The sequence below is a fragment of the Molossus molossus genome, unplaced genomic scaffold (genome assembly GCF_014108415.1).
Source record: "Molossus molossus isolate mMolMol1 unplaced genomic scaffold, mMolMol1.p scaffold_m16_p_8, whole genome shotgun sequence".
Lineage (NCBI taxonomy): Eukaryota > Metazoa > Chordata > Mammalia > Chiroptera > Molossidae > Molossus > Molossus molossus.
Window position 1 is genome coordinate 2,559,659 of NW_023425402.1, and position 109,213 is coordinate 2,668,871.

Sequence of the window (109,213 nt, forward strand, 5' to 3'; positions counted from 1 at the left end):
GAGGTCTGGGTGGAGGAAATCAACACACACGTGACTAGGCCTTTGGTCACCAGATGGGGGTGGGGAGCTTTCTATGACACACAGGAGTCACACATCTCTTGCCAAGGACCTCAGCCTTCTGGGACCTTGGGCATGAAATGTATGACTCTCTGAGGACAGAGGTTCTGCTGATGGTGCTATCTGGGTCACTAGTAGGTGGGGACAGCATGTGGGCAGGTTGCCTAAGTGTCTGAGAGGCTTAGATGAGCGGAGACTTAGATGTCTGGTAGAGCCAGGGTGGGTGGGTGGGTGGCTGAGACCAGGATGTGGTTCCCCCAACTTCCGATGTTCAAGAACACCAACCCCTTTAACCCAGAAGCACCTCTAGGAGCCCTCCTGGGCCCAGAGCTAACCTATTTCCTCACCCATTGGCTCACCAGTGCCCAGGCCACCCCATCCAATCTGCCCCCCCCACACACACACCAGGGCAGCTCTAGAAAGTCTATCATTTCAGGGCTTAGAAGAAGCAAGCTGATTGGTGGTGGTGATAGTTCCTGTTTAACTTAGACTGTTGACTTGCAGGGTTTGGCAGAGTGAGTTCAGCTGATGGAGTGTGGACTCATTCACATCCAAATCTCCATTGACGAAGTTCAGTTCTCACAGAGGTCTGTTTACCCACAACATTCTGTGTGAATCCACTCATTTACTATTTTATTCACTGTTTAACATTCATTGAGAACGTACAGTATCCCATACATGAAATGTGTTTGTACAGACACGTTGCAGAACCCGTAACTCCAGAGCTGTGCAGGGATAGATACAAGCGAATCCATACACATTGGTTACAGATGTGTGTGAGGGCACAGCACAGAGAAAAGAGGTGATCCTGCAACATGCCTGCTGAGACATGGGCCCAGCCCTCACCACACACTTCTCTGGCTCCTTTTATTTTTTTTAATTTGTAATTTTTATTATTATATATTTAAAATTTTTTTCTTTATTGATTTTAGAGAGAGACGGGAGAGGGAGAGAGAGATGGAAACATCAATGAGAGAACATCCACTGGCTGCCTCCTGCACGCCCCCCACTGGGGATCGGGCCCACAACCTGGGCATGTGCCCTGACCGGGAATCAAACCGGCGACTTCTTGGTTCTTGGGTTGACGCTCAGCCACTGAGCCACACAGGCCGGACAAATTTTTATTATTATTTTAATCCTCACCCAAGGATAAATTTGTTGATTTTAGAAAGAGAGGAAGGGAGGGAAGGAAGGAGGTGGGGAGAGAGAGATCAATGTTCTGAGAAACACATCGTCTCCCACAAGGTGCTCCAGCCAAGGACTGAACCTGAAACCCTCAGTACACCGGACGACGCTTGAACTAACTGAGCCACACAGCAGGGCTCTGGCTCTGTCTAGATTAATACATTATTCCTGTGTCTTTGTTTCCACCTTATTTGCAGTGCGTTTATAGATGGCATAGCCCCCCTCACCAAGGTGATCTGGAGTTGTTGTTTTTTTGGAGAAGCAGTAATCTTCTGGTTACTAATGATGGCTTGGAGTCAGACTGGGTGCAAATGCCCACTCCCCCACAAGCTAGTTACATAAGCTTGAACAAATTTAAGTTCTCTGAACCACCTAGACAAGCATACAGTGTCACAGATCTGGGAAGAATTGATTTAGCCATTCTCCATCCCTGGGGGCTGCCTCCTCGGGGCACTCTAACCAGAGGGTGTGGACCCAGTGGCCATGGCAAAGCAAGGACTGCCCCCTGGTGGTCACAGAGCATGAGGAAGCCTTCAGCACCAATAGGTGGCTTTTCCCACCTGGCCTTAATTCCAGCTTCTTGACCTGTCTCTGCCCTTGCCATGTGCTATCAACACCCAAAGAGTCAATGTAGAGGAAAACGTGTCTTCTACTCTACTGCGAGAAGCCCACGGTTTGGACAGGGAGGGGAGGTCTCCATTTGAGTGGAGTGGGGTGGGGGCTGGAATGGGCTACTGGCTAAAGATAAAAGTATACTGTCACAGTGTACACTCACTCACAGAGAACTATCCCACCGCCTAGGCTAATGTGGCTTAGAAGTCAAGTCAGCCTACCTGGAGCCCTAGTTCCACTACTTACACATCAGTAAAATGGGAGGAGCACCTGTCACTTCCAGACCCTGATGTGCAGGCACTCAGTGTTGGGTAGCCCCAGGTCCTGCCCAGTCCTAGGCTAGAAAGACCAATGTTACAGCAGGACCTGAACTCAATATATCTTGCTCTCCCTTCCTCTTTTTTCTGCCTACAATGTTCAATATCCAAAAATGTTGTGGAATCCAAAGACAACACTTAGATTTAAGTCCGTCTAGAATAAATCCCGGTACGTGTGGACCCTTTTCGACAACTCTGACACGCTCTGTGGAACTTTAACCTGTGGGATGGGAACTGCCTCCCAAATCAGCTCAGCAGACACAAGGATGGAATTTTTCAAAAGAAAGTTTTACCAGGGAGTCAGGAGGAAAGGCAGTGAACCGACAGCTGTGAAGTGGAAATACACACACCTCTGCCTAACTCTAGCATCCAGTTGTGGGCTGACCAGAGTTCACTGATCAGGACCAATGAACTCCCAATGCAGAGTTCAGAGCTAGTGAAGAAATGACTGCCGGCGGGAACTCGGCGATCCCTGCACAGATGATACCACCTCACCTGAGGCTTCCTTCTCTGGTGTTGGCAGGGTTGACATGTGGGAAAGGTCTCTAGCCAAAGCCTTATCAGTGTTTTCAAACTAATTAATGGCTCAGTTTACACTTTCAACCTCTGACGACAACTTCTCCTTTGAGGCTCATAGCACTGGACCCCATCACCTTCGCTCTTTCCTTGTTGCTGTCCAACTTCCTTCACAGTCATCAAGAGTTGACATCTGAGCCCTGGCCGGTTTGGCTCAGCGGTTAGAGCGTCAGCCTGTGGTCCAGAGAGACCCGGGTTCAGTTCCCACTAAGGGCATGTACCTCCGTTGCAGTTTGTCCCCGGCCCTGGTTGGGTCGTGCAGGTGGCAGCCGCTCGATGTGTCCCTTTCACGTCGATGTTTTTCTCTCTCTCCCCCTCCCACTCTATCGGAACAAAAATATGAAAAAATGTCCTCGGGTGAGGATAAAAAAATAAAAAATAAGAGTTGGCATCTGACTCTCTAGGTTCCTTTCTACCACAACCTCTGTCGTCTCTCTGGAAGAATTAACATCCACGTACATGACATTTTAAACACTGAGATATAGTATGTACAGTAAAATGCACAGATGTTAAGCGTACAGTTTGATGATCTCTGGCAAATATATGTCAACAATGCTGCAGCTGAGCTATAGATCATTCCTGTCACCCCAGAATTTCCCATTTTTGGTCAATCCCTCTCCCCTCCCAGAAGTAACCACTGATTTATACCCCAAAGGTAACTTCATGTCAGTGGAGCCCTGCGGTGTGCACTCCTGGATCTGCAGCGTCTGTGACGACATTTACCTGTGTTGTTTCACATGTCAGCAGCTTGTTCCTTTATTGCTGAGTAGTATTTTATTATACTACTTTGTTTATTTTATTATGTATTATTGGGTTGTTTTTTATTTTTTGCTATTATGAATATATTTCCTATGCACAGTCTTGTACACACTTCACAAATGATTTTTCAATACTCTATTTCACAGTGGCTTCACGTCGTCCACTCCAACCGTCACCTTGACTCTACGTGACCTACATCTTGATCTCCACACTGTGGAAGCTATTTCACTTTGAAATCTTACCTCCTGCCTGGCTGGTGTGGCTCAGTGGTTGAGCGTCGACCCCTGCACCAAGAGGTCACCAGTTCAATTCCCAGTCAGGGCACATGCCCAGGTTGTGGGCCAAATCCCCAGTGGGGGGCGTGCAGGAGGCAGCCAATCAATGTTCTCTCTCATGGATGTTTCTATCTCTCTTTCCCTCTCCCTTCCTTTCTCTAAAAAAAAAAAAAATCAATTAAAAATATTACGAAAGAAAGAAATCTCACCTCTTCTTTCACAGGAATGTAAAAGCAGATGGGCCTGAGTCCCTCTGGACTCCTGTGCTCCACTCACGACGTTCAAGCCATTCTTCTGTTGGAGGACTTTTGAGTTGTTTTTTTAATTTTCAATCAATAAATTTTGAGCATCTACCATAGGCTTACCTAGGCAATCCTGTCACAGTCACAACTTTAATTACTGCTTCCCCATCTCAGCCTACACCTTCACCTCGGGCCTTTCTTGAGGTCTGAGTACAGAATATCGAACTGCCCTCTCTAGATAACTGTTTGAGAAGGTCACGCAGGCATTCCAGAATCATCAGCGTCCACCACCCGGGTCAGCCTCCTGTATGCTCTCTGTCAGTGAATGGAAACACAATTTGTCCAGTCACTAAGGCAAGACTCTGAGAGTTGTCCTTTCTGCCTTCTCCCTTAATTCCCCATCCAGACAATCCCCCAGTCTGGTCCATTCTGCCTGGGAAATATCTTGACTGTATGTCCCTGCCTCTTCATTCTCACTGCTGGTTAAGGCCTTCGTCACTGCAGGTGAGACCAGTACAGCCGCCTCTCTGGCGGGGTGTTTTCTTCTCACGGTCATTCCGCACCTCCTGTGTGACGTCAGGCTCCTGTCCCTTCCAGCACTTTCCCTGAGGCCTTCCACCTGCCACACACCCCAGCTTCACCGTCCCTGTGGCTCCTCCGCTCACTTCTCTTCTTAGCTCTCCGACCGACCGCCGATCTCCGTCCGCCACTCTTTGTCTCATCATCTTTGTTCACATCACTTGTTTCTTCTCCTTCTCTGTGCCCATATCACACATCTCTCCACCTCCACACACACGTGCATCACACACGTCTGCTTCTTCACTCATTCATTTATTCATTCATTCAACAGCTGCTTAGTGCGCACCTTCCAGGTGACAGACGCCTTTCTCTCCAGGCTCCTCTCTTCCCGGATCTCTCTCCACTTCTCTTTCTGCCTCCCCGCCTTTCTCCAGCGCCCTCCCCGCCTCGTCCACCAGCACCCCGCCCCGCACCGAGAAGCCTTCCTGGCGCTGCCAGGCCCACTCCACAGTCCTCGGACTCCCTGGGCAAGGGTGCTTTAAAAAACTTAATTTATAATTTTAGAAGAAGATTTTTAACCAACATATTTCAGAAACTGATAAATCAAACAGGTAAATAATTACTAAGGACCAAAGCCTAAAACCAGACAATCAACAAGCTTGCTCTAATGGAAATATGTAGAATCCTAGAAAAAATAGAAAATACACATTTTTTTCAGGTACACATAGATAGACATTTGGAGAAAGAATCAAAATTATACAGAACACAGTTGCTGACCAAAATCTATGACAATTTAAGAGGAATAAGAATATTTAGTATATTTGGAAATTTTAAAAATACATCTCATGTATTTTTAAACTTTGAAAACCTACTTCTATCCCTGGTCGGTGTAGTTGGTTGAGTGGCATCCCTTACATCCAAAAGTGGCGGGTTTCATTCCCAATCAGGGCACATACCTGGGTTGCAGACTGGACCCCCAGGGCAGGCGGGAAGCAGTGGATTGATGTCTCACTCACATGTCAATGTTTCTCTGTTTCTCTCTTCCTCGCTCTCTAAAAGTTAATAAATACATATTTTTAAAACCTACTTCCAAAAAAATTCAAATGTTAAAAGAAAATATTATAATAGAATTTAAAATATTTTTATTTGAATGACAGGTGAAAACACTGCCTATCTAAACTATGGGAGTAGTCAAAATAACTCACAGAAGAATGTGAATGTGCATATTAGAAAAGTTTAAAAATTAATGCGTCAAATAGAAACTCCAGTGTCGTGGCGGGAGGAGGAGGGTCTGGGGGTCAATGATGCTGGAAGGAGATGCTAGGGTGGCGAACACACAATACAGTGTACAGGTTATGTGTGTGGAATTGTGCACCTGAAACCTGTATAATTTTGTTAACTAGTGTCACCCCAATAAATTCAATAAAAAAGAAAAAAACATATATTTTAAGAAATTAGAAAAAGATCACAAAGTAACCCCCCAAAAATAAGGAAGGAGCCCTGGCCGGTTTGGCTCAGCGGTTAGAGCGTCGGCCTGCAGTCCAGAGAGACCCGGGTTCGGTTCCCGCAAAGGGCACGTACCTCGGTTGCAGTTTGTCCCCGGCCCTGGTCGGTCGTGCGGGTGGCAGCCACTCGATGTGTCCCTTTCACATCGATGTTTCTCTCTCTCTCTCTCTCTGTTCCTCTCTCTCCCTCCCACTCTACCTGAACAAAAAGTGGAAAAATGTCCTCGGGTGAGGATAAAAAAAATAAATAAATAAAAGACCTCATCTATGGGTGGGTTTAAAAAAAAAAAAAAAAAAGGAAGGAAATAATGGAGATACTTTTAGAAATTAACAAAATAGAAAACAATGAAGCAGAATACAAGTATTTATTTACAGAGACTACTAATACTAAAAATCTCTAACCAAATTGATTAAGCAGAAGAAAACATGCACAGACCAAAAATAAGTAAATTAAAGGGAATATAATGTCAGATACGGTAAATATTTAGATTGCAAATTTTTGTTTTGTTTAAATTATATCTTTATTGTTGAATGTATTACAGATGTTCTCATTTTTCCCCCATTGACCTCCTCCTCCCCACTCCCGCCCTCCTCCTGCCTTTTCCCACACTGTTGTCTGTGTCCATTGGTTATGCATATATGCATATAAGTTCTTTGGTTTATTTCTTCCCATCCCCCAAACCCCCTTCCCTTTGAGGTTTGTCAGTCTAGCAACCAATTTGTACTTCTTAATCCCTTCACCTTTTTCACGCATTCCCCCAAACCCCCTCCCATCCGGCAACCAACATAATGTTCTCTGTATCTATGAGAATGTTTCTGTTCTGCTTGTTCATTTTGTTTGTATATTCAGCTGTTGATAGCTATGTATTCATTGCCATTTTGTCTGTTCATATATTTCATCTTTTTTTTCAAAAAGACCCTTTAACATTTTATATAATAATGGTTTGGTGGTGATGAACTCCTTTAGCTTTTCCTTGTCTGGGAAACTCTTTATATGGCCATCAATTCTAAATGACAGCTTTGCAGGAATAGAGTAATCTTGGTTGTAGGTCCTTGCTTTTCATCACTCTGAATATTTCTTGCCACTCCCTTCTGGCCTGCAAAGTTTCTTTTGAGAAATCAGCTGACAGTCTTATGGGAACTCCCTTGTAGGTAACTAACTGCTTTTCTCTTGCTGCTTTTAAGATTCTCTCTTTGTCTTGAACCTTTTGCATTTTGATGATGATGTGTCTTGGTGTGGGCCCCTTGGGGTTCATCTTGTTTGGGACTCTCTGTGCTTCCTGGACTTGTATGTCTGTTTCCTTCACCAAATTAGGGAAGTTGTCTGCCATTTTTGTTTCAAATAGGTTTTTGATTTCTTGTTCTCTCTCTTCTCCTTCTGGCACCCCCAAGATGTGAATGTTGGCACGCTTGAAGTTGTCCCAGAGGTTCCTTCACTATCCTCATTTTTTTGAATTCTTTTTTCTTTTTTGCTGTTCTGATTGGGTGTTTTTTTGCTTCCTTATATTCCAAATTGATGGTTTGCTTCTTGACTTTACCTACTCTACTGTTGAATGTATGTAAATTATTCTTTATTTCAGTTAGTGCCTCCTTCATTTCTGACTGGTCCTTTTTTATGCTCTTGAGGCCCTCACTAAGTTCACTGATGTTCTCACTAAATTCATTGATCATCCTTATAAGCAGTATTTTGAACTCAGCATTTGTTAGGTAGCTTATCTCCATTTTGCTTAGTTCTTTTCCTGGGGTTTTGTTCTGTTCTTTCATTTGGGACCTGTTTCTTTGTCTCCTCATTTTGGCTGCCTCCCTGTGTTTGTTTCAACTATGTATTACTTAACAAGAGGTATGGGGTTAGCTGAAACTAAATGCTGCTTGTTTGAAAGAATTTAGGAAAACCTTAAGCAGGGTCCAAGACAGGCCAATCCTATGGTAACCAACTGGCAACAGCTTGGGTGGGCCTGAAAGTTGGGTGGGGCGGGGCCTCAGGGAATCACCAGGGCGGGGCTACCAGTGTGAGCCAGGTTGCTGGAGGCCCAGATATGGGGGCTGTCTGCCGCCCCAGGGCAGGGCTCACCAAAGGAACAAAGGCCTCTGACAGCACGTTTGTCCTGGAGAAAGCCCCCTCTCCAGCTCTCGCTCCAATGCCAAACAGCTCAGTTCTTCCCTGTATGTCTCTGGCCCTCAAGCTGCCTCCCCTCCAAGCTTAGAGGGAGAGAGTCCAATAAGTCTGTGCGCAGGCCCTTTAAGAGGAGCTGCCTGGGGCTCCAGCCACCTCAGCCTCCCTGAGCCTCAGTTCCCGCTGGTTTTCCAACCAGAAGTGATGGGGACTCTCTTCCTGGCACTGGAACCCTGAGCAAGGCATCTGGTGTGGGACGGGGACCCCTCAGTCCTCAGGGAGGACCTTCCCAGCAAAGTTGTCCTCCTGATTTTTATCCGCCACACATGGGTGTGGGAGCAGCCCGTCCCCTCCGCCTTCCTACCAGTCTCGATGCAGCTGCTGTTTTAATTCCGTAGTTGTAGGACTGCCATTCAGTTCGGTTTCAGGCGGTTTTGAATGATGGTTGTTCTGTAGTTTAGTTGTAATTTTGATGTGGTTGTGGGAGGACGGATACCTATGCACCATCTTGACCAGAAGTCCTAAATTGCAAATTTTGATAAGATGAATAATGTTCTAAAGAATATATGACAAAAACTGACTCAAGAAAAAAATTAAAAACCTGATATATATATAACCATTAAAGAAATGAATCAGTTGTTAAAATCACCAAGCCCAGACTATTATGAAATCTTCAAAACAGAGATCACTCCACTCATATAAAAATTATTCTAGCAACCAGAAAACAGGAAAAGTTTCTCAACTTGTTTAATAAGATTAATGTAACCTTGATACAAAATCCAGGTAAGGACAATTTGATTTTTTTTAAGAGATGCCTTTTTTTTTTTTGTATCTTTTTCTTCTTTATTGGTTTTAAAGAGAGAGAGGAAAGGAGAAGGAGAGAGAGAAACATCAATGAGAGAAGACATTGATTGGCCGCCTCCTGCATGCCCCCACTGGGGATCAGGCCCACAACCTGGGCATGTGCCCTGACCAGGAATCGAACCAGTGACCTCTTGGTGCATGGGTCGACACTCAACCACTGAGCCACACTGGCCAGGCCATCTTTTTTTAATTTTTCTTTTACTGATTTTTAGAAAGAAGGAAGAAGAAAAAACATTAATTTGTTGTTCCACTTATTTATGTATTCATTGGTTGATTTTTTTTGTGGGAGGGGGGAGAGAAAGAAACATCATGGTGAGACACATTGGTTGCCTTCCTCACACACCCTGACTGGGTTCAAGAATCAAACCTGCAACCCAGGTACGTGCCTTTAACCAGGAACTAAACCTGTGACCTTTTGGTGTAGGGGTTGGGGGAGGAGGACGATGCTCTCACCACTTTGCAACACTGGCCATGGCCATTGGCAGATTCTTGTATGTGCCCTGACTGGGGATCGAACCCCCAACCTTGGTGTATCAGGATGACATTCTAACCAACTGAGCTACTCAGCCAGGACAGGAATTTGAGAAAGAAAAGTTATCAAACAATTTTACTCATGAACCTAGATACAAGAAAAAAAGAACTTAATAAAAATATTAGCTGGGAATGCAGACCGGTCCAGCCACTGTGGGAAACAGTATGGAGTTTCCTCAAAAAATTAAAAATTGATCTGCCATTTCACCCAGTGATCCCACTTCTGGGAATATACCCTAAGAATCTCAAAACACCAATCAGACAGAATACATGCACCCCTATGTTCAGAGCAATGATTTACAATCGCCAAGATCTGGAAACTGCCCAACTGCCCATCAGTAGATGAGTAGATAAAAAAGTTGTGGTACATATGCACAATGGAGTACTACAGGGCTGTAAAAAAGAAGGAAATCTTACCTTTTGCCACAGCATGGAGGGACCTGGAGATTATTATGCTAAATGATATAAGCCAATCAGAGAAAGACAAGCACCATATGATTTCACTCATATGTGGAATCTAATGAACAAAATAAAGTGACAAACAAAATAGGACCAGAGGCACGGATGCATGGAGCAGACTGACAGAGCTCAGAGGGAAGGGGGGAGACAGAAAGAGATCAACCGAAGAATATATATGCAGCCTTGGCTGATGTGGCTCAGTGAATAGAGTGTTGTCAGCCTGTGGACTGAACGATTGTGGGTGCAATTCCCAGTCAAGGGCACATACCTGGGTTGTAGGTTTGATCCCTGGCCCTGGTCGGGGTCATGCAGGAGGCAACCAATCAATGTGTCTCTCTTACATCAATACTGATTTCTCTCCCCCTCTTTCCCTTCCCTTCTATCTAAAAATCAATGGGAAAATATCCTCAGGTAAAAATTAATAGCAACAAAAAAGAATGTATATGCATTCTGTCCATATGCATATGGACACATACAATAAGGTGGTGAAGGCCTAAGGAGGCAGGGGCAGGGTGGAGGGGGACAAAGGGAGGGAATGGGGACAGAAAGAGACTTTGCTCGGGGTGATGAGCACACGATGCAGTGTGCAGATGATGCCTTATTGAATTGTACACTTGAAACCTGTATAGTTTTGCGAACCAATGTCACCTCAATAAATTCTTTAAATTTTTTAAAATTAGCAATCTTAAACCAGAATTGACTCGGCAATCTCAAACACCTCAGTCAAGCAGTCTTTATCCTAAGAAAACAGCTCACTATTCATTAACTTATAGTTCTTATCCATACACTGCGTTACGACCATCTCAGTCAGCACAACGAAAAGTATTCACAAAAGCCATTCATGATAGCAACTACCCTGATTTTAAAATAGCCCTGGCCGGTTTGGCTCAGCGGTTAGAGCGCCCGCCTGCGGTCCGGAGAGACCCGGGTTCGGTTCCGCTAAGGGCATGTACCTTGGTTGCAGTTTGTCCCCGGCCCTGGTTGGTCGTGCGGGTGGCAGCCACTCGATGTGTCCCTTTCACATCGATGTTTCTCACTCTCTCTCTTCCTCTCTCCCTCCCACTCTGTCTGTACAAAAAATGGAAAAATATCCTCGGGTGAGGATAAAAAAAATAAAATAGAAGAAAAAAACTTTACAATAGCCATTTCTTAGTTCTAAAATTAGGAATGTGTTTTTCATGTCTCTATTCTCCCATGAAATTTAGTGTTCCTTTTTGAAATGGCTTTGTATTTTCCTTCTACCTCTTCCCTCCCGTTCCCACTCATGCCTTCCTGTTGCCTCTTCTCTGAGTACTTTCCTTTCTGAACGTGGCCTTCCTTCCCTACTGCTCAAAGGCTACACAAAGTTTTGTTTTCCAATTCATGATGGGATTTTGACTACGATTTCCATCTGCTTTTGGCAATATATTCCTAGTGTGTTGTCATCTGTCTATAAATTGTGTCGCTCTTTTTTCACCTTTTTTCTCATAGAACAGAAGCTTTGGTCATTTCTTTTTGTTGCTCATACTGAACTGAACTAGATTTTTCTGAACTTTTAGCAGAAGGACCTTGTGGTGGTAGGGAGAAGGCCCAGAATAGCTTTCCAGACTTACAAATTCAAGGGTTCCTCCTCTTTTGCCATAACAATGGATTATTTCCTTTAGATTTGGCACCTCTGTGTAGCCACTGCCTCCTTTCCTCTGAGAACCTCTCCCAGGTAAGCAAATGTCCAGCACCACCCTTAGGCAGTCTTATTCCACAGGAGGCCCCACAGACAGCCATCTCCCCAGTGCACCTGACTGATGTACTTCACACTAGGAGAATTTTCCTGGCACCTTCTGAGACACCTGTTCCTTTGGGCGCTTTACAACATTATCACTTCACTTTTACCAGCAGTCTGCAGTCAGCCTGCCTTCCTTTCCCACTTGGTGTGAGGCCTTCCCTCCCAGGAAGGCATGTCTGCTCCTTGCACACTGTCCCGGGTCCTCCCTGAGGCACAGGACTGCCTGCTGAGCCTGGGATTTGCTCCCACAAACACAGAAGTTGGAATGTGTAGGTATTCTGTGTCTCCTAGCTTCACTGAAAATGTAATATGTGCATTTCCAATCTCTTCATTGCTCTACAATGTTTCCAGAAGAAAAGGGGAACTTTAGAAATAAACTGCTGCCATGTTCCCCTCAAAGCCCTACAAGGAGGCTTTTTAGAAAGAAAAGGCTTTTGCCCACCCACCCAGTGTGGCTGAGTGGATTAAGCATCGTCCCATGGACTGAGAAGTTCCGGTTCGATTTCCAGCCAAGGGTCAGGGCACATGCCTGGGTTTCGGGCTCAATCCCCAGTGGGGGGTGTGCAGGAAGCAGCCAATTGATGTTTCTCTCCCTAAAAATTCAATAAAATCATATTTAAAAAGAAAGAAAAAAGGCTTTTGGCCAAGGCAACATAAGTGACTAGATTAGGGCTCTACAGAGCTGTACGTTGTTGGTGGGAATCCCGGCTTGTTCACCCACCTGCCTCAGGGACAGCCTCTGGTTTACCAGGTGCACGGTCCAACTCAGACACCTGGATGCTCTTTCACTCATTTCCAGTGGGAAACAGAGCTGCAGAGGTCCATGTCTTCCCAGCCCCACACTCCATACAAACACGTGCACTGAACACATGCACACACATGTGTACGCACATGCACACTCACACACTGTACCAGTCAGAGTCCCAACGGGACGCAGCCCTCCAGTCAGGCTACTTAGCTAAAATGGTTTCTTTACAAAGGTGGGAGTGGGGTGCACAGGACCCACAGGGATGTCGCCAGCCCTGGCCCTGGGGATGAGGGGTGACAGGCTCCAGCAGGGATTCTTTTTTGTTGTTGTTCTTATTATTTTTCTTTTTTTAATTTTATTTTTCAAATACAGTTGACATTCAATATTATATTAGTTTCAGGTATGCAGCATAGTGGTTAGACATTTATATTATTTACAAAGTGATTGTCAACGTAAGAAACATTCAAATCTGTGAAGAATTGTTGTGAGTTTATTTGAGCCAAGACTGTTGACAATTTCCGGGAAGCAAAATCTCAGCTGATTGAGATAATGCTCTGGAGAATGGCAGTTTTGCTCCTTACTTTATCTTTTTTTTTTTTTTTTATCCTCACCCGAGGACATTTTTCCATTTTTTGTACAGATAGAGTGGGAAGGAGAGAGAGGAAGAGAGAGAGAGAGAAACATCGACGTGAAAGGGACACATCGAGTGGCTGCCTCCCGCAGGGCCCAACCAGGGCCGGGGACCAACTGCAACCGAGGTACGTGCCCTTAGTGGGAACCGAACCCGGGTCTCTCTGGACCGCAGGCCGACACTCTAACCGCTGAACCAAACCGGCCAGGGCTTGCTCCTTACTTTATACATTACATCGAAAGGGAAACTGTTAAATGTGTTACATGAAATCCACTGGTGACGGATCAGGGAGGTGGGAAAAAGCAAAGCGGGGAACCCTCTGGAGTTGGATGAAAAGTACGATAGACACACACATCTTTTACGTAGGTGGGTACAGGATGGTTAACAGTCAACAATTAACTGAGTATCAATGAGGAGATTTGTGATCTCCACAGACTGGTGCCTGTGCTCTGAGGGGCCAGAAAAAGGAAAATTACTTTGACATTCCAAAGATACGTTATCGTAGAGGCAAATAGACAATAGACAGGCTCAGTTAATGGAAATGTTGACCTTTGTCAGGGAAGATGCCAGCCTAGGACAGACTGCCTCCCACACTGCTTTTAGTTAAAAGGTTTTCATTCCAGACCACCTTTGTGGTGACGTTAGGTCTCTGAGTTTGCAAGGCCACCATGCAGGCCTCCCCTGAGCCTGTCAGGTTCATGTGGCCCCTTTCTTTTTTCTTTTTTTATCCTCACCCAAGGACATTTTTCCATATTTTGTTCAAATAGAGTGAGAGAGAGAGAGAGAGAGAGAGAGAGAAACATCAACATGAAAGGGACACATCGAGTGGCTGCTACCTGCACAACCAACCAGGGCTGGGAACAAACTGCAACCAAGGTACACGCCCTTAGCGGGAACCGAACCCGGGTCTCTCTGGACCACAGGCTGACGCTCTAACCACTGAGCCAAACCAACCAGGGCTCATGTGGCCCCTCTCACCCACACGTCCCCCTTTCGGTCATAAGTCACTCCAGAGGATGCGCTGATGACCACCCTTTTGGTTGGATGCCGAGGCCCCACTGCGCTGGGAAGGCTCACTCCTGGGAAGTCTCGGTGCCAGTGTTTGTCTTGCTGGACAGGGTGCACCACTGGGTACTGGGCAAAACCACAACCTTGGATGGCATTCAAAGTCAAATTATTATTATTATTCAAAAGACAAAGGCAGGTGAATGGGAGGCAGTCAGATCCTACATGTCCTTGTTAAAAGAATCCTGGATAATTTCTAATTTTTGTTTTTTGATCCTCACCTGAGGATCAAATATATATACATAGTTGCATTTATCTTCAGATAGAGCAGGAGGGAGAGAGGGAGGAAGAGAGAGAAACATCGAAGTGAGAGAGACACATCAAATGGTTGCCACCCGCACAACCCCAACCGGGGCCGGGGACAAACTGCAACCGAGGTACGTGCCCTGAGAGAGAATCACACCCAGAACTCCCAGGTCTGTGGGCCAACGCTCTAACTGCTGAGCCAAACCAGCCTGGGGCGATAATTTTTAAATTTTTTTTTTTTTTTTCCTCACCCGAGGACATTTTTCCATTTTTTGTACAGATAGAGTGGGAGGGAGAGAGAGGAAGAGAGAGAGAGGGAAACATCGATGTGGAAGGGACACATCGAGTGGCTGCCACCCGCACGACCAACCAGGGCCAGGGACAAACCGCAACCGAGGCACATGCCCCCAGCGGGAACCGAACCCGGGTCTCTCCGGACCGCAGGCAGACGCTCCAACCGCTGAGCCAAACCGGCCAGGGCGATAATTTTTAATTTTTAAGCTACCATGATCCAAGTCTTTTTGCTGCTTGTCTTAAGTTTTGTTTTCCTGCATCTAGTGTAACATTTACATACCAGGAACAAAAGCAACGGTATTAAACCAGTAACGCCGATTAGGATCTAATAAGGGAGGGGGCCTTGGGAGACAGATATTGTTTCTGCTAGGAAGCCATAAGGAGGATAATAACAATATAAAAATCATGTATGTACATTCAATCAATAACAATTAGGTGATACAAGGACAGGTTTGAGCAACACTATTAGTGAGCACATGGGCCTTGTTGACGTGTTGGGATCGCTGTCTGCCTCTCTGGTCCGCGGCTCCTTCATCCTTGAAGTCTTTGCTGTCCACTGCAGGGGAGGCGAGTGTCAGGGACGGGGCAGGTGTCCATTTGAGTTGGCAGGTGTCCATTTGAGTTAGGCACCTGCTCAGGTAAGGTCCCTTCCAATATTGTGGGAGAGACTTTTTAATCAATGCCTTTCCCAGTGGACAAAATCTAATCTAATCTAGACCCAGTGGTCTTTGAAGTCTTCGTCTCCTGGGAGCACTCTGTGAGTGAATGTCACTGATTTTCAGTCCCTGTAACCTGATTAATGAGCCACTAATGGTAGTGCAGAATGTCTCCTTTTAGTTTTTCTTATATTTCGAGAACAAAAAAATTAAAAATCAACAATATTTAAAACAGAGTCAGCCCTGGCCAGTTTGGCTCAGTGGTTGAGCGTCGGCCTGCGGACCAGAGAGTCCTGGGTTCGGTTCCCGCTAGGGGCACGTACCACAAAAAAAAAAAGTCATCAAAACAGAGTCATAAGAATAATCATTATTCTTATTTTAGTTAGTCCCATAACCATTTTTTGTTTATCCTGATTATTTGCTAGTGTTTTCATGAATTTAGTTATTCCTTAGAGTTCTATAAATTTTCATCCAGTTCAAAGACATGACCTGCTTAAATCTGTACTTTAGAGCAAGTCAGAGTCCTTTTCGTGGATTTTTCTAAAGATGTAATATATCTGTAAATGCATCCGAGTAAAACAACGTCTATAAATGACAGAACTTAAAGTGGCATGGTTATAGATTTTATTATAATATAATTTTTTAAACTTTGCTTTTCTATAAGATATAACATTCCAAGACAACAATTTCTTGGTAAATAATAATTACTGTGACATAGAGAATAATATGAAGTCCATATACATGCATATTTTTAGATTCAATACATAATTTCAATATATAAAGAACAAATAATATGCAAGATTTTAAAACATTGCACATGGCTTATCAGAAGTGTGCACTAAGCACTAGAAACAATCCATAAATGTCCGATGTGTGCACCACAGACATCGGAGTCCCACTGCCGGACGCTCCTCAGGAAACCAGCACTCTTGGCTTGTCCAGTGTCCCTGACAGGACACCTGCTGCCCCTGGGAGCCCCTGTTTAAATTTGACATTAAATCTTTGGCCCTGGCTGATTTTGCTCAGTGGTTAGAGTGTTGACCTGTGGACCAATGAGTCGCAGGTTCAAGTCCAGCCAAGGGCACGTACCTCGGTTGTGGTTTGTCCCCGGTCAGGGTCATGTGGGAGGCTGCCGGTAAAGTGTCTCTTTCATATCTATGTTTCTCTCTCTCTCTCTCTCTCTCTCTCTCTCTCTCTCTCTCTCTCCCCCCCCCCCCCCATTCTATCTGAAGATAAATGGAAAAATATCCTCGGGTGACGATTGGGAAAAAAAATCTTTGCAAGTTCCTCCCTAAGGCAGACTGAAATCTTTAGAATAGCCATTTTAATAAAAATATATGTATACAAATAGAACAGTTATTATTATTATTTTATGTGGCAAAACATTGCATGTAATTTCAAGCATATTAAATAGGTCTAATAGCTTGAAAACATTTTTTTATGAGGAGAGAGAATAAATCCTTCTAGGACCCATTGCAATAACTCAAAACCATCTCTCGGTTAAAAAGTCTCTCAAAATTTAAACTTTGGAAAAGTTGTCAAATATATTTAACCAAAATATTATATCATAAACTCTTTGTAAATCTAGGTAAAGCTAACACATATTTTATGGTAATAACTCTAAAAGACATAATCAGTCAGGCCGGTGTGGCTCAGTGGTTGAGTGTAGACTCGGGCACCAAGAGGTCACCAGTTTGATTGATGCCTGGTCAGGGCACATGCCCAGGTTGTAGGCCAAATCCTCAGTGGGGGGCATGCAGTGGCCAATCGATGTTCTATCTCTCTCTCCTTCTCCAGTCCTCTATTTCTAAAATCAATAAAGAAAAAAATTAAAAAGACATAATCAAACTTAAACCAGTTTTAATATTGAATATTTTGTTCAAACCACAGGATCCTGCTTAACCTATGTAAGTATTTAATTTCTTTAGGCCAATAAAATATCACCCCTTAGTAATGCCATCCAGAGACAGAGAACACACCACATATAATACACAGAGAAACACATAAAGACCATACACATAGTCTGAATTATTACTTTTTGTAGAGAAGATGCAAGATTTTTATCATTTGTTTTTGATGATGTTTTAGGAAGGGGGGTGGAGTTCCTAAATACCAAGCAGAAAGATCTGTTAATACTCTCCATAAAACTTCAAGGGCTGTGAGTGAGTAGTGGAAATGAAACCGGACACAATGGGTCTGAGGCCACCTGTCACTATTTGAGCCAAATTAAGCAGAGACAGGGTTGAATCATATATGAGCATTTATTCCAATAATGCCAGCAGTATGGAGAGAGCAGCAATTTATCCTATAAATTCTGCTCTAAGTAAGAAAGGGACTTCGTGCAAGGGGGGAAGGTGGGCAGGGGAAGGGCTGCAAGGTCTGTGGTCCGTGTGTCTTCTTCCAGGATCCTGAAGACCAATAACAAGGTCGTTAATTTTCTATAATGTTAAAACATTCTCCTGGGACTTGAGAATGGTCAGCATTCCTGAAGCAACCCCTGGGGTGGAGTGGGGGGAGGGGGGCGGGGTCAGGGTCCAGACATAGTAACCAAGTCAAAGTGTGTCCTGTCCTTTGTTTATTCTCAAAATGTATTTTCTTTTGAGTAATGGACCATCGGGCTCTGAGGCATCTCATCTTCTTTACAGGCTTGTTTGCCTTCTTGCAGCAATCCTCCGATTCCCAGGGTCTGTCAGAAACCTCTTATCTGCAGTCAGTAAGGGGATAATTATTAACAACTGTGGTCCTATTATTATTATTACGTGCCCTTCCCCCTGTCAGAAACAAAGAAAGTCTTGGCTCCAATCTAAGGAATTAAGGAACAGGAGAGAGCCAGCCTAGTTTTTTATTTATAAACATAAACCTTTCACAAACTTTTACAGCCTTCGCAACATTTTATAAACCTTTCTACAACTCTCACAACCTTCTTATCCATTCAGAAATAACTATCCTTAGAACAACTCACTTTCTTCCTTTCCCTCGAAAATGAATCTCCATACCTCATGCCTTCTATTACCAAAACCGTATAATTTCTTTCCAACTTAATTAGAATTTCTAATTTTTAGAAACCTCAATTTTCAGTGATAACCAAAAAAAAGTAAGCAACCAGTGTTAACATTTTGTTTGGGCCGCTGACATGAGCTTGTGAAAGAATTCACCACAAAGAGAGAAAGAAAGGGATTTTATTTTCTTTCCCCATAGCCAGGGAAGGACCCACGCACTGACTGGCAATACAAAGGCAGGAAGAAAAGGAGTGAGTTGCTCTTCTATTGGGGACTTTAGGGAGAGGGTCATATTGAAGTTGCACAAATGCTGGGGGTTGGGGCGGGGCTTGAGGAGTTGTAGTTTGTTCTTCAGGAGAAAGACCACTGATGTGCCAGGGGTGTTCTTATCATATCTTCTTTAGCTTGTAAAATATGCTTTGGAATAAAGAGAATTACCTAGAGTGTAAAAAGGGCTACAAAGAATTTGGGGTTTGCTTGAAGGGAGAAGGGAAGTTTCTATTCATTAGAGGCTCTTTGGTGTGAATTACTTTTGAGATGCTAAAAACAGCTGGAGAGAGCCCTGCCCTTATCTATTTTACTGTTTGGGTAGAAAGGCATTTGCGATCTCTGCATTTATTTATTTATTTATTTATTTATTTATTTATTTATTTATTCCTTCATTCATTTATTCATTTATTTTGGTACGTGCCCCTAGCGGGAACCGAACCTGGGACTCTCCGGTCCACAGGCCGACGCTCCAGCCGCTGAGCCAAACCAGCCAGGGCCGATCTCTGCATTTAATTACTAGGTGCTTCTCATAAATCGTGGGAAAATCATAACAAAAAGAAAGGCCGCCCTGGCCGGTTTGGCTCAGCGGTCAGAGCATCGGCCCACAGACCAGAGAGTTCAGGGTTCGGTTCCCGCTAAGGGCACGTACCTCGGTTGCTGTTTGTCCCCCACCCTGGTTGGGGTCGTGTGGGTGGCAACCACCCGATGTGTCTCTCTCACATTGATGTTTCTCTCTCTCTCTTCCTTCCTCTCTCTCTCCTGCTCTATCTAAAGATAAATGCAAGAATAAATAAAAAATAAAAATAAATAAAATTCCTTTACCTTTCTAAAAAAAAGAAAGAAAGAAAGGCCTGTTTTCTTGCAACCAGTATTCCCTAGATTGACTTCTATGAACACATCTCATAACCTTGGGAACAGTTTCCTCTTGGCAAACACACCTTTAAAAAACACACCTCGAACAAAGCTCTAGACATTCACTCACAGCCCCACAGGAACTCCACAGCCTCTGCAACAGAAGCCAAAAGCAGGGGAACCCAAGACCGGTCTAGCAATCAGTGTTTCCGTATTTCATGTTATTTCAAGATATATAGACATTTAATAACTTTTATTAAATTTACTAACTTAGAAAGAAATAGCTGAAATAAGTTAAATTGATTTGCTTAGAAAGCTAAGGTTTTTTCCTTTCAATAAGGATTACCTCCCAGAAACTTGCATTTTAAAAGATAAGATTTGGTGGCTTTGAATTGTAAAGACTGCATTGTAAAAGGAGGACAGTACTTTATTGTTTGTTTGTATACCTCAACAAAGACCTGACAGATCCATGCACCCATTTTTGGACTGTTTCTCCCCATTTGGGCAGTTTCCCAGTGTGCAGACAGCACACAGCTCAGGGTCGCCTCTGAGAGCACAAAGGCTTGGGTCCGGGGAAGCTCTGCCCATTTCCCTGGGGAATGGTAAACCAGGTCTAGCTGTAGCATTAGCTGAATAATTTCCTTTTGCTTCCATGGTGGCAGCTGTAGAATGTCCTGGAATTTTGATAATTGCCAATTATTTACATTTTGTGTGTGACATCTAATAATTCTGCAACTTATGTTCCATTATTTATGGGTTGCCTTAGAAAACTACTGCCTTCGAAAATTAAGAAGACTTGCTGCTTCTACAACATTCTAAAGCTGTGAGCTGCACCAAGGCACAGCTCCTGTCAGTGTAAACACTGGCTAGTTGATCTTTGGCCAACTGACAAGCCCAAATTAGAATAATTAGGATTGTTGGGCAGAATTTTTTTTTTATCCTCACCTGAGAACATTTTTTCGTTTTTTGTTCAGATAGAGTGGGAGGGAGAGAGAGAGAGAGGAGAGAGAGAAAGAAAGAGAAAAAGAGAGAAACATCGACCTGAAAGGGACACATCGAGTGGCTGCCACCCGCACGACCCAACCAGGGCCAGGGACATGCCCCTAGCGGGAACCGAACCCGGGTCTCTCTGGACCACAGGTCGACGTTCTAACCGCTGAGCCAAACCAGCCAGAGCTTGTTGGGCAGATTTTAATCAGGTAAATAAGAACCTTGAATTATGTCTCTTTGTAATAGGTATGTTGTGTCCTTTTGGTATTTTTCTAGAGCATAAAACTAAATCACCTACATGTACGATTAGAATGGAATATCTAAAAAGTTAACATTATTTAAATTAGCTTTTAGTATCTAATAGGTGGGACTCCTCCTATATCCCTGGAGCATTACTGTCCAAGTAAACTTGTAGTCTTCCCAGGTGAAGCGAAGAGGTATAGACTGTCTTTTTCTACTGGAATGCTGAAAAAGACACTACATAGCTGTTACTGAGAAATCCTGGCGGTCACAGGGTTTGGAGGTGTGAGGGTTCTGAGCCACAGGCTGTCTGGGAATAACTAGCTTATTTATAACTTCAATATTTTGTACAAATCTTCATCCCCCCCCCCCCCATTTGGCTTCTTTACTGGAAGGATAGAATTACAGGGGCTTGTATATGGAATTATAATTTATGGTAATTTTAACTCCTCCTAAACTACTACTAAGGAGAAGGGGAAACATCTCATCGTCCTTGGAGCAGCCCTGTGCTTATTTCTGTTTTGTTTGTTTTCTAAATCCCGTTTCAGTTTCCTATAGTCCTTAACGTGGACAGACTTCTCTGCAGGAGTTTTCTTGAGAACCTTATTTAGTAATCCTGTTGCTTTTGCTCCCAGAAACCAGTAGGTCCATTGATTGGAATAGGTTAGAGGAGCCAGGGCTACATGTTCTAACAGTTAAATTTCTTGGTGAACCATCAGGGTCCCGGATAAAATCGGGAGGATTGCTGGTTCCTCTCTGGCTGAGCCGAGCTTTTCTCCAAAGGGAGCTGTCAGATTCCCAGTCTCCTCCCCCAGGTCAGCAGGAGTGGTCGTGGAGGAGACAGCAGGGGAAGGAAGGAGGGAGGGGCCGGCCGGCTGGGCAAGGAGGCTCAGAGACAAAGGATGTGGTGGAGGAGGGACTGAAGGGGAGGAATGGGGTGTGGGCGCTTATTAGCTTCAGAATGGTTCAGAGACAGTCTCTAAACTTTCTTATTAATTTCTTTAAAAATTTATCTGTGCTTCTCCTTAGAAGCTTCTAATTTCCAAATCAAGATACTCTTCCTGCCCTGGCCGGTTTGGCTCAGCGGTTAGAGCGTCGGTCTGCGGTCCAGAGAGACCTGGGTTCGGTTCGCGCTAAGGGCATGTACCTCGGTTGCAGTTTGTCCCCGGCCCTGGTTGGTCGTGCGGGTGGCAGCCAATCGATGTGTCCCTTCACATCGATGTTTCTCTCTCTCCCTTCCTCTCTCTCCCTCCACTCTATCTGTACAAAAAATGGAAAAATATCCTCGGGTGAGGATAAAAAAAAATAAAAATAAAACAATTGGAAGGGCTCGGGGTGCTGGTTGACCAAACCTTGCATGCATTCCCCTGGACAAGCCAGTCAGTTACAGTTCAGTTGGAATTCCCTGTGGTGCTCCTTGAGGAACTGTTGTAAGGTGTCAGTGAAATAACCAGAGACACACAGTCAAATTGTAAAGGAGCACTTCATTACACCTGCGGGCTGAAGGGGTACAGCTTCCCCAGATCCTCAGCCCTGATTGTTCTTACTCTTCCGGTTTTAAAGACAGAAGCCCCATCCCCCCTTTTGCCCGCCCCCTCAGGGGACCGGTACAATAGTGGGCGTGACAGCGATTACAGAAATCAGAATTAGCATTATTCACCGGGCTCAGGAGTACCTGCAAATGCCTGCAAATACTGTAAATGCCTCCCAACACGGGGGGGGGGGGGGGGGGGGGGGGGGGGGGGGGGGCAACTATAATCTTAGGCAAAATTCCTTTACTACTAGGGGTAATTAACCTACTATTGGAAAAATATCGAGGAAGGTCCACTGATGATAAAAATGGAGTCATTTAGTCGCCTCAGCCAGGAGGCCGACATAAGAATGGAATCCAGTCGCCTCAGCCTCGGGCCCAGGTCAGAATGACCTCAGACACCTCCACAAAGATTCTTAGTCACCCAAGCAAATCTAAGATTGGGACTAGAGGGAGGGCTTGCCCCTTTACCTGCAGAATTGAAAGAGTTCAGCTCTCATTTATCCAGCGAAGGTTTTGCTCAGACTCCCAGAAAGCAGTTCCAGTCGAAAAGCCAAAGTTAAAAACCAGCCACCCATTTGTCCTATCTCGCCCCAGCCTGGGTTCTGTCAACCCTTAACCTTGAGGGTTTAAAATACAGTTCAAATAAAGTCAGACCTTCTACCACAAGGAAGGGGAGGTCCTGGATCCAAGAGACAACTCCCCCAAGCCACCCGATGGGTGGGGAGCAGGTGGGCTCAATAGGCCCTTTGCTGGATCCCAGCACCAGGCTGGGTGCACAGGGTGGTCCTGGGTGAGCTCTTTGGAATCCTGCTGACTACACCTAGGAAATGTCAACGTAAGAAACATTCAAACCTGCGAAGAATTTCTGTGAGCTTATTTGAGCCAAAACTGACAACTGCCAGGAAGCAAAATCAACAGATGGAGATAATGCTCTGGAGAATAGCAGTTTTTACCATTTTTATACATTATATCGAAAGAGAAGATACAAGTAAGTTACATGAAATCCACCGGTGATAGATCAGGGAGGTGGGAGAAAGCAAAGCAGGGAAACGCCTGGGATTGGATGGAAAGTACAATGATAGATGTACATCTTTTACGTGGGTGGGTACAGATAGTTAACAATTAACTCAATAACAATGCGGGGATCTGTGGTCTCTGCAGAGTGGTGCCTCTGCTCTGAGGGTCTGGGAAAGGAAAATTACCCTGACCTTCCAGATATGTTATCGTAGATGCAAAAAGACAATAGACAGGCTCAGTTAAGGTAAAGATTGACCTTCGTCAGGGAAAATGCCAGCCTAGGACATGACTAGCTGCCATAAACTGCTTCTAGTTTAAAAGTTTTAATTCCAGACCACCCTTTGTGGTGACTTTAGGTCTTTGACTTTTCTTTTTTTTTTTATCCTCACCTGAGGACATTTTTCTATTTTTTGTTCAGGTAGAGTAGGAGGGGGAGAGAGGAAGAGAGAGAGAAACATCGATGTGAAAGGGACACATCGAGTGGCTGCCACCCGCACGACCAACCAGGGCCGGGGACAAACTGCAACCGAGGTACGTGCCCTTAGCGGGAACCGAACCCGGGTCTCTCCGGACCGCAGGCCGACGCTCTAACCGCTGAGCCAAACCGGCCAGGGCAGGTCTTTGACTTTTCAAAGCCACCATGCAGGCCTCCCCTGAGCTTGTCAGATTAGCATGTGGCCCCTTTCATCCACATGATCCCCCAACTAATTCTAGTACCCACCTGGCACCATACGTATTATTACATTATTGACTATGTTCCCTGTGCTGTACTTTATATCCCATGACTATTGGTTCCAGTAGGGATTCTTACTCATTTGTGCCATAGATCTCTTAGACATTCTAGAAAAGCATAAAATAAAAACATAATAACAAAGTAAACCAATTATATTGAATTCTAGTTATCAAAATATTAATAAAAAGCTGAGATAGCATGGCCCTGGTCAGTTTGGCACAGCAGTTAGAGTGTTGGCCTGGAGACTGAAGGGTCTCAGGTTCAATTCCCGGTCAAGGGCATGTGCCTGGGTTGTAGGTTTGATCCCTGGCCCTGGTAGGGGTCCTGTAGGAGGCAACTAATCGATTTGTCTCTCTCACATCGATGTTGATCTCTCTCTCCCCCTTTCTTCCTTCTACTCTATCTAAAAACCAATGGAAAATAATCCTCAGGTGAGGATTCATTTAAAAAAAAGTTGAGATAGCATAAACCACGTACTTCTTTATTACCACATTAAATAACAGGCAAGACATTTGAAATACAGGACAGTTGCCTTGGTCAATGTTGCTCAGTGGTTAGAGCATTGGCCCTAACACCAAAGGGTCTTGGGTTCGATTCCCAATGAAGACCACATACCTGGGTTGCAGGTTCAATCCCCAGCGCTTGTCGGGGCATGTGCAGGAGGCAACCAATCAATGTGTCTCTCTCACATTAATGTTTCTTTCTCTTCCTCTCTCTCCCTCTCCCGCTCTCTCTTAAACGTTCTAAAATCAATGGAAAAAATATCCTTGGGTGAGGATTTTTTTTTTAAGTTTTTTTTTTTTTTTTAATCCTCACCCGAGGACATTTTTGCATTTATCTTCATATAGAGCAGGAGGAAGAGAGGAAAGAAGAGAGAGAGAGAATATCGATGTGAGAGAGACACGTCGAGTGGCTGCCACCCACACAACCCCAACCAGGGCTGGAGACAAACCGCAACCAAAGTACGTGCCCTTAGTGGGAACCGAACCCGGGACTCTCGGGTCCGTGGGCCGATGCTCTAACCGCTGAGCCAAACCATCCAGGGCAGGATTTTTTTTTTAATTACTATACTAAAATACAGGAGAATTGAAGTTAGATTTTAATAAATAAAGACATCAATGCAAACAATGTTATTGCTTGGCTTAAATAAAAACTTTAAACTGGCCCTGGCCAGTTTGGCTCAGCGGTTAGAGCATTGGCCTGCGGTCCGGAGACCCTGGTTCGGTTCCCGCTAAGGGCACGTACCTCGGTTGCAGTTTGTCCCCGGCCCTGGTTGGTCGTGCGGGTGGCAGCCACTCGATGTGTCCCTTTCACATCGATGTTTCTCTCTCTCTCTCTCTTCCTCTCTCTCCCTCCCACTCTATCTGTACAAAAAATAGAAAAATGTCCTCAGGTGAGGATTAAAAAAAAACAAACTTTAAACTGTGAAGTGGTCTTTGACAAGGTAAGATATGTAATGTTAGATGTGAGAGAAGGAGGTATATTTTTCCTTTCCAACTTCACAGATCACCTGAAATCTTTTCCCTGGGATACTGACACCTGGAAGAGGATAGTCCTGGAGAGGAGCATTGCCCAGAGGTGGAGGTTTGGCCAGCTTGACGTGACCTTGTGGGCAGGTAGCCAGAGGAATGAATACCCTCAACCTAATGTCCTTCCTCCTGCTGTTTTCCTGCCAGGCTCTCCATCAGCGAAAACTATCTAGAAGCCAGTGATGCCCCTGATGTGGTCTGCACAGGTTAGTCTCCTGGGCAGAGTGGAGAGGGAGGGGGCAAATGGAGGGGCAAACAGAAGACATTCAGGGCGCACACAGGGACATGATATCTGGCCAGTGTACTCTCTTCCTGTAGGCACACTCTAAGGCAGCGGTTCTCAACCTGTGGATCACGACCCCTTTGGGGGTCAAACCCTTTCACAGAGGTTGCCTAAGACCATCGGAAAACACATATTTCCGATGGTCTTAGGAACCGAGACACCGCTCCTCTGTCCGTCTCCAAGCGGGCCCGCCCACATGCGGATATGCCCATATACAGATACACCCACATACAAGTACCCAGTGTGATGACATCATCGTGTCAACCCCATCACATAAACCTCAAACAAATACAGGCATATGTGACAGGGTTGGCACCATAATGTACTTATGTGGACCAGTCACACATGTGTAGAGAGCAGCTGCTGTGTAGAAAGCAGCAGTATTGGAGATAAAATGACACTTCATGAATTATAATTACTGAGTAAATGTAAAATCATGTACTGTAAAATCATCAACTACTGCAAAAAATATATATGTCTGTACCATGGGAACTTAAACTGGATGCTGATTGGTCTTTTTATATTCAGTTATGGTTGATATGAATATTGGCCCCTTGTGATAGTAACAGGTATGTAAAAAACAACAACACAGAATGGTAAATCATAGGAAACTTTAATGAACTGTATTGACTAAACTATGCCATGTATCATGTTTTGTATTATTAAAGCTATTGTTATATATTATTTTCATTAGCAAACCATCCCATGACAATGGATCATGTAGAGAAGAACATTAAGAAAATGTAGTGAGGATTTTTTCCAGTATGGTTTTTACCTCAATAATTACAGCAGGAATTGAGAAACTGCAATGTGTTATTTGTTATGAAGTTCTATCAGCCAAATCTATGAAGCTGAACAAACTAAAATGCCATTTTGACAGCAAGTATCTGAGCTTTGCTGGCAAGTATACCAACTATTTTAGAAGCAAAGCTGATAGACTCAAGAAAGCCAGACTTGACACTGGTGGCAAGTACCACAAACAAAACACAGCAGCTGTTGAAGCTTCATATGTGGTGGCACTCAGAATCACCAGAGCTATGAAACCTCACACCATTGCTGAGGATTTACTGTTGCCAGCGGCCAAAGACACTGTTCCAGTTATGATCAGAGACAAATTTGTTACAAAATTGAGTGCAATTTCCTTATCTAACGACACTGTCCACAGAAGAATAGATGATGTGTCTGCTGATATTCTTTTAGTTGTTGTTGGTATGTGCCCCTAACGGGAACTGAACTCAGGACTCTCTGGTCCGCAGGCCAACGCTCCAACTGCTGAGCCAAACCAGCCAGTGCTCTGCTGATATTCTTGATCAGGTAATCCAGGAAATTAAATCTGCTCCACTTTCTTTTTTTTTCAGATCTTTATTGTTGGATGTAAAATGTATTACAGATGTTCCACATTTTTCCCCCATTGACCCCCTCCTCCCCACTCCCGCCCCCCTCCCACCTTTTCCCACACTATTGTCTGTGTCCATTGGTTATGCAGATAAGTTCTTTGGTTTATTTCTTCCCACCCCCCCAACCCCTTTCCCTTTGAGGTTTGTCAGTCTAGCAATGAATTTGTGTTTCTTAATCCCTTCACCTTTTTCACCCATTCCCCCAACCCCCTTCCCAACTGGCAACCAACAAAATGTTCTCTGTATCTATGAGAATGTTTCTGTTCTTCCTGTTCATTTTGTTTGTAGATTCCATTGTTGATAGATATGTATTCATTGCCATTTTGTTTGTTCATACATTTTACCTTTTTCTTCAAAAAGACCCTTCATCATTTCATATAATAACGGTTTGGTAGTGATGAACTCCTTTAACTTTTTCTTGTCTGGGAAAGGTTTTATATGTCCATCAATTCTAAATGACAGCTTTGCAGGATAGAGTAATTTTGGTTGTAGGTTCTTGGTTTTCATCACTCTGAATATTTCTTGCCATTCCGTTCTGGCCTGCAAAGTTTCTTTTGAGAAATCAGCTGACAGCCTAATGGGTACTCCCTTGTAGGTAACTAGCTGCCTTTCTCTTGCTGCTTTTAAGATTCTCTCTTTGTCTTGAACCTTTTGCATTTTTATGATGATGTGTCTTGGTGTGGGCCTCTTGGGGTTCATCTTGTTTGGGACTCTCTGTGCTTCCTGGACTTGTATGTCTGTTTCCTTCACCAAGTTAGGAAAGTTTTCTGCCATTATTGTTTCAAACAGGTTTTCGATTTCTTGTTCTCTCTCTTCTCCTTTGGGCACCCCCAAGATGCGAATGTTGGCACGCTTGAAGCTGTCCCAGAGGCTCCTTACACTATCCTCATTTTTTTGGATTCTTTTTTCTTTTTGCTGTTCTGATTGGGCATTTTTTGCTCCCTTATATTCCAAATCGATGGTTTGCTCCTTGGATTTACATACTCTATTATTGAATCTGTGTAAATTATTCTTTATTTCAGTTAATGCCTCCTTTAATTCTAACTGTGTATCCATGATTTCCAACTGGTCCTTTTTTATGCTCTTGAGGCCCTCCCTAAGTTCACTGAGGTTCTCACTAAGTTCATTGAGCATCCTTATAAGCAGTATTTTGAACTCAGTATCTGTTAGGTTGCTTATCTCCCTTTCGCTTAGTTCTTTTATTGGGGTTTTGTTCTGTTCTTTCATTTGGGACCTGTTTCTTTGTATCCTCATTTTGGCTGCCTCCCTGTGTTTGTTTCAGTGTATTACTTAATGAGAGGTATGGGGCTCACTGAGACCCGATGCTGCTCGTTTGAAAGAATTTAGGAAAAACCTGAAGCAGGATCCAAGACCGGCCAATCCTATGGTTAAGCAAGTGGCAACAGCTTGGGTGGGCTTGAAAGTTGTGTGGGGCGGGGCGGGGCCTCAGGGAGTCACCAGGGCGGGGCTACCAGTGTGAGCCAGGTTGCTGGAGTCCCAGGTATGGCTTCTGTCTGCCGCCCCCGGGAAGGGCTCACCAAAGGAACAAAGACCTCTGACAGCACGTTTGTCCCCAAGGAAGCCCCCTCTCCAGCCCTCGCTCCAGTGCCAAACAGCTCAGTTCTTCCCTGTGTGTCTCTGGCGCCCCTCGAGCTGCCTCCCCTCCGAGCTTAGAGGGAGAGAGTCCGATAAGTCTGTGCGCGGGCCCTTTAAGAGGAGCTGCCTGGGGCTCCAGCCGCCTCAGCCTCCCTGAGCCTCAGTTCCCGCTGGTTTTTCCAGCCAGAAGTTATGGGGACTTCTCTTCCTGGCAATGGAACCCTGAACGGGGCACCTGGTGTGGGACGAGGACCCCTCAGTCCTCAGGAAGGACCTTCCCAGCCGCGGGAGCCTCCTGATTTTTATCCGCCACGCTTGGGTGTGGGACCAGCCTGTCTCACCGCCGCGCGCCGCCGCCACCACTCGCGCCGCCGCTTCTCCTACCAGTCTGGATGTAGCTGCTTTTTTTTTTTTTAATTCCGTTGTTGTACGACTTCCATTCAGCTTGATTTCAGGCGGTTTTGAATGATGGTTGTTCTGTAGTTTAGTTGTAACTTTGATGTGGTTGTGGGAGGACGCGACACCGCGTTTACCTACGCCGCCATCTTGACCGGAAGTCTCCACTTTCAATATTTAGCATCCAGCTTGATGAATCTACAGACGTTGCAAACTGTTCACAGTTACTGGTTTACGTGAGGTATATTAATGATGGCGACTTTAAAGATGAGTTTCTTTTTTGCAAACCTCTTGAAACGACAACTACTGCATGTGATGTATTTGACACAGTTGGTTCATTTCTGAAAGAGCATAAGATCTCTTGGGAAAAGGTTTGTGATGTTTGCACAGATGGTGCTCCAGCTATGCTAGGATGTCGATCTGGATTTCAACGTTTGGTACTGAATGAGTCACCAAAAGTCGTCAGAACTCACTGTATGATTCAGCAGCAAATATTAGCAGCAAAACTGCTGCCACAAGAGTTACAAGATGTAGCCCTGGCCGGTTTGGCTCAGCGGTTAGAGCGTCGGCCTGCGGTCCTGAGAGACCCGGGTTCGGTTCCCGCTAAGGGCGCGTACTTCGGTTGCAGTTTGTCCCCGGCCCTGGTCGGTTGTGCGGGTGGCAGCCACTCGATGTGTTCCTTTCACATCGATGTTTCCCTCTCTCTCTCTCTGTTCCTCTCTCTCCCTCCCACTCTGTCTGTATAAAAAATGGAAAAATGTCCTCGGGTGAGGATTAAAAATAATAATAATAAGAGTTACAAGATGTAATGAAAAGCGTGGTAAGTTCTGTCAATTTTTTTTTTTTTTTGGTACGTGCCCCTAGCGGAAACTGAACCCAGAACTCTCTGGTCCACAGGCTGATGTGCCAACCACTGAGCCAAATCAGCCAGGCTTTGTTTTTTCAGTTCTGTCAATTTTGTAAAAGCAAGCACTTTAAACAATCAACTATTTTCACAACTGTGCAATGAGTTGGATGTGCCAAACAATGCTCTGCTATTTCACAGTGAAGTGAGATGGTTGTTGACAGGAAAAGTTTTAAAATGTGTTTATGATCTTTGTGATGAACTCAAAACATTTTTAAATCAGAAAGCAAGACTGCAGTTCAAAGCACTTTTCAGCGATAAAAGTGAACTGCAGAAAATAGCTTACTTGGTTGACATCTTTGCCATCTTGAATGAGTTAAATTTATCACTGCAAGGACCAAATGCAACATGCTTCTATTTGTCTGAAAAGGTCCAATAACTATAAATAATACTTCAGCTTTGGCAAAAAAAAATTGGAGGAAAATAAAATTTACATGTTACCTACCTTATCTGCTTTCTTTGAGAAACATGACATTGAACCAGACAAAAGGGTTATGATGATAATGTCTGTGAAAGAACACTTGCACATGCTTGCAGACGAAATTTCATCGTACTTTCCAAATTTACCTGACACCCCATTTGCACTTGCCAGAAGCCCATTCACAGTCAAAGTTGAAGATGTTCCTGAGACAGCACAAGAGGAGTTCATCGAACTTATTAACAGTGATGCAGCGAGGACTGATTTTTCTACAATGCCAGTTACAAAATTCTGGATCAAGTGTTTGCAGTCATATCCTGTTCTGTCTGAGACTGTGTTGCATCTTCTTCTTCCATTTCCAGCAACATATCTTTGTGAAATAGGGTTTTCCAGCTGGTTGGTTATCAAGTCTAAAAACAGAAGTAGACTTGTTGTGGAAGATGGTCTTCACTGTGCTCTTGCAAAGACTGCCCTGAGAATTTCTGATCAGGTGAGAAAGAAGCAATCTCAACTTTCGCACTGATGTTGGCTTTTTACGCATACTGTCGCAAAATGCAGCAATGTAATTTACTGTTGTTACAGTAAGACTGTTACCCATGCTACACCATGCTTCAAAACAAAATTTCATTTATTTGTAATTAGAAATAAATATTTCACAATATATAATTACATATTGTTTTTGTGATTAATTACTATGCTTTAATTCTGTTCAATTTGTAACAATAAAAATACCTCCTGCATATCAAATATTTACATTATGATTCATAACAGTAGCAAAATTACAGTAATGAAATAACAACAAAAATAATTTTATGGTCGGGGGTCACCACAACATGAGGAACTGTATTAAAAGATCGCAGCATTAGGCCCTGGCCGGTTTGGCTCAGCGGTTGGAGCGTCGGCCTGCGGTCCTGAGAGACCCGGGTTCGGTTCCCGCTAAGGGCACGTGCCTCGGTTGCAGTTTGTCCCCGGCCCTGGTCGGTTGTGCGGGTGGCAACCACTCGATGTGTCCCTTCACATCGATGTTTCTCTCTCTCTCTCTCTGTTCCTCTCTCCCTCCCACTCTACCTGAACAAAAAATGGAAAAATGTCCTCGGGTAAGGATAAAAAAAAAAAAAGATTGCAGCATTAGGATGGTTGAGAACCACTGCTCTAGGGGGTCTGATTCCTTTTTTTTTTTTTAACTTTTTTTCTTTATTGATTTTTAGAGAGAAAGAAAGGGAGAGGGAAAGAGAGATAGAAACATCAATGAGAGAGAACATCAATTGGCCCCCACCAGGGATTGGGCCCACAATGTGGGCATGGGCCCTGACCGGGAATCGAACTGGTGACCACTTGGTACATGGGTCAATGCTCAACCACTAAGCCACACCCGCTGGGCGGGGGATCTGATTCTAACCAGCAGTTCCCCTGAGAGCACTGCATCATAACACAGGCCCTTGGCAACACGGGTCCAGTTCCATAGGGACTCTCATCTCACCGTGTTCCAGCAGGTCATTTCTTTTTTTATTTTTTTATCCTCACCTGAGGACATTTTTCCACTTTTTGTTCAGATAGAGTGGGAGGGAGAGAGAGGAAGACAGAGAGAGAGAGAGAAAAACATCGACGTGAAAGGGACACATCGAGTGGCTGCCACCCGCATGACCAACCACTGGGGACAAACTGCAACCGAGGTACATGCCCTTAGCGGGAACTGAACCCGGGTCTCTCTGGACTGCAGGTGGACGCTCCAACCACTGAGCCAAACTGGCCAGGGCTCCAGCAGGTGATTTCTTAAGCCAGCTCCGCATTCTTTCTGTAACTGCTTGGCTGGCCACTAACAGCCCTTGCCTTACTGACTTCTTTTGTCTGCCTCCCAGGCTGACCAGCCCCACTATCCACTGACCCTTTCTTCAGCTGCGCTGACACCTGCAGCCAGGGCTCAGCAGCCTGCTGCTTTAGGGCAGTGGCTCTTAAAGTTGAGTATCAGAATCATCAGAAGCAACTGTTTCAAAAGCTACTGTTGCCCTGGCCGGTTTGCTCAGCGGTTACACTATCAGTCCCAGACTAAGGGGTTGCAGGTTTGATTGTCGGTCAAGGGCATATACCTAGGTTGGAGGTTCAATCCCTGGCCCCAGTCGGGGTCATGTGGGAGGCAACCAGTTGATGTGTCTCGCTCAAATCAATGTTTCCCCCCGCCTTCCACTTTATCTAAAAATCAATTGAAAAATATCCTCAGCTGAGGATTAACAAAAAACATAAAAATAAAAATAGCCCTGGCTGGTTTTGCTCAGTGGTTAGAGCATTGGCCCTCGGAACAATGAGTCACAGGTTCAATTCTGGTCAAGGGCACATACCTTGGTTGCAGTCCGTCCCTGGCCCTGGTCGGGGTCATGCAGGGGACAGCCAATTGATGTGCCCCTCTCATATCAACATTCCCCCCCCCCACTCTATCAGAAGATAAATGGGAAAATATCCTTGAGTGAGGATAAAAAAATAAAAATAAAACTTCAGCCCAGCTGGTGTGGCTCAGTGGCTGAGCATCGACCCATGCACCAAGAGGTCACCGGTTTGATTCCCGGTCAGGGCACATGCCCAGGTTGTGGGCCAAATCCCCAGTGGGGGGCATGCAGGAGTCATCCAATCAATGTTTTTTCTCATCGATATTTCTCTCTCTCTCTCTCTCTCTTTCTCTCTCTCTTCCTCACTCTCTCTAAAATCAATAAAGAAAATAAATAAGTAAATAATAATAAAACTGTGGTCCAGGCTGGCTGGTGTGTCTCAGTGGATTGAGCATCGTCCTGTGGACTGAGAAGTCCTGGTTCAATTCCCAATCAGGGCACATGCCTGGGTTGTGGGCTCAATCCCCAGTAGGAGGCGTGCAGGAGGCAGCCGATCAATGTTTGTATCTCACATCGATGCTTCTCTCTCTCTCTCTCTCTCCCCTTTCCTCTCTAAGTAAAATAAATTTTAAAAAAACATATTTTAAAAAGTAAAGAATGGCCCTGGCCAGTTTGCTCAGTGGTTAGAGCACCGGCCTGTGGTCAGAGAGACCCAGGTTTGGTTCCCGCTAAGGGCATGTACCTCAGTTGCAGTTTGTCCCCAGCCCTGGTTGGGTCATGCGGGTGGCAACCACTCGATGTGTCCCTTTTACATCGATGTTTCTCTCTTTCTCTCTCTCCCTCCCACTCTATCTCAACAACAAAAAAATGGAAAAATGTCCTTTGGTGAGGATTTAAAAAAATAATAATAAAGAAAGAATAAAACCACAGTCCAGGCAGGGGAACGAGACTCAGAGAGGACAAAGAGGGTAAAAGAGGTCAAATACATGGTGACAGAAGGAGACTAGACATTGGGTGGTGAGCACACAATTTTGTATTAAAAAGTTGTATACCTGAAACTTATATAATGTTACTAACCAATGTTACCCCAATAAATAAAATTAAAATTAAAACAAAACACTTCAGTCCACCACCGCCCTTCCTGCCTCCCTCCTTTACTTTTTCTCCATGGAAACCTACTGCCTTTAACATACTTGTTTATTTTTATTGTCTCTTATTCCCAATTAGACTACCCTGAGAATAAGACTTTACATTTGTTTGATTCACTGGGCTTAGAAGCATGCCTGGCATATTGTAAATAGTCAATAAATATTTGTGAATGAATGTATAGATAAAGAAATCAAGTCCCCCAGCAGGCAACGAGACCACGGGAGAGCAGGGCTGCAGCCTTCTTTCCAAGGAGAGCGGCAGCTGCGATACAGGGAAGTCAGGAAGCCCAAGTCCCCTCCGGCATCTCCCCCACCTGCAGGAGTGAGGGCGAGGGCAGTAAGAAGTGAAAACTCCCAACAGTTTGAGGGGAGAGGAGAAGGAAAGGAGTCTCCATCAGTGCTGGAGCAGGACGAGGGAGTCTGGGCAGGTAATTTGGACAAAAGGGTCTCAGTGAGGGGGACACACTATCCTCACCTCCCCTAGCAGTGACCAGCCAAACAGAGCAGCAAGAGAGATGAAGGGTTTGCCTAGGGAGGTCATTCATTAGGGCTACTCACCCTCCTCACCCTCTCTGTTAAACCCACAGTGACCAGCACCCCCACCACACACACACCCCCTAGCGCCAGCCTTGTGCCTTGGCTGCTGTGTCCATAACTGCTGTCCCTCTGAGCACCACTTTCAGTTCCCCCAAAGAACCTACTTCAATTCTCAAATCCTGAGCATTATACATTTTACTAAAAAATTCAAAAGGGCCCTGGCCAGTTTGGCTCAGCGGTAGAGCATTGGCCTGCAGTCCAGAGAGGCCCGGGTTCGGTTCCTGCTCAGGGCACGTACCTCGGCTGCAGTTTGTCCCTGGCCCTGGTTGGGTCATGCGAGTGGCAACCACTCAATGTGTCCCTTTTACATCGATGTTTCTCTCTCTCTCTCTCTCTCTCTCTCTCTCTCTCTCTCTCTCTCTCCCCCTCCCACTCTATTTGAACAAAAAATGGAAAAATGTCCTCGGGTGAGGATAAATTAAAAAAAAAAAAAAAAAAGAATTCAAAAGGGCCCTGGCCAGTTTGGCTCAGCAGTTAGAGCATTGGCCCCTAGATCAAAGAGTCAAGGATTCGATTTCAGGTAAGGGCATGTACCTCAGTTGTGGTTTGTCCCTGGCCCTGGCTGGGGTCAGGCGGAAGGCAACCAATTGATGTTTCTCTCTCTCTCTCCCTCCTTCCCACTCTATCTGAAAATCAATGGAAAAATATCCTCTGGTGAGGATTAAAAAATAAATAAAATGGTTAGTTAAAAAAGAATTCAAAGGGGATAAGATGGTGGGGTCACACTGTACATCCTAAAGCAAATAATTAAAATGGCTTTGTTAGATATTTCCATATTTCCAAGTGCCTCTCTGGAGCTGCTGAGCGAGGAATGAAGTTTCTCCCCCTTTCCAGATCCGGCACCCATCTTGCCACCCTCCTGACCTTCAGATTCTTCTCCCACAGCACAGAAAAGTCCAGTCAGCCCTTCCTCAGTCCCCTGTCCCAACCTGTGTGCCCAGATTCATGAAACCCAGTGAACTCCGGGACCTGCTCAAAGACCACCAGTTCCTGGTTCCTGAGAACAAGTGCCCCTGGGTCTTACTGCCCTTCCCCCACATCCTAGTGGTTATCAAGATATTACTTTCATGCACACACAGGGCTCTTCTTGGGAGGAATTTGAGAGAATGTCATTTTCTCATCTCCAATCTACACTCAGCTCCCCCTTCTTCCTGGGGTGCCAGTGTCAGCAGAAGCTGGTGGGGGAAGTGAGACCTGGACACAGAGGAGGAGGAAATAAGAGGAAAGGGGAAGTTTGGGAGGGAGGCCAGGCCGCTGAGGGAGAGGAGACTGCCCCAGAGACAGCAGCTTGCCCGTCTGCACCCGCACCTGCTGAGCCATGAGCCAAACCCAGGACCTACAGGGTAGGAAGGTGGGATAGGCAGAAGCCGTCACGCGAGCGGGAGCCGACGATGTGGGCAACGGGCTAGGAGGGCAGTTCGCTGGCCTAAGAAGGCAGAACTGTGATGGTCCTGGGCTGGTGTGGAGGTGGGAGGGTGGGGAGTGAGGGTACATTAACCTCCCTGTCGCCTCAGGAGGGAAGGCTTTTGGGCTGCTGAAGGCCCAGCAGGAGGAGAGACTGGATGGAATCAACAAGGTAAAAGGAAGAACTAAGGGGGTGGGGCCTGGGGACAGGAGTCCTGAACCTGGGCCCACCCTGGCTCTGGCTTCCCCACAGCAATTCCTGGATGATCCCAAATACTGCAGCGATGAGGGTCTGCCCTCCAAACTGGACACCTTCAAGAGTGAGGGGAGCCTCTAGGGGTGGATGGGAGGTGAGGGGGAGGATTTCCCCAAAAACAGAGCAGGGAGAGCACAGACACAGTCTACTTTTGCAGTGGGGAGAAGGAAGGCTGCCTCTATTGTCCCCCTGGTTGCAGTCCCCTTCCCTGGCCAGCCCCTCTCAGCAGCTCCTCTAAGTTCAGGATAGGGTAACAGGGCCCCTCAATCCCAACCCCTACTTCCTCTGCCTGCCCCACCTCCTTCTCCCTCAGCAAACCCTTTCTCAGTTCTCTGTCCTGCCCCTGCCCTTCCAGCCAGAGCTTACCCTCTACTTTCTCCCCTCACCCAGAGAAATACATGGAATTTGACCTGAATGGAAATGGAGATATCGGTGAGAACAGGGTGACGCGGGGGAGTGTGCAGGCAAGGGGAAGGTCTCTCCTCCAGTGCTCCAGTACCAATGGCTGGGAAAGAGCCCAGCTACCAGGATAACAGGAAGGGAATGGGAATGTGGAGGTGCAGGGGAGAGAGAGACTCCTCTTCTCACCTCTTACCTCCATCTCCAGATATTATGTCCCTGAAGCGAATGCTGGAGAAACTTGGGGTACCCAAGACCCACCTGGAGCTAAAGAAGTTAATCAAGGAGGTTTCCGGTGGCTCTGGGGAGACTTTCAACTACTCTGACTTTCTCAGGATGATGTTGGGCAAGAGATCTGCCATCCTAAAAATGTGAGGGAATTACTGTAGGGGCAAAGCCAGAGCCAGGGTAGGCCCTCTGGGTCCAACCTCCCTAAACTTACCTGTTTTCTCCCACCCTACCCCAGTCCCCAGGCTCACCTTCTACACATTACTCTGCACCCATTTCTCCCATTCTTTGAGGAACCCTTCCAAGGTCCTATCCCCATCCATGGTCTGGTTCCCACTGCCCCCTACACTCCCACCCCTGCTGCTCCCCTTCCTCCCACCCTTCAAACCCTCCTCCTCTTCTGGGTTTTCATAGCAACCTAAGATTTATTCTCTTGAGAGGGCTGTTTCCTGATCCCTGTGTCTCTTCCCATCTCAACCAGGATCCTGATGTATGAAGAGAAAGCAAGGGAACAGGAGAAGCCAACAGGTCCTCCAGCCAAGAAAGCTATCTCTGAGTTGCCCTGATTTGTGGTGGGATGGAAGGGGCTTCTAATGACCCCAACATGAAAAAAGAAGACACAATTGTGAGCCAGAGTGAAACTAAAATAAAATTTTCTCCTTCTCTAGATCAAATCAGCTTGGTCTTTGTTTGGGGGCTCTTTTTCCTGGATTTGGAAAGTAGTGAAGTATCTTTGAGGGAAGGGCAGCGAGGATTTGCCGAAATGGGCAATGTGTGTATTACAGCAGATGTGTGTGTGTGTGTGTGTGTGTGTGTGTGTGTGTGTGTGTGTGTGTGTAATCCCCACCAGATGATGTTTATTGATTTTCTTTGTTACAAGAGAGAAACATCATTCGGTTGCCTCTCCTACACACCCTGACCAGTGATCAAACCCACAACTTTTTGGTGCATGAGACAATGCTCCAACTGAGCCACCCATCCAGGGCTACAGCAGATGGCTTTGTAGGCAAGGGGTATTCCAGATGCATACGATAGCCTTAACCTCAAGGAAGTTAGAGGAGATAAAAAGACATGTACAGCCCTGGCCAGTTTGGCTCATTGGTTAGAGCATCAGCATGTGAACCAAAGAGTCATGGGTTCGATTCCAGCCAAGGGCAATTACTTCGGTTACGGTTTGGTCCCCGGCCCTGGTCGGGGTCACTCGGGAGGCAACCAATCGGTATCTCTCTCACATCGGTGTTTTTCTTTCTGTCCCTCCCACTCTATCTGAAAAATCAATGGAAAAATATCCTCAGGTGAGGATTAAAAATAATAATAATAAGCCCAAAGTATTTGTTTCCCTCTCTGAAAAAAAATATGTACAGCCCTGGCCGGTTTGGCTCAGCGGTTGGAGCGTCAACCTGCGGTACAGAGAGACCCATGTTCGGTTCCCGCTAAGGGCACGTACCTCGGTTGCAGTTTGTCCCCAGCCCTGGTTGGTTGTGTGGGTGGCAGCCACTCGATGTGTCCCTTCACATCGATGTTTCTCTCTCTGTCTCTTCCTCTCTCTCCCTCCCGCTCTATCTGAACAAAAAATGGAAAAATGTCCTCGGGTGAGGATTAAAATATATATATATATATATATATATGTACAGTAAAAAAAAAACAGAAATTGACCCTAGACATTATGTTCAATTAATATTTGACAAAGGTTGGCTGGCTGGTGTGGCTCAGAGGTTGAGCTTCGATCCATGCACCAAGAGGTCACCAGTTTGATTCCCAGTCAGGGCACATGCCCAGGTTGTGGGCCAAATCCCCAGTGGGGGGCCTGCAGGAGGAAGCCAATCGATGTTCTCTCTCATTGATGTTTCTATCTCTGTCCCACTCTCCCTTCCCCTCTCTCTCTAAAATCAATAAAGAAAAAACAATTAAAAAAAATATTTGAGGACCCTCTCTATGGAGCACACTGTACCTTTCCCCACCGCCTCCTCTCCCCAGGGACCATCCCAGCGTGCCCAGACCTCTCTTTCTCCTTTGTCTCTCAAGGCTCGTCTCTCTCCTCTCTCTTCTCTCTCCCCCACCCCCCTCCCCTCATCTCCCCCACCCTCTCCTAAGCTCCAAGGGACCTCCTTTTGCTGTAACTTGTTTTCTGAGCTCATTTCTTCTTCCTCTGTGACTTTCTAAGTAAACTTTCTCTTATAATTTGAGTCTTGGCTCTGAATTCTTCTCTTACCTGACCTCAAGTACCATGGTTGCTGAGCCAAGGTCCCATCTGACTCCACCCGTCTAATACCTGCTGCTGTTTTTCTGCCACTAACAGTTGGGTCTTCCCCAGCCCCCAGGGCTGCAGCCCCGTCCCAGTGACGCTGGGGCCCTCACGGCTTCTCAGAACCTCTAAAAACTAAAAACTAAAACTAAAAAAAAAAAAAAAAAAATTTGAGAAAGGTGGCAAGAGCATACAATGGAGTAAAGACAGCCTCTTTAATAAATGGTGTTAGGACAACTGGACAGCTACATGCAAAAAAATAAAACTAGACCATCAACTTACACCCTACACAAGAATAAACTCAAAATGGTTAAAAGACTTAAATGTGACTCATGAATCCATAAAAATCCTAGAAGAAACTGTAGGCAACAAAATTTCAGACATTATACGCAGCAGAATTTTCACCGATACATCACCTAAGGCAACAGAAACAAAGGAAAAAACAAACACATGGGACTACATCAAACTAAAAAGCTTCTGCACAGCAAAAGAAACAACCACTAAAATGGAAAGGGAGCACTGGCCAGTTTGGCTCAGCGGTTAGAGCATCAGCCTGCAGTCCAGAGAGACCCAGGTTTGGTTCCCGCTAAGGGCACGTACCTCGGTTGCAGTTTGTCCCTGGCCCTGGTTGGGTCGTGTGGGAGGCAGCCACTCGATGTGTCCCTCTCACATCGATGTTTCTCTCTCTCTCCCTCCCACTCTATCTGAACAACAACAAAAAAAATGTCCTCAGGTGAGGTTAAAAAAAAAAAAGGGGCCCTGGCCAGTTTGGCTCAGTGGTTGAGCATTGGCCTGTGGACCAGAGAGTCCCGGGTTCGGTTCCCGCTAGGGGCACATACCACAAAAAAATAAATAAATAAAAAATTAAAAAAAAAAAAAAAAAAAAAAAAAAAAAAAAGGGAACCCACTGTACGGGAGAGCATAATTGCCAATAATACATCAGATAAGGGGTAATTTCCAAAATATCTAGAGTACTCATGCAACTCAACAAAAGGAAGACAAAGAACCCAATTTAAAAATGGGCAGACCTGACTTCCAGTCAGGATGGCAGGTAGGTAAACATGGTATCGAGTCCTCCCACAATCACATTAAAGTTACAACTAAACTACAGAACAACCATCATTCAAAACCGCCTGAAATGAAGCTGAATGGAAGTCCTACAACTACGGAATTAAAGAAGCAGCCACATTGAGACTGGTAGGAGGGTGGAGGCGGACGGGCTGGTCCCACAACCATGTGTGGCGGATAAAAATCAGGAGGACATCTCAGCTGGGAAGGTCCTCCCTGAGGACTGAGGGGTCCCTGTCCCACACCAGGCACCCGCTCAGGGTTCCAGTGCCAGGAAGAGAATCCCCATCACCTCTGGCTGTAAAACTAGCAGGAACTGAGGCTCAGGGAGGCTGAGGCGGCAGGAGCCCCAGGCAGCTCCTCTTAAAGGGCCTGCGCGCCGACTTATTGGACTCTCTCCCTCTAAGCTTGGAGGGGAGGCACTCGAGGGGCGCCAGAGACACACAGGGAAGAACTGAGCTGTGTGGCACTGGAGCGAGGGCTGGAGAGGGGGCTTTCTCCGGGACAGACGTGCTGTCAGAGGCCTTTGTTCCTTTGGTGAGCCCTTCCCTGGGGCAGCAGACAGCCGCCATATCTGGGACTCCAGCGACCTGGCTCACACTGGTAGCCCTGCCCTGGTGATTCCTTGAGGCCCCGCCACACCCAACTTTCAGGCCCACCCAGGCTGTTGCCAGTTGCTTAACGATAAGATTGGCCTGTCTTGGATCCTGCTTCAGGTTTTCCTAAATTCTTTCAAATGAGCAGCATCTGGTCTCAGCTAGCCCCATACCTCTCATTAAGTAATACACAGAAACAAACACAGGGAGGCAGCCAAAATGAGGAGACAAAGAAACAGGTCCCAAATGAAAGAACAGAAAAAATCTCCAGGAAAAGAACTAAGCAAAATGGAGATAAGCAACCTAACAGGTGCTGAGTTCAAAATACTGCTTATAAGGTTGCTCAATGAACTTAGTGAGAGCATCAGCGAACTTAATGAGGGCCTCAAGAGTATAAAAAAGGACCAGTCAGAAATGAAGGATGCACAGTCAGAATTGAAGGAGGCACTAACTGAAATAAAGTATAATTTACACAGATTCAATAGTAGAGTAGGTAAAGTCAAGAAGCAAACCATCGATTTGGAATATAAGGAAGCAAAAAACACCCACTCAGAACAGCAAAAAGAAGAAAGAATACCAAAAAAAATAAAATAAAATAAATAAGGATAGCATAAGAAGCCCCTGGGACAACTTCAAGCGTGCCAACATTCGTATCTTGGGGGTGCCAGAAGGAGAAGAGAGAGAACAAGAAATCGAAACCTATTTGAAGCAATAATGGCAGACAACTTCCCTAACTTGGTGAAGGAAACAGACATACAAGTCCAGGAAGCACCGAGAGTCCCAGACAAGATGAACCCCAAGAGGCCCACACCGCCCTGGCCAGTTTGGCTCAGCGGTTAGAGCGTCGGCCTGCGGTCCGGAGAGACCCGGGTTCGGTTCCCGCTAAGGGCACGTACTTCGGTTGCAGTTTGTCCCCGGCCCTGGTTGGTCGTGAGGGTGGCAGCCACTCGATGTGTCCCTTCACGTCGATGTTTCTCTCTCTCTCTCTCCCTCCCACTCTATCTGTACAAAAAATGGAAAAATATCCTCGGGTGAGGATAAAAAAAAAAAAAAAAAAAAAAAAAAAAAAAAAAAAGAGGCCCACACCAAGACACATCATCATCAAAATGTAAAAGGTTCAAGACAAAGAGAGAGTCTTAAAAGCAGCAAGAGAAAAGCAGTTAGTTACCTACAAAGGAGTTCCCTTAAGACTGTCAGCTCGCCTGGCTGATGTGGCTCAGTGGTTGATTGTCGACCCATGCACCAAGAGGTTGCTGGTTTGATTCCCAGTCAGGGCACATGCCCAGGTTGTGGGCCAAATCCCCAGTGGGGGGCATGCAGGAGGCGGCAATCAATGTTCTCTCTCATCGATGTTTCTATCTCTCTCTCCTCTCCTTACCTCTCTCTCCAAAATCAATAAAGAAAAAAAATTAAAAAGTAAATAAATAAAATATACTTGTTTTCATAAATAACCCATGCATATGGGGCAAAATTCGAAAGATATAAGAGTATGTGTTAAAATTTTTAATAAAAAAAAAAAAGACTGTCAGCAGATTTCTCAAAAGAAACTTTGCAGGCCAGAAGGGAGTGGCAAGAAATATTTAGAGTGATGAAAAGCAGGAACCTACAACCAAGATTACTCTGTCCTGCAAAGCTGTCATATAAAGAGTTTCCCAGACAAGGAAAAGCTAAACGAGTTCATCACCACCAATCCGTTATTATATGAAATGTTGAAGGGTCTTTTTGAAGAAAATGATAAAATATATGAACAAACAAAATGGCAATGAATACATATCTATCGACAATGGGATCTACAAAAAAAATGAACAGGCAGAACAGAAACATTCTCACAGATACAGAGAACATTTTGTTGGTTGCCAGATGGGAGGGGGATTGGGAGAATGGGTGAAAAAGGTGAAGGGATTAAGAAGAACAAATGGGTTGCTAGACTGACAAACCTCAAAGAGAAGGGGGTTGGGGAGTGGGAAGAAATAAACCAAAGAACTTATATGCATAACCAATGAACACAGACAACAGTATGGGAAAAAGCAGGAGGGGGATGGGAGTGGGGAGGAGAGAGTCAATGGGGAAAAATGAGGAACATCTGTAATACATTCAACAATAAAGATAAAAAAAAAAAAAAAAAAAAAAAAAAAGGGCAGACCTGGCTGGTTTGGCTCAGCGGTTGGAGCATCGGCCCACGGTCCAGAGAAACGTTGGTTCGATTCCGATAAGGGCATGTACCTCGGTTGCAGTTTGTCCCCAGCCCTGGTTGGGGTTGCCTGGGAGGCGGCCAGTAGATGTGTTGCTTTCACGTCGATGTTTCTCTCTGTCTCTCTTCCTCTCTCTCCTTCCCACCCTATCTAAAAGAAAAACGGAAAAATGTTCTCGAGTGAGGATAAAAATAAAAATTAAATTAAATAAAAAATGGGCAGAGGCCCCTGGCCGGTTTGGATCAGCAGTTAGAGCGTCGGCCTGCGGTCTAGAGAGACCCGGGTTCGGTTCCCACTAAGGGCATGTACCTTGGTTGCAGTTTGTCCCCGGCCCTGGTTGGGTCGTGCGGGTGGCAACCACTCGATGTGTCCTTTTCACATCGATGTTTCTCTCTCTCTCCCCCTCTTACTCTATCTGAACAAAAAAATGGAAAAATGTCCTCGGGTGAGGATAAAAAACTAAAATAATAAATAAAAATGGGCAGAGGACCTAAATAGACACCTCTCCAGAAAGGAATACAAATGGCCAAGAGACATATGAAACAATGGTCAACGTCACTAATCATCAGAGAGATGCAAATTCCTCCTTCCTTCCTTCCTTCCTCCCTTCCTTCCTTCCTTCCTTCCTTCCTTCCTTCCTTCCCCTCACACCTGCCAGAATGGCTGCCATCAACAGATCATCCAACAACAAGTGCTGGCGAGGGTGTGGAGAAAAGGGGACTCTAGTACACTGTTGGTGGGAATGCAGACTGGTGCAGCCACTATGGAAAATAATATGGTGTTTCCTCAAAAAATTCAAAATTGAACTGCCATTTGACCCAGTGATCCCACTTCTAGGAATATATCCTAAGAAGCCTGAAACACCAATCAGAAAGAATATATGTACCCCTATGTTCATAGCAGCACTATTTATAGTCGCTAAGATCTAGAAACAGCCCAAGTGTCCATCAATAGATGAATGGATAAAAAGGCCGTGGTACATATATACAATGGAGTACTACGCAGTTGTAAAAAAGAAAGATCTCTTATCCTTTGAGACCACATGGAGGGACCTCGAGAGTATTATGCTAAGATAAATAAGCCAATCAGAGAAAGACAAATATCACACGATCTCACTTATTTGTGGAATATAATGAACAAGGTGGGCTGCTGATGAACGAAATAGACCGAAACATAGAAAGGAGTATGGTTCAGACTGACAAACCTCAGAAGGGGGGGGGTGGGGGAGATGGATGAGATGAACCAAAGAACGTATATGCATGTATGCATAACCAATGGACATAGACAACAATGCTGGGGGGGAGATGGGGAGGAGGGTGTCGGCTGGGGGGGAGGAGAAACATCTGTAACAAAAATAAATTAATAAAAATTGAGAAAAAAATTAAAAATTAGAAAGAAAGGAAGGAAGGAGGAAGGAAGGAAGGAAGGGAGGGAGGGAGGGAGGGAGGGAGGGAAAATCACCCAGGCCCATGCTGAAGAGCAAGGATTATCTTTAACCAACATTCTCCATCACTGTAAGCTTTATGACCTTGACAAATCATTCAGCCTTAGTCTTTCATCTGAAAATAAGGTTAATGTGATCCGCCCTGCAGTGACTGACATATCATAAGCCCTCAGTAACGTTTAAAATTGAATGGATGAACAGATAGATGGATGAAAGAACGGGTGTAATTGAATGGAGTAAAGTATTCATAACACTATAAAGCCTGACAATTTAAGTGTCAAATGAGTCTTTGAGGTCCTTTTGGGGACAAACTACAAAACTGAGGCTATCTAATAAAGAGAAAGGGGGCTTGGCTTAGGAGGATGCTAAGGGCAAATGCTAGGGATACAAAATCCCTGGATGGCAGAAACAGTTAAACAGCCAACCCCAGGGAAGGCAGAAGCCAAAGAGTTCAGTGAGACTATTCCTGGACCTTTCCTCCAAGGGGTCCCTATGAGTTAACTAGCAACCCTCAAGTCACTGGCCACAATTTCAGATTTCCCAACTCCCTGGAAAGAGAGAATCCAATTGGCCCAGCTTGTTTTATGTACTGAGGACAGACTGGGCCACTGAGGTTGTCCATGTTGGCCCTTCCCAGTGGTGAAGGAAGGCTGGCATCGTAAAGAATGTTGCAGTGATGCCCTGGCCAGTTTGGCTCAGAGGTTAGAGCGTCGGTTTGTGGTCCAGAGAGACCCCGGTTCGGTTCCCGCTAAGGGCACGTACCTCGGTTGCAGTTTGTCTCCGGCCCTGGTCGGTCGTGCGGGTGGCAGCCACTCGATGTGTCCCTTTCACATCGATGTTTTTCTCTCTCTCTCTCTGTTCCTCTCTCTCCCACCCACTCTACCTGAACAAAAAATGGAAAAATGTCCTCGGCTGAGGATAAAAAAAAAAAAAGAATGCTGCAGTGACTATATAGCACTTCAGATAAGGATGAGATGATCAAGTTGAATAAAATATCTGAATATAACAAATTAATAGATAACTTCTATTGAGCACCTACTATATACTGGATACCATTATAAATGCTTTCTCTGTATAGGTTTATTTTACCTTCACAACAACACTGGTGACAACAAGAAAAAGAAAAGATCTGGGGATCTTAAATAGTTTGTTCATTCAGGATAAATAAATTGGGTTATATTCATATGATAGACTATTATTATACAACAATGAGAATGAACAAACTATAACTACATGCAACAATGTGGATGAAATTCGTTAATGTGTTGAGCAGAAGACAGAAGCAAAAGATCCCTTACTGTACAATTCCATTTGTCCAAAGTACAAAAACAGTCCGGCCGGTGTGGCTCAGTGGTTGAGCATCAACACATGCACCAAGAGGTCATTGGTTTGATTCCTGGTCAGAACACATGCCCAGGTTGTGGGCCCAATCCCCAGTGGGGAGCATGCCGGGGTGGCCAATCAATGTTCTCTCTCATAGATGTTTCTATCTCTCTCTCCCTCTCAATTCCTCTCTCTCTAAAAAAATCAATAAAGAAAAAAAAGTATTTTAAGTACAAAAACAAGTAAAACTAATATATGTTGTTAGAAGTGAGGATAGTAGTTAGCCTTGGAGAATGCTCAGAAGAAACCAACTGGGCAGAGGGAAAGGAGCAGAAGGGCCCCAAGGGGAGACATGCCTGGTGTAGGTAAAGAGAGTAATAAAATCAGAGTTATAAAAGGGGCCAACTCTTCTAGGATCTCAATTCACTGTAAAAACTCTGGCTTTGCCCTGGCCAGTTTGGCTCAGTGGTTAGAGCATCGGCCTGTGGTCCAGAGAGATCTGGGTTCAGTTCCCGCTAAGGGCATGTACCTTAGTTGCAGTTCATCCCTGGCCCTGGTTGGTCGTGCGGGTGGCAGCCACTCGATGTGTCCCTTTCACGTCGATGTTTCTCTCTCTCTCTCTCTCTTCCTCTCTCTCCCTCCCACTCTATCTGAACAAAAAATGGAAAAATGTCCTCGGGTGAGGATTAAAAAACAAACAAGCAAAAAAAAAACCTCTGGCTTTTATTTTGAGAGAAACAGAGAAGTATTGCAGGGCTTTGAGTAAAGGAGTCTTTCAGGGCCTCCTCTGAAAAAAGGCTGCAATGCCAGCTGGTGTGGCTTAGTAGACTGAGCGTTGTCCCGTGGACTGAGAGGTCCCTGTTGGATTCCCAGTCAGAGCACATACCTGGGTTTTTGGGCTCAATTGCCAGTAGGGGGCGTGCAGGAGACAGCCAACTGACGTTTCTCTCTCACATCAATGTTTTTATCTCTCCCTTCCTCTCTCTCTCTTTAAAAAAAAAAAAAAAAAGGCTGCAGCATAGAGAATACAGTAGACTGTAGGAGTAGACCCAGGAAGACCATTAGTAGTCTGTTGCTGTAAACCAGGTGAGAGATGACAATGGTTCAGACTAAGGTAAAAGAAGTGGAAGTGAAGAGGTTGGATTCTGGATATTTTCTCAAGATAGGATTTCCTGTCTTGAGAAAAGTGGGGAGTGAGACAAAAGGAATTGATGAGGATTCCAAGGTTTTTTATTTTACCAGAATTTTAAAATTGCCATCAGCTGAGATAGTGAAGGCTGTGAATAAAGCAAGTTTTGAGAGGCTGAAGATCAAATATTTGGTTTTGGACATACTGAATTTGAAATGATCTATTAGATAACCAGGAGGAGATGTCAAGTACATAGTTGTGTATACAAGTCTGGAGTTTGAAAGCACGGTCTCTGATGAAGCTATATATTTGGAATTCATCAGCACATAAATGCTATTTCAAACCATGAGACAGGTCTTTGACACACCCAGTTTGGGTAGAGGGTAGAGGTGAATGCTTGACTGGAGTGGGTTTAAGAAAGAATGAATGTTTCTCTCTCTCTGTTTCTCTCTCTCTCTCCCCCTCCTCCTACTCACTCTTTCTAAAAATAAAAAATAATCAGTGGAAAAAATATCCTTGGGTGAGGATTAACAAAAGAAAGAAAAAAAGAGGAAAGAAATAGGAGAGTGAAGTGAGTATGAATGGTTCTTCCAAGAAATTTTGCTGTTGTAGCTGACCAGGGAGAGGGGACAGGAAAATCACTCAGAACGTTTGAGAACTGAATTAATCTCAACTATTTTAATGAGACTCGGGATAATATTATTGGATTCTTGCTAATTTTTCTGCTCTCATTTTTCAGTGTCAGTCCCTTAATTTAGCCACACCAGTTTAGGCACAGGTCCCCATACCCATGCCTCCACTCATCAGTTCACTGGGCCTGAGATGCGCACCCTCTTCTCAAACCTGGTTAAATCCTCATTAGTTCTTCATATCTCTTAGTAAGAGTCACATTTTCCTAGAAGCATTTCATAACCTTCCCAGGCACAGTCTGATTTTATTCCCTACTTCTGTAATCTGTGCATATCTCCAGCGCCTTCAAAACCTAGTTGTTGAATAATTTGCTGATCAGGTGATAGGTCTGATTGGAGCACAGTAATAAGTAGGACAGTAAAACGATACAAAGGAGGGGAAAGTACTGCATTTTGTAGAATGAAACCCATTGTGAAGAGAACGCAAATTACCAACAATATCAGATATACAAATATCTTCTTGAAAATTATGTTAGGTCCAGCCAGTGTGGTTCAGTGGTTGAGCATGGAACCATGCACCAAGAAGATGCCTAAGATGCCTATTGGATTCCTGATCAGGACACATGCCCAGGTTGTGGGCGGATCCCCAGTGGGGGGCATGCCAGAGGTGGCCCATCCATGATGTTTCTCTCTCTCTCCCCCTCACTTCCTCCCACTCTAAAATCAATAAAGGAAAAAATTTTTTTTAAGAAAATTATGTTATAAAATTAAATGTCCGTCTTGTCATTGGTTGCCAACATTTTGATGAATAGGTCATTCCTAGTCTATCTTTGTTCAAATTATTTGCGTATATTATGCAAATAAGTAGAACTGTGAGTTCCCCCAGCGACTTGCGCGGATGATACACTGCTCTGGACCCTTCGATTGGCTTGTTTATCCACCTTATTTGCATGACGTGATTTAATAAAGGCCCCGCCCCTCTGGTGCTTTCACCTCTCGCGAAAGGATGCGTGAGTTGAGACTCTATCCTGGTTACGTATGCTCCGCCCTCTGGCCTCTAATTCCTTCCGCCCCGTCCTCCCGCTCCGTCTCCTCCGCGGAAAGTACCACCGACACCGCATCATTCCTTTCCACTCTTGGCGTCTGTACGTGTCTCCGCTCCTATCTTCCCACGAACGCACGACGCACGGGCTCCGCCTCTTCCCCCATCCCCCGTGCAAATTCTGAGCCTCAACTGCCCAGCCGACTGGCGCCACATTCCCGCCCTATCAACACGTCTCAACGGCCGACAAGGGGGCCCGCCACTTCAGCCAATCGGCGCCCTAGCGCCTGTAAGTCCCTCCTTTTTATGCAAATACCTTACGCCTGCTCCTCACGCCCTGCTTTTTTTTTCAAATAAGAACAGCCCTGGAAAAAAAGAGGGATAGGGTAGAGAGCGTTCCGCCCTTTATGCAAATCAAGAGGCGTGTCTAGGCGCGGAGGGAGGCGGGAGTGGGGAGACGCTCCCGGGGGCGGCGGTTGCCCGGATGGGCCGTTAGTCGGAGCCCTACCGCGGAGGGAGCGAGGGAGACGGGAGGAGCCGAACCCGGCGCCATCCGCCGCCATCCGCCCCCGCCCCACCGCCATCCCACCCCGGGGAGCCCCTGGGCCCCGGTCTCGGATCCCCGCGCACCCGGCCAGGTGAGTCTGGGCGAGCCGAGTGCTTACGCCTTTTTTCAGCGCGGGAGCGGTGGTGGCAGTAGCAGCGGCGGTGGTGGCGGGCCCGGGGGGGGGGGGGGAGGACAAGCTGCCATTAGCCGCCGCCATTTTGTCCTCCTACAGCCGGGGCCTGCCTTGCCCCTCCCCCTCCGATACCACCTCCTTGGGACCAGCACTTCCAGCCCCTTGCCCAGAGTCTATATCCTGCCCTTACCCACTCCACCTTCGTGACTTAATGGGGCGACCCCCCTCTCCTGGACCGGTAACTCCCCATCCTCCGCTGTGCTGCTGACATCTCACCCCTCTCTGTGGGCCCCCTTCGCCGCCGCTGTGGGGTGGGCCGCGCCCGAAGGTCCTCTTGGAGAGTCTCCTTCCCACTTCCATCACCCAGCGCAAGGGCCCTCTTCTTGACGCCCCTTTTTGCGTCGAGTCACTCCCACTCTGGAATCTTGCTTTTATCCCGTGTATTTGCTCTCTACGTACCTCCATCTCTCTTCCTTTTTCCTTTTTCTTATTCCTTCTTTTCTTTAGTACCCTAACACCCCACTTCTTGCTGGTCTCTTGACACTAACCCCTTAACTTTGCTCTGCATCCTTTTCCTATCATTTCTGCTTACGTGTATTATTTCCCACCTGCTTTCGTCTTCATTCTTTTATTAGTCTTAGTCTCTTGAGACTCTTTTATCCCCTTTTCCTTCATATATTTTTCAAAGATTGGCCTCCTTAAACACTTACAAAGCAGTCCCCATCCTCTCATCTAATCTGTTCTAAAGTTCTCCCCAATTTTAGTTTTCATCCTGACCCTGTCTGGATTTCCCACCCCCTCCCATCTCTTTCCTTTACACCATTCCCCTTGTAAACCATTGCCTGGTTAGTCCCAAAGCGACTGACGTGCAGAGTTTTGCCTGCTTGGGGAGCAGGGGGTATTAGAAGGAGAAATGACTACAGTTGGACTTTCTTACTGAGGATAGGAAAATGAAGTTGGCTTTGGCCTTGGGCTCATGGTTACAGGGTACTCTTGAAGTGTGGCTCCATAATGCTTTGTTTTTCTCACATCTACATAGGGTAAGCCAGAACCTGCCAGCATTGCACCTGCAGACAAGATATTTTCCCCAAGAGCTGGGATGGGGGCAAGTGTAGTAAAGGGTGGGGTATTCTAAATACTTGGGGTTCAGTACCTTGGGAGTGTTTAAAATCCTATCTTCATGAGGAATTCTCTGGCACCATCCCCCAGTCTGGCTGAGCAAGCTCATAAAATTCTTAAACTCCGGCATACCTTCCTGCAAACCTCCCTCAGATGGAGTGAGGTACTGGGAATGGAACCTGGGCACAGTTAGGGTATCTAATAAATCGGGGATCTAAAGCTTTGTTCCTTGCATGATAGAGCTGTATGACTCTTTCTGGTTTTGGGGGGGCTTGAATTTGCCCTGTTTTATTGTGGGTTTTTAAAATGATTTTGGTGAAGAGATTATTATTTGTAGGGATAATGAAGAGGTGGTTATCCTTTACAGACTGGCACAGAAAGGAGAGTCTTCGTATTAGGAGGAAACTAGATTTTTATTTGTATTTCCTTGGCAAGAGGTGTCTGGGTGAGAGGGAACATGGTATTTGGGCACTGTGGGAAGTGATTAAATCATGGTTGCTTAAAGGGATTGAAGAGTTTGAATAGGCTGAAGGAAAAGATACCAGAGGGCCACATATCTGGGCTCCTAATAAGAACAAAAGGGATCGTCTATTGGAGTCTAAAGGGAGCAGAAACTGAAACACGTGGTGTTTGGCTCACAGGCTCCGGCACGTTTCGGGGGAAGTGCCTGTAGGACCCAACGTACTCAATGAGCTTCCAGCGCAATGTCCGATCGCTCGGGGCCGACTGCCAAGGGGAAGGATGGAAAGAAGTATTCCTCGCTCAACCTGTTTGATACGTATAAGGGCAAGTCCTTAGAGATCCAGAAACCCACTGGTGAGAGTCCTGCAAAGATGCTCCTAATTATTGGAGGCTGGGTATCAATGGGGCATGTGTTTTAGAGCTCTTTGAAGGGAAATGGCTACAGTACAGTTTATTAAAAAAAAAAAAAATACTAGAGGAACACCAGAGACTCCACAGCTATATCTTGGATTCTGTAGAAGACATTGGGCTTTGGGTAAACACCAATTACCCTCCTACAAAGGCGTGTCTGTGGTTCCCTGTCTTTGGACACGTAAGAATTGGAGGCAAAGAAATGTGGACTTGGAGAAGTCTGGAGCCAGCTTGTTCCTTGCGGGCTCAAGATCAACCATCCCACATAGGCGTCTTGGATGTAATGCCTGTCAGCCTTCCTGATAGGGTTTCAGAGATTGCTGAGGACAAAGGAAGGGGTGGTTTCTAAGAGAAGTTTGATAGTAGGACACTGAGGATGCCTAAGTGATACATAGGCTAGGATACTGTCAGATCTACCATGTGAGGCATTTTTTCACCTTCTCTCCACCTTTTCTCCAGTTGCCCCTCGCCATGGCCTGCAGAGTCTTGGGAAAGTTGCCATTGCCCGGCGTATGCCACCCCCAGCCAACCTTCCAAGCCTGAAAGCCGAGAACAAAGGCAATGACCCCAACGTCTCACTAGTGCCGAAAGACGGAACAGGATGGGCAAGCAAACAGGAGCAGTCCGACCCCAAGAGGTAGAGAGAGGCTTGGGGGACCTAGAGTGATACGTATTTTTACATTGAACTTCAGGATGAACTGACTTAGTCTAGCCTAGGCACATAGTCTAGCCTAGGCACATAGCCAGAGTCAAAGAGGGAAGCCCCTCCCCTGCCTAGTCCAGGACTCTTGTTCCATGACTAAGGAATGGTACCTTTAGCTTTTTGTTAGACAGAAACAGCATGAAGAGACGGGTGGCAGGTTATGCAGGGTGATATGGTTACGATATTTGTAAGTAGTAGCAAATATATCTGGATTCATTTCCTACTCTCCAGTTGGAGAAGTAGAGGAGGCACCTCAGGCTCTGTATAAGCTTCCTACCCTTCCATCCCCTCAGTTCCGATGCCTCAATCGCTCAGCCGCCGGAATCGCAGCCACTGCCGGCTTCACAGACGCCTGCCTCGAACCAGCTGAAACGACCCCCAGCAGCCCCCGAGGTATCTGTTATTGAGGAGATGGGAGCAAGAATGGCTGGTAGCTCCCCACCTATATCACCATTTATTATCTCTGCTTCCCCAGAACACTCCTTCGGTTCCAAGCGGGGTAAAGTCCTGGGCACAAACCAGCGTCACCCATGGAGCACATGGAGATGGTGAGTGCAGGGCTATTTGGGGAGCTCACTCTGGGCACCATGGAGCCCTACACTGTACCTCCAGTGAAGTGTCCTCAGTCGTCTTGGGCTAAATTTCTGGGGTCTTAATCAGTATCATGGAGCACATGAGCAAGTTTGTCTCGGTCTTATATGAGCGTGAGGAGGGTATCCCAGAACTGCCCGTGCTTCTTGGGGAATGAGCACTTAAGGCATACGGACGGGGTGGGTTTGAAGGCAAGAACCTGATAATTTGGTACCTGTCAGAACCTTCCTCTTTCACAGTGCATCCTCAGTAAATATACTCTGTCTCCTGCTCCACTCCTCAACCACAACAGGTGGAAGGGCATCAAGCCTACTGTCACGATTCTCTCGAGAGGAATTTCCGACCCTGCAGGCGGCTGGCGACCAGGACAAGGCTGCCAAGGAAAGGGAGTCTGCCGAACAGTCGTCTGGGCCCGGACCAAGCCTCCGCCCCCAAAGTAAGTGGTTGCCATTTGGGAAGGGAGGGTGTGGGTAGGTGGTTGAGGGTTTACCTTCTGGCTGGGATATTACCCTGTTCCATCTCAGAGCTAAGTGCTCATCATCATTTTCAGCTCTGTTCACTGTCTGCCTTTTCCAAAATACAGATTCTACAACTTGGAGGGACGGAGGTGGGCGTGGCCCTGATGAGCTGGAGGGCCCAGACTCCAAACTTCATCATGGCCATGATCCCCGGGGGGGACTGCAGCCTTCTGGCCCACCCCAGTTCCCTCCCTACCGAGGAATGATGCCGCCCTTCGTAAGTTCAGATATCTTGTTGGATTGGTTGCACTGGAAGCTAGAGTTAGAAATTAGGACTTAGTCTTTGGAGGGGACAACTGGAAAGCAGGGGCCTGTGACATAGAGTGAGAACAGAGAGAATGATAGTTCTGGGAAGCTGGCAGGCTAGCAGGCTCTTTGACCATCCCTCTGAGCAGCTGCTCTTGGGCCCTTTTGCAGATGTATCCCCCATATCTCCCATTCCCTCCGCCCTATGGACCCCAGGGGCCTTACCGATACCCCACCCCTGATGGGCCCAGGTGAGTAATGCCAGGTCTGGGTTTGTGATTGGGGATGGGGGAATGCCTATTGGTGGAGGGAGGTTTTCTAACCAGGGCGTTCAGTCTTTTATGTGGTTGTACACCCTGCTATCTTTTACCTTCCCTCCTATTTGCTTTTTCATACACAGCCGTTTTCCCCGCGTGGTAGGCCCCCGGGGCTCAGGGCCACCAATGCGCCTTATAGAGCCTATGGGTCGGCCTTCCATTCTTAAAGAGGATAACCTCAAAGAGTTTGACCAGTTGGACCAAGAGAATGATGATGGTTGGGCAGGTAAGTGAGTATTAAGGATCAAGCATTTTGGTCTTAAAAGGCCCCTGGCTACCCCAGTCCCCCATCTCCCAAAAGAAAAAGAAAACTTTTTGAGAATCAAGAAAAAGAAGAAATGCAAAGAAAACACACACACGCACATGCGCGCGTGGCAGGCCCAGCTGGTGTGGCTCAGTGGTTGAGTATTGACCCATGCACCAAGAGGTCACTGGTTTGATTCCCAGTCAGGGCACATGCCCAGGTTGTGGGCCTGATCCCCAGTGAGGGGCATGCAGGAGGTGGCCAATCCATGCTCTTTGTCATCAATGTTTCTCCCTTTTTGGCTCTTGCTCTCTGTTTAAAATCAATAAAGAAAAACGTTTTTTAAAAGGGCAGGATCTGGTAAGGAAAAAACAGAGGGTTGTGTGGGAGAAAAGCAGACATTGGTGGGTAGTGAAGATACATGGAGGAAAGCCAAGTCCTGGTAATGAACTACAAGGGCTGAGAATGACAAGACCAGTGGATCCAAACTTCAGAGGGAGTAGCTGGCCATGGTGGTGCATTTCATCACATAGTTCCAGAACACTTACTGTGTCCCAGAAGATTCTTGAGGTCACAAGCAGAATGATTGGGTTACTACTCTTCACATTTTCCCCCAGGGGCCCATGAGGAGGTCGACTACACTGAAAAACTCAAGTTCAGTGATGAGGAGGACGGACGAGACTCCGATGAGGACGGAGCTGAGGGCCAGTGAGTTAGGGCCCTCTAGGGAGGGGCTGGGCTCAGTTTCTCTCGTGCTAATTACACTCTTAAAGGAGCTGGGTTGCCACTGATTTTAAATCCACTGTTGGTCTGCTCACAGCAAGGAGTCCCAGTCAGCTGCTGGTGAGGAACAGCCCCCTGAAGCAGATGGCAAAAAGGGCAACCACACCGGCAGTGACCCGCCTCCTCCCAAGACAGCCTGGGTAGAGACTTCTCGGCCTCCAGAGACAGAGTCGGGGCCTTCTGCCCCAAAGCCTCCTCCACCCCCACCTCACCGGGGCCCCACTGGGAACTGGGGCCCCCCTGGCGATTACCCAGTGAGTGTCTACAATGAGGGTTTGAGGGGGTCAGTTGTGACTGATACTATCAGCTGTGATTGAAGGAGCAGTAATAGAGGAAGCTGGAAAGTGGGTTGAAAATGGGCTGTAGGAAGTGTAGAGCTTTAGAGAATCTCTGACAAGGTTTGGAACATCCTTGGTGCTAGGGGTGTTGGGGTGAAATTGGGGTGCTAGAGGCCCGGGTGTTTGGACTTCTGAAAGAAGAAAGGAAATGAAGATTAAGATGATGAGCCCTGACCAGTTTGGCTCAGCAGTTGAGCGTCAGCCTGCAGATCAGAGAGTCCTGGGTTCGGTTCCTGCTAGGGGCACGTACCACCAAAAATAAAAAATGATGGGTTTGTTCCAACCTAGAGAGGCCATCAACCCAAGGCCTGGTCCTTGCACCTATAGCTAGAGACAGCTGATCAGTCTATAAGAGAGATCGTAAATATAATGACTGACACCTCTGGCCCCGCTGGGTCTGCCCATTGACAGGATCGTGGGGGTCCACCCTGCAAGCCCCCAGCTCCTGAAGACGAGGATGAAGCGTGGCGGCAGCGGCGAAAGCAGTCTTCATCTGAGATCTCCCTGGCCGTGGAGCGGGCCCGGCGACGACGAGAAGAGGAAGAACGCCGTATGCAGGAGGAGCGTCGGGCAGCCTGTGCTGAGAAGCTCAAGCGACTTGATGAGAAGTTTGGGGCACCAGACAAGCGGCTCAAAGCAGAGCCTGCTGCCCCACCTGCTGCCCTTCCTGCCCCAGTGCCACCACCTGCTGTCCCCAAAGAACTCCCCACACCTCCAGCTCCTTCACCAGCACCAGCCCCAACACCAGAAAAAGAACCGGAAGAGCCAGCACAGGCTCCTCCTGCCCAGTCCACCCCCACTCCAGGTGTGGCTCCATCTCCCATCCTGGTGAGTGGTGTTGGCAGTACCAGTAGCACCAGCAGTGGCAGCTTCGAAGCCAGCCCAGGTATGGAGATGGGGATAGGTGCTACCAGGTGGCAGGTTGCTCTCTGCTTGGGTCAAGGCTGTGTGTAGGAAGGATGGGAGGAAGTGAAATAGAAGGCAAATTGTTTGGGCTTGTTGGATTGTAAGTGTGAGGGAGAGGTTTTTTTACCTGAATTCCTTAATAGCAGTGACCTGAAACCACTATCCACAGCCTCATGTGGAGCAAGACTCTAAAGTGTTTTGTTGGTTTCGTGGGATGTTAATTCCACCATACCATTGGCTCTTGAGAGGCTGTGAAGTGTTTTATGTGTTGTAAGTGGGAAAGATCCTTAGCGAAGTAGAGGTGAGAGCTGAAATTGTGGGGGTGTTCATGGAATGTCTGTGGTGGGCTGGGCCACTCTGATAGTTGTCTTTTCATCAATGCAGTGGATCCCCAACTGCCCTCAAAAGAGTGTCCTGAACCACCAGAAGAGGTTCCTTCTCCTACCACACCCCCAGCCCCAAAGGTGGAATCTAAGGGTGATGGGGTTGGTCCCATCCGACAGCCCCCAGGCCAGGGCTTGGGCTACCCCAAATATCAGAAGTCATTGCCTCCTCGATTCCAGCGACAGCAGCAGGTAAGGTCAAGTTACTTCATCTCTTAAGGGCTGCTTCTCTCCCTAGCTCCAACCTTTATAGTGTTCATTAGTTCCCTTTTGGGCCCTTCTACCAGTTCTTTCTCCATCTGGTTTGGGTATATGCCACGTGTGTTGACTGGTTTCTGTGCTAGTTCTTCTGTCTGGGGGTGGGAGCCTTGACACCTCTCTTACCTCCTCAGGAGCAGCTCTTGAAGCAGCAACAGCAGCAGTGGCAGCAGCATCAACAGGGCTCTACCCCACCTGCCCCAGTGCCCCCGTCACCACCACAGCCTGTGACCATGGGGGCTGTGCCAGCTCCACAGGCTCCACCCCCCAAGGCCCTGTACCCAGGTGCTCTGGGCCGGCCCCCACCCATGCCCCCAATGAACTTTGATCCCCGTTGGATGATGATTCCTCCTTATGTGGACCCCCGGCTACTCCAGGGCCGACCCCCTCTGGACTTCTATCCTCCTGGTGTGCACCCCTCTGGTAAGGGGCCTTTAGTCCTGGAACGTGGGGCCCACATCTTGCTGTTGGGTAAAGGGCCCCCAGTGAAGGAGGCATGGGCACATGCTTAGCACTGCTGAGGTAGCTTTGTGACAGGGATGGGCTTGGGGAAGAAAGAAACAGTGGTCCTTTTTTGGCCAGGATTTACTTGGAGAGGATTGATTGATTGTTTGATTGATTGATTGATTGATTGATTTACTGGGAAGCTGCATGGCTGACCCTGTTTGGGAGGCCCAGACTTCTGGGATTAAGAGGTAGAGGAGCCCTGGCCGGTTTGGCTCAGCGGTTGGAGCATCGGCCTGCGGACCAGAGAGTCCTGGGTTCAGTTCCCGCTAGGGGCACGTACCAAAAAAAAAAAGGTAGCCCTGGCCGGTTTGGCTCAGCGGTTAGAGCGTCGGCCTGCGGTCCGGAGAGACCCGGGTTCGGTTCCCGCTAAGGGCACGTACTTCGGTTGCAGTTTGTCCCCGGCCCTGGTTGGTCGTGCGGGTGGCAGCCACTCGATGTGTCCCTTCACGTCAATGTTTCTCTTTCTCTCTCCCTTCCTCTCTCTCTCCTTCCCACTCTAAAAAAAAAGAGGAGCCGATGTTGACTTAACTGACTGGGAGGATTAGACTGGGGAGATGCTTATTGGCCTATCGTGTGAGAAAAGGTTATTGTTTCCTCAGGCCTCGTTCCCCGGGAGCGCTCAGACAGTGGAGGCTCAAGCTCAGAGCCATTTGAGCGCCATGCAGCCCCCCTCTTACGGGATCGGGGCACCCCACCAGTGGATCCAAAGTTGGCCTGGGTAGGAGATGTCTTCACCACCACATCCACTGACCCTCGCCCACTTACCTCACCACTGCGACAGGCTGCCGATGTGGATGACAAGGGATTGAGGTGAGTGAGAGAGAAACTGGTGAGTTCCTAGTGGAAGTATCAAGGCTAGGAGGAGAGACGCTGGGCTATTGATGAGGTGATAGAGGTAAACATGAAAGGAGTGTTGAGGTCATAATGAAGTGTTCTGTTTCCCCATCTAGTTTCAGTTTTTCTCGTCCTGAGATGTTCATTTCCATTCTTTGTCTCTCTCTTCAGGAGTGAGACCCCTCCAGTACCTCCCCCACCAACCTATCTGGCCAGTTATCCCGGCTTTCCTGAAAATGGAGCCCCTGGGCCTCCCATCCCTCGCTTCCCTCTGGAGGAGCCAGCTGCCCCAGGGCCCCGTCCACTCCCCTGGTCCCCAGGCAATGACGAGGCAGCCAAAACACAAGCTTCACCGCCCAAGAAGGAGACCCCCAAGGAGGAAACGCCACAGCTAACAGGGCCAGAAGCCAACCGAAAACCCACCCGTGGAGTTGGAAGCCAAGGCCCCCAAGCAGCTCGCAGAGAGAGCCGCACTGAGACCCGCTGGGGCCCGCGCCCAGGCAGTAGTCGTCGTGGGGTTCCTCCAGAGGAGCCAGGGGCGCCTCCCCGCCGGGCTGGGCCTATAAAGAAACCCCCACCACCTACAAAAGTCGAAGAGCTGCCTCCCAAGCCCCTGGAACAGGGGGATGAAACCCTCAAGGTCTCAAAGCCAGACCCACTCAAGATAGCAAAAGGGAAGATGGGGGGCCCCAAGGAGACTGCACCTAGTGGGAACCTTTCACCGGCCCCAAGGCTTCGGAGGGACTATTCATATGAGAGAGTGGGTCCTACCTCCTGCCGGGGTCGGGGTCGAGGCGAGTATTTTGCCAGAGGGAGAGGTTTCCGGGGGACCTATGGGGGACGAGGGCGTGGAGCCCGAAGCCGAGAGTTCCGCAGTTACCGAGAGTTTCGTGGAGATGATGGGCGTGGAGGTGCGGCAGGGGGACCCAGCCACCCCCCTGCTCCCCGAGGTCGCACTGCCAGCGAGACACGAAGTGAGGGGTCCGAGTATGAAGAAATCCCCAAGCGACGCCGGCAACGGGGCTCGGAAACAGGCAGCGAGACCCATGAGAGCGATCTGGCCCCCTCAGACAAGGAGGCCCCCCCACCCAAGGAAGGTGTTCTCTCCCAGGTCCCTCTTGCTCCCCCACCATCAGCAGCTCCTTCACCAGCCCCAGCTCGTTTTTCTACTGCCCGTGGTGGACGAGTCTTCACTCCTAGAGGGGTGCCATCCCGCCGGGGCCGGGGTGGAGGGCGGCTCCCTCCACCCATTTGCCCTGGCTGGAGCACTCCAGCCAAGTCTCTGGCCCCCAAGAAGCCTCCAGCTGGTCCTTTGCCAAGTAAGGAGCCTTTGAAAGAGAAGCTGATCCCAGGGCCTCTGTCCCCCATGGCCCGCGGAGGCAGCAGTGCAGGCAGCAACCTGGGCGTGGGTGTGGAAGACGGAGAGCGGCCTCGAAGGAGGCGACATGGGAGGGCTCAGCAGCAGGACAAACCACCTAGGTTTCGGAGGCTGAAGCAGGAACGGGAATGTGCTGCCAGAGGGACCGAGGGCAAGCGCTCTTCCCCAGCCCTTCCAGCCTGCAGCCCAGGACCAGAGGAGGCCCTCACAGCAGGGGCAGTGCCTCCGCCACCCCGCCGGGCAGCTGCCAAGTCTCCTGATCTGTCAAACCAGAACTCAGACCAGGCCAATGAGGAGTGGGAGACTGCATCTGAGAGCAGCGACTTTGCCAGCGAGCGCCGCGGGGACAAGGAGGCTCCCCCACCAGCACAGCTGACCCCCAAGATTGTGGGAACTGGGGGTGGGGGCGGTGGCGCTGGACCGGGCATTTCAAACATGTCTCGTGGCGATCTGAGCCAGAGAGCCAAGGATCTGAGCAAGCGGAGCTTCTCAAGCCAGCGGCCCAGCATGGACAGGCAGAGCCGGCGCCCAGGCCCCAGCAGCAAGGCTGGCAGCAGTGGAGGAGGTGGGGGTCCTGGAGGGAGGACCGGCCCAGGGCGAGGGGACAAGCGGAGCTGGCCCTCTCCCAAGAACCGAAGGTGGGTAGGCACAGGCTAAATTTGTTCTTAAGTTTAAGAAATTGGGGGAGGGGAGACATGTGCGAAAGGGAAGGTTGGGTGGTGGTGTTTGGAGACCCGAGGGCTGTTAGGCCCTAGGATATCCATGTCTGCCTGAAGGAGCTGGGAAGCAGTTGATAGAGTCAGGAACACCCACCTATCCCTCATTCACTCTACTCTTAGAATTCCTTAGAAAAGCTTGGAGACACCTGGATTTGCACAGGGAAGAACAGAGGTTGAAAGAGTTTTGTAGGGAAAGGGTAACAATTTGGCGAATTCTGAAGCTGATCTATTTTCTTTCAGCCGCCCTCCGGAGGAGCGTCCCGCAGGGCTTCCTTTGCCTCCCCCGCCCCCCAGCAGTTCTGCTGTCTTCCGCCTGGACCAAGTGATCCACAGCAACCCTGCTGGCATCCAACAGGCTCTGGCCCAGCTCAGCAGCCGCCAGGGGAGTGCAGCTGCACCAGGAGGGCACCCAAGGCCCAAGCCTGGGCCTCCACAAACCCCTCAAGGCCCCTCCCCTCAGCCCCCAACCCGCTATGACCCTCAGAGGGCCAACAACAGCAGCATTAGCATCAGTTCTGGTAAGCTGGAGGAGCTAAGGGTGGGACTGTGTCCCCACAGGTCAGGTGTTGAAGGGGGAAGAGTCTGGCTTGGGGACCCTGTTGCTGGATGTCTGCATCTAGTGGGGATGGAGGGATTGGGGTGTGGGGCAAGGAGGAAATGCTGGGGTCAGTAATAGAGCGAGGCTGGTGCTGACGGATTTCCCCTTTTCCCCAGACCTCCACTTCGAGGAGCCAGGGCCGATGGTGAGGGGGGTGGGCGGGACTCCCCAGGATTGTGCCGGGGTTAATCCCTTCCCCCCCAAACGGCGGGAGCGGCCTCCCAGAAAACCGGAGCTGCTGCAGGAGGTGAGGGATGGGGCTTGAGATTGTGCTTCATTGCCCACTCCAAGGGCTCTCACACCTTTCTCCACCCTGCCTGTTCCCACCCCGAAGTCTCAGCGTGCGGCGCTGCATGCTCCTACCTGCCCCGCATTGCCCCTCACTGCGCTGTCCTGGTTCTTGAAGTTCCCCAGTTCCCAGCTCATTCATGTTTTGCCTCTGATCTTTCTCACCTTTAGGAATCTTTGCCACCTTCTCATAGCTCTGGATTCTTGGGCCCTAAACCTGAGGGCCCAGGCCCTCAGAGAGAGTCCAGAGATGCAGGAACAGAAGCCCTGACCCCTCACATCTGGAATCGTTTACATACTGGTGAGTAAAGCTGAGCAGGACCGGCGGAGAGCTAGATGGGCCTCACAAGTGTCGTCCTTACATCCTCTGTCCATTGGTGCTCTTCCCAGCCACTAGTCGGAAGAGTTACCGGCCTGGCCCCATGGAGCCTTGGATGGAACCCCTGAGTCCTTTTGAGGACGTGGCTGGCACAGAGGTGAGTGAGGACAGGAGGGAGTGTCTGAGGTGGGGTTTTATCGAGCACTGGCCACTTCCTCATCTGTTCTGGGTTGGGTCTGGGTTCCCTCATATAGTTGTTTCCTGTCTACAGTTTGTCTATGTATACCAGTCAGGTATTAGGGTGTTTTTTACCCTAGTTAACTAACTCCTTCTCCACTCCCCTCAGATGAGTCAGTCTGACAGTGGGGTGGACCTGAGTGGGGATTCTCAGGTATCGTCAGGTCCCTGCAGCCAGCGAAGTTCCCCTGATGGAGGACTCAAGGGGGCAGCAGAGGGGCCCCCCAAGCGGCCTGGAGGCCCCTCACCCCTGAATGCTGTTCCTGGTGAGGGTCTACCTGGCTCTGAACCCTCTGAACCTCCTAGGAGACGGCCACTTGCCCCCCCTGATGGGGACAGAAAGGTAAAAGGCCAAGAAAGGGTAAGCGGAGTGTTTCTGGGACTCCGGCTATAGCCCTACCTTCGTTTCCCCTTCTATGTGTTCTGGGATACCCTTATTTTGGGCTTCAGTTTTCTTCCCCCAACCCCAGTTTACTGTGTTCCCCAACCCAGGAGCTGCCCCGGGAGCAGCCTCTGCCCCCCGGTCCCATTGGCACAGAACGATTGCAGCGTATAGACCGAGGGCCTGAGCCTGGTTCCCTGCGGCCATCCCATCGACCCAGCCCCCCAGTCCAGTTTGGCACCAGTGAGAAGGTGTGTGTGGGCTGTATCTGGGTATCTTGGGTTGGGTGGAGAGAAGGGAAGAACTGGAGGGGGACTGGAGGACACATCTGAATCGGGACAATCTTCCCTTGCTCATGATCACAGGATTCAGACATGCACCTAGTGGCAGGAGACAGTGTAACAGCAGAGAAGGCGCTAACAGCATCGGTCACTGAGGTACATAGGAGAGGGAGCCTTTGGTGGAAAGGTCTCAGATTTCTGGAGAGGATGGCCCAGAGAGCCCTCTTGACAAGGCTTCTCCTTTCCAGGCCATACCTATATCCCGAGAGTGGGAGCTGCTCCCTAGTGCTTCTGCCTCCACCGAGCCACAACCACAATCCAAGAACCTAGGTTCTGGGCACTGTGCCCCAGAGCCCAGCTCCTCAGGCCCGCGCTTGTACCCTGAGATCTTCTATGGCAGCCCTGGGCCTCCCAGCTCTCAGGTAGGTCTTCCTGTCCCATGACCCCTTTCTGCCTGCTATCCCTTACAACAAAGCCTTTCCAGTATCTGTATAGTTTTAAAATATTTTTTGTCATTTAATTTTTCTTCCTTTTACTGTAGGTGGTGGGGTGGGTGAGCTTTTCTTGACCAGAGAAACTGGAGCTAGTCCAGCTTTGCTCTTCTGTAGGTCTCAGGGGGAGCCATAGACTCTCAGTTACATCCCAACAATGGAGGCTTCCGCTCTGGGACACCCTCAGTACACTCTTACAGGTAAGACCAGATGCCGGTGGGTGGGTGTCACAAGGAAATGGAGCCATGCTTCTGGGGAGAGTGGGGAGGGGCATTTCTAAGTACCAGAAGCTAGTAGACTTAAAGCAGTACTCAGACTGAAGGGATAAATGACTGGCCGACTCCGACACCTTTCCTCCCCCTTGCCCCAATGTCTTTCCAGGTCACAGCCCCTGTACCTCCCCCCAGGCCCAGCACCCCCCTCAGCACTGCTTTCGGGGGTGGCTGTCAAGGGCCAGTTTCTGGATTTCTCAGCACTGCAAGCAACAGAGCTGGGGAAGTTGCCGGCTGGAGTTCTCTACCCTCCACCTTCCTTTCTGTACTCTCCAGCCTTCTGCCCCAGCCCTCTTCCTGACCCACCCTTGCTTCAGGTAAGAGGTGGGCAGGGCTTAGGGAGCTAGTGGGTGGAGGAGAATGCTTTTGGAGGAGTTGACATAATTTCCCCAATGCCCAACAGGTGCGCCAGGATCTGCCGTCCCCCTCAGATTTTTATTCAACTGCTCTGCAACCTGGCAGCCAGAGTGGCTTCCTCCCCTCAGGGGCACCTGCCCAGCAGGTACTTTTTATCTTTCCACTTCCCCTTCAGTTTCTTTCTGTCCAACCTCTGGTTTTTTTAATTTGTTTTGACTCTATCTACGGTTTTCTGACATTTCTCTCTGCCCCCAACACAGACCCATATTTCTTGTTACAGATGCTTCTACCCATGGTGGACTCACAGCTGCCTATGGTGAACTTTGGCTCCCTGCCACCAGCGCCGCCTCCTGCCCCACCTCCCCTTTCTCTGTTACCTGTGGGCCCTGCTCTGCAGCCCCCCAGTTTGGCTGTGCGGCCCCCACCTGCTCCTCGGGTGCTGCCTTCACCTGCCAGGCCCTTCCCCCCTAGCTTGGGGCGAGCAGAGGTAAGGTACAGGAACTGTAGTGCTAAGCAACTCCAAGAGTTAGGGGAAGGGGAGGGTGGCGTTCGTTCTCTCAAGATGAATGGGTTGAGAGACGGGAGGCTCATGGGTTGTTTTTCCTTTAGCTTCACCCAGTAGAACTAAAGCCGTTCCAGGATTATCGAAAACTGAGCAACCTTGGGGGACCCGGGTCATCACGAACTCCCCCAGCTGGAAGGCAAGAGAAGGGACTGGGGATGCAGACTGCGCACCTCTAAGGCCTTTCTTACTTTGGGGATGTGGGGGCAGGTCTTAAGTTTGCCCTAAACACTTTTTCTCCTTTAGGTCTTTCTCTGGCCTCAGTTCCCGTCTCAAAGCCCCACCCTCTACCTATAGTGGTGTCTTCCGCACCCAGCACATTGACCTTCACCAGCAGGTGAGGGAGAAATCCCCATGTCCCCCAGTCTGAATTCTCAAGTTACTACCCAAGTCTGTCCTTCCATTCCTGACCTCCCAGTGTGAATGGAGCCCTACTTCCTCTTCCACATGTACCTGCCCCCCAGGCCTCCCCACCTGACGCCCTACGCTGGATGCCGAAGCCTTGGGAGCGGACAGGGCCACCTTCCCGAGAAGGGTCTTCCCGACAGGCAGAAGAGCCTGGGTCCCGAGGGGACAAGGAGCCTAGGTTGCCTCCACCCCGCTGAGGGAGTTCCCCTTGCCCCTACCCCCCAGGCCTTGTATATAGATTATAAATATATAAGGGGGAAAAGGGGTGGGTGGGAGGGTTTGTGGGGCTGGGGCCTCGCTTCCCCTCCTCCCTGCTCCCCTGGTCCCCTATCCCTGGGGCCATTTGTTAAAAAAATAATAATAATAAAAGAATTTAAAAAATATTTCCAAAATGATTGGGGGGTGGTAGGTTGGTTGTTTACAATCTCTTGTAGCATACATAACAGTGCCAAGTAATCTGTAGAGTAGGTTCAGTCAGAGAACTAATTGTTACTTAACCCCAGTGATCTTTTCTAACAAACTCCCTCACAACTTAATCATTTTTATTGTATCTTGTTTTTGTATTTTTGTTAAGTTTTCTTGTTTTGGTATTTTTTTTCATCCTCACCGGAGGATATTTTTCCATTCATTTTTAGACTAGAAGGGGAGGGAGGGAGAGAAACATCAACGTGCGAGAGAGACCCCAATTGGTTGCATCTTCAATGGGGATCAAACCTACACCCAGGTACATGTCCTTGACTGGGAATTGAACCTGAGACCCTTCAGTCCACCGGCTGACACTCTGACCACTGACTCCAACTGGCCAGGGCTGTATCTTAGTTTTGTGGGGCAGGAATTGGAGCTGGTCTGTTAGGCAAATTATCTTGGGCCAGCCAGTGAAGTCAGTCGGTTACCAGTCTGCAGCTGACAGCTGGACTGGTCCCACTGAACTTCTCTCGTGTGTCTGGGGCCTTGGTGGGGCATTTGGACTTGTCAACCAGTGAGAATGTGGCTCCTCTAAGATGTTCTGAGTCATCAGCTCTCATGCCCATGAGCTATTGTTCCAGTAGATCCTAGTGGAATCTGCAAAGCTTATGGCTTGGTTTTTGAGTGTCTGTCACTTTATGTTGGCCCAGCACTAAGTTAAAGTGGGGGAAGGGACAGCAACTGCATCTCAAAGGGAAAAACAATTTGTAGCCATGTGTCTGTCACTCAGGTACCATCTACAAACGGGGTGCCTCTATAGCTGTCATGGACTCAAGGTTAAACCCTGTAAACAGAGGGGGGCTCCTTGACCAGGGTAGACAAGTTCTAGTTTTAGCACTGGTCAATCTTGGCTGAGCTATATGTGGTACCACTGCATGCTAGTCACAATCAGACTATCTAGGGCTGCTCCTGCTTAGGAATTAAATGGCTTTCTACTGGGTAGTTTGAGAGTCCTATCCTAGCATAGGTTTCTCCCGTCTCAGAACTCAGGTATTACTTACCTACAAACTGCTTTTGCATAAAAAATTAGTTGAAAATGGTCAACTGTTCAACATAGAATTGTACGTTTTAGTGTGCTGCGTGAACAGTGAAACAATAGTGCACATCTGTTCACCGGGATATATTCAAACCTGTCTGGTATAGCTGGCCTCCTAGGGATTATTCGATTGTAATAGTTCAATAGTTCAAATGTCAAGTTCAGAGATTTTAAGGGGCTCAGACTACCTTAATGAACAATTTACAGACAAAAGGGCCAGGAAAATCTGACTTTTATTTCTTAAATACTGTGGAGGAAGGGGAGAGTGGTCCCCTGATGAGGAAGGGGCAAAGACCTACGGATCCTCAGCAAAGGCCCGGTGGGCATTAGGGAAGCGCTGGGGGCTATAGTTGGGGTCTTCCTGCAGTCGCTTCTGTATATCAGCCCGGAGCTAGAAAGAGAACAAGCAGGTTGGAGAGGCACTGGCCAAGCCCCTAGGATCCCAGCAAGCACGCAAGGCCATCCCTCAGGAGCTAACACTTCCCCACCAGTTCCACTTCTAGCCCAATAAGGCATCACTGAGCCTGCCCAGATGCCACTAGGGAAAAACACCTTAAAAATACCAAGTGGTCGCCACAGACTAACCAGTTCACCTCTGAAGGAATCTGGGGGAAAGGGACCCTGGCCCAACCCCTCCCACTAGACCATCCCTATTCTGCTTCAAGGTGGGGGCACCTGCTGCCTGTAGCTCTCCTGAACCTCTGGTGCCTCCAGGTCCCGGCTCAGGCTCTCGGAGCTCGTCAGGGGCCGAGCTCCGGCTGCCTTAGCTGCCCGGCTCACGGCCTCTGAGAGAAGCAGCTGGGGGCCCTCACCCTGCATCGTCTGGGGGGCGGGATTGGGAGGGAAAAGAGGATCAACGTCAGATCCAGTGCCATCACCCAGCTCACCCTTTCCATGAGTCAACCAGTCTCCATGATAGGGGAGAGAAGGAACAAAGTAGTCCATGTGGTTTTAACAGCAGAAATGCCTTCCTAATAATTGTTTGGCTCTGGCCAAAAACAGCATTTGAATGTGCTGGACCTGCTCTTCAAAACAAGAGGGGCAGGGTGGGTGCAAGCCATCCAGCATTCAGAGCTAGCTGGTCCACAAGAGGAAGCCCACCATAACGAAACTGGGCCCTCGTCAGTGGGGATTAGGCAGCTGCAGAATGACAAAGCTGCTGGCAAACAAACTGATGGAGCAACCAGAGCAAGTGAGTCTCAGAAAGGTTACCTCGCCAATTAAATGGGGCTAAACTAGGAAAAACTTCCAGCTCAGTTTGCTTGACTCTAAGCATGACAGGAATATGGATAAAGAGGAATCCTCAGGGAAGAGGTAAACCCACCTTGCGTCTCTTGGCAGGCATACCACTGAGGTAGGCGTCGCTCAGGGGAGGCTGCGGTTTCACCTTCCGCTGGCTCTGAATGTCCTGCTGGATAATAGGGACCCATTCCTGGGGAAAAAGATGATTAGTAACTAACTGCCACAACTTCCAGCTGCCCTGGCCCACTGATCACCTGACACTTACTGGGGGGACTGCAGCTGCCCAAGGTTCTGTCTCAGCTGAAGCTCCATCCTGTTCATCTCGGGAGCCCCCTTCAGGGGCAGGAGGTGGACCTCGGGACATAGCCTCTTCTGCTGTTGTTCCAGGGGCTGGGGAAGCATTCTCCCGCTGGGAGTCAGACAGCAGGAAGATTCAGAATCCTCAGCCACCACCTCCCCCACCCCCAGCCCTCCACTCTGAGTTATCTGGCCCCTCAACTTCTCCCTGGTACCTGAGGCTCAGGAGAAGTTCTCTCTGATCCCTGAACTTCCATTGGCTCCTCAGAAAGTGGCTGTGAAATTGGACAGAAGAGAATACAAAAGGCCCTCTCAAATCTCTCCAGTTCTCTCAGGCCCCAATCCCACAGCCCATCATCAGGGCCTTTACCTGCGGGGGATCACCAACCCTGCGAACATATCTGAGGATGGCATCCGGGCCTACGGGCATGTGCTCCAGTACCACCTGAAGCCTCAGTCCCATCATAGTGGTCAGCCAGCTCACCAACGATGGATTTACCCCACGAGACATGCGACGCTGAGGAACAGAAAATAGGCTCGAACACAAAACCCTCAACCACCTTTTGAAAGATGTCAAAGAGTCAAGGATGGCAGTTTGGAGACAAAAAATGAAATTCAGGATACTACAGAGAATGGAAACCTAAGGAAACAAAAGGCTGGGGATCTGGGGCTGGTTGGTGCTTACAATTCGGCCATTGATGACAGCAGCTAGCTCCATCTGCTGTCCCCCCAAGCAATGCAGGTTCAGAGCCAGGCATTCAAACAGGCCCTGGTTACACAACTCCAGCAAACGTGCCCCAAATCCGCTGTCTGTGGGTAAATAAGGAGGGAGTGCTGGCATCGGCAGCCCTGCACACCACCATACCCCCTCTCCCTTGGACCTGGGTGGCCTGACCTGTGCAGTGCAGAACATGAGCAGCAATACTATTGAACTGCTCCTGCAAAAATTCCAGATTTGTCCGGATGATATCAACACCTGGCTGAACTTGCACCAAAGACTGAGAGAAAACACACAGAGAACCAAAAATCAGGAACCTCCAAGACACAGAAGCTATCCTACCAGACCCAGGAGAGGTTTGGATAGGAAAGGATTACTCACAAAACTCTCCCGAACGTATTCTTCTAGCCCAGTGATCAATGTGTGGGTTGCCATCTATGGGGGGGGGAGGGCAGCACAGATTTAGATTCAAGTCCCAACCCTCAAGACATTTCCTCCTCCACCCCCAACAAGTCCAGGACTGGGCTGGGCCAGTCACAGATTTAGGTGATAGATACACTGAGTCATGAATAAGGAACAGAAGGCCAGGAGGAAGAAAGCGCTGGGACCCAGGTCTTCATTTACCCGGATGTTACCAGGTGTGGGCTCCTGGCCACCCAGGTAGTGCTGGTGGAAGAAGGATCGCAGCTGGGGCTGGAGCCGCTGCAGTGGCTGAAAATGCCCATGCAGAAGCATCACCACATCCACCATGGAAAAGTTTTGGCACAGAAGAGAGAGCAGGGCCCCAAAGAATCCTGTGGACAGGGGCAAAAGTTAGCAGTGGTCTTCACCACCTGACCTGCCTACCCACTCCAGCCCATCACCCTCATCCCACCTTGCCAATACCCCTAAGCACAGGTCATCTACCTTCCCCTGGCTGCCCTTCCCTGGAGAAGGCCAAAGCTCCCCATGCTCACCAAGAGCCCCATCAGCCCCAGGCTCAAAGAGGTTGCTGGATCCACTGAGGCGCTGTATGAAAGCGGCGATGCTTTCACTGCTGCCGGCCCGAGCCCCCAGGGAGCCCAACAGGGAGCTCAGCACACCCTGCACCACCGAGGTGAAAAACTCCGGTGACAGGCTTTCAGGACCCAGGCCTCCAGGACTCCCTGCACCACCAGAAGGGGACCCTGGTGGGGGCGGTGTTTGCTGCTCCGGAGCCAGAGGTGGGGGTGGGGGTGGTGGAGGGGGCGGAGGGGCCGTCTGTGTTGCCTGGCAAACAGAAGAAAGAACAGAATGAAGTGAGAATAGGGACAAGGACATAACATGGCATGAGGACGGTGCAAACCAGAAGGGGTTTGGAAGACGGGGCTCCATTCTGGTCCAGACCCCTTACAGCAGAATGCGCACAGGCAGCCAGTGAACAGCAGTCAGGCCAAGCAGCCGCCTCTTTCCCTCTGAATGAGTTAGGTCAGAAAGTAGTGACACAAATGCTCTCTCTAACCCCATTTTCCTCATCTCCAAAACAGGGGATTCAAAGTCAGTGGACTCCCAGGGTTTCTTCCTGGTTGTGAGACAATGGCAACAAGGCACCAGTGCCTGGCTGAGCAAGGAGAGGAGCAAGCCAGCCACTCACCTGCAAGAAGTCAGTCATGCCCTGGAGAAAGGCAGGGACACCAGGCATAGCCACAGTGATGGTGGGTGAAGCCATGCCAGGCCCTCCAGCACCTGGCCCCGCAGGCCCCAGCAGGTTCCCCAGGAGCTGAGAGAACTGCAGATCAGCAGAGGAGGGTTGAGGAGGTGGAGGCTGGGAGGGCCCCCCGGGGGCAGGGCCAGCTGTGGTGGCTGTGTTGGTGGTGCCAGCACTAGCTGATGCAGTCGCAGGGGCTGGAGGTGGAGCCATTCCTGGGGTCCCCTGAGCTGTAGGAACCAAAAGAAGCAAGTTGGATTCTAAAAGAGAAGCAAAATACCACAGTATCTCTAGTCTTCCAGCAAAAAGGCACGAACAAAGGGACTGTAGCGAGAACCGGGAATCACCAGTGAGGTCAGGGAGGGAGGGCTGGTCTTCAGAGCCACGGAAATCTCTTAAGTTTGAGGTGAGGAAGAACAGGGACTCACCCACAAGGACAGGCTGCATGAGAAGCTGCCCCACAAGGCCGCTCACCATCTGGGCCAAAGAAGCGTTGGTACCCAGACCGGCACCCTGCTGAGAAAGTGGGAAGCTTCCAGCCCTGCCCTTTCCATGCCCCGCCACAGGACTCCCTCCTCAGATACCTCCACACCAAAACTCTCCCTCCCTTACTAACCAGAGTCCCCGAGACTGGGGGGCCCCCAGGATGGGAAGGCCGAGCCTGTGGAGGTGTGGGCCGGGCAATCACCACCCGGGTTGGAGCTGCCGGGAATCCTGGCACCTGCTGTCCTGTATGTGGCACAGGGGAGAAACCAAAGAGGGCTGAGGGCCAGGGCCAGGCCCGTGCCCTCCAGCCAACAACACCCGCCACCATGGACCATGGCCCCCCTCCCAGGCCTCCCTTTTCCAGGTCATTACCTGCGGCCGCGGAGGCAACAGCTGCCACCATGGCCTGATGAGTGATCTGGTGGGCGACGGCGTGCATGAACTCAGGGGGCAGGGAGGGCAGCTGGATGAGGGTGGAGCCTGGGGGGCGGGTCTGATGTAACCTTGAACCTGGACCCCTTCAACCCACCCAATCGGCCCTACCCCTTTTCTACTCAGAGCTCAGTCTGCTCTCATGCTCTCACTCTTACCCAGGGTCTGGCCATGACCGGGGGGTCCTAGGGGGCCAGTAGGAGCACTTGGAACTCCACCAGGCTGTGTGCCAGAATCTGGACAGGAAGACAAAGAGAGAGACCCTGAGATAGGCAGAGCCAATGCCTGACTGTATCCTCCTAAGTTGGGAGTCCTTCAGACCCCCTTTCCCCACCTAGAACACCTGCCTGCCTTTCCCTCCATCCAGACAGGGAGGAGGTGCTTCCTTCCCCGTGTAAATAAATCTTCAAGGACAAGCAATCCCTGCTGTTCTCCATGACACGCGCACGCGCGCTAACTAAAATTCCTGCTACCACCAGCTGCCCTAGCCCCCCCACTCCCTCACACCTGAGTACCAACCCTCCCTCACCATGCTGCTCTTCTCTGCTAACCCTAACTCACCTTGAATGTTCATGTGCATCATGACCACAGGTTCCACGCTCTGGTGGGAAATCCGGATGACCCTCGGGTGGCTGGTGGTCGGGGGAGGAGCTGGCCCTGGGGGAGGCACCCCCTCAGTCGACTCAACGGTGGCAGAAGAGGGAGCCAGGGACGAGGCCTGCCCAGAACCAGGGGGCGATGCCTCCGCACTAGGAGTCGGAGCGGGCCGAGTCCCATTCCCAGTCATGGTCACAGTGGTCCCCACGTTGATCTGGAGAAGACAGACAAGTAGAACAGAAGTGAGAAAGACGTGAGCCTAACCCAGAGCACCACCCCATGACTTATTTCTAAGGTCTCCCTTACCATTCACCACTAAGTGTTTCCAGAGCCTCCTCCCCTTCTAACCTCCTTCAAGCCCAATAGCTACCCTGGATCATTCCACAAGCAGCCCTTCGTTCTTCCTCAGGCCAGGTTCCCCCCACCCCCACCCCAGCCCACCTGGATGGGGATGGCTGCTTGCTGAAGCACCATGGGAGTGGTGTAGTGAGACACAGGCCGGACCACGTGCAGGTGTCGTGGGGGTGCACAGGCCAGGTTGCAGCGCAAATCCGACAGCGCCACAAAAGTGTTGCCCAGCAGCCTCAGGCTCTCCCCCACCAGGTTGATCAAGCGCTGGTCCTCTTCTCGGCCCTCTTGCTGTAGCCCCAAGCCAAACACAGAAAAGCAGATGGGAAAAAGAAAAACACAAAAGGCAGAAAACATCACGCTGAAATCCACCTCACTAACCAAAACAACATCTGAGAATATCACATCCTCTAAACCTTCAGGTGTACCCCTGGAAGCTTCTGCAAAGACCAAGTCTTTGCAAAATTCTACTGTATACATGTAGTTTCCTATTAAAACAGACCTTACTACCCTGGCTAGTTTGACTCACTGGTTAGAGCAGCAGCCCGTGGACTGAAGGGTTGCAGGTTCAATTCGTGGAGGGCACGTACCTCGGTTGCAAATACAATCCCCAACCCATCAGCCCGTTGGGGCACATGTGGAAGGCAACCAACCAATGTGTCTCTCTCACATCGATGTTTCTTTCTCTCTCTTCCCACCTCCTCCCTTGCACTCTATCTGGAAAAATATCCTCAGGTGAAAATTAACAAAAACAGACTTTACAGTGAATCAACATCATCATCTACTAATCTCCCTTACTTTACAAAGTTGCTAAATAAAAAACTCAGGGGCCCGAGTTACTGGCTCAGCAGTTAGAGCGTTGGTCCGCGGACCAAATGAGTTGAGGGTTCGATTCAGGTCAAAGGCATGTACCTCGCCTTCATCCCTGGCCCTGGTTGGTGTCGTGTGGGAGGCAGCCACTCGATGTGTCCCTTTCACATCGATATCTCTCTCTCTCTGTTCCTCTCTCTCCCTCCCACTCTGTCTGAATAAAAATGGAAAAATGTCCTTGGGTGAGAATAAAATTTTTTTTAAAACCCTTTTAAAAAATAAGTAAATAACTCAGGGGACTGAGAGGTACAAAGAGTGGGTACTGCAAAGATTATCACCTATCCTGAAAGGGAGGAAAATATCACTTACTTACAAGTTTAGGGAAAAATCATCATCTTGCAAACAATGTCTTTTTGGGGAAAGAGTGATGTGTATGTCAGCCTGCTCCATTTGGGGAGAACTGGGGTGAGGGGAGGGGCAGGCTCACATTGTTGTTGTAGTCCGTGCTGGCAGCGGCGCCCAGAACCTCATAGTAGCGCTGCAGGAAGGGTTGAAGGCGGCTCTCAAGCCGCTGGAGCTCCTGGAGCACCTCGACGTACTCCACAGGGGAAGGATGGCTGTGGGCAACCCCAGGAGGCAGTGAGCCAAGGCTTTCCTCAGCTTCCCAACCTCAAAGTTGACAGGGACCACACCTGCTGTCTCTTTCCATGGCCCCCCAGAACCCTGGGAGGACTAGCAGAGCCTGTTCTTTACCCCCACCCATGGGAAGATAGGGAGAGGAAGATAAATCGCTTCCACCCTCCCCATCACATAACCCTGCATCTACAAAGGCAGGACCCTAACTCTAATAAAAGAGATGGGGGCTTTGTGAACTCAAAGGAGAGGATCTGGATCAGGAAGCAGCATTTGGTTTTCCTTGCCCCAGGGATAGTAGTGCAGCTCAGCTGCCCAATCCTAACCTCCTTTACTTACTCCCGAGCCCCTCTGTGACCCCTACCAACCCTCTACATCAAACCTCCAAGCAATCCTTCCTTCCCCATCACACCTCTCCTAGTCCTCATCCTTCACTCAGGACCCCAAAACCCCTCCCAAAGGTGCCCTCCATCTCTCACTTGGGTGCATGTGTCTCTGGCGCAGGTGTTGGGCCCACTGGGGCTGGGCCAGAAGGGGTGAGTTCCGGGCTCTGGGCTGGGGCACGCTCCTCCACTTCTTCTGCCTCCATGGGCTCCCGAGGAGGCGCTTCACTTTCAACTGGATCTGATGTCTGAGAGCTCAAGGCTACTGGCTCCGGGGCCACAGTTGGTGTTGGTGCAGATGACTGATTGTGCTGTGCTTGGGGCCCGCCTCGACACTGAAGGTAGGGGAGAATCAGGTACCAAAGGCAGGATGAGACTGATGCAGGGGCCTACTCAGGTCAAAGGAGATTCAGTGGACAAAGTGCTCTGACAGAAAGGCTTTGCATCTATCTTTAATTTCCTAGCAACCACTTTAAGACTTAGACAAATAAATGCATAAGAAATATTTGAAATTCTTGCAAATGAATTACTAACAAAAAGGAGGGATTGTGGTTTCCTAACCCCCCAAAAAGAAAAGAAAAAGCTATAGGTTCCAGACATAGGACAAACTAATGAAATTAAGACATACCAGTATCAAATATCATAATTAAGAAATTAAAGGCCCTGCCCTGGCCCGTGTGGCCCAGTGGGTTGAGCATCACCCCATGCACCCAGAGGCTGCTGGTCAGGATACATGCCCAGGTTGCAGGCTCAATCCCCAGTAGGGGATGTGCAAGAGGCAGCCGATTAATGGTTCTCTCTCTTTGAAGTTTCTCTCTCCCTCTCCCATCCTCTCGCTAAAATCAATAAAAACATCGTTTATTTTTTCTTTACTGATTTTTAGAGAGAGAAGAAGGGAAAGAAAGAGAGAGATAGAAGCGTCGATGAGAGAGAACACTGATTGGCCACTTCCCATGTACACCCAACTGGGGCATGTGCCCTGAACAGGAATTGAACCAGTGACCTCTTCGTGCATGGGTCGACGCTGAACCACTGAGCCACACAGACCGGGCAATAAAAACATATTAAAAAACAGAGGAAGAGCCTTGGCCAATTTGGCTCAGTAGTTAGAGCATCAGCCAGAGGACTAATGAGTCTCGGGTTTGATTCCAGTCAAAGGCACGTACCTCAGTTGCGATTAGTCCCCAGCCCTGGTCGGGGTTGTGTAGGAGGCAACCAGTCGATGTGTCCCTCTCACATCAATGTCTCTCTCTCCCTCCCTCCCTCCCTCCGACTCTATCTGAAGATAAATAGAAAAATATCCTCGGGTGAGGATTAAAAAAAAAAAAGAAACAAACAAAGAAATTAAACGCTCTGACCAGGTATCTTATTGGTTAGCGCATCCTCCCGCTATACCAGGGTTGCGGGCTCCATCCCCAGTCAGGACACATACAAGAATCAACCGATGAATGCATAAGTGAGTAGAACAACAATTTAACATTTTCCTCTCTCCCTTCTCTCTCTAAAATCAATCAATAAAATTTTTTTTTAAAAATCAAAAAGCGCAGAAACATTCTTTAATTAAAAAGGGATGCCATGCCCTGGCTGGTTTGGCTAAGTGGTTAGAGCATTGGCCCGTGGACCAGAGAGACCCAGGTTCGTTTCCAATTAAGGGCGCATACCTTGGTTGCAGTTTGTCCCTGGCCCTGGTTGGGGTCATGTGAGTGGCAACCAGTAGATGTCTCTCTCTCACATCGATGTTTCTCTCTCTCTTCCTCCCTCTCTCCCTCCCACTCTATCTGAAGATGAATGCAAAAATGTCCTTGGGTGAGGATAAAAAAAGAGGGCGGGTGTCATGATGCCCTGGCCGGTTTGGCTCAGCGGTTAGAGTATTGGCCCATAGACCAAAGAATTACAGGTTCAATTCTAGTCAAGGACACATACCTTGATTTTGGTTCGGTCCCCTGCCCTAGTCGGGATTGTGCGGGAGGCAACCAACTGATGTGTCTCTCTCACACTGATGTTTCTCTCTCTCTGTCTCTCCCTCCTACTCTGAAAATAAATGGAAAAATATCCTCAGATGAGGATTAAAAAAAGGGGGATGCCACGAGAGTTATCTGACAAGTCTGAAACAAACTTCCTAGATATCAGCCACCAAGAGGACTGGCAGGAACATGATAGCCTCACATAGATACTTTTTCTGTCCAAAGAATGAAGACTGCAGAGAAGAGACCAGATTAGAAAGGAAGCGGCCAATCATGCCTTCACTCCCAGCTGAGACAAGGGGTAGGGAGGATGCAGAGAGTGATAGACCACTTACCTCCATCCGGGATAGTAAGGTCTGTATATCCCTGATCATATGCTGAGCCATCACCAGCCGCACTCGGGGTTCACTCTACAGTAAGAAAAGAAAGATCAGGGCAAATCTGAAATAAAGCCACGAGCCCAGCTAGCGTGGCTCAGTGGTTGGGCATCGACCCATGCACCAAGAGGTTGCCAGTTCGATTTCCAGTCAGGGCATATGCCCTGGTTGTGGGCCAAATCCCCAGTGGGGGCCATGGAGGAGGAGGCCAATCGATGTTCTCTCTCATAGATGTTTCTCTCTCTCTCCCCCACTCCCTTCCTCTCTCTCTAAAATCAATAAAGAAAAAAAAGAAAAATAAAGCCACAAGCTCCAGAGCCTACTGAACCAGGTCCCAGCATCTCCTCAGCCAAGTCTAATCCCACCTCATGGCCTCCTTCTCCCAGATCCCCTTCCCTGACCCTCCCAGGCCCCGTGATACCTGAATTGGGGCCTGTTCCATGTTGATGTGAACATCCACAGCAGAGCCGTCACTCTGGGGAAAGGGTAAGGGAAGTTGCTCTGGGAGAAGCCAAATACTAAGGCCCCCACATTTCCCACTCATTCTCTGGAAACACACCCCATTTCTCAAGACTGAGGCCATTAGTAGACCACAGGGCCCTTCATACCCAATCTAAACACCAAGACAACTGGCTGCTACAATAAAAACTACCTTTCCCCACAAAAACCGCCCCATGTGGAACACAGGCTTACAGGAAGATTGAAGGTTCCAACCATGACATAGCTGTTGGCATTCCGGTCATGAACAGAGGTCCCAGGCCCCCGAGTACCAAGTGCAGGTCCCCCACCATGGGTGGCTGAGGCAGACCCTGTCCCAGAAGATGCCCCAGAAGGGAGCTGAGTCTGAGGAGGAGCACGTTCCACCAGGTGGATAACCTTGCCCCCAACATCTGCAAAAAAAAGACACACCAAAACATTACATAATCAGGTAAACCCATGGTCTCAGTTCATCCCTCTGGACAGCTACCTCAAACTCTAAACTGCCTCCCCCACCCCCTTACTGTATTCCTGGAGCTTCTTATCATCCTGCAGAACTCGTCCCTGATAGATGAGCCGTTGTTTCTCAGAGGGGATGCTGACAGAGGCAGCAATGTGCTCCTTAAATTCCTTTACATTCATCTGCAAAGAAGGGATATAAACAGGTATCTAGCAATGGAAGAAAGAAGAAAGACAGAAAAGAACAACTAACTTGTGGGGGTGAGGGGTAAAAACCATCTCATCATAAAATCACTACCCACTTGCTTGATTGTGAGGTAATTATTGTGCAAGGCCCCAAACTAAGACAACTTCTGTCAAAATATTGGCAATAAACATAACTAAGTTCAGCTCCAGGCCTAGGAGAAACAGAAAAGCCAACTGACATTCCGTTCACTGCTCCCAAGGGAATGTGTGTCTAAAGATACCAGTGACCACTCCCCAAACACAAAATGATACAACTCTTCTCAGAGATAAAAGCAGTAACAAGGAAGATGGGGTGGACAATCAGGTTAAGGAAGGAAGAATCAACCAAGAAGAAACATAGAAGAGAGCAAAAAGGTTTTTCCTAACTAGACAACTTTACTCTTGGGAAAATTCGGGCTGTTTATATACAAAAGCTTATATGGTTTTCTGAAATTCATGTTTTAAAAACCATAGGCCAACCCCTCACAATTTTGTCTCCCAATATTACAGAAGGGATGACATAGATAACCGTGCCCATGCTGTTGAGTTCAAAAGATTCAAATTATGCCACTAACATTAGTAACTCCACTCAACAGGCCTCTACCTACATTACGGGCTCTGATTTCTCACCTTTAAGATCAGAGTATTGACCTGACCAATTTTTGTTTTTAAGGCACACTTGCATTTGGGGTCTGTGTGTTCTCTTTCCCAAAGGCAGGAACCATGTCTAATCCTTCGAGCTGGGGTTTACTAACGATGATGGCATACAGATTCCTCCTTCCTCCATATTTCCCTCTACACTGAGTTCTACTGAGGTGAAAGAAGGCATAACAAAATCTAGCTCATTCGATAGAAACCATACCTTCTTACTCAACAAGAAATACCAAAAAATATTCTATCTAGAATGTAAACAAAGAAATTAATGAAGGAAAAGTTGAGGACCAGAAAATCAGGTTGTTCTCTCAGGCTAAAGGGTTTACAGAAGGAAAAGTTAATGGGTATCTTCCAGAAGTACTGGGGTCTCACCTGGGCCCCCACAATAAAGGTCCGAGTCTGAGAGTCCAGGGTCTTCACCAGCACCTCCAGGCTGTCAGGCTCCTCCATAGTGGTACTGGTACTATTATTGGACTCCATAGCCTACTGCTGTCTAAGGAAGAATGGAGAGAGGCCCGCTGTTGCCAAAAGCAGATTTTATATACCCAGAAACCTCCCCGGCCTGAGTCTCCGCCCCAATGCCTAAAGAGTTTCTCCCACACAAGCACACACACTCACACCTGCCCCCATTCTCCTTCTGATTCCGGGGCACAGGGAAAGAAACGCAAAGGGCAGGAGACGGACAGCAAAGGAAGCTGGGGGACAGGAGGTGGGAGGGGCCCCACGATGCCTATCACAAGAGCGGGCCACTCGGACTAGGAAATAGGGAAGAAAGGAATTACGATTCCAGTGTCATCACCTGTCGCGACAGAAGGGTCCCAGAAACCCTGGGACAACGCGGGCAAGGGGGGGGTGTCGCATTACACTCTGCGGAAAAAGTGGTTTCGCGCACGCGCGCCACACCCACTGAGCCCGCTGAAGTCACGACAGACCCAAAATGACGGACACTCACGGGGGGCCAGACCGGCTAGCTGACTGCCCCCCTCTTCTGCCTTCTTTCGGTGCTCCAGCAGAGCGTCGCAACCAACACACATCAAATACACACACCACCAACCCGCAGCTCCTCCCCCGACTTCCCCACGGTGCCGTCATTTCCGGTCACCTCCAACCTGCCACGGACGTCCACTTCCGTTTCCCCGATAGTACTTGGAGATCGCGAGGCGGAACTTCCGGCTCCCCCCCTCAGGTCCCCAAGCTTCACTTTCGTGGAGCACGACGAGAAAGTCCACGGCCCCAAACAGTGAGCTCCTGAGGGCGAGACGGGCCGGGGCCGGCCTAGATGGGAGGAAGCCGAGCACCCAGAGGAGCCGCCGCCGCCGCCGTCGCCCGGGGGACCGTACTGCGTCTGCGTGTATCGCATTACGCATGCGTACACACTTGGGTACCGCCCCACCCCGCTGGCGCTGTTCATGTCTCCCGTGCGCGCGCCAGAGCAGCAGGAGATTGAGGTAGCCACTATAAGTGCCTGAAAAAAATTACCGGATAAGACTCTGCCTCAGGAAGCTTTGGGCGGTTGTATGGATTTTACAGTTTGAGAACTGGGGATTGTGCCTCGTTAATCTAGGTTAAAGTCTTGGCCCGCCGGCAGAGACTTTGAGGCGGCACTGCCCTGGCCACCTAAAATGCCGTCTTCCTTTCACTGTCGTCCTCGCTGCGCCACTTTTTCGGCGCCTCCGGAAGTCGCTCTTGGGCGGTTGGGACTGGTTCGCGAGCATGGTTCGCGAGCAGTGTTGCGTGCGGTCGCGTAGTAAGGCCTAATTTCGGTTCTGTCCGGTGGGCGTTTTGCGGAGTGTGGCGCCATGTTTCTCACCAGCGGCTAGCGGCCGAGGGGACATGCCTTGTTTTTGAGAAGCTAAGGATTTACTACCTTTCAGGACTTTTGTCCAAAAAAAAAAAAAAGGCGCCTCCGAGTTTGGAAATTGGGAGCAAATGAGGTCCGACTGGACAACACAAGACTTTGACAGTGGGGAATTGAAGAGACCGCCAAAGGCCTTCTGCAGGCCGCGGCCCAGGGTTTCCTGCCTCTGCAGCCTCCCAGCCTCATCCCCGCCGGCTCCCGCAGCGCTGCCCCTGCGCTATCCAAACCCGCCGCTGCCCTGGTGCCCAGCCCTTCTGGGATTCTTTGTTTATACCCAGGCCCGAATACTGTTTGAGTTAAGAGTGCTAATATACACCTGTTCAGTTGTAATATGTCCGCAAGATGAGATGCACAGCGGAATTGTAAAGGGGAACTTTTATTCTCGCTGGCGGGTTGCGGGGGCGCGGGGGGTGGGACATGGTCTCCCCTCAGATCAGCAGCCCGGATTCTTCTTGCTGCTTAGCTTTTAAAAAGAAGCCCCATCCCCCATTTACCACCATCCCCACCCCCCAGCGACCAGTACAACAGTGGGTGTGACAGCCATTACAGTAGTCAAAATTAGCATTAATCAGTGGGCTCATGATTTTCGGAAACATACCTCCCAATGTGTGGGATAACTATAACCTTAGGCAAAATTCCTTTACTTCTAGGAGTCATTAACCTGGAAAAATATAGAGGAAAGTCCATTTATGATGATAAAAATGGAGTCATTTAGTGGCCTTAGCCTCAGGGGCCCGGTAACAGTGAGCACTTCGTTTGTGCCAGCCAGTTTTCTAAGGGTTCTACGTACTGTCACATGTAAAAGCCTTTCAACGTCTGATACAGTTATTTCTTCCATTTTATGTAGTGAGTGCACCTAGCAAACTGACAAATCCAGGCCTACCAAACAATTCTAGGACTCCCCCACCCCCTCACCTGAGGACATTTTTGCATTTATCTTCAGACAGAGCGGGAGGGAGAGGGAGGAAGAGAGAGAGAAACATCCATGAGTGGTTGCCACCCACACAACCCCAACAGTGCTGGGGACAAACTGCAACAGAGGTATGTGCCCTTAGCAGGAACCAAACCCAGGTCTCCGGTCCACGGGCTGATGCTCTAACCGCTGAGCCAAACTGGCCAGGGCCAGACAATTCTACTTTACTGCCCCTATACATTTTTTAGTTTTTTTATTATAAAAAATGTCACACATTACCCCAAAATAGAATAGTATAATGAACCCTCGTATACCCAGTTAAACCTCAGGACCAAAAAAAAAATTGGGGGGGCACTCTGAATTATGATTAAGGAAGCCCCACTTTTCATTGCATTAATTGCCCCACCCACTTGGCACAATCCAAGGGCTGTCTCTTGACAATTCTTTCCTTCTATTATTTGAGAATGTATTACCCGTTGGAAACTGTAATAATCACTTTACAAACATTAATTTCAGCAAATATTTACTTTGGACTTCTTATGTGCAGGCCTTTGCAAAGTGCTTTATATGGATTATCTTAATCCTATGAGATTGATGATTTGCTCATTTTATAGATTTAAAAAACAGGTATAGAGATTGTCTAGTAAGTAGTAGAGTAGAACCCACTCTGCCCGACACCAATGTCTGTCCTCTTTAACCACTAGATTAGGTACTCTCTTAACAGTAATAAACGTTGAGAGAATGAACTGTGTGTCAGCTTTTCTGGATGGTCTGCATACTGTTTCCCCAATTATAAACCAGAGAAAAAGCCATCCATCAGCCATGCCCCAGCACCTAGTTCATGCCTGTTCTAAAGCACTTATCATGTTGTATTGCAATGATTTGTTTACACAGCTAGTTTTCCTTAGACTGACTTCTTCAAGGCCAGGGACTGTGTCTCATTCATTTTTATGTCCCCAGGGCTTAGCCAGTTCCTGGCAAACAGCTGGGACTCAAAACAGTTTGCTAAATGAATAGATGAGTCAGTCCACCTCTCTGCAGTGCTGCACAACACAGCAGATACCAGCTCAAATCAAGACCACAGGCTCTACCTGGAGGGCTTAGCTCTCCTGAAAATTCCCAAAAGACTATGAACAGGCCAGGCAGGGTGTATAGCAGAGTGGCTGCATCTAGAAGAGGGGGAGGAAGGGCCAAACACTGTAAGTAATCCATGTTTGGAAATCAAGGTTGAAGTTACTTATTAGCAGGTGAAAGGGTCAAGGGTCAAGGCAAGGGGGCTGGAAGCAGAGTGGACTGAGCAGCCAGTGGGGGAGAGAATAGTTAAGGCACCAGCCAGTCCACGAAGAGCACCAGCTCCCTGTTGCCTGAAGATGTTCCACCAAATTTGGGCAGCTCTGCTTTACCTCTATGGCATTCTCCTTAATTCCTTCTACCAGTGCCCTGAGCACTGTCAACTGACAACTCAGGGAGTGGATGGGAAAGAGGTATGGACTGAGAATGGGGGAAGCTTACAGTGGGGGCTCTCAGGGACTTGACTGGGTGGGCTAAAATGACCAAAACCCACATTGTGAAAGTAAGGGAGGAAGGTGTGAGTATTGTGATGATCAAAGCAAGGACAAGTAAAAAATATAGTACTGTGGCCATCAATGTGGAGATATGGTAGAATTTGGGGGGTGGGTGGGTGGGTTACTCAGGTTATTGAGGACAGGCAAAGAGGAAAAGTCATGTAATGACTCCCTGTCATGAATCCAAGCCCTGGTTGGAAAAAGGCAACCTTTACCCACCTCTAAGTCTCGCTGTCCTGACAAAGAGGTTGGATGGATCCTGTAGTGGAACCCACCCTCTTCTACTCCCCTTGTCTCTCCAGTTCCCAGAGCCCCACCTGGGCCAGTGGTACTTTATCGCAGGGGCAGCTCCCACCAAGGAGGATTTGGCGACTTTTGACCCTGTGGACAACATTGTCTTCAACATGGCTACGGGCTCTGCCCCCATGCAGCTCCAGCTTCATGCTACCATCCGCACGTGAGTGGTGGTGAGGCAGAGGCATAAGTAGGTACAGTCTCTGCCCAAAGTGTGAGCACCTACCCACAAAGCATTGGGCTCTTTGGCATATCCACTGTTCTTGGCCCACTGAGTTCAATGGCTCTATTTGTTTTCCTCTGGAGAGATGGGCCTAACCATCCCTAAGTAGCTTGAAACCCAAGGTGCAGGCTTCAAGAAGAAATAAGAGGGAAGAAATAAAATTGGTAGTGTTGTCGGGGTGTCATCATTTTTTCTCCTTGCCACTACCACTTCTGCAGGAAAACTGGGTCTTGTGTGCCACGGGAATGGATCTACCACCTGACTGAGGGGAGCACAGATCTCAGAACTGAAGGTTGGTCCTCTCCAGCCCTCCCTCTCCCCAAGTCCTCTGGCTTGCTTGGTTTTGCAACTCTGTCTTCACACTTCCCCCTCAACCCTTCCTGACAGGCCGCCCCGATATGAAGACCAAGCTCTTCTCCAGCTCATGCCCAGGTGGAATTATGCTGAAGGAGACGGGCCAGGGCTACCAGCGTTTTCTCCTCTACAGTGAGTGAGGAGGCAAGGCAGGATGGGTTGGAAGGAAACACAGGAGTAGGAGAGCCCCTCACTCTGGGCCCTATGACACCATCCCAGGAAGGGCTGGGTACCTCCAGGAGGTCCTCACCAGGGACAGTGCTAAACAGAACTTTGATGGGCCTGGCCCTGCTGTGCCCTTCCAGATCGTTCACCACACCCTCCTGAGAAGTGCGTGGAGGAATTCCAGTCCCTGACCTCCTGCCTGGACTCCAAGGCCTTCTTACTGATTCCCAGGAAACAAGGTAAGGGGGTAAAGTACCACAGAAGAGATCGAGGACTCTCCAAGTCTTCTGCAGGTGCAAGTGATGTCACCAGAGGGCAGGACCAAAGACTGACATTATTAGAGTGGCTGTGTTCACACTTCCATTTGTTATAAGTTGTGATTGCACCAGAGGGAGCCAGGATGGGCCGTGGGCTACTCAAGAGAGGTTTCCGAGTTTGCAGTGGATAAAGGGGGCAGAGAGTCAGACACGGAAGGAAATAGGCTTCAGAGACCCTTTCTTTGACATGGGAAGAATGAGGGAATGCATTCTCCCCTACCCATTTCCAACAACCTTGCTTCTCTCCCTGGATTTCCTTCCTTTCCATCGTCTTTTCTCCCTCCTCCCACCAGAGGCCTGCAAGCAGTCCAGTAACTGACCTGTGGTTTCATCTGTGCCCCCAGATGGATTTGGTGGGAGCTAAGATTGTGGTGGGGGAAAAGAGAAGCTGGAGATGCCCTTTCAAGAGTAATAAAGATGATTTTTCAATCCTCATCTCATGTTGGGGCTTGAATGTGTCCAGACATCAATCCCACTCCCCCTAAACCTTCTATCACCTAAACCCCTAGCTGGACGGCATCACGAAGGACACTGAGTAGCAGTAACTCACTTTGTAGTGGTATATTGAAGATTTGACGTGACACAGTGATTTATTGCTGAGCGAGCAACCCCTAACCCCTGCACCAGAACTGCAAGGCCCCAGTGCTTCCCCACATGGCTTGTCTAGGCTGCCAGCCCATGAACCCACCCTCCTGCCAATACCACCTGCACCATCCCCACTCCCTCTGGCTCCCAGAACACCCACATCGTCCCCACAGGCTCCCTGTTGCTTATGCACCCCATCCAGACCCTAAATCCACCCACCTAGCCAGCCCCTCTCTTCCCTAGAAGCCCAAGATCCAAAGGACCCCTTGGGTTTCCCAACCACTCTCTTACCCCAGCCAGAGTTCTATTTGTCCCTGGAGAGACTAGAAAGGTAGAGTACCCTTTAGTCTTTATTCTCCACCACCACAAATTTGGTGGTGGTGGGGGGGGCTTTTAAAAAGTGAAGGTGAAAAAAAAAACCAAAACACTGAAGGTGGGAGAGAAATGTAAAATAAAAAAGTAACAACAGCTGGTGAATTCAAGGGCCATGCCCCCGCTGTCCATAAACCCAGACACCCTGAAATAGCTGTTCTCTCCTGTGGAGGGACAGGGGGCTATGCCCTCATACTCTGGGGTTTCTTCCCCATCCCTGAGGTCCCTGTGCTTACAATCTGGGCCATGCCCCCTACTCTCCTCCTAAAGGCCACACTGTCTTCACTCTTGCTTCTTTCTACCCCACTGAGGTGTGTGTGTGGGGGGGGGCTGGGTCACACCCCACCCTGAGGTCACAGCCCCTTTCCTGGGTCTCGACTCTGTTCCTCTCCCTCCCTCCCAAACTTCTCACCCTCCAAGTCAGAGGCCTCCTCATCCCCACTGGGCTCCCGGAGGCTGACAGCCAGCACCAGGGCCTGTAGGAGACCAAAGAGGCAGGCAAAGTGCAGGGGGTGAGCAGTAAGTAGGCTCAACACGGCATGGAGCCCATGCAGGGCAGCCAGGAAGGACAGCAGCCCGTGCAGCCAGAGGCCCAGAGGCCCGCTCAGGCCCAGCGTGTCCAAGGCTGCCCGAAGTGGCCGTGAACACAGCCCCAGCAAGGCTGAAGCCAGCAGCTCCAGTAAGTGCAGGGTCAGATTGGTAGAGATCTGCAGACACTCCTCTGGGCCTCCCAGGTACTGTGCAGGAGCCCCTGCTCCTCCACCTGGTTCCCCCCGGAGCCAGCCCAGCAGCTTCTGACGTGGGCCAGGCTTCTCCACTGATGCTTCAGGCCCAGAGGAGCTCAGTCCCTCTTCAGGAGACACTCCAGGTCTCCTGGTGCCACCTGAGTCCACAGGATCCCTTCCCATTTTGGGAATGGCCTCTGCAGCCTCCAGTCTCCCAGACTCTTGAGTGCTGGCCCCAGTCCCCTTGAGGGAATCCATTCTTTTGCTCCTCAGTTGCTCAACTTGGGATTCCCTGCTTGGTTGTGGAGCAGCCCCAGAACTCCTCTGGGCCCCTGAGTCTTTCATTTGGGAAGGCCCCACATCTCCCATGGTTTCTGGAGCACTGTCCCATTCACTCCCTGAATTCTCGGAGGAGCTGTCCACCTGTCTGGGTTCTGGGGTGGACAAGTCAGGCCTGGGTTTCCGGCGGCTCCAGGGTCGAGGAAGCCAGCCACCAAGCCGTCGCAAGAACATGGTTGGAGTGCGTAATGAGCCCCCAAATTTTGAGGCCGCTTCCTGGCAATGCTCAGGTGGGGGCTGAGGGTCTCCTCAGAAGCCAGAGTCTGAGAAAAGCAGGTATCTGCTTGGTGAGTCCTGAATTCAGAAATTCAAATTCATTCACCGCCCCACCCCCCACAAGATTCCAAAAGTCTCAGGATCTGACAAGGTCTGAGTCACCCCGACAGTGTCTTTCCTGTTTCCAGGTTTCCTTCCCAGCAAGCAGCACACCAAGTTTCACTCACCAAGGCCACGCCCCAAGGTGCCCCCAAAACTGGAGGTGGTGCTCCATCCAAGAACGAAGGAAGGAAGGTCGCCCCAGGGCCGAGGTGTTCCCGATGTGTGTGGAGGGGATCTTGAATTGCTGGCCTAAGGGAAGTTCAGGAATAGAAAGTCTACTAGAGGGTGGGGGGAGGTGTCCAGCGAACTCCAGCCGGCAGGTTCATCCCCTGAATTAGAAGGCTATGAATCCTACAAAGCGGCCGCACAGACCCCAAGCACGCAGCTGAGACGCGGCCTCGGGAAGGTCACGCCAAAGACGTCCTCGGAGATCACAGTCACGAGGCAAAGTGCGAGCCTGTCTGGGGACCTAGGCGTTCGGGTGCTGTGGACTGTGGCCCCTCCCAGGCCTAGCATTGGGGCCGCAGCCTCACCGAGCCGCCTGGAGCCGCTGAGCCCGGAAGCAGCTGCACCAGGGCTGCAGGGCCAGGCGGGGCGGAGCCCGCACCTCGAGGGGTGGGCCCTGCGGATGGCCCGCCCCCCCTCCCGCGTCATTAGTGCGCAGCCGCCGACCTCAGCGGCCCCCAGCCTCCCATTTTCGTCGCCCGAGATGCCCCGGCCGCCAGTGCTCCCCTGAACTCGCCCCCTGCCTTGGGTTCTCCCCTCTACCCTCCACCACCGTCTTCCTATCCATGACTTCATGAAAGGCTTTTCCGAAAAAGCTATGAGAGGAGTCTTGGGACTTGAAAAGTTGTTCCCTGCGGACTACTTCCTGGGTTTGACAACAGGGAGCTCTTCATTTGCCTGGCACCTGGTATGGGCAGCAAAAGGGAGAGTTTTCAAGTAGTGAGATGTAAGAACCTTGGCTTCAAGTTGAGATTTGAGAGGCCGGAGCTCTGGTGCCAATTCAGCTAACAGAGTACTGGCTGGATTAACTTAGGCCTTCCCACCACATGGGACTCTTCCTACAAGACCGTACCCATTCCCATCATCCCTGTGAGCCTGCCCTGCCTTCCCTGCCCCTGTGCACCGTTTGACCACATGGCTGTCTCCTCCTGCAGCTGGAAGGAACTCCAATGTTGGAAATGTCTTAGTACTATTCTTAGCATTGTACACAGCTAGGCTGAAGTGGTGGGGGAGGTGAGATTTGCATAGAGCTGGGCAGTTCCTGGCTGGGGCTTGAAAGAATAGGTGTAGTTCTCTTAGGCAAGGGCTAGGACCAGGCAGTAAACCAGACTGGCAGGAAGGTGACCTTATCATGCCACCTGGAGGGGCTGCCCCCTTCTGGCTCAGATGGGACATGCCTGTGACCCCCAGACTTGTTTGGCCTCCCTGTAACAGCTTCCAAAAAAGTAGATAAAACACAAAAAAATGAGATGGTTGATTTATTTTTCAACTCTCAGCCCCTCTTCCCAAAGGTAGGGCCTACTACTGACCAAAATCTGAGTGTCTGGGACCTGAGCAGACCCCAGAAAGTATAAGTCAAAGTGCCCAGGTTGAGGCCCAAGTTCAGACTTCAGCAACAGACCAGGGTCAGACCTTGCCATGGTTAGAACTCAAGGTTCATGTATATCCTCAGATCCCGCTCCCAGGCCTTATCCTTCTCCTTCTGCCTTCTCTCCACCCTCCTGCTCAGTGTCATCACCTGAGGGGCTCTCTCTCTTCCAGTCACTGCCCGAGTATCCTGAGCCAGGAAGTGTGTGACTCGGGGTTGGGGTGCTGATCTGTACCCTAGTCCTTCCTGGTCCCTCTTGAGGACAGTGGGGATGGGGTTGATGCGGCCCTTGCCCCGGGGTCCCAGCCCCATTCCAGGCTCCCAGCCCCCCCTCAACAGCAGCTTGAAGCCTGGGCTGGAGGTGGGCATCCTGAAGTGCAGTTGGGGAGTCCGGAGATCCTGGGGCAGTGACAGCAGGTGAGCAGTAGATGTGTAGTGGTTAGAGTCTTGGAAGTAGGCATCACAGGTGTCACAGTACTGGGTGGAGGGGGACTGGGACCTGAGGAGGAAGAGAAAGAAAGAAATGAGGGCAGGGGAAGGGTTGAGGTGGATGGGTCAAGGGGGGACAGGGTCCTTCTAGTCTTTCTAAGAAACAAATTACCTTCCTCCCCACTTAGTAATGAAAGACCTGAGGAGAGTAGTTGAGAGAAGAGATGGTAACCAGGCCTCACAAGGCTCTTGGGCAAAGGAGAAATACAATGGCTATAGCTAATACTGATGTAGTGCTTACTATGTAAAAAGCACTGTTCTAACACTTGACATATACTAACCCATTTAATCCTAACAACCCTATGAGAAAGGTACTCGTATTATAACCATTTCTCAAATAAGGAAACTGAGGCACATAGACATTAGGCTCTTGCCCAAGTAAGTTGAGCTGCATTTAAAACCACAGAACTATGCCCTGGCCAATTTGGCTCAGTGGTTAGAGTGTTGGCCCACGGACCAATGAGTCGTGGGTTTGATTCTGATCAAGGGCACGTACCTCGGTTGCGGTTCGTCCCCAGCCCTGGTCAAGGTTGTGCGGGAGGCAGCCAGTCGATGTGCCTCTCTCACATCGATGTTTCTCCCTCTCCCCCCACTCTGTCTGGAGATAAATGGAAAAATATCCTTGGGTGAGGATAAAAAGAACTATTAGAAAAATAAAATAAAATAAGATAAAACCAGAGTTCATGTTCACAGCCACTCTAGTATACTTCCTTACCTATCTACACTGGGAGATGAGGAAGAGAACCCTTCAGTTCTTTGCTAGTGTACAGTGGCTAGGAAGGGCAGGACACACTGAAAGATGGGCATGGGCGAAGACTTCCCCTCACCGGTTCTCTGGACTCCTCGTCTCTCCATGGCTCTCTCTGATCATGCGGGCCACCTCTGGGAAGCCTGCTTCTTCAGCCAACTGAGCAGCATCCCTGCCACCCAGTTCGCAGACCCCGACCCAGGCAGCCCCCCGGCCCAGGAGATAGTGCACAGCAGCCCCCTGGCCTGCTTGGGCAGCACACATTAGAGGGGTCCACCAGAAAGCATCCCGAACATTGATATTCCCCCCAGCTCCCCCTGCTTCTTGGGGATCCAACAGCCTTCTTAGCTCTGCCAAGTCCCCCTCCTGAGCTGCCCTCAGTATCCAATGAGTCATCTTGTCCTCAGCCTCAAGGGATCTCCTTTGTCCATGTCCTCCTGATGGTCCTGTTGTAGCCTCTCTCATCATTCTTCTCTTCTTCCTCTTTCTCTCACTGACGGGCTCAGGTTGCCTCTGAGGTTCAGGGGTGCTGCTCTCGTCTCCAATCAAGGCCTCATAGAAAGCCCGGGCTGCAGCCCCATCCAGGTTAGGCTCCAGCTCTTCAGCCTGTGACTGCTGCTGCCCATCTTTCCAGAGGTCGCTGTGTTCAGTGGCTGGGGTGAAGGTGATGAGGGAGGGCCTGGACATGGCTTTGGGGGTGCTGCAAAAATGAGAGTAAGCAAGGGGAAGATGAGACCAGCAAACTAACTCCCTGGTGGCTCTGGTCACTCCAGAGACCTGCTGGGATGAGAGAAAGTAGCCTTAGAATCAAAAACCTTCTCTCACCCCAAAAGTGACACCACAACCTAAATCTCTACAGGGTCTAAGGACAATAGAGCACATGAAAAACAGGGTATAACAGACCATGCCCATTAGTAAAGGTGAACAAATACTCTATGAGGCAGTTGCCCAAAGGTCCTCACTCCCAGCCTCATCAACAATAAATATGAAGAGCCTCTCTATGAAACTAGTTTATCACTCTGTAAGACACAAAATAAGAAAAGCAATCAGCCTGGCCCTTTTGATCTTCCTCAATCCTATTTCCGGTGTTGTCTTCCCAAACAAAAAACACTTGGCACTTCTCCGGGAAGCGGGAAGCAAATTTGGGGAGAGGCCGCAGTCTGCGTTACCTTGTTGCTTCCGTACTGCAAAATGGCACCACTCTAAGCAAAGGAGTTCATATAAGTAGCCAGACTATTCGAAGATGCATGCGTGGCTAGGGGGAAAAAAAAAAAACACAAAGATTGAGGGCGCAGGCGTGCAGAAAGCGCCTGGTTGTTTCCCGCCCTGGAGCCTTTCCAACAGTATTCTGCGCAAACCGCCACGTGCCTAGGCAGCGCGAGGACAGAAAAGAATCTGTCAGTTGGGGGTTCTGCATTTACATAACGCCCACAATGCCCTTCGCCTACCTCAACGTGGCCCCCCACTCTGAGCTCATTTTCAGGAGCTGGGAAACCACTCTCTGGGTTAAGAAAGGCCCTGGGAAGGCGGAGGGTAACCTATGGAATGCCCAGAGCTGTGAAATGAAATAACGTCACGCTGCCCCTCACCATTACTCCAAGCAGGATTCGAAGGTCGCACTTAGCGCCTGCAGAAGAAGACCCCACTCAAGCCCTAAGAGGAAATGGAGAAATGCAAAGGGACGAGCAGCAGAATGGCTGGTACCACCTCAGGTTAGCGCAATGGGTCGCCCTGGTTCTCACACCACCCAGCTCAGTCCTCACACCACCCACCTCAGTCCTCACATCGCCCAGTTCAGTCCAATACATCCTATCCAGGTCCCTCAACACGGAGGCCGGCCTCCGGGGTGAAGCAGGGGCCCCGTCAGGGGTCTCCAGTGAGCGCCTGACTCGGGCAAGGGGTTGGACAGGAGACAGAACCCGGCGGGTTGGCGGGGAATGAGGTCAGTCCCCTAGGCCGGGGCGAGCCGGGACCGGAGGCTCCCTGTGTAAGGAGAGCGGCAAGAAACAACCCAACTGACCTCGCCCCTTACCCGACTTCCTCTCGGTCCCCGGATCCCGGGATCACGTAACTATATTTCCCATGCTCCCCAGCCCAGGACGCGGTCCTGGGCTTCCGCTTCCGGTGGCGCCTCGCTGCATGCCGCCCCTAGCGTAGTCCTCAGGGGCCTCGCGACACCAAGGTCGTGCGCGGGTCACCCTGGAATTCGTAGTTCTCCTTCCCCGGGTTTCGCCGGTTTCTCCCCGTCGGGAACTCTATGTCCCGGCGGCCACCGCGGCGCCCGACCCCTGGCGCTTGCGCATTGAGCTTTTCCCCACCCTCCCGTTTCCACTCCCCCCTCCCACTTCTGCCGCGATCGGGTCCGCGGCCTGCGCTGAAGCCGTCGCCGTAGTTCCTTGGAAGTAGCAACTCCCTTCCCCCACCCTGGTCCCGGCCCCCGTCCTGACGGTGAGTCTTAGGGCGTTGTCGCCGCGCCGAGTGCCCTGTGCTTGGACGCGGCACATGGGAGTCTGCGCGCCTCGATGTGCGGGTGGGAAGAAGTGATCCGGTCCGGCACCGAGGGAGGAAGGAAAGGGTGGCTTGAGGGGCGGAGGCGGGATGTGAGGACTCCGGCGAAAGGGACCTTAGGGACACCCCCAGGCCACGAGAAAAGGAGGGGCCCAGCTCTTGCTTGGAAAGGATAAACTTGAAACCCTTGGAGAAGGCGCTAGGTTAGGGAGCCTAGCCAGGACTGGCCTTCGGGAGCGTCAGGGATGCGGTTCGGACTGGTAGGTCAAGACTTGTCGGTTTCTCGCTTATGGTGGGATCCCAAAGAATTCCTAATCTCAGAGAAAAGGGGCCGAGGTGTAAGTAAGAGGAGCTGTAGAGAAGTGCTCCAGAGTCTGGGGTCCTTTCAGAAAAGGTGGCCCCAATTTCTTCCGTGGTTGGAGAGCAAGGTGCGGGAGGAGGGGGATACCAGCGGCAGGGAGGGAGAGCTGGGGTTACACTGCCACTCTCTCTCCAGCTGACGTGAAGATGAGCAGCTCAGAGGAGGTGTCCTGGATTTCCTGGTTCTGTGGGCTGCGTGGCAATGAATTCTTCTGTGAAGTGAGTTCTCCTCAACCTCTCTTCTTATTTCTGCATATAGTCTGGCTAGATATTCTCTCACATATTCAGTTTCTGCTTCTATAAAAACTTGTTTCTGTCAAGGAAGAGTCCCTTCAGTAACTCACCATTAACTTGTGGTGAGCTGGCAAGACAGGGACCCAACTCCCAACCCTGCCACCCTCCAGCAATATAACATTGGACAAGTCAACCTGTGTCTTTTTTGTTAGTGCAGTGGTAGTGGTAGTGCCCGTCTCCTGCGAAAAGCCTTGGTTAGTGTGGCTCAGTTGAGTGTAGTCCTGGTTGAGCTTAGACCGGGGCACTGAAAGGTTGCCGGTTGGATTTCTGGTCAGGGCACATGCCCAGGTTGCTGGGCTCGATCCCTCCGGGTGTGTGCAGGAGTCCCTGATCGATGTTATTTCTCTCTCTCTCTCTCTCTCTCTCTCTCTCTCCTTCTCTTTCTCTCTCCCTCTCCCACTCTCCCTAAAATCAATAAAAACATTTAGGCCCTGGTCAGGTAGTTTAGTTGGTTAGAGTATTGTCCCAATATGACAAGGTTGCAGGTTCGATCCCTGGTCAGGGCACATACAAGAAGCAATCAATGAATGCATAAATAAGTGGAACACAGATTGATGTTTCTCTCTCTTTCTCTTCCTCTTGCTGTCTAAAATCAATAAATAAAAACTTTTTAAAAAGTCTTTTAAACATATTTAATATTTACTAAATAAACTAAACTACGTAGTATTTTTAAAAATAAAGTCAAAGCTTTTATGGGAGGGTGGTGTATGTGAACTGGGGAGAGAGACTCAAGTACTTGTGCTGACTTGGGAGTGGGGAATAGAAGCAGTTGTGCTGAGGAAAAGGCATCAGTTGGAGCAACTTGCTCCGGTCAAGGCCAAGAATTCTGCTATGAGTTCCCTCTTCACCTCCGCATCCTGACAGGTAGATGAAGACTACATCCAGGACAAATTCAATCTCACTGGGCTCAATGAGCAGGTGCCTCACTATCGACAAGCTCTAGACATGATCTTGGACCTGGAGCCTGGTGAGGCATCCTCAGGATTGGTGTGTGTGTGTGTGTGTGTGTGTGTGTGTACGCACGCTTATTTTATTTTTATTTTTAAATCCCTGTTCACCTGCTTCTTGAATTTCTCAATTTCCTTTTGGTTTCTGACTCCTTTAACCCAAAATCCCCTGCTTCATTTTCATTGCCCCACCTGACTCTTGCCTAGTTTAGTGACTTATATACCACTTGTGCTCATCCTCTTATTCTATAATTTAGCTCAATTTCATAATGCCAGTTTCCTCAGGGGTCTCGTTTTTTTTTGCCTCTTTCTCCAGTCTGCCCCTTCCAAGATAAGAATTCCATCGTCTGCATTGATATCTTTGCATTTATGTTTTGAGGAGGGAGTTGGGAGGGAGAGAATAGGACAGAGGCTGGAGAGGTGTGGAGAGAAGATAGAGCTGCCTTGGGTTGGTGGAAGGGTCAGAGGCCCACCTGATGGGTGGGGTAAGGTTCAAAGGTGGGTGCTGAGTATCTAGCATCCCTGGGGATGGGCAAGGTACCCAAGAAAGCTGTAAGACAAGTGGTTGCATTCGGCCGGGGCCATGTTTCAGATGAAGAGCTGGAAGACAACCCCAACCAGAGTGACCTGATTGAGCAGGCAGCTGAGATGCTTTATGGATTGATCCACGCCCGCTATATCCTCACCAACCGTGGCATCGCCCAGATGGTGAGGCCTCTCTGCTTCCACTTGACTCCTTCTGAGGCAGTAAGGGAAACAGAGGTTCCTGCAGCAAGAAGTCACATATTTCAATCCTGTCAAGGAGTCTAGCTAAGAAGAGAACCTCAGAACCTGGGCCTAGGAACTCGGTCCTGATTGGGGATTGTGCCAGAGGGGGTGTTTTTAGGAAAGGAGACGTGACCTTGGACAGGAAGTTGTTGGAGAGACTCTTCCTCAGGGAATAAACAGTGAGGGGCTCTAATGGTCTGCAGCCTCCCTCACTGGAGGAAAGGAAGCAGGGGAGTTTGAGGGCCCATTTGAGCCAGAGAGACAGGAGGAATGGGGGACAGAGTGATACGGGTTGAGCAGAGGAAGGGATTGCTTCTTGTCTTCACACCTAGCTTCCAACACTTTCCATTTTATTCACCTCAGTTGGAAAAATACCAGCAGGGAGACTTTGGCTACTGCCCGCGTGTGTATTGTGAGAACCAGCCAATGCTTCCTATCGGTGAGTGTTGGAGAAGGAGAACAACATATGGCAGGTCCTCTGGGAAGGAGTTGGGCTCAGCAAGTTGGGGCCATGTTTGGGAATGAGTTTGGGTAGTATTAGGCATGCTGAGTCTGGCTGTCTCCCAGGCCTTTCGGACATCCCAGGAGAGGCCATGGTGAAGCTCTACTGTCCCAAGTGCATGGACGTGTACACACCCAAGTCATCAAGGCACCACCACACGGACGGCGCCTACTTCGGCACTGGTTTTCCTCACATGCTCTTCATGGTGCACCCCGAGTACCGGCCTAAGCGGCCCGCCAACCAGTTTGTGCCCAGGTGGGGAGTAGGGTCTGAGTCACCAGGGGTCAAAGGAAAGGCCCTGGACCCCTGGAGAGAAGGGAGGGTTGGGTGTAGTCCTCTTTTGAGGTCTGCTTCTCCCAGAGCTGGGGCTGTCCTTGCTGAGGGACCTTGGGAAAGTTCTTTGATTGCCTGTGTCTCAGTGCCCTTATCCATAAAATGAGGACGATGATAGTACCTGCCTCACAGGCTATTAAATATATGAGGTGCTTAGGATAATGTTTGGCACTTGGCGCACCATTTAAACAACAGCTGTTCTTGCCATCACCTTGGGTGTTCAGCCTTTGCCAGGGGACCCTCAGAGCCATGGTTCAGGTGTGGTGTATCTTCCTAGAGCATCGTCTACTGTGGTGTAGGGGGAAAGTTTTATGTCAAAACAATTAGTGACACAGACATCTATATACAGACATATCCCAGAATTTGAGTTTTGATGGATATTTGAGATATGTTCCCAGATATTCTTGAGGGGAAGAGGTTGGGAACCACTGTCCTGAAGCACTGAGCTGGCCCATGGAGGAGCTGGGGTAGAGGTGGGAATGTAGGCGGATGGCAGGGCTGCATGGGGCTTACCCGCTGCCTCTCTGACCTCTGCCCCTGCCCAGGCTCTACGGTTTCAAGATCCATCCGATGGCCTACCAGCTGCAGCTCCAAGCCGCCAGCAACTTTAAGAGCCCAGTCAAGACGATTCGCTAATTCCCCACCCCCGTCCCTCAGTCTTTGACACCTCTATTTCTTTGCTGCCACCCTGTCGGCAACCCTCTGTGGTTTTTAGTTTAAATTAAAGGAGTCATTATTGTGGTGGGAATATGAAATAAAGTGGAAGAAAAGGCCGTGAGCTGGTCTGCTGGTGCTTGGGGTTAGGGAAGGGAGGGTAGTAGTGTGCTGGACATCAGGGGCCCTCATGGCCCAGCCTCCCCTCCCCAAGTTGAAAACCAGCACAGATTTGTGTCCGGTGGGTTTGGGTGATGTTTTTAGTAGCAGAGCAGAATTCCTAGGACTGGGTATTGGGGGCGGGGTATGCAAAGTCCCAGGGAAAAGACCTAGAGAAAAGTCATATTTCAAAGACAAGAGGAGTGCCTTGGCTGGTTTGGCTCAGCAGTTGGAGCATCGGCCTGTGAACCAGAGTCCTGCATTCAGTTCCCACTAAGGGCACGTACCTCGTTTGCAGTTTATCCCCAGCCCCCGGTTGGTGTTGGTTGGTGTTGGTTGGTGTTGTGTGGGTGGCAGCCAGTGGATATGTCTCTCTCACGTTGATGTTTCTCTCTCTCCCTCTCTATCTGAAGATAAATGCAAAAATGTCCTCGGGTGAGGATTAAAAAAAAAAAAAGATGAGAGGGGTGTTTGTTTTGGGGAGGCCACCTATGGCTGGTTGTTTATACTTATACTTTATGTAAGAGACATAACATTATCAGTTTCGGTTTTACAGGGAAAGTGATTCGAAAATAAACAACTATAAGGGGTGGAGAGAAAAGAGACAAGGCCCAGACTTGCTGCTGGGTGGTGCCTGGGTGCCCCCTGCTGGAGAAGCTAAGACATGCTCATCTCAGAAGGTTGGGGACCCTGAGTTCCTGGCCAGAGTCCCAGCACAATAGGGACTGGCTGTGTTGTAAGGGAAGACAGCATGTGGTGCCAGAGACAGGCTAATTCATGGACCCTTGAGGGGCGGGAATAGATCTTTGGGTGACACACTGGATAAAAGCCCAGGTAGTTCCCCTGTCTTGGCCACTGCTCTCACATCAGGAACCAGACCTCGTGGGTGAGGACACGTCGTTCTTCTTGCCAAGTTAATAACTTCCTTACCCAGCCCAGGTCCTGCCCCGGACAGGAATATAGCTCTGTACCAACAGCAGCTCCTGATCAGACTTTGCCTGTCAAAACCAGCCTGCCGCTCAGGATCGAGGAGCATGGTCACAGGAAGGTGGGGTTGCAGGACACCCCTCAGGGACTTCCCCTCTCCCCAGAATTCTATAATGAAGGCCCATATGCTTGTAGGTGTGCTGGTTGTGGTGGGCTTCGCACTGGGAAAAGGTAAGTGGAACCCAGAGGCAAAAAGGAAGGGATGACTGAGTCCAGGAAGGGGTGGGGCTGTGACCCTAGATGCATAGACTCCCTACAGGGCAGGGACCTTGGGGTGAGCTAGTGCTCCCCTCCCTTCTGCTTTCTTCCTCAGCTCCTGTTCCTGAAGTCCGGACCTGTCACCTCTGCCTCTTTGAAGACCCTTCTATAGGATGCATTTCAGGCTCGGAGAAGTGCACCATCAGTAGCTCATCTCCATGCATGGTGATCACTATCTATTATGGTGGGTTCAAGACCCAGGAAGGGTCTGCTGATGGGACAGCCCATTGCTGTCTCCTCTCTTCTCATAGATGAGGGCTGCTTGGGGCCTGGGGCACAAGAAGGAGTAAGAGGGTCCTGGGAGGTGGGGACAGGAGTTCTGAGGGGTCAGCTAGGCTAATTTTCTGACCCCTTCTGAAGGCGTCTTGGATGGAAGTTGGGTCTGGTGAGGAATGGGGAGAGTTCGTGGTAGGGGTACCAAGTTTGGGGACTCTAGGAGGCAACGGGTTATTAGCTGTCCTCTCCTCCAGATACCAAGATTCGCTTCTTCATACGAGGCTGTGGACAGTACAATTCTTACCGCTGCCAAGAAAAACGCAACACCTACTTCTCAGAATACTGGTACCAGGCCCAGTGCTGCCAGTACGATTACTGCAACTCCTGGTCTAGCCCTCAGCTCCAGAGCTCCCAGCCTACGGCCCCCGATGGGGCTCTGGGCCTGCCCCTGCTCCAGTCCCAGATCCAGTGGTTCTACCAGGCCCTGAACCTCTCCCTGCCCTTCCCCAGCTTTCATGCTGGGAAGGAGCCTGAAGGCTTGGACCCCCTGGCTGCCCTGCCCTTGAACCTGGGCTTGTCCATTGCTGACCTGCGCCACATATATTTGTTCCTCAATAATTCAGGGCTTTTGGTTCTTCCCCGGGCTGGGCCCTGACCCCTTACCCTTCCCAGATTGCAGTCTTCCAGCAGCTCTTCCCACACCCAGCACCCAGCACCACCCTCTCGTAACACCCACATTCTCTGGTCTGTGCTTTGTCAGGCCTCTCCTTTGTACCTCGTGTCTATGTGGCTTTGGTCTCATTTCTTCCTCAGAAACCCAGTGTGCCCAGTGCTCTTATCTTCCTAGAAAATAATTCCAAGTGCAGATTCTGCCCCAGTTGACCTTGAAAAGGCGGTGGTTCCCTCATCCCTTTCCGATCTGAGTGTTCCATCACCCCATCCTCCCAGGCCCCTCTGGTCTGGTCATCTGCTAACTCCACTTAGTTCCGGCTGTATCTCCCACCCTGTGCCTGTCTCCAAGACCCAGTCCAGACTGGACTTGCAGCAAGGAAGATGAAGGGTAGACTTCTGTGCAGATTTTCTGACTTGGCATCCTGGTATCCCTGCCTCGCTGTCTCCACCACCCCACTCCCGCCCTGGTCTTCTGCTGCCTTTTCTCATCTCTTGTCCCAGTCTCTGGCCTCCTCAGCCCCACTTCCGTAGGTGGCCAGGGAAAGGAGAAGGTCTGTCCTGCTGGGCTCCACGTCCCCTGATTTCCCTCCGCAATAAATGGACGGGTCTAAGTCTGTGTCATGTTGTTTATGGGGTCAGGCTCAAGTGTGGGCAGATGTGTAGACAGGTTGAAGTTAATGAGGCATAGGGTTCAAATGGTTGTGGAGCCCTACCCACTCCACCTGGCCTTTGTGGCTTCCTCATGGCCTGCCTCGACGGCCTACATCCATTCCACCTTCTGCTCAGCTACACATCAAAGCAACATTACGATGCCTTAAGCCAGCGGTTCTCATCTTTGCGACCCTTTCACAGGAGTCGCCTAAGACATTACAGTTAAGAAGTAGCAATGAAAATAATTTTATGGTTGGGGGTCACCATGACATGAGGAACTATATGAAAGGGTCGCGGCATCAGGAAGGTTGAGAACCACAGCTTAACATACCCTATAAAACCTAGAAAGTTGAACCCAGGTGACATCAGGTTTTCCACCCGAGAGAGGAGGGAAAACTTGAAACCAGGATCACTCAGAGCAAACCGAGGGCCAGGTCTGCATCGCGGTCACCTGCTTGTTTCCTGCCTGTCCGTTTTTTAGGTCTCTGGTACCTAGGAACCGCTAGGTGGGGGCCTTTCATTTTATATTTTACTTTTGAAAACAAAGTATCCTGAGAGCAATAATTAACAGTCATAACTCCCTTTCCCATATATTCAAGCAACCCTAGACACAGTCTCTGCACCAGGCCCAGTGTTCAGCATCAGTGCAGCCAGGTGTCCACCCTTCCAAATCGCAACCCAGTGCTGGCTTTATGAAGCCTTTCCTGAGAAGTGCGCACGTGGTCAGCTCCTCCACCACTTGGAGGACGTGGTCTTTCTGCCTCACTTTGGTCACCTGTGAAGTCGGCTCTGCCTCAGGGTTGAGAGGATGCATGTGGACCTGTGCACACAGTGGAAGTCAGGGCCTCAAATGGGTATGCCTTCGAGACAAACTGATTTTGGCCTATTTATTTTTAAACCTTTTTGGCAAAATACACAGGAGATGGGTTTTTGTAAGCCACCCACCTGTGTTAGCAGTCCCCACCAAGTCAGGATAAAACCCTCTGGTACCCAGAGCCGCGTCTACGCACCTCCCGGGCACTCCCTCCAGACCAGGAGTAGCCACTGTCCACACAGCATTTGTAAGGGGCACCATACAGCGTATGTTCTCATCTGCACAACGTTTGGCACGTGTTAACGTCTCCATGACCCCTTTAATAGCCTGTGTTCTTGTAGGAGACACCAATGTTAATTTTTAGGTCAGAAGGCAGTTGGAGGTACAAAAAGGTATAAACCTGTGTGTCCCCCTCTTGCTGGGCCCACTATTCCCCGTGACCTCCAATTTCAGTATAAGACAGAAAGGTCCAAACTGGAAGACAGCCTCAGAGGCTGGGGAACCCAAGCCCAAAATTGAAGAGTGACATGACATGGTCCTTGAAGAGGGAAGCTGAGCCTGGGGTCAAAGAGTCAGGGTTCCACTGGGCCCAGCGTCTCTTCACAGAGTGTCCCTTCTCCCTGGGCCTGGGCCTTACACAGCCACTCCCACCGACGCCTCCCCCACAAACTCCCCTGCAGTTCCCACAGCTCTGGATCCCACAGCACTAACAAGGATGCCCACTGCCTTTCTGGCCTTCAGTCTGTCCTCTTCACCTTTTTTAAAAGGCTTTTTGTTGTTTTTCTTTATTGATTTTAGAGAGAGAGGAAGGGAGAGGGAGAGAGAGAGAGAGACATTGATGAGCGAGAACATCAACTGGCCGCCTCCTGCATGCCCCCCACTGGGGATCGGGCCCACAACCTGGGCATGTGTCCTGAACCCTGACTTGGAATCAAACCAGCGACCTCTTGGTGCAGGGTCGACGCTCAACCACTGAGCCGCACCAGCTGGGCACTCTTCACCTTTCTGTGACTAGAGCTGAATCACGCCAAGGCAGGGCAGGAGCAGAGCTCAGCAGAGCTGGAGCCCTTACCTGTCCCCACAATGGGGCGGGCGGGCAGGACCCTCTCCCTCAACCCTCACCAGAAGAGAGAGACAAACCATACAGTTTTCACACCAATTTATTATGGAGGAACACCTTGTGAGAGAGGCCTGTGGTGGGGAAAGGGAGAAGGCTAGAGCAGAGCAGAGGCAACCTAGAGGGGAGGGAGGAGTCAGACTGTGAGGACTTAAAGGGAAAACTCCAGAAATGTCTGAAGAGGGAGCCTGGGGAGGGGCAGAGTGGGAATAGGGTGTTGAGGGATATAAAGCAAGAGCAGCTAGGGCTGGGGTCAGGTAACCTGAGGGAGGTAGGAGGGCTGGTGAGAGGGACTGGACGTTGTCCCGGCTGTGCCCAGGTGGGAATCGGGGCTGGTTGGAAACTGGCACGTTTCCCTGCAAAGATCTCTGCAGAAGTTCTATGGTATGTAGAACTCTCTGTTCTGTGGGTTATTGCAGAAATTCTGGAAACAGCATCGAGAGAACATCCAGAAGCCAAACACCGGAGAAGCACGGGTACGTGAGCAATCACTCATCTGGTCCTTGCGACGACAGTCACTCACCATGATGTCAGAGCCACTGCCTGCAAGCAGTAATATGGAGGTCCCAGCAAAGCCCCACACCCACTCAGCCCTCACTCCATATGGACTTACCACACTGCCCCCCACCCTTCCCTACACCTAAGAACAAAAAGACTTCTGGAACTGGGCAGGGGCAGGAAGTGCCAAGGAGCCGTGAGCTCGGCAGAAGTTCCCTATAGAAGGTTGGTGGGAAAAAGCCATCTGAATATAGTGATAGTTGGAGGGTGCTGAGCTGGGACTTGTGGAGCAAAGTAGGGAGAGTCAACACATGGGGTGGGACCATGTAAGAAAAAGCTGGGAGATTTATTGGAGGTGGGGTTGCAGAAACGAGGTGTTTAGTTTTTTGTTTGTTTTTTTTTTGGTACGTGCCCCTAACGGGAACCGAACCCGGGACTCTCTGGTCCGCAGGCCGATGCTCCAACTGCTGAGCCAAACCTGCCAGGGCTGTTTGTTGTTTATTTTATGAATTAACAGTAAAAGAAGAGATGTCTGCTGCTGTTATATACAGGGTGGGCAAAAGTAGGTTTGCAGTTGTGAGTACACAAAACAGAGTTCATTCTTGTTTATTTATTTATTTATTTATTTATTTATTTATTTATTTATTATTAACCTACTTTTGCCCACCCCGTATATTGGAGGGTGAAAAATCTTTGTGCCTAGGTTCAGGGAGGTTCACTGAGCAGAAGTAAGCACCAGTCCATCCGCAGTGGACAGCAGGTGGGCTCTGAGAGCCCACGTGTCGAGCGCTGCACCGCAGGTCAGTGGAATAAGGAAGCCATTCACAGACTGATAGGGGAATGTTACATTCCCACAGCTGTTAAGTTCAAAAAGCAAGTGCAGAACAGTGTTTACAGGGGTATGCTGTTTGTGGGGGAAAGAGGTAAAGATAGGGTAAATGTGTAGGGTGGGATGTCCACTAAAGATCACAGAAAGGGTAACCAAGACAGTAAAAAGAGTAATTTGTGCCCTGGCCGGTTTAGCTCAGCAGTTAGAGCGTCAGCCTGCAGTCCAGAGAGACCTGGGTTCGGTTCCCGCTAAGGGCATGTACCTCGGTTGCAGTTTGTCCCCGGCCCTGGTTGGGTTGTGTGGGTGGCAGCCACTCGATGTGTCCCTTTCATGTTGATGTTTCTCCCCCCACCCCTATCTGAACAAAGAATGGAGAAATGTCCTCGGGTGAGGACAAAAAAAAAGAGTAATTTGTGTTTTCTTGCATGGTAGCTGAGGGCATTGGGCCAGGAATGGGAGGGAGACTTTTCTTTGACGCTCTTGAATACTGCAATAGTGAACCATGTCTATGTAGCTATTTGAAAAGTGTAATGAAATGATTTGAAGAAAGGAAGCTTCGTGCAGTGGTTGTTAAGAGTGCTATCCTGGAGCCCACAAATTGTGGCTCAGCCTCTAGGAAATGTGGGCAGGTATTGACATTTCTGTGCCTCTGTTTCCTAGTATGTAAAATACCTCAGAGGGGTATAAGTGCTTAGAACAGTGCCTGGCACATAGGGTGTTTTAGTGTTTGTTAACTTGACGAAGGTGAGGAGCTGGGTAGAAGAACAAGCTTGAAGAACAGTGAGATGGAGTCAATTTTTGGTAAGTTGACAGTGAGGTGGACGTGTCCGGAGGGCAATGTGACTGGACAGTGTGGCCAAACACTGAGATCTGGGAGGAAGCAGCATGTGGTTGGAAGCCAGGAAGCAGGAGATTCCTCTGGCAGAGTGGAGCGGGAAGATAGCTGCGGCCACATTCAGTGGACGTGAGCCGTGAAGGGTCAAGGAGAAGGAGGCAAGACTCAGTAAAGAAGACTGGGAAGAGGTAGGAGAAGGAACTACTGCTGACAGATGGGGAGAAGACACCCTGAGGGAAGGCCAGTGGAGCTGGGGATCTCAAGGTTTCCTACAGGGCTGGCACCTGCGGAAGGTGGAAACATGCCAGCTGTGGGCTGAGAGCCAGGCGGTGGTGGAGACGGGCGGCTCTGAAGGAAGAGAGACAGTGCTGGGGCAGTGTCTGAGAGTCTGCTTAGGAAATGTGCAGACGCAGTTCCGGGCCCAGACAGACAGAAGGCGCCTTACTGTTCTTGATGAAGAGAGTCATACAGCTGCTGCCAGGGGAGGCCAGGCAAATGTCGGATCCCAGCAGGCACCCCAGCTCCTTGGTCTCCAAGAGGCACCGATAGCAGCGCAGGTATTTGGGGAGTTGATCTGGATAAGGGGGCTCTTGATTGACTCGATCGAATTTACCTAGAACACAGATAAGCACTCAACCCACATTTCTACCTGCCTGTTTTCCAGGTCGACCCCACTGTCCCCTCCTCATCTCAGAAAACCATAAAGTCACCGGTTCTTTAAAACCATCTGGCTTGCCCTGGCCAGTTTGGCTCCGCAGTTAGAGCATTGGCCTGCGGTCCAGAGACCCGGGTTCGGTTCCCACTAAGGGCACGTACCTCGGTTGCAGTTTGTCCCTGGCCCTGGTTGGGTTGTGCGGGAGGCAGCCACTTGATGTGTCCCTTTCACGTTGATATCTCTCTCTCTCTCTCTCTCTCTCTCTCTCTCTCTCTCTCTCTCTCCCCCTCCTGCTCTATCTGAACAAAAAAATGGAAAAATGTCCTCAGGTGAGGATAAAAAAATAAAAAATTAAAAATAAATAAATAAATAAAACCATCTGGCTTAATCTTCCACCAGAAGCTTCAGTCCTCATTAAAAATCTCTACTCACAGGTCTCATATTTCCTGAAATGAGGAATTCATTCATTCATTCACTCATTTAACATGTTTTTGTATATGCCTAGCACTGTGCAAGTCTCTTAAGTTCAAAGGTTAGGTGAAGGCAGCCCCTTTCAACTTTGGGCAGCCCTGTTATTTCCTAAGACTTGGTTTCATAGTCCCCACACCTGCCCCCCAAACTCTTTTAAATATGCATTTTTGTTGTTGTTAATCCTCACCCGAGGATATTTTTCCATTGATTTTTAGATAGAATGGAAGGGAGAAAGAGAGGAAGAGAAACATCCATGTGAGAAAGACACATCAATTGGTTGCCTTCTACACGAACCCGCAACCCAGGTACGTGTTCTTGACCAGGAATCGAACCCAGGATCCTTCAGTCCGCGGGTTGATGCTCTAACAGCTGAGCAAAACTGGCCAGGGCTAAATATGCTTTCTTAATCTACAGAAGTAAAAACAAGCCCTGGCTGGTGTTGTTCAGTTGGTTGAGCATCGTCCTGTGTACCAAAGGGTTGCTGGTTCAATTCCCAGCTGGGGCACATGCCTGGGTTTTGGGCTTGATCCCCCCAGTGGGGGGTGTGCAGGAAGCAGCCGATCCATGTTTCTCTCTCACATTGATGTTTCTCTCTCTCTCTCTGTCCCTTTCCCTTTCTCTCTAAAATCAATAAAAACATATTTAAAAAATAAAAAACAGCCCAGCCGGTGTGGCTCAGTGGTTGAGCATCGACCCATGCACCAAGAGGTCACCAGCCAATTTGATTCCTGGTCAGGGCACATGCCCAGGTTGTAGGCCTGATTCCCAGTGGGGGGCATGCAGGAGGCGGCCAATCGATATTCTCTCTCATCGATGTTTCTATCTTTCTCTCCCTCTCCCTTCCTCTCTCTCTAAAATAAATAAAGGAAAAACAAACAAACAAGCAACAACAACAACAACAAAATAGAAGTAAAAACAAGAATGCAGCATCACAGGACAGGAAGAATCTCTGCTTCATGTACACAGGAGACTTCAAGCAGCCCAGGGCCACATGCTTTGTTTGGAGGTCCTAGTACAGGCCAGACTCATATTAACCTGTGTCCACCAAGCCCTCCTAACTACATGCATATATAGTTGTCCCTCAGTATCCATAGGGGATTGGTTCCAAGTAGATACCCAAATCTGAGAATGCTCAAGTCCCTTATATAAAATGATGTAGTGTTTGCATATAACCTACACACATCCTCCTGTATACTTTAAATCATCTATAGATTACTTGTGAAACCTAATACAATGTAAATGCTATATATGTGGTTATTATACTATATTGTTTAGGGGATAATAACATTGAAAAAAAGTCTGCACATGTTCAGTACAGACACAACCACCATGGGCCTAATTACACAATACACATCAGCAACAATATCACTTCCACTATTTTCCAATGCTCGGTTGGTTGGATGCAGGGACATGGAACCTGCACATATGGAGGGCCGATTGCACATCTCCTTCCTCTGGCTCCTAGCCAAGACCACAGGTTAGCGAGCCCCCAGACCCAGCAGAGCACTCAGTGTGAGGCGGGTGCTAAACAAACATTTGAATCCTAATTCTATGGAGATGGTGCTTTGCAGCCAAGTGAGGTTTCAGGCTGCATCCAGCCTCTTTCTACTCTGAATCCTGGTGCTGTCATCTAACATGTTCCCCAAAAACTCCCTATTTTGTGTTACCCTCAGATTTGAATGGGTTCCCTTCAGTACCTCCATTCAGGTCATTGCTGTTGAGTGAGACAAACCTGAGGTGTCACTAGACATCTCCCTCAGAGTGAACATCAGCCCATTATCAGTGCCCAGGCATTATCCCACCAAGTCCATTCATCCCACCTTTCCTTCTGCCTGGGCAGATGTACCCAGACACCTGGCGTCTGTGGGTTTCTCGATCCAGCAGGCCAGGAGACCCTTCTGATGATCCCTTTGAGCCACTTACCAAACACCAAGCTCATCATGACCAGCGCTATTAAGAGGACCATGTACAGAGCTTGGGGGTTGCTGTGGAGGCCCAGGGGCCCCAGACTCCGACTACATGCAGGGCCTGCCATAAAATGCATGTCTGCCCACCAGCCTCTAGTATGGGCTTATATTGGTGGAAGAGAAGTTGGCCAAGAGGAAGGACAGGGGTAACACCCATTTGGGGTAGAAATTAGTGCCAAACAGCCAGAGGGACAGAGTGTTCTCACCTATGTCCACTCTGGAACCTAACATCCTGGCTTGGGGGCAGGAGGACAGCAACAGGGGAATGAGAAGGAAACATTCTTTAATATTTATCCAACAACATTTGAATCACTGCATCAGGTGTTGGAGATACAACATTGCACTAAGTTCCTGCTGCCAACCTAAAAATAAGCCTTTCAATGAGAAAACAAGCATTTACTTGAGATCTGTAAGAAGAGCTATGCCAGAATCACTGATTCAGGCCGAAGCCCAGATAGTGTTCCAGTGAGGAGACAACGGTGATGGGTATTTATGAAAAAGGCAAGGGGAGTAATTACATTCATAGAAGGAAGGCATTCCTATTGGTCTATTGGTGCAGGAAACATAGTGATGTTAATTCTAATTATTTTTATCCTCACCTGAGGACATTTTTTGATATTTTATTCAGATAGAGTGGGAGGGAGAGAGAGAGAGAGAAACATCAACGTGAAAGGGACACATGGAGTGGCTGCCACCCACACGACCCAACCAGAGCCAGGGACAAACTGCAACCGAGGTACAAGCCCCTAGCTGGAACCCAGCCCAGGACTCTCTGGACCGCAGGCTGACGCTCTAACTGCTTTGCCAAACCGGCCAGGGCAATTCTAATATTTTTTATTAGTTAATCCTCACCCGAAAATATATCTTTTTTCCATTGATTTTAGATAGAGTAGAAGGGAGGGGGAGAGAGAGAGAAAGAGAGAAACATAGATATGAGAGAGACATATTGATTGGTTGCCTCCAGCACAAGGCCGACCAGGGCTAGAGATCGAACTTGCAACCCAGGTACGTTCCCTTGACCAGAATTGAACCCACAACCTTTCAGTCGGCTCTATCCACTGAGCCAGTGCAATTCTAATATTTTAAAAAATATTTGTATTGATTTTTTTAGAGAGATAGAAACATTGATGTGAGAGAGAAACATTGATCAGCCACCCCCTGCATGCCTCCCACTAGGGATCTAGCAGGCAACCCCGGGCATGTGCCCTGACCAGGAATTGAACCAGAACCTCTCAGTCCATGGGACCAAGCTTAATCCACTGAGCCATAGAGGCAGGGTAGTGATGTTAATTCTAAACAAAGCTTTTAAAATTTTTTCAGTCTAGTAATCATAGTAACTGCTTTCTTATTATCTTTACAAACATTTCTTTGGGAAACAAGGTTGCTTAGGCGCAGTGCAAAAGTTATTTTGCCGTTTTAACATTCCAAGGTTTGAGGCATAAGACGTGCAAGGCAGCTCCTCTGACATGGCAGCTCCAGCTGCATTTTAAAGGGACTCCGTTGATATTGTTTACACTACCTTCCTAGAGCACACAGTCTTAATGGGGGAGGCAAATCAACAAGCAGTGATGGGGGTTGGGGGGCAGAGTGCTTCCCGGGAGCACCCGAGGAGTGGAAACCACTGACAAAGGGATTTCAGCAGAGGAATAGTATGATCAGATTTCTGTTTATAAGATTACTAAAGCGGGAACCAATTAGGCAGCTATTCCTGAGTCCAGCCACTAGATGGCGGCCTGATCTAGCAGAGGAGCAGCTGGGAAACCAAGAAGTGAGTGAATCTGAGATGTGTTTAGAAGGAAGACCCGACAGATTTGAAGGTAGACTGAATGTAAGGTGAGGGAAGGGGGGATGGGCTTGCACAAGGGGGTGATTGGTGATACCATTTTCCAAGATAAGAAAGATGTGGCACTGAAGTCCAAGAGCGAGGACTCCTGGGTCCTGGGTGCCCTTGTGGGTTCCGGGAAGCCAAAATGTTTCCCTATGCCCCTTTCTTCCCGCCCTGCAGAGCTCGGCTGCAGATCAGTGGGTCTGATCTCCGGCGCCCACAGGCTCCGGCGCCGTGCGCTCGCTCTCCGCGCCTGGCTGCACCTCAGCGCTCCGGAGAGGATGCGAGGGCGGCCCCGGCCCACAGCCCACGTTCAGCTTTCCGCCCGGCCGCTGGGGGGAAACTGGGAAGAGCATGCCGGGCGTCGGGACCCAGGCGTCCGGCTCCAGAGGACGCCCGGAGCACTGCGCGGCTGCCCGGGGAGGTGGCGCCCCTCGGGCCTGCTGGGCTCTGCACACCTGCATGGTCTGCAGCCCGGCCCGCTCAGTCTGCGTGAGAGACCCAGGGTTTCTCCGTTCAGTGTGGATGGGCTGTGGGAAGTCCTCGGGTCGTTTCCTGCCTGGAGGTTTGGGGCGGGGCCCTGCAGAAGGGCTCCCTCTTCGGCCCCAGCTCTTCCCAGCTCCTGTGGCTTCGGGGTGTTGATGGGAAGGATAGGAAGAAACCGACCGAGGCATGCACCACGAAAGATGGACGAGAAAGAACAGGAGAGGAAAACGCACGCCGCTGCGCGCCCGCCCAGAACCTTGGGATGAATGAAATAAGAAAGCTGTATTGAAATTATTTCATTCATCTCAAGGTGCCAGGGGTGGGGCTCCTGGCATCTACATAAATGTCTGTTGAATGGGTGACAGAGTGGTAGACGAAAATAATCAGAAAGCGAAGCGAAGAGGGCAGAGGGAGGCCGACGGACACTCCACAGCGACCTCCGAGCGCTCCTAGACTGTAGCCGTGCTCAAGGCCAAGGGCTAGGGGTTACGGCGGCCTCCCTCTGACAGTTCCAGGAGAACTTGCTGTGGAGCTTCCGCGACCGTGGGCACAGAGGGTAACAGGCGGGAAGACTCGGGTGGATTTGGGGGGCTGGGCTGGGCGGGCCTTCTCCGGATGGGGCATGGCCTCACGATCATTAATCCCGCTCTGGTTCCGCTTCGCTCCGGTCCGCGCGGCAAGGCGAGGCCAGTGCGCGGGAAGAGCCCGGAGTGCGTTGCCATGGTAACGGGCTCCGTGCGCCCTGGGCTGAAGAGGTGGCGCTGCAATCTCGCCTTGTGACAGCGGTGGCTGACATCCACGCTCAGCGCCGCTCCCCTAGGGATGCTCAAGGGTCAACCGCAGAGTGACCAAACAAGAGGTCAGCCTGAGGACCGATGGACGTTAGGGAATGGGGCGGGAGCCAAGTTCTGTTCCGGCGGGTCCAACACCGCGGTATGAAGAGGAACTGGAAAGGGGATCTTTAAGCTGAATATAAATGAATGACTGGGTTCCTGAGGGAGCTGGGATGGCTTGTTGATTGGGTGGATGGATGGACGGACGGATGGACCAATGGATGGATGGATGGATGGATGGATGGATGGATGGATGGATGGATGGATAGGGACTTGATTATACCCGACGCCTTGGGCTCCCCCACCTCTCGGGCTTTCCCACTCACTTGTGACGGCTGTGAGGGAAATACATGCCTCTCCCCGGGGCCTGGAGCAAACCCTCAACCCAAACACGCAGCAGAGAGCGGTGTCCAACACCTCACATTGGGAGCCGGCGAGATGGAGCCTGGGCCCATAGATCGGGTCGCATAAAGGAATGGCCCAGCCTAAGACCCACCTCTTCTTCCCAGGTTTCCTGCTCAGGTGCTACCTCTCCTTTCTCCCAGCTTCCATCTTCTCTACCAGTTTGCCCAGCGCCTCAGAGACACCTGGGTGTCCAGGCATCACTCGATGCCCAGTAATAGCAACAGCTAGAGAGAGCCCAGCAGACATGATGTCTGTATCTCCGCTGGTCTTCTGCCGAGACTGCTGGAACCCTGCTATACAGGATGAGGGAGCTAGTTCCACCCAGGGGTGGAGGTGAGTGCTGGATGGTTCTGAAAACAAACACAGCGGCTATGAGCCTTAGCAGGTGGGGAGCACTTTGAGGGGGAAGACTGAGGCCCATGGATAGGGTGGTCCAGATTTCAAATGGTGAGCCCTCTCACCACCCACTTCAGGTATCCGGGGCGCTCATAGCATCCACTGTTCTCTATAATGCATGAAGAAGAGGAAGAGGAAGCAGTGGGAGAGGCAGGTCAGTAGGGCTCCTAATGGCGTTGGCGAGGAAGGGGCAGTCCTTTGTCTCCAGGGTGTGGGAGGTGGGGCTGAGTGACCCCTGTTTGCATTTAAGGAGGTTCTTTTTGCTGAACAAAGACTTGGTTTCCAGGGGATTAACTCCTGGTGGATAGGGGAGGGCAAGGTTCAGAACCATGCAACTGGTCCCAGAGCCCATGGCTTCATGCTCTGCACTTCCTACCTGGTTTGTCCCCTGGGACAGGACAGACGAAAGGGTGCCACTATCAGCTTTCCCATATTTACTTAAGGTGAAGCATTTTGGA

The 109,213-nt window shown here is 49.3% G+C and overlaps 9 protein-coding genes and 1 non-coding gene across 43 annotated transcripts; 6 read left to right on the plus strand and 4 right to left on the minus strand.

Annotated features, from left to right (window-relative positions):
- The first annotated feature begins 35,878 nt into the window (after window positions 1-35,878).
- On the plus strand, window positions 35,879-37,591 carry AIF1 (allograft inflammatory factor 1). Of its 2 annotated transcripts, XM_036248900.1 has the most exons (6): window positions 35,879-35,983; window positions 36,155-36,216; window positions 36,298-36,364; window positions 36,691-36,732; window positions 36,908-37,070; window positions 37,409-37,591. In XM_036248900.1, the coding sequence occupies exons 1-6, from the start codon at window positions 35,959-35,961 to the stop codon at window positions 37,491-37,493; spliced, it is 444 nt and encodes a 147-aa protein (XP_036104793.1). In that variant the 5' UTR covers window positions 35,879-35,958; the 3' UTR covers window positions 37,494-37,591. The 2 variants fall into 2 exon arrangements, with proteins under 2 accessions (XP_036104793.1, XP_036104794.1); XM_036248901.1 differs by lacking the exon at window positions 36,691-36,732.
- Window positions 37,592-48,760: 11,169 nt separating this feature from the next.
- Window positions 48,761-64,568, plus strand: PRRC2A (proline rich coiled-coil 2A). Of its 4 annotated transcripts, none has more exons than XM_036248197.1 (31): window positions 48,761-48,884; window positions 51,036-51,210; window positions 51,727-51,904; window positions 52,264-52,363; window positions 52,446-52,518; window positions 52,854-52,997; window positions 53,145-53,296; window positions 53,497-53,576; window positions 53,726-53,868; window positions 54,504-54,594; window positions 54,707-54,923; window positions 55,419-55,893; window positions 56,298-56,488; window positions 56,689-56,977; window positions 57,661-57,871; window positions 58,067-59,911; window positions 60,233-60,510; window positions 60,707-60,837; window positions 61,050-61,179; window positions 61,269-61,354; window positions 61,544-61,777; window positions 61,927-62,067; window positions 62,182-62,253; window positions 62,346-62,519; window positions 62,706-62,788; window positions 62,970-63,177; window positions 63,264-63,362; window positions 63,498-63,704; window positions 63,827-63,918; window positions 64,026-64,116; window positions 64,244-64,568. In XM_036248197.1, the coding sequence occupies exons 2-31, from the start codon at window positions 51,099-51,101 to the stop codon at window positions 64,382-64,384; spliced, it is 6,468 nt and encodes a 2,155-aa protein (XP_036104090.1). In that variant the 5' UTR covers window positions 48,761-48,884; window positions 51,036-51,098; the 3' UTR covers window positions 64,385-64,568. The 4 variants fall into 4 exon arrangements, with proteins under 4 accessions (XP_036104090.1, XP_036104089.1, XP_036104092.1 ...); XM_036248196.1 differs by lacking the exon at window positions 48,761-48,884 and adding an exon at window positions 49,087-49,233; XM_036248198.1 differs by lacking the exon at window positions 48,761-48,884 and adding an exon at window positions 49,466-49,513.
- On the plus strand, window positions 51,406-51,536 carry LOC118622125. Its single transcript, XR_004957944.1, has one exon. It is a non-coding gene; the product is annotated as a small nucleolar RNA SNORA38 (small nucleolar RNA).
- A 1,322-nt stretch (window positions 64,569-65,890) lies between the features above and the next one.
- Window positions 65,891-78,808, minus strand: BAG6 (BAG cochaperone 6). 17 transcript variants are annotated; one of them, XM_036247874.1, is made up of 26 exons: window positions 78,566-78,674; window positions 77,829-77,949; window positions 76,643-76,760; window positions 76,335-76,531; window positions 76,063-76,116; window positions 75,600-75,674; window positions 73,397-73,635; window positions 72,772-72,901; window positions 71,568-71,765; window positions 71,091-71,340; window positions 70,688-70,765; window positions 70,470-70,577; window positions 70,228-70,340; window positions 70,040-70,127; window positions 69,558-69,841; window positions 68,902-69,193; window positions 68,570-68,739; window positions 68,327-68,380; window positions 68,123-68,225; window positions 67,913-68,037; window positions 67,598-67,744; window positions 67,443-67,502; window positions 67,196-67,339; window positions 67,013-67,120; window positions 66,364-66,510; window positions 65,909-66,079 (listed from the first exon to the last, which is right to left on the minus strand). In XM_036247874.1, the coding sequence occupies exons 2-26, from the start codon at window positions 77,934-77,936 to the stop codon at window positions 65,984-65,986; spliced, it is 3,486 nt and encodes a 1,161-aa protein (XP_036103767.1). In that variant the 5' UTR covers window positions 77,937-77,949; window positions 78,566-78,674; the 3' UTR covers window positions 65,909-65,983. The 17 variants fall into 17 exon arrangements, with proteins under 17 accessions (XP_036103774.1, XP_036103781.1, XP_036103775.1 ...); XM_036247878.1 differs by having other exon boundaries at window positions 77,829-77,945; window positions 78,566-78,673; XM_036247879.1 differs by having other exon boundaries at window positions 70,040-70,124; window positions 78,559-78,672.
- Window positions 78,787-83,552, plus strand: APOM (apolipoprotein M). Of its 3 annotated transcripts, none has more exons than XM_036247892.1 (6): window positions 78,787-78,904; window positions 82,095-82,249; window positions 82,528-82,601; window positions 82,697-82,795; window positions 82,969-83,067; window positions 83,439-83,552. In XM_036247892.1, the coding sequence occupies exons 1-6, from the start codon at window positions 78,866-78,868 to the stop codon at window positions 83,462-83,464; spliced, it is 492 nt and encodes a 163-aa protein (XP_036103785.1). In that variant the 5' UTR covers window positions 78,787-78,865; the 3' UTR covers window positions 83,465-83,552. The 3 variants fall into 3 exon arrangements, with proteins under 3 accessions (XP_036103785.1, XP_036103786.1, XP_036103784.1); XM_036247893.1 differs by lacking the exon at window positions 78,787-78,904 and adding an exon at window positions 79,032-79,203; XM_036247891.1 differs by lacking the exon at window positions 78,787-78,904 and adding an exon at window positions 81,302-81,711.
- Window positions 83,553-83,566: 14 nt separating this feature from the next.
- CUNH6orf47 (chromosome unknown C6orf47 homolog) lies at window positions 83,567-86,042 on the minus strand. Its single transcript, XM_036247890.1, has 2 exons — window positions 85,857-86,042; window positions 83,567-85,733 (listed from the first exon to the last, which is right to left on the minus strand). The coding sequence occupies exon 2, from the start codon at window positions 85,338-85,340 to the stop codon at window positions 84,456-84,458; it is 885 nt and encodes a 294-aa protein (XP_036103783.1). The 5' UTR covers window positions 85,341-85,733; window positions 85,857-86,042; the 3' UTR covers window positions 83,567-84,455.
- Window positions 86,043-86,325: 283 nt separating this feature from the next.
- GPANK1 (G-patch domain and ankyrin repeats 1) lies at window positions 86,326-90,428 on the minus strand. Of its 11 annotated transcripts, none has more exons than XM_036249393.1 (5): window positions 90,088-90,395; window positions 89,905-89,968; window positions 89,485-89,570; window positions 88,395-89,015; window positions 86,326-87,577 (listed from the first exon to the last, which is right to left on the minus strand). In XM_036249393.1, the coding sequence occupies exons 4-5, from the start codon at window positions 89,000-89,002 to the stop codon at window positions 87,133-87,135; spliced, it is 1,053 nt and encodes a 350-aa protein (XP_036105286.1). In that variant the 5' UTR covers window positions 89,003-89,015; window positions 89,485-89,570; window positions 89,905-89,968; window positions 90,088-90,395; the 3' UTR covers window positions 86,326-87,132. The 11 variants fall into 11 exon arrangements, with proteins under 11 accessions (XP_036105286.1, XP_036105289.1, XP_036105288.1 ...); XM_036249396.1 differs by having other exon boundaries at window positions 90,348-90,372; XM_036249395.1 differs by having other exon boundaries at window positions 90,336-90,370.
- A 199-nt stretch (window positions 90,429-90,627) lies between these two features.
- Window positions 90,628-94,800, plus strand: CSNK2B (casein kinase 2 beta). 2 transcript variants are annotated; one of them, XM_036249040.1, is made up of 7 exons: window positions 90,628-90,763; window positions 91,320-91,402; window positions 92,342-92,444; window positions 93,017-93,132; window positions 93,556-93,631; window positions 93,760-93,949; window positions 94,573-94,800. In XM_036249040.1, the coding sequence occupies exons 2-7, from the start codon at window positions 91,331-91,333 to the stop codon at window positions 94,661-94,663; spliced, it is 648 nt and encodes a 215-aa protein (XP_036104933.1). In that variant the 5' UTR covers window positions 90,628-90,763; window positions 91,320-91,330; the 3' UTR covers window positions 94,664-94,800. The 2 variants fall into 2 exon arrangements, with proteins under 2 accessions (XP_036104933.1, XP_036104934.1); XM_036249041.1 differs by lacking the exon at window positions 90,628-90,763 and adding an exon at window positions 90,857-91,083.
- A 109-nt stretch (window positions 94,801-94,909) lies between these two features.
- On the plus strand, window positions 94,910-97,445 carry LY6G5B (lymphocyte antigen 6 family member G5B). The gene is made up of 3 exons (XM_036249042.1): window positions 94,910-95,998; window positions 96,141-96,269; window positions 96,556-97,445. Exons 1-3 carry the CDS (start codon window positions 95,875-95,877, stop codon window positions 96,954-96,956), a joined length of 654 nt encoding a protein of 217 aa, XP_036104935.1. The 5' UTR covers window positions 94,910-95,874; the 3' UTR covers window positions 96,957-97,445.
- Window positions 97,446-99,934: 2,489 nt separating this feature from the next.
- LY6G5C (lymphocyte antigen 6 family member G5C) lies at window positions 99,935-104,887 on the minus strand. The gene is made up of 3 exons (XM_036247683.1): window positions 104,767-104,887; window positions 102,163-102,330; window positions 99,935-100,098 (listed from the first exon to the last, which is right to left on the minus strand). The coding sequence occupies exons 1-3, from the start codon at window positions 104,885-104,887 to the stop codon at window positions 99,935-99,937; spliced, it is 453 nt and encodes a 150-aa protein (XP_036103576.1).
- Window positions 104,888-109,213: the final 4,326 nt, after the last annotated feature.

Bases quoted from the DNA above. Each gene is read 5' to 3' on its own strand.
- AIF1 (XM_036248900.1), top strand. From the start codon at position 35,959: ATGAGCCAAACCCAGGACCTACAGG. The intron at 36,217-36,297 runs GTAAAAGGAAGA...GCTTCCCCACAG, and splicing joins GACTGGATGGAATCAACAAG to CAATTCCTGGATGATCCCAA. The intron at 37,071-37,408 runs GTGAGGGAATTA...CATCTCAACCAG, and splicing joins AGATCTGCCATCCTAAAAAT to GATCCTGATGTATGAAGAGA.
- PRRC2A (XM_036248197.1), top strand. From the start codon at position 51,099: ATGTCCGATCGCTCGGGGCCGACTGCCAAGGGGAAGGATGGAAAGAAG. The intron at 59,912-60,232 runs GTGGGTAGGCAC...ATTTTCTTTCAG, and splicing joins CCCTCTCCCAAGAACCGAAG to CCGCCCTCCGGAGGAGCGTC. The intron at 63,363-63,497 runs GTACTTTTTATC...TTCTTGTTACAG, and splicing joins CAGGGGCACCTGCCCAGCAG to ATGCTTCTACCCATGGTGGA.
- BAG6 (XM_036247874.1), bottom strand. From the start codon at position 77,936: ATGGAGTCCAATAATAGTACCAGTACCACTATGGAGGAGCCTGACAGC. The intron at 69,194-69,557 runs GTGAGTGGCTGG...TCTGTTTGCCAG, and splicing joins GCATGACTGACTTCTTGCAG to GCAACACAGACGGCCCCTCC. The intron at 68,740-68,901 runs GTGAGCATGGGG...CCCTGTCCACAG, and splicing joins TGGGGCTGATGGGGCTCTTG to GATTCTTTGGGGCCCTGCTC.
- APOM (XM_036247891.1), top strand. From the start codon at position 81,598: ATGTTCCACCAAATTTGGGCAGCTCTGCTTTACCTCTATGGCATTCTC. The intron at 82,250-82,527 runs GTGAGTGGTGGT...CCACTTCTGCAG, and splicing joins CTTCATGCTACCATCCGCAC to GAAAACTGGGTCTTGTGTGC. The intron at 83,068-83,438 runs GTAAGGGGGTAA...TCCTCCCACCAG, and splicing joins ACTGATTCCCAGGAAACAAG to AGGCCTGCAAGCAGTCCAGT.
- CUNH6orf47 (XM_036247890.1), bottom strand. From the start codon at position 85,340: ATGTTCTTGCGACGGCTTGGTGGCTGGCTTCCTCGACCCTGGAGCCGC.
- GPANK1 (XM_036249397.1), bottom strand. From the start codon at position 89,002: ATGTCCAGGCCCTCCCTCATCACCTTCACCCCAGCCACTGAACACAGC. The intron at 87,578-88,394 runs GTGAGGGGAAGT...CTTCCTCCTCAG, and splicing joins ACGAGGAGTCCAGAGAACCG to GTCCCAGTCCCCCTCCACCC.
- CSNK2B (XM_036249040.1), top strand. From the start codon at position 91,331: ATGAGCAGCTCAGAGGAGGTGTCCTGGATTTCCTGGTTCTGTGGGCTG. The intron at 93,133-93,555 runs GTGAGGCCTCTC...TATTCACCTCAG, and splicing joins ACCGTGGCATCGCCCAGATG to TTGGAAAAATACCAGCAGGG. The intron at 93,950-94,572 runs GTGGGGAGTAGG...GCCCCTGCCCAG, and splicing joins GCCAACCAGTTTGTGCCCAG to GCTCTACGGTTTCAAGATCC.
- LY6G5B (XM_036249042.1), top strand. From the start codon at position 95,875: ATGGTCACAGGAAGGTGGGGTTGCAGGACACCCCTCAGGGACTTCCCC. The intron at 95,999-96,140 runs GTAAGTGGAACC...TTTCTTCCTCAG, and splicing joins GGGCTTCGCACTGGGAAAAG to CTCCTGTTCCTGAAGTCCGG. The intron at 96,270-96,555 runs GTGGGTTCAAGA...CCTCTCCTCCAG, and splicing joins GGTGATCACTATCTATTATG to ATACCAAGATTCGCTTCTTC.
- LY6G5C (XM_036247683.1), bottom strand. From the start codon at position 104,887: ATGCATTTTATGGCAGGCCCTGCATGTAGTCGGAGTCTGGGGCCCCTG. The intron at 102,331-104,766 runs GTAAGTGGCTCA...TCTGTGTTCTAG, and splicing joins CATGATGAGCTTGGTGTTTG to GTAAATTCGATCGAGTCAAT. The intron at 100,099-102,162 runs GTAAGGCGCCTT...TACTGCTTGCAG, and splicing joins GACTCTCTTCATCAAGAACA to GCAGTGGCTCTGACATCATG.